This window comes from Chrysemys picta, chromosome 14 (genome assembly GCF_011386835.1).
Source record: "Chrysemys picta bellii isolate R12L10 chromosome 14, ASM1138683v2, whole genome shotgun sequence".
NCBI classification, from domain to species: Eukaryota; Metazoa; Chordata; order Testudines; family Emydidae; genus Chrysemys; species Chrysemys picta.
This window is the reverse complement of record NC_088804.1, coordinates 18859613-19003791: the sequence shown is the minus strand read 5'-3', so window position 1 is coordinate 19003791 and position 144179 is coordinate 18859613. Positions and strand designations below refer to the sequence as shown.

Below are 144179 nucleotides of genomic sequence, written 5' to 3'. Positions count from 1 at the left end.
CCCCCAGGCAGCGGGGCCACTAGACAACCAAGATATTCAAGCAGCACTCAAGAAAGGCCGTTGCAGAGAAGCTAAATGGATTCTGTGCATTGGTCTTCACTGCAGAGGATTTGGGGGAGATATCCAAAAAAAAGTACTGTCTCAAATTGAGGTGTCACCAGAAAAGGTTTTAGAACAAATTGGTAAATTAAACAGTAATATGTCACCAGCATCAGATACTTCGGAACTCTTGGGTGAATACTAAAGCAAATACAAAATTACAGAACTACTGACTGTGATATCACTGAAATCAGCCTCTGTACCAAACCATTGGAAGGTAGCTAATATAATGCCAATTTTTAAAAAGGCTCCAGAGGCAATCCTGGCAATTTTAGGCTGGTGAGCCTAATTTCAGAACTGGAAAAATTGGTAGAAACTATATTAAAAAACAGAATTATCAGACACATAGATAAACACAATTTATTGGGGATGAACCTTTTTAAAGGGAAATATTGCCTTCTCCAATCTATTAGAATTCTTTGATGGAGTCAACAAGCATGCAGACAAGGATGATCCAGTTGATATAGTGTACTTGGACTTTCAGGAAGCCTTTGACAAGGTCCCATACGAAAGCCTCTTGAGAAAACTAAATAGCCATGAGGTAAGAGAGACGGTCCTGGATCTGTAATTGGTTGAAAGATAGGAAACAAAGGGTAGGAAAAATGGTGAGTTTTCATACTGAAGAGAAGTGAATAATGAACAGAATCCCCCAAACACCTGTACAAGGACCTGTGCTGTTCAACATATTCATTAATGATCTGGAAAAGGGAGTGAAGAGGTGAAGTTTGCAGACAATACAACATTATTCCAGATAGTTAAGTCCAAAGCACACTGTGAGGAGTTACCGATGGATCTCATAAAATTGGGTGACTGGACAACAAAATGGCAGATGAAATTTAATGTTGACAAGTGCAAAATGATCCACATTGGAAAAAAAATCCCAACTATACGTATACAATGATGGGGGTCTAAATTAGCTGTTACCACCCAAGAGAGATCAAGGAGTCCCCGTGGATAGTTCTCTGTAAACTTCCACTCAGTGTTCCACACAAGTCAAAAAGGCTAACAATATGTTAGGAACTATTAGAAAAGGCATAAAAAATAAGACAGAAAATTTCATAATGCCCTTATATAAATCCATGATGCACCCACACCTGGAATACTATGTCCAGTTCTGGTCACCCGTTCTCAAAAAGAATATAGTAGAACTGGAAAAGGTTCAGAGATGATCAAAGGTATAGATCAGCTTCCATACAAGGAAAATCTAAAAAGATTAGGACTGCTCAGTGTAGAAACATGATAACTAAGGACAGGGCCGGCTCCAGGCACCAGCTGAGCAAGCAGGTGCTTGAGACGGCCAAACGGGAGGGGCGGAACGTCGGGCTTTTCGGGGGCAATTCGGCAGAGGGTCCCTCGGTCCCTCTCGGAGGGAAGGACCTGCCATCGAATTGCTGCCGAAGAAGAAAGCAGCGTGGTGGAGCTGCCGCCGATCGCAATCGCAGCTTTTTTTTTTTTTTCCGCCGCTTGGGGCGGCAAAAACCCTGGAGCCGGCCCTGACTAAGGAGAATATGATAAAAGTCTATACAATCATGAACGGTGTGGGAAAAGAAGTGTTATTTACCCTTTCATACAATACAAAATCCAGGGGTCACTTGGTTCATGATTTTACAATAAAATAAATAAGCAGCAAAATATAAACAAAAGGAAATACTTTTTCAACACAGCTAACCTTTGGAACTTATCACCATGGAAGCTGAATGGCTAAAAGTATAACTTGGTTCAGAAAAGAAGAAGTGAACAAGTTCATGGAGGATAGGTCTATCAATGGCTATTAACTAAGATGATCAGGGACACAACCACATGCTTGAGGTGACCCTACACATCTGACTACCAGAAGCTGGAAGTGGAAGACGAGGTGGATCACTCCATAATTACCCTGTTCTGTACACTTCCCCAGAGGTTTTGATACAGACCATTGTCGGAAACAGGATACTTGGCAAGATGAACCATAATCTTTCCAAGCATGGCAGCTCTTATGTTCTTGCATACTCAAATTGCCTATTTGGAGAGCTATGCATTGTGTGTGTCTTCTGCCACACTGCATAACACAAATGTGGCATGGAACTATAGGCATTATGTGTGTCTTCTGCCACACTGCATAACACCAATGTGGCATGTGATATATTCCCATGGGTCTTGCTTTTTATAGATTGCACCATGTGTACATAGGGCAACAAATAGCTTAAATAAAAATTTAAGGTCTAATCCTATAGTTCTTACACAGACAAACTCCTACAGAGTTAACAGGAGTTGTATCTGCATAAGGACTGCAGGATAGACTGCTTCATTGAAAAATGACACTTGAATCATTTTTTACCAACAGATGAAGAAAGATTCTTGCTTAGGGACAGAATGGCGTACTTTGGCATGAGAGACTTGGGGTCAAAACCAGCCTCAGCTTTCCTCATCTTCCAAAGCTTGTGGAGCAAAGCTGCATCACAGAGTGGGTGAGTTAGGCCCACATCCTGAAAGGTATTTAGCATCCAACACCCATGGAAGTTAGAAGCCTTAATACCTTTGGGGATCTGGGCTTCAGGGTATAATTTTCAAAAGCACCTAAGGGTGGGATTCACAAGGGGGAATTAGGTTCCTGACTGCCACCTTAGGCACTTAAATTCAAAATTTGGGCACCACTTTCACTCACTAACACTGCTGCCACCTAAGTTTCCACTGTTGAAGTCCCTGAGACATGAAGATGACTAGGCATGTGCACAGCCCTAAGTCCTGACTCAGCCCAGCAACTCAGCACTTAACTCATACCTAAGCCCCAAGAAGAATCACAAACTAGGCATTCCCACCGCCTATCTTGCCTTTGGGGGCCAATCACGTAGGCATGCTCTGAGCACACAAAAGATGCCAACTGGAGGAGGTGGCAGCAGTGGCTAACCATTATAATCTTTAGCCCAGTGATTAGAGCACTCACCTGGGATATGGAAGACTCATGTTCTAGCCCCCCTAGCACGAGTGAATATTTAAATTATATGCAATGGAACACCTTCAACAAGACAGACCTTCATCAAAAATACCTCACAGCCCAGTGTTTAGGCACTCTCCTGTGATGGGGGAAAACTATGTTCAAATCCTTTCTCCACATCAGGCAGAGAGAGGAACGGAACCTGGGTCTCCATTGGTGAGAATGCCACATACTTGATCTTGGACACTCAGGTTTATTAATTTCAAAACTTTATTTGAACCAAAAACATACCTTGTGATTAGACATACAGAGAAAGATAGTGATCAATTACCTTCTCCTGAGGCCTAGGTGGGTCACGATGGATTTCTCCTATGGTACTCTGACTACCCCTTACAATCTACCATTTTTTATACACATCCAAATTACATATTAATTAGTTCTCTTCCAGTCACGAAGAATTACGACTATTATGTGTCTTATGCAACTCAGACAATATGAATGTATAAGCTTCTATTGGCATAACTTTTGCTGTCTACACTATTCTACTCTACCCTTTACTCTGCACAGGGGTTTTTGGGGACTCCTCTGGTTTTGTCTCATTGTCTTCTGGCAGCACATTTTGTATATCTGTTGTCCTTCAATTTAAGCACATCCTGTGGTCAAAACCTCACCCCACATAGCAACTTATGAACACATCACTTAATGTTTATATATAAACAATACCCAAGCCAAAGAAAGGCTAGGCCAAAGACAGCCACATCAGCATAAGCATCATCTCAGCCTGTCTAAACTTATGCATCAGACATGATCTTTATAGCAATTCCTAATATCTCCCACTTTGGGCCAGATTTAGAAAGGTATTTGAAATCCCACTGGACACTCAAAAGCACCTAGACAGGTTAGGCTCCTAACATTAAAGTCAATGGGACTTAGGTGCCCAACCTTTTAAAAATCCCAAGAATCCTCTATCTTTAGGTGTCTAAATACCTTCAGAAATCTTGCCCTTAGGTCTCTAAATCCCATGACTTTCAAAGAGAATTAGGCTCTTAAGGGTTGGATCCAAAAAGGGGACTTGGACTCAGCATTGCACTGCCTAACTTTTAGATGCCCTACAAGGTGATATGGGCCATGGAAGAGACCATGCTCATCTCCCACCTTATTCCTGCAACTGTCTATGTTTTGCAAGTCAGCTGGCATGCTTTTAGCATTGTCAGGTATCCCAGCTGATCTGCAAAAGTAACGGCACCTGGGTGTGCATTCTTATGGACTATGACTGTCAATCAAATGTCTTTTGCATCTTTCCCTGTCTACTTATAGAAAAAAAAATCTGAATTTTTGCCTTTTCTTCAGCTCTTTCATCTGCAAAACTATAATTACACAAATATTCAGAAATGTATAGCAAGCAGTTTTATGTTTGCATAATAAAGCATTTTTCATTGCAAACTTTGTAATTCACATTAATTTTGGAAGAATTATGGGATTATTGTTTTTTCATTAGATTAAATATATAATAGTTTCACTATGTAGTGAAACAACATCTAAAAGGCAGACAAGACTGCATTTACTCCACACTGACAATAAAACCCATATAACAGACACTTGACAGCTCTCTTCCTAGCAACCAAGGTCTTTTGTCAACAAAACATCTAATTTGTTTTCTGTATCCAGATTTCTTGCATATGACTCTTCAGCAGTTCAATAACTATAAGGAATTTGCAGCCGGAAAATCAGTGAAAGTTCCACCCAGTGAATAAGCAGTCTCATTTATTTTCTGTAATATTTGTATTATTTTCAAAAATATATCATATGAAGAACAAATTGGAGTGACTTTGGGGTTTAGTATAATCAAAAATACATTTATATATCAGCCATCAAAGGATTTTAGGCCAAAATACTCACCAGGTGCACCTAAAATTCAGTCCCTGAATCTATATTGAGCACCTGTATTATTATTTGTGTTGCCACAGCACTTCAGAGCCCCAAGGCCTGATTTTCAGAGGTGATCCCACAAAAGACAATATTTAGATGCCTAGTTTTAGACACCGGGCTTGAAAACTTTGTCATTACTTCACATGTTTATTTGCCAGCTATGTGACTTGACCTTTTAAAATATTGGCCACATGCTAAGAAGTGCTGAGCAATTGCAACTCCCCATTGAAGTCAGGTACTGAGCACCCCTCAGGCTTTCGCTCTGTCTTTTCTGGGCCAAGGTGGTTGCAATGATTTTGCTCACGAAGCAGCTATTTTGGATCCCTTATGATCTCTGTAGGAGACTGGGGATCCGGAAAAAGCCATAAGAAAAGAGAAATGTAACAATAAGGAATAATGAGTGAGCAATGGTAGTAAAGCAAAAAAGAAAGGGAGGGTTTGCTAATGGACCCTTTCGTGACATAGCTCCCTCTTCCCTCCCTCAAGGAGATATTAGAACCAACCCCACTTTCCATCCCCCCACTCATATATGTGGTGTGTCCTCTCCAGAGGGAGGACCCCAGGAGTCTTCCGGCCCCCATGCAAGAATGAAACCACCTCAGCCTTGCATGGAGAATGGGAGTAGCTGGTAGGGGTGAATGGGTGTGTGGCCATCTCCTGGATATTCCCTACTAGAAAGCTATCTTCCCTCCTGCCCCTGAAAAAGCCCTAAGCTGCATCTTTGGAGGAGCAGATGGTCTGCCTTACCCCTATTCTTCAATAGCAGGACCCAGAACACATTCTGCTGCAGTCCATAGTGGCCCACTCCTTTCAGCTCATTAAAATGCCCCAAAGGTCAGTATGGTATTGTGACAATAATCCCAGTTCTCAGATGAGGTATCTGAGAATAGCACAGAGCACACAGCAGTGAAAGCACAGAGGGAAGGGCATATGAGCTGCAGCATGATTTAAATGTTAAAAGCTGAAAACAGTAGACTTCAAGTGAAGCATTTCTGACTCTCATGGCTAAGTGCTAATGTGCATTAACATATGGGAATCCCAGCAGGTTATGCATCTGTATTTACCAGTGTTTAAAGATCACACATCTTATTTTAGTATTTTTTCCATTTCTTTCAACCTTAATGTTTTATTTATGAATTAAGGATTATTAACGGTTTGAAACTTCATTATAAATTATCCTGGGGGGATGTCACTAACTGTGGCCCATTAAGTTATTATTCCCAAATATCTAATTTAGATTTCATAAAACATCTACTGAACATTGATAAAATAATGAATTTATTAAAAAAATTATTCAAAGCGGTAGCATTATGCTAAATACGTAACTAGGTCTACAATCTGTAGTTCTGTTGTCAACTGTTCGTGCAAATGTTTGATGTAATCATTTAGTATCCAATGTACTGGAACAGACCTTCAAACAAACTTCAGTGAAAGATCTATTTAAGATTGTGTTTTCGACAAACTCTTGTATCAAATGAGATGCAGCCTATGTGTGGGGACCTTGGATCTACCTATTTGTCTGTCTGTCATAAGATTTTATACTGCTACCCATCACTGTAGTATCTAAGACCTTCCATATAAAAATCAATAGGAATAGTGAAGTCCTTAGTGAGCTCCTTAAAAGTGTCTCTGGAATTTTCTCCCTTTCCGGGTCAAACTATTTTATGGGGTATTTCTTTGTTTTGCTTTGGATCAGGCCTTCAGTGACCATACCTGGACCTGCAACTCTAAATGATAACATATCATGTTTCTAGAGAATGGCATTATATTTTCAGTGTTAACTTCCTATCCATGTTTCATTGTTCTACAACAATCTATTTGCACAGACATCTCCACTGAGCTGCCACAGAGGATTCTCAGGGCCAAATCTTTTAAAGCGTCCATACGGATTTGTGCAAACACAACAAAAGCATTTCAAACCCTAAAGCTAGCTCAAGTCAAGGTTTGTGTAAGCCCATAGAGATGTGCCTGTGCAAACCTCAGACTGCATTTCAGTATAATAAATTCAATAGATATTAAGGTGAGAAGAGACCATTAGGTCATAGTCTGGTCTCCTATAAACACAGGCGGAGAATTGGTCACTGGTCATAATAATGACCTTGGGGCAGTCATTAAGCTCTCTCAGCTCTTCACTCCCTTTATTTCCTGGCACTTAAACCAGATTTTAATCTAGAACAAAATTCTGACTCTTACCTCTAGTATTCTATATACTTGGTCAAGTTCTGCTGTCCTTAGTCAATCCTTACTCAATCAATACTCATATAGATTTTTATGGGAGTTTTGATTGACTAAGAAAACACTAAGAACTTCAAGATCCAGGCCCCTTTTATGAAAGACCTTTTGAACATCCAGATGAATTACTGGCATCAAGTCACCTTTAGCTACTGCAAGAGTAACTAAGGTCGTACAGCTGGGAACAAAGATCAATCTCTTACCAGCTCTTCTGTGTGTCACATTCTCATTACAGATACCATATTAACTTTTCCAGAGAAGTCTACATGGCTACAGAAGCACAGTTTTCTCCATAGAAGTCTCATACAGTCCTAAGGCCCCAATTCAGCAAGACACCTAAAAGATGCTTAACTTTAGGCACGGAGTATTCAAAAGAGAAAGCAGCTGGCTTCAGAGCACTCCCACCTCATTCTAGGCGGTGGGATGGCTGCTGAGCCTCCCTCAACGATTGCTGCTGCCAAAGGAGAAGGAGGATTCACACTTCAAAATAAAAGAGGGGGTGGCCAGGTGTGGGGAAAGGAAAGGATTCCCCTCAGAAGGTTCATTAAGCTTTCAATAACCATGCAGGTTTCTGTGAATTTAGCCAAACAAACCTCTGCATCTTGTGAAGTTCACCCACCCCTATTAAATTCCTGACCAGCGATGCCTGTGACACAAATGGCAACACAATCAGCAGTGTCACAAACAAGGATTGCCTAGGAAAGGAAACTGAACTGGAAGCCATCTGCTTAAGCACTGTACTACCAATATCTGTTACTGCATTACAGTAACAAGCAGAGCCATACCATTTTATTTTATATGTACAGCATTTATAGCCACCCTTCAGGGAAAAATGTAACTACATAGACTCCTACAGCCATCCAGGAAGGATAATGAGAGAGGATACGTATACAGCTAGCCCAAAGAGAAAACAACAAGGCAGAATCAGGACTTAGGCTGAGCTGAGCAAAAGATGGTTCATAAAACACTTTAAATAAAGTTAACATAGATCAATCATTTAATAGTGATTAATAAAATTGCTTTCCAAATGAATTATTATACATATTATAATATTCAGTAAACATGTACAAGTGAGTTAGATCTATCTAACAGTTGATTTGTTATAATAACCTATTCAAAGCATGTCTAAACTGAAGGCATACACTTATTTATTCATATCTCTCAAATGTGTTATAACAATATATTCGGGGGGAATGACTGTTAATTGTTATTAAGAAAGCACTGTATTTATGAGTATTACTGTCACAGCCACTCTCTTGAGTTTGTTGTTCATTCCCTGCTTTTGTCTGTACTCAGCACTGTGGCTCATCCATGTTTCCCCAGACACCTCAGAATTTGCTCTTGTAAATACAGATTTCTGCTTTATGAGATTGTTAAAGTGAGTGCTGTACACACAAGCCTGTCCCCCAGCTTTTGGACACAAATAATGATACAGAATACAGAGAATATATCTATCACACACACCATTAGGTCTGTTTGTATGCATATAAATAAAATATTTGGAGGTGCTAGCCATGTGATAAATTGAATAGCCATATGATAGCGTTCTGTGACAGAAGGGTTAATCTGTGCCACATTACTCAGGGAGTGAGTTATGCCAGTCATCCCAAACACACATTGTTAAACCTTCGTACCACGCTCTGTGTACTTTGTATATGTCATGCAGGTTACAGATTGTGTATTTTATGAATGTTTTAGATTTTTTTAAAGAAATTCTGGGACTATTTCTTGTAAAGCCACGTGCCCTCGTCCTCACTAGTCCAATTCGGCAGAGTTCTGCTGGAGAATGTAAAACAGCTTTTCTATACCAAAAACCAGATCTGCTCTTTGCCTGTGCAATTTATCAAGCAGCCACCATTTTTAGAGGTTTCCCAAGTATGTGATTATTTTACACATCTCTACTGCCAAGATCTGTCAAACAGTTTCAGTATCCCAAAAAAGATTACCAGGCATATCCCTAAGCAAGCAGGCAACAATTATTTTTAAACATTATGAAAACTTCCTCTTTCAACGTCACACTTGCTTAGGTCACGTCAAAGATTTAATGGGTCAGATCCTCAGCAGTTCTACAGCAGCAGAGCTTTGCTGGTTTCAGTGGAACTGTTCTGATTGCTGACGATCCTGCCCCATGTGTCGTTTGAGTTCACAAAAGCCTTCTGGAAAACAACACTTAGATTGTTTATCACCGTTCTTGTTGTAGTCCAAATAGGGTGTGTAAACTGTCTAAAAGCACTGTTGATTAAGCTTTGTGAATCCCATGAAGCCACATCTTAATTGAGTGACTATTGGAAAAAATCCTTATTTACCAAAAAAAATCTTCACCTGCCCAATTCAGTTTCTAATTCTAAAGGAACATGCTTTATTGATTCATTAACAAGTCGCTAAAGCTTGCCTGAATCCACTCCAATGAGACCAAACACAGTAATCCTACTGCATTGAACTGCAGGAAACAGCAGTGTCTCCACATCTGTTCTGATGGATACCCAATGAGACTAAACATGCCCAATAAGAGTAAACACAGTATGCTGCTAGTTTAATGGTAAGTGTGCATAAGAGACAAAGACTCACATTTTCTCTTTATTAGCCCTTACATTGTGCCATCAGCTTCTTTGTAATTTATTTACCCAAGACAGCTTGACTGAGATGCAGCATCTGTTTGTCATTGAGGTCCTGCTCTTCCCAGTTTTACAGATGGATTAAGTAAGCCAGAAGAGGTCAGGCTGCTTGCCCAAGGTCACACAGTTAACTATTGCTCAGACCAGATTAGATGCTTGCACCTTGGTATCTGTATCCAGCTATCCAGTATTTGTTTTGACTACCTGACAATACATGGCATGAGACTTAATACGTATGTGTGTGTATTGTCCAGTATGTTTTATAAACATGTTTTTTAGTTATCTCTGGTATTTCTTATACAACTGATAGCACAGAAGAGACATCTTCATTAAGAACAAGTAAACTTGGTTTACTTAATTTTGGATATTCTCAAGCATTATGGTTTCAAAATTGAGACTCAAACATTATCTGGTACATGTCCTGCATGATAGAGTACACTGTACTTATATATAGTGATAAATGTATTTACCGTAAAACTTGGTACAACAATAGCAATGTAAATATACTGCAGTTTTATAGCCAGATTTACTTCTGGATTCTGCCAAATTCCACCAGCAGACACTCAGATGAAGCCTTCCATCCCTTCCCCATTGGCAGAAATCCCATCTAAAAGGGAACCCTGGAAGTCCCCAAAAAGGCATCCACTGGAATAGTTTTAAAAGAACCCACTTTAAAATAGTACAGCTGTCAATATGTCTGCCTCTCCCATCGATTCACTATTCTAATAGGTGCACCCTGATCTAGTCACCAAATATAACAATATTCTTTATTTTGTACTTCACCTGTTTCCCAGGTATCCTGATCCCAGTGCCTCAAATGGGAGGTCCATGCACAGAACAACTGCAGAATCTGGCACAGGACTTTGAGATATCTGTTAATTAGACAAATAAATAAATAAGCAGTTTAGTGGCATCCAAAGAACTTGGGAGAAGAATGTTATGCTCTTTAATTATTTCCTTATTTCTAAAATCAACCAACCTCTGGTGCTAACAATTTTCCTTTCGAATTTTTTCTCAGCAGGGTAGCTCTCTGTCCTAAATTATCACTTTGTGCCTTACTGTATGTTCAAAGCAGGCAATATTCAATATACTAAAGTGATACTGAATCCTGCAATCAGAAAGAAAGACAAAAGTTTCAAAAAGATTTTAGAATTTAGATTGATACAACTAGCTGCACTGAATGCTTTGAAGTTTGCAATGGAAATCTCTAAAACATTTTCTGTCTGTGTAGCGTGTATAAACAGACATAAAAACAAGCTTTGTAAGGGAACAATCAGTTTTCCAGCTTAACACTTTCCACGGTCAATATCTAGCCATAGGAAGTGTTATCAGTGAGGGTAAAATTCACCCTTTTCCTGAAGGCCTATGTCTCATTTCTGTGCTATTACTAGAGCTGCTGAAAACGGTCTCAGTTGTAACCCTTGCAAATTGCTTTTGGCTGGTTGTTTTAACAGGAGCTAATGCCTGGTACACCACTGCACCATTTAACTATCCTTGGGGCAATCAGTTCTTCCACACAGCTAACAATCAGTACCCAAGAAACCCTGAACTTTATTAGTTGTTTAATTAGAGATGGAGGTGGACATTGAGAGCTGTTCTATTGAAAGATGAAGCCAAGGTTACCAAAATTTTCATAAAGATTTAGATTTTTAAAATGTTGAGAAAAAGGATTGGAAAGAGGAAATTAATTGAAGAAATGCAGTCCCTATCTGCTGTTTCTTGTCACTTCACTCACAATGACTGAAATGTTTTTACAGGTTCCTCTGTTCTCTTTAGTATCTGTGTAATTTGTTTCATTTCCAACTCTCCTGATGCACACTCTGACACAAGCTCCAGGGTGCTTCCAGTCTTTAAAAGGTCAGAGAGGGGGGAGAAGGGGACCCAGGAGACAAGTTTCAGATTCTCTTGCTCCAGAGGTGCAGAGCAGACAAATCAATTGCTGCTGGAGGAAAGCAGAGGAGAACTGGGAGCAATGGGCACAACAGGCTTCTCCCTGGAAGATCCTGGAAGGGAGATTACCGAAGCTGAATGCCTTTTGGAGGCCCCCAAATAACTGTCGTCCAGATTGCAATGTCGTGTTCCTGAAGCCAAAGCAATGGGATGGTTTGGTGGTGGCTGTGCTGGAGAGGATCTTACAGGACATCCAAACTTCTTGAATTTTTTGCAAGTATTTCTTGGGCTGAGTAGCCCAAGCCCACAGCCATGTCCATGTCCATGTCCATGTCCATATCAAAAAGCATCCAAAGACCTTACCATTCTGGTTGTCCCTTCCTGATATATTTGTCTATCTTTCCATAGAGACAGCTGGCTGAGGAAAGCTCCTCCTCCCAAACCCACCTCTCTTCGATGCCACCATACCAGTGCCCACCCCTTGACATGCTGTCTTAGCCATCGTACAAACTCCTGTAGGCTGGCTGGCATAGTGACAACTGCTAAACAAACCCCAGCTAACCTCAACCTCAGGGTTTCACTAACCTCCCAGCTCCCTCCACTGTTACTGCTCCCTCACCTAGTCTACATCTGCATCTCCAAAAAGCCACTCCTAAAACCTCTGTGCTTTGATCTTGGGCCTAGTCGTTACTTGTTTGGAGGTAGCTGACATATCAGAAAGTAGAACAATGGTCACATCTCTACTAAAAGAGCCTAGAAATAGATAAATACATCCAAAATTGCCAAAGGTAATACCTTTAGACATCTTACAAAGTCCTTTCTGGGGGCATAAAAAACCCTCTGCTACTCATACTTAATGTGCTTCTTTTTTACCTTATTTACAATCGTCTGTTTAATCAAGTCCATCTGTAATATAAATGTGATCATCATTATGCTAATCTCTGCACTAGACATGCAAATAGATAAACATCTGCATGCCTAATGTAAGCTTTTGTCTATAATGTTGTGTTCCTATTTACTAGTTGTATTTTATGACTTATGGATTTCTAAACCTTTAAATTTATATCAGTACTGTGACATATCTGCAAGCAGAGACAGTTTTATGAGCACTAAAAAAGCTGCAACGCACAACCACTAAATACTAATGACATAAATGGTATCCACTAATGGTCTCTATTTTTATTACAATACAAAACTTCAATATATTGCAATTACCACTGCACTCAGACTGAACCAATACATACTGTACAATGCCAATTTGTATCCCTATTGCATTATTTGCTGTATATAGTTCAGCTCTTGATTGCAAATGTTGACTGAATGCTCAAGTCAGCAGTTATGGCTAAAATTCTATTTACAGACAGTCTCACTGTTAACTAATACCCTAAATTGTCACATATGCCAATGCATAGACATTTCCCAAGCCCCACAGTATTAATAGCATGTGTCGCATGTCTTAATGCACCTGTCAAAAGCCCAGTAATTCTGCAAAAGTAAAACATGTCAAAAAGAAAAAGAAAAAGGAAATTATCTTCTTTTAGTTAAAAACTATTAAATGGGCATTTGATTATAAAATATTGCTATGAGCCAGTGTTAGACAGTATGAGTCTGCAACGAGGTTGACAATATGAGGCCGTTTTTCTCTTGTAAATGAATTGTTTTTAATGTCAAATGCCAGAGTTCTCATTCAAATGCATAACAAGGGCAGTACCATTTATTTTACTTTAATTATCAAAAAATTGTTCTCTTAGGACTTTGAGACATGATGGGATTTCCAGTGCTGCCAGCATGATCAGAAGCAGGAGGTACCTGGGAACTCTCTCTCACGTATAAATCACATATGGCTACAATAGGCTTTAAATCAGTCCCCTAGAGATAAACAGGGGTCCAGTCTGTGACTTTGACCAATCAGAAAATTGCAATGAAAGATGACTTTTCAGTTCATTTATGACTCTCCCAGAACTGTAGAATCCTACATGGAACACCATTTTACTGGTGTTAGCATGGGGAGAACTTCTAATAAAGACTAGAGGCAATGTTCTCTGCTACCCTGCAGCTTGGGCAGTCAGTTTCCCCCAGTGCAAATTGGTGGTCATAAATGACAGATAGATGATTACCATTCTGATTTGATCATATTTAACATTCCCTTTGCATTGGTGCAAATGACTACAAGACAACAGACACTGTGACCCACAAAAATCTTTCCCACTCTAAGGTTCTATCTAGTGATTACAGGGCTAAACTGGCAGATGACATCAGTATAATGATTCCACATTTATACTGATGTAAAAATTGCAGTGTTTGGCTCCAGATCTGGGCATAATGCCTATTGCCAACCTAAAGCCGATCAGGAAACATTGGGGGGAGGGATAGCTCAGTGGTTTGAGCATTGGCCTGCTAACCCAGGACTGTGAGTTCAATCCTTGAGGGGGCCACTTAGGGATCTGGGGCAAAATCAGTACATGGTCCTGCTAGTGAAGGCAGGGGGCTGGACTCAATGACCTTTCAAGGTCCCTTCCAGCTCTATGAGATAAATTAAGATAAATTAAATGTTTCATTTCTCACAAAAACTTTGGTGAAAACAAAAAAGTTTTCATTTTCATCAAAAGATTTGTAGAGTTTTTTGGATTTCTGTTCAATCCCCCCCAAAATTGAGAAAAACCTAAAATTTTCTCTTTGTCAAAAAGCAATTTTCTCAAAAAAATTTCAACCAGCTCCAATACAACTGTGTACTTACCTCGGTTCTATGATACAGGAGTCTGGGCAGATGGGCCTGCTAGGGAGAAAAGGGTCATATGGACTCTTGGAACTTGGCTCTGAGAGGGTTCTAATGAAATGACTTGATGGGGCCCCATATTTGTTTGAAGTCACCTTGGTGTTGAATTGGGATTAGGACTCAGGGCTGCTGCACTGAAACTGCTAGATCATTCATCTTTTAATTAACTTTGTAGTCCTAGGTAGCAAGACTGTACGGAACTGCCAAGTATCGCTTTACAAGCATCATAGCCTAAGAATTTATTATTTGTAAGAATGTGCCCACAATGAAATTTTACCATTTCTGCCAGTAAATACAGCTTTTTCTTTCTTTTTGCAAACATGCCAATATTTCACAAAGAACAAAGCTGAATTTTCCTGACTTCGAACCACTACAAAAGGTTTCAATTTTTTATGACAAAATTTGCATGTATGTGTTAAAAAGGTATGTTTACCTATGGGAAATGGCATTTCACTTCCATGAAAACCAGTTGAGGCAAGCGCACAAAATGTATCACATTATTGCAAAATTATAGGAGGAAAAATTGTTCGGCCTTCAGTTTGAGAGTTATCTTTCTTTCTTTCCAAATCCTGGACCTGGCCCTGTATGGATGCCTTTGGGAATGTCCCTTTCCAGATGTTTGCTAATTGTGATATCTCTTGCTCTGTGTTTCTTTTTCTTTAATGTCCCATATACTCTTTGCCTTTATAATCTCTTTACTGTCAATTCTGTCAGCATACTCTAACTCTATTACCTTTTTAGCATGGAACTTTACTTTGTCTGAAAATGCAGCTTTCAGCTGAACGTGTTTTTATTTGGGCTTATGCACATTTAATTTCATGTCTGTATGGAACTGAACACATTTAAACTGATCATTTAAAACATGCAGAATCCTAAATAATAATGAAAAAGAGCAATTTTCTGAATTTAAAACATAATTTTTAATAACATATTTTGTCCTTTTTCCCATATGTTTTTATAATAGTATTTAGAATATTGCTTTTAATTATAATAATGGCCTTCCAACCCATTATATTTGGGATAAAACCTATTTGGCCTATTTTTATTACACTCCCCGTTAATGGTACTAACCTCTTTGCCGTTTTTTCCAATAAAATATTCAAATCAATGTTCACTCAGGTACAGTTTTAGGAAAACCAGACCTTCCAAAAGAATAAAGTCAAGGGATTAAAATTGTGGAATCATCCAAGAAAAGTGTCTTGACACTATTTTCCCCCAGTTACATCCACCTAGCTAAATTATCAGTTTGCACCAACAAAGTTGCTTAGTGCCACCTATGTACGTTAAAGCTTCCCAACAGGGGCTATGGCGTTCCACACCTCTGAAAACCAGTCCCTGGGTGTCTCACATGTGGTGCCCAAAAATTGAGATGTCTGAAGCTAGTGGAAAATGTTGGGCTTCTTTGAGTTCCCACAGTGAGTCATTGGCAGAATGAGGAATAGAAGCAAGGTCTTGTGTCCTAGCCACTGCCCCATAGAAAAGATACTATCTGAGTACTCTAGCCAAATGTTTTTGTCTTAAAAATATGAATCAATCAATCAATCAATATTTGGAATGGAACTGGCTTTTACAAATACGTAAAGAAATTCCTCTTTTCTCTGCCAGAGGTAAATCCTCTCCACTGCTACAGCCTGAGTGAATGGCCTTTGTGCAAGAGGCTTCTACGACGATCTGAGGAGATGATCTTCCCTACAGGTTACCGAGTGGCAACAAAGCTGCTTCACTGCAGCTTCCAGGCTACAGTTACTTCTGTGGCTGCTGTACTCCTCTATGCAGGGAGGTATGACCAGTGGAACCATATACTCATGGGTATAGGAAAGGAAAATGCCTTTTAAAATGTTTGTTCTGCTTATAACAATATGGGAAAAGATCTATAATGTGTTGCAATATCTTACAAGAACTCTTGTTTTGTAATCCTGCAGATGAATAGCCCCAGTCTTAAAAGAAACTGCCATGTGAATGTATATTTTATTCCAAAGTTGCGTCTGTTCAGACTATTCGTGAAATACTGATAAATGCTACAATGGCTATTCTTTTACTTCCCTTTCTGCTTTTATGTCATTGTCAATACCCATCCTTCCCCTGGTGCTGTCAGCTGATGCCTGTCTCATAATTCTTTGAGTAACAGCATTAGATGAAAAAGAAATTAGGTTCAAATAAAACTGCCAGGTAGAATGTCGCATGATGAGCTTATGATGTGAGTTGTGTTGTGTGGCAGGCACATATTTTCAGACTGGTGTCACTAATTAACCAATGGTGAATTTACATTTTTTTAAATTATTCTAATGTGTTATTTAAGAACAGAGAAAGGATACTGCAGTGATTTCCCCCCTTATAGTAACACTAATGAAAATGGGTAGTAAGGAATGTATGTATTAAGCTATTTTGGGTCAGATTTGTAGAACTGTGCACACTATAAAGTGCTAAAGAATATGTAGCAACCATGAAGAATATGAGCATGTAGGTGCTATCCATAGAAATAAGAATGGGTAATTTTAAAAAATACATATTGATGCTGGTGGTTGTAAAGATATTACTATAGCACAGATCAGAGGCCTATCTGAAATGAGTGGGTGATCCCGTTTAGCTCCTTTTGACAAATTATTTGTATTATTTATATTAAAGCAGCAATTACATCATTGATCCTATCACAAAAACTACCACCATTACTAGCGCCAATTGGCCCCTTTGTTTGGCCCCCTTAAATTCTGTCCCTCTTATAGGTCGTCCCTCCAATCAGCATTGAAGGAAGGCAGGTCATACCAGAGAAGCTCACACTGCTGTTGCCTATGCTGAACTTGCTTCTGGAGAGACTTCACTCAATCCAGCAGCAGAAATCACTGAAGCAATTAAGTTGGGAACATGGCATGGATAAGAGAGACAATGATAATTGCTATGGTCATAAATAACAGAATGGATTCAAATAAACTTAGTAAAGCTTTAGATAAGCATCCAGATATTTGGAAGAATGTCCAGTCTGAACAGCCCAATCCAGTTTTGCTGCATGGTTCTATGCTACGGTCCCCATCTTGCAATGCTGAATCTTATGAGTTCCAGACCCATGAGGATAATAAACATTTTATTTATTTCTGTATACCCATGTACCATGGTGATAGGTGCTGTACAAAAATATCTTAGATGGATCAATGTAACAGATGAACAGTTGAAAGTTTACCCAAAGTCTTAGAGGTTGTTAGTTTTTGTAAATACAAGTGTGAATTTGTTTTCCACCATTCTGGAACATTTTCTTTGACCTTTATTCAAAAACACTTCCCCCAAGTGCTCTGCTTATGAATAATAAAGGATGTGTTTATCTATGAAATATAGCCCTACTTTGATCCACTATAATTGATAATCGAGTCCATTTTTACATCATTCACCTTAAAGATGGTGTATGCTTTAAAGAGCACAACTATTCCAAAAAGGGTCAAACTAATATTAAATTGAGGTGTTTGGGTCTTTTTTGCCAAGCCCTCAGATAGCTGTTAAAGTGCTAACATTTTGGCTGAAGCATCCTTAAAAGGGTCTCAGCATTTTAAATGCTGTAATTGGCCAAAAGACTGTTTCTCTTGCAATCTCACAAAACTCAGAGGACATTGCTTAGTGCACACAGAAGCATATCCAAATCTTTTGACTTGTTCCCAGAGTTTTGGCTCCAATGCTGCTATGAAATAGCAGTTGATTTAGAAGAGCATTCTGGGTATTGGCATGCAAATGAACATATTGAGCCTCCAACTTTGCTTCAGAATTTCTAGTCCCATTAGTTCTAAAACATTAGCTTTTAAACAGTACCAAGCTTTCCTCAGGCCCTGTGTGGTTTTGAAGCATGTAATCATCCTTAGGGTTGTTAGACATCTGGGGCTATGCTAATTTACACCAGTTAAGGATCTGGCCCATTTACCTGGAATTACTTTGTGTTGAAACATAGCTGGTACCCATACAGCTGTTCTACTAAATCAGACTGGCCCTTGTACACTCTGCATCCTTGTAACTGATACTAAGAGCAGTTTAAATGTTTAATAGTTGTTAGATCATAGCTCAACTGCTTTCCCTAATTCTTCAGCTTTGTAGGCTTGATTTATAATAAGAAGCTGATTATCCCACTACATACTCTTGTTAAAACCACAACGCATGTATTGGAAGCAAAAGACTGCTTTAATAATAGAGCCTACCCTAATCGTGAGCACAACTGTAAAAAGGTGAGTGAACGGTCATAAAATGTCACATTAACACAACAAAAAATGTTGATGGAAAATGGTGTAAAACTGAAACAAAGACAAATTAGTAAAAAAAAATCACTCAAATGGTTTAAATCAGGTTTGGTAAACAAAACAAAAAAAAGCATGGAACCAAAAATCCGTAAATCAAAATTGGTGGATCAGAAATTCATAGATTCATAGATTCTAGGACTGGAAGGGACCTCGAGAGGTCATCGAGTCCAGTCCCCTGCCGCATGGCAGGACCAAATACTGTCTAGACCATCCCTGATAGACATTTATCTAACCTACTCTTAAATATCTCCAAAGATGGAGATTCCACAACCTCCCTAGGCAATTTATTCCAGTGTTTAACCACCCTGACAGTTAGGAACTTTTTCCTAGGAAGGAAATTAGGCCTACTGGGGGACAAAATAATGAGAAGCTGGGCTGTTCCACCCATCATTTCCTTTAGAGATTATAAAAATAAAAATAAAATAACACCCCATTACACCTTGGGGGGAAAATATGAATAAATGGACAAAGGCTACTACTAGATGGATGATAGAGAAGGGGAAGGAGTGAGTTTCACCATCTTGGCTGCCATCCACACCAGGTCCTGGGACCCCAGCCCTTCTTTATCCTAATCTTGTGGGATGTAGGGACCAGGCCAGGCCAGAGAGAGGGACTAAGAGAACACCATCACTTCTACTAGCTCCAGCTGAATCCCAACCACCACCTGGGATTTTAAACTTTCTCTCCTCCCCCTGCCCCATGCGTTCTTTTCCTTCTCTACCTTATTTCTTCTCTTTCCTATTACTCTTTTTCTTTCTGTCTAATAAAGTCTGGCTCAGCCAACCAGGACTGTATATTTTGCAACACCGTTGTAAGCCTGACACAAAAAAAGAGGGACCTAAAAGCAATGCCCTAATCAGTCTGCTGCTGGCACAAGTTTGCCAGGTTTCAAAGTAGCTGATAAGACTGTGTGCTGGGTCTGTGTTTTTCCAGCTGCAGGAGTCAACACCAGAGCCAGAAGCTGCATTTTCTACCTTGGCGGTTCTTTTCTCTTGTGTGTTTGTCTTGTTTTGTCTTCCAAGAAAGATACTTGTTTGATACTTTATTTCAAATGTTTTAATTGATTTTCCTTCTTTTCTGAAGCTTTAATAAAAGGCTAAAAGGATTTTTACAAGCTCTGTGTAAGCTCAAAAACTTGTCTCTTTCACCAGCAGAAGTTGATCCAATAAAAGATATTACCTAAAGCTTAGAGAGACAAAGTGGGTGGGGAAGAATTGTGGGTGTAGGCCTGTTGTTTTAACCCTTATCTTTGATTTACTTGTCATTAGGAATATAGCACTGAGACTATGTTTTTGAAGTAGCTGTCAAGTGGGTCTGTACTGGTCAGAAGCTTAGAGAGAGGATTCCATAGCCAGACCCCAACCAAGTTAGGCTGGTTGAGACAAATACAGCCAGTAAAAGGGGGTGTTGTAGCCTGGTGGTCCAGTCTAAAGTGGGGTGAACTACAGGGTTCTGTTTGGGGAGAATTGCAGATAAAGGCCTGGAAGGGGTGCCCACAGAAAGTCTGGAAGAGCAATCTCAGGTGTGGCTCACCCCTGAACAGTGGCAGGCCTATGCAGGCCCGGGATAGGCGAGGGTACTTTGACGCTAGAGTCTCTGGGCTTGTCTAAGGGTACAATACGCAGTATCTCCCCTAGTGAAGATGTGGTATATACAGGCAAAAGAAATTATTTTGTTATAGTTAAACCACCTCCCCAACTATACCAGCAAAAGGACTCTATGCAAAGCTAGCCCAATGATATCCTATGTTACTTTGGGGTGTGATTCGCACCCACCCACCCCTAACCAACATAGCTGTACTAGCAAAACTTTGTAGTGTAGGTCTGATAGTAGGCAGGTAGAGGTTGTAGTGCCTCATTAATTCTCTGCTCCTGGCCTTTTGTTTGGGTATAGATTTCCATATGTACATTTTGGAACAGGACAGAGTCCAAGGATGAAATTCCAGCCCCATTGAAGTCAAGGGGAGTTCTGCCATTGAGTTCAATGGGGCCAGGATTTTTACCTCAAGATTTCTTGAGGGTGGACCCTGATGATGATTTCCTTTTGTCTTGTGACAGATTTCTTATTTCTGCTTGGATGAGGAAGTGTTCTGACCAGGATTTTGGGGTGGGAGGGAGCACTTCTTGTGCTATTTATATCTACTTTCAGGCCACTTGTAGAGTGCAGAGTATGGCTCTGTAGGTATGTGGGCATACAGGGGTGACCTGTGAGAAACCGAAGGTAGAAGGTTTGGACAGAAGGTTTGGGACTATTGCATCAGAGAGGCAGGGCCAGCTCCAGGCACCAGCAAAGGAAGCAGGTGCCTGGGGCAGCCAATAGAAAGGGGCGGCAGTCCATCCATTGTCGGGGCAGCAGGTCCTGGTTGGCGGCGGCAGCGCAATCGGTCCGCTTCAGTCTTTGGTGGCAATTCAGTGGCGGGCCCTTCACTCCGTCTTCCTCGTCAGCGGCACTTCGACGGCAGCCCAATCGGGTTTTTCTTTTCTTTTTTCGCCACTTGGGGTGGAAAAAAGCTGGAGCCGGCCCTGCAGAGAGGTCAGTGGCATAGACAGTGATGTCTCTTGAAATGTTAGATCTTGTGAACCTCCTCACCCCATCAGAAAGCATCTTTATCAGCATCTCTCCAAAGCCTTTGGAGACTGGAGGTTTACAGATTAGCAAGATGGTTAGGTTAGTCCTGTCTGTCAAAGTGGCATTGCAGGGCTCCTCTTACTGATTTTTATGCCAAATATATTCCATACACCCATAAGAGATATAGGTTACGGAGGAGAGAGATTCTGATTGCAAGTCTGCAAATGCAATCTGGGCTCTGTCAAGATGGACTCTTTCCTTCCCATGCACCATCAGCAGTTGCGTCATCTCACCCAAACCAGAGACTGGTCTAGACATGACTAACCAAAGTACATTACATCACACACCACACCACAGTGAGTAGCAGCTAATTTTAACTAGGCAAGAATCATTCTTATTATGTGCTGGTAGTTGCTGATAGGGTGAGGAAAGTGAGAGAGTTATGAATGAAATTTCATGCATGCAGAATAGGCTCAGATGCCACAATAAAAAGTGTGGTACAAATGCCTAATTAGATTACATTGAGTTAAATTAAAATAGATTAGAAGGCATCTGCAAAATAAAGGAATGATAAACAGTAATTTCTTCAAAGAACTATGAGACTATACACTAAATCAGCAAGAGGGCAGCTAGATTAGAGATGGCACTGAATCACAATGAAACTTTGTTATATTTTCTTTCTAATGAAGAGGTCTCTACTTGAACCACAAGTCAAGCCTCCCTAACTATCAACACCAGAGGGCCTAGTTAACTCGTGTAACCATCTTTAGCTAAGCAGCTATGCCATAAATAAAGTCTGAACACACTCTCTCTCTCTCTTCTCATGGCACTGGGTACCGGTGCCCCAATAAGAGGGTTTGAGTTAAATTTAGAATGTTATTAGTCTGTGGCTCTCAATAGAAAAAATAAATCTGACAAAAAAGACATTCGTGTGTCACATGTGGAAAATAGAGATGGAGATAACTTCTTCCAGAAAAAGAAGAGAGACTAACCATCCCAAAGAAAGCATATTGTGGTGGCTGAGTTTTCCTGGTCAGTCACTAAAAGAACTTGGTGCTCCAGATAAAAGGAGATCATTGGGAACAGGTAAAGGTTGGTGATTCTCCTATGCATTAGCTGATTCTTGAATAATAGGAAAGAATCACAGACCCATTGTGTCCCTGTTTATTTTTTAATTGGAAAGAAAGGCTCCTTATTTCAAATATATTGATAAAGCTGCAGAAATGCTAGTCTCAACCTTTGAGGAAATTGATTCATTACACAACATACCAGTGTCTGCACACACACACAGAACGTGACCTAAACAATCAGACCAGACAGTGTCAGATCAAAAAGGAATTTATTCAACATTAACTGCAATGGCCATTTTCAAAGTTAAAACAGTGATGACAGTGCATGCCATTGGTGGTGGCAGGCTACACACCCTCATTGTTCACCTTCACACATACCAGTGGTGTAATATCTGGGACAGGAGGAAAAAAAGGAACATGTCTTCCCCCCATTACCATATCATTGATGCCTCCCTCATCAGGTCTTCTGCAGTCACACTACTGATCCCACACAAAGGCTAGGCATTATCTTGTGAATGTGATCAGTGCTCCATGTTCATGATGGCAGTACCCACTGGTTGTAGAAACATTTCCATTATGGTGATGGAACCAGTCCAGCACTCCACACTGCTGGTAATCACTGGCGCTTGACCTGGGTAGCATTAGTGATTGACTGCTGGCAGAGAGTGCTCCACATTATTTACAGTAGTTATACTTTGCATTAGTCATAGACTCACAGAAACATAGGGCTAAAAAAGACCTTGAGAAGTCATCAAGTCCAACCCCCTGCACTGAGGAAGGGCCAAGTAAACCTGACCACCCTGGCAGATGTTTATCCAACGTGTTTTAAAAGAATACTCCTGCGGGAATGCCGCAACACTGCACATGTGCAGAATTCATGTTCCCCGCAGATTTTGTTGCTTCCCCGCAGAAAAATTACTTCTGATGGGGAAGCAAAGGGAAGCCCACAACACCAGTCATGTGCCCCTCCCTGGCAGTGCAAGCAGGTTGGTTCAGGTGCCCAGAGTAGCCAGTAGAGCTGTAAATCACCAGTGGGCCGGGGGGGAGGGAGAGGAGGGCTGGGCAGTCATGCGTGTGAGAGGGAGAGAGACACTGTCTCTCTTGCTTGCTATTGCGGCACGCTTGGTGTGGAAAGGCAAGGCTCTGGAGTGTTTCTGAGATAGGCATGGGGCAGAGCAGAGCAGAATATGCTTAGTGAACTGTTCCCATTGTCTTTGTGAATTCCCCTTGGAGCATAAAACAGGTATAAAAGTTTTAAGGCTCCTTTATATTGCCAGAGTGGTATAAAGGACAGTATGGCATTATAAATGCATATGGTGCTTTAGTGATTAGAACTGGTTTACATTTTTGGACTGAAAAAAAGTTCTTATCAATATGTGCTCCGTGAACTCTTTGGTACTTACCTTTCTGGAGATGGTCAACAGCCAATATAAATCATGAGTTTGATTCCCCAGCCCTCACTTGCTCTTCAGTTGCCCATGATGCATATGGCTGCATATATTTGTTGACTAATAACTAGAAATAAAGGGTCAAACCTAGCTACATTACTATTAGACAAAGGGGATTTGGGGATTTCCTCCAATACTCCCCACTCCCATTTTCCATCTATTTTAATGTAGTTTAAATAAATTACCAAAATTGAAACTGGCATGATTATATTGCATTATTTTGACAAATAAAATGTGCAGAATTTTAAAATATTGTGCGTAGAATTTTTAATTTTTTGGTACAGAATTCCCCCAGGAGTAAAAAGAACTTTCAGTGAAGGATATTCCACAGCTTCCTTTGGAAGCTCCTTCCAGAGCTTAACTGCCCTTATGGGGGAAAGGTTTTCTTACTATCTAACTTAAATCTCCTTTGTTACAGATTAAGCCCATTACTTCTGGTCCTACCTTCAGGGAGCATGGAGAACAACGGATCACCGTCTTCTTTATAATAAACCTTAACATAGTTCAAGACTTGTCAGGTTTTCCCTCACCTTTTCTCAAGACAAAACATACACAGGTTTTTTTAAAACCATTGCTCAGTAGGTCATCTTTTCTAAACCGATCATCATTTTTGTTGCTCCTTTGAACTCTCTCCAGTTTGTCCACATTTTTCCTCCAGGGTGGTGTCCAGAATTGCACACAGTACTCCAGCTGAGGCATCACCAGTACCAAGTAGAGTGAGACAATTACCTTCCACATCTTATATACAACACTTTCCAGAATGGTCTTAGCCTTTTTTTGCAGCTGCATCTCATTTATTCCTATTCAGTTTGTGATCCACTATAACCTCCAGCTCCTATTCAGCATGACCACCATCTAGCCAGTTATTCCCTAGTTTGTAGCTGTGCATTTGATTTTTCCTTCCTAACTGAAGTACTTTGACTTTGCACTTGTGTTTATTGAATTTCATCTTGCTGAACTCAAACCAATTTGTCAAGGTCATTTTGAATTCTAAGCCTGTCCTCCAAAGTACTTGTAACCCTTCCCAGTTGATGTCATCTGCAGATTTTATAGGCATATTGTCCACTCTGTAATCCAACTCAATGATATTGAATAGTAGTGGACCCAGGACTGACCCCTCTGGGGCCCCACTAGATACACTCTGATTATTATATTTCAACCAATTGTGCACCTACCTTACAGTAATTTAATTTAGGTCACATTTCCCTAGTTTGCTTTGAGAATGCCATGAAGGACTGTCTCAAAAGCCTTACTAGGAGAAGTAGTTCCTGATGTTGATAGTAGAGGGACTCCATGCTGACAGCTGCATTTAGCATTTCCTACTTAGAGTTCTGTATTGGGTGGCAGGTGGGTTTTCCTTTATTATTCTGTCATGCCCAAATCCTCACTCAGGCAAACTCCTATAGACTAGTGAATTTTGTCTGAATAAAGACTGAGTACTTCATGATCTGGGCTTTAGTGCATTTAAAAGCTATGAAGGACAGTCTTTGTTTGCCAATACATTATTTGGCATAAGTATTGATTGGACTATATTTTTATGTTTTGTTGTTTTCTTTAAACATGGATTCTTATTACCCAAGAGGAGGACACTTGTGATTATTTTCTCTTTCCATTTACAAAAAAAAAATTTTTGCGCTTGACCCTTTTTTAAAAACCAATTTTCATTGTGCACCTTTTGCATTCACTTTGAGCTGCTTTTAATAGAGTCCATCATTTTTGAGTGCTTTTGGCTTTTCTTTTGCATCTTTATCAAGTTGCTTTTTCCAGAGCGGACTGTGCTTTTGGGTTTTGGCCCCGGTTCTTCCCTTTTCTTTTGCAATATTTTGAAGTATAAATTTGCGTTTCTTATACAGTCGCACAGCTTTTGATTTTATTGTGTTTTTCATGACTCCTGATGTTGCCTTTTTATTGTGCCTTAAAAGATAATTCATAAAGATATCAAAAGTATGTTATACTGTATAAAAATGAAGTTCTCTGTGATTGGAATTCACTCACTCCCCCCACACACACTTTTTTGCTATGGATTGATACTCCCTAGGAACTTATTTCAACATTTCTTTTTATCATCTTGCTGGACTGATGTTTCTTTTCAACAAAGGAGGACACCATGGTACCAGCAAGAACAAGTGACATAACATGAAGAGGAAGAGAAAAAAAAAAAATACCAAGTCATGCTAAAAAGGAGAAGCAATGGAGCTGAAATAGAATAGGGAGAGAGGCTTATCCTGCACTAAGTTGCAAGAAAAGGGGGATGAAATGGAGCTGTAATTGAAAGGACATCAAGGACTGGGCTGTGGGAGATAAATAAGTAGTCCAAGACTGAATGAGAGAAATAAACAGAATTGAACTAGAAGAATTTAGAATATGTGTCTGGTCACTTTTTAGCTTGGCCCATTATCCATACTACTCTATTTTCACCTCTTTATCTCTGCCTAGTTCTAGCCTCCATATAACCACTTTCCATTTTCAATTCAGCTTAGTTTATCCCTTTTCTTTTCCAGGTCTTCGGTTTAGTACAGCTGTTCTTCTTTTCTTCCCTGTGCATATTTATCTTTGCCCTATTTCAAGCCAAGCCTGTCATGAGAAGACTCAAGGGAAGCAAATGTCCTATCCTGCACAGTCCCAAGTTGGCACATGATTCTAGAACATGAGGTGCATTTTAGAAAAGTGCATGCATGAAGTACATAAAGATAGGCCAACAGTTGAAATTTCAGGCACCTGTGTTGGACATACTGTGCAATACTTGGATATAGTACCTCCACAAGGAAAAACTGCTGGAGCCATGTTAACAGGACTTCACCTAGCAGAAGCTGATTTTCAAGCCCCCCCTCAAAGGGTTGAGGGGCTCTGCTCAGAAGCTAATACCACCTCAGGGGACAGTATTATCTCCCGAGTATTGTTGTACTTAAAGTACTGCACAGGATCTTTTTAGGGGGAATAAGACAAAACGCCACATTTATTAGTAATACATGTATTCATTAACACTGTATTATATGCATATAATATATTACACTTACACTCACACACACACACACACACACACAAACACACTCCGTCTTGTTGTTACCAATTAGTTGCTCCCCTTAACTTCACTGGCCAGGTGAGTTAGATGGGGGAGGGGGTGGAGCCGGGCTTCTGCCGATCCGGATCGATGCTCCCATGTTGACAAGAGGAGACCCGGGGTCCTCTGCAAGACACCTCGCTTTTATAGCAGCTTTTCTCTTATGCAAATCTATACCACATTCAAACTCTGTGTCTGTGTTTATTGGTCCTTTGTGCTGCTTTCTTTTGAGTGTTGTCCCAATGCTGCAAAGAGGATGTTTTCAAAAGAAGGTGCTTGCTTCTAACCCCCGAGGCCCTCGGTATGTCTGCTTGTCTTTAATGAGCCCACTTGACATGTTTTATTGTTCTTGGGTCTGGTTCCCAGCCCCTCTCCAACAGTTGAGGCTGTCTGGAGGTGCTGCCTTCCATGCCTTGTTCATCCACACCTCATTCATTCAACAGGGCAATTGATTAAGGGGGGGGGGAGGGAAGAGCTCTTGTTCTACTGCTAGCAAAAAGAAATTTTTCTTCTATCTTATTCTATCTTTAGGGGCTATAATATTATACCAAGGGCAATGCAAAGTTTCTAAATGAGGCTTTGATACAAAGTTCCATGAAAACAGAGGTCACACGTGGGTAGACCCACCACAAGGTTATATGAAGAGGCACAATGTAAAGTCATATGAAAATTATCAGAGATTGATCTACAGTATACAGTATTGCCTCTGGAGTTGTGGGACGGATAATGAACCTGCACCTCCTGCTGGTCCTTCCCCATTTGTGCATCTCCAGGCCCATGAACAGCTGTCTCCAAGGAACAAAGGTTACAGCATCACAAAGGCAGCTGATTAATGCCCTCTCCCCCTGCTTGCCACACAGACAAGATGTGATCTATGCACAGAAGGCACAATCTGGCCTGTTTTAATGAGTGTTTTTACGTGTGTGTGTGTGTGTGTGTGTGTGTGTGTGTGTGTGTGTGTGTGTGTGTGTGTGTGTGTGTGTGTGTGTGAGAGAGAGAGAGAGAGAGAATTTGATTCATATGAATGTAAAAAATTAACACAACTTAAAGCTAGGCATACTGCCATATTCGAAATACAGCCATCAATGACTGTTTCAGATAATAACCCATATCCTGCCTGTCTCACTCACATGTGCAGTCTCATTGGCTTCAATGGGACCATTTATGTGAGTAAGGCAAGCAAGAGGTTTTCCTCAGTAGCTGACTCTTCAATCTTCTTCATACTGCTGGGAAAACCCAACATCTGCAGAGAGAACCAGCTGAGTCAGGGGAAGTGCACTCTGCATTCACAAGGAGGGGACATTAGAATATCAAACAGAACCTACAATAACGCAGTACACGGCAATCCCAGTTACTGGGAATTGGCATTGTAGTGCTCTTCAATTTGAAACAACAGCATGAGGTGGGGGGGGAGAAGAGAGAGAATAGTGAAACAAAACAGTTTGAACTGAAACAAACCGAAGGTCAGCTGTTTTGTATAATCATTCCCTTGCAAAAATCACTAAGAAGCTGTTAATTAGAGATTCATCTTTAAAAGATATGTCTTGAGAATTCTCACCACATTAGCCTTTTTGGCATCCAAGCGATAAAAAGAATCCATTTCTGAAGGACCACTCCATAATTATAAAAAATAAAGCATTTCTGGTAGATAACTGATAAATATGCTATCAATTGAAAGAAGGTTGACATCCCAAACGATGACAAATTCATGACATGGTTGATATGTCAGTAATTGCCATCCTCACACTCAGGAGACCATAAAAAGGAGATGTGGTGAAATAGAAGAGGAATACATAATTTCAGTGTAAGTATGCCTCCTCCATTTCTTCAGTGAACCATTGCCACAAGATTTGCCAACAAAACAATTTAATCTTTCAGTGTCGAAAGCGAGTTCTCCTGTTCTTCTGTCAAAAAAATAAAAACTTCCATTGGCCAAAGACAGATACTGGCTATAAACTATACATTTTATCTCCAGGATCAGAAAGAGAAGTATTTGGGAAGAAATAGCATAGATTTAGTAGAAAGTAAAAAGACTCCCCATTTGAGGTGCACTGCTTTCTAGGCAAAAATATGATTTTCTAAATCCCCTGAAAGAAATATCTCCTAGCACATGTTTAATATTGCTCAGTGGGAGCCATTTTATTTCCTTGTTTATTTAAAACTATGGGAGCTGAGGGAAGCTTTTTGGGCTGAACATCCATGCAGGGGAGTAAGTGACATAGCAGCCTCCTTCCTCCCTGCATGGGTTGCCCACATGGGCACATGCTGATGGGCTCTCATCATGCCTCCCTGCTGCGGAGGTGAGAGGGGAGTGGGTTGGCAGCAGTAGGGAGTAGGTGGAGCCAAAGCTGCACCCTTTAGCAGCCAGGAGGGAGGATGAAGTAAGTTGTGCCATCAAAAGGGCTGACCCAATTTTCTTCCTCACTGGTACAAAGGGGAAGCGAGTACTAGATTGCGACTTGTTTTTAATTCAGACCAGGTCTTGGATTTTTGTTCCTCTGTCTTAATGAATAACAGATACCATTCTGGTGAGCACCACTGAAAACGTATTAAGTTATCCCCAAATCCAGCAAAGCGCTTTCTTTAAGCATGTAAGTAACCTCATTGATGTCAATGGAATAGTCACATTTTTCACGTCAAGCACATGCTTAAATGTCTTGCTGAATTGGGACCATGTAGCCTGACCCCCAATGGGAGGGCTGCATACCCATAACCTCCTTTGACACCAGTAGAATGAGTACCTCAGTCAAGGGTAACACTCCATTTCCACCAGAGAGCCCAATGCTGGATACAAACTGGGCTCACCTGGAATAGGAACAAAACAAAACAAAAATAGGCTGAATTGGGAAGAGAAAAGTGCTGAATGGATTGAACTCTGAAGTAGTTTGAGCAAATTGGAAAAGGGCCTGGGAGGAAACTGGGGAAGAGTAGGAAGGGAATGTTTAAATTAAAGCAACAGATAATGGGGAGGAGAAAGTGAACCCCAAAGGGGACCTACTTGTGGACAGAAAAGATGCTCTAACCTGGACAGAGGAAAATAAGAACATGGGCTAGCTTAGAAAGTGAATAGTGAACTAGGATAAACTGGAAAATTACACTGTGTAGCTGTCTGGGAAATGTATAGGGCTCATCCTGGCACTAAGAGCCAAAGCTGCAGAGAGGACATATGTGGAGAGACACTTCAGCATCTGAGGGATTCTATCTGCAACGCACATAAGCAACTATACTGGTAACACTTGTGGAAAGTACTGAGAAACAGGGCTTCTTTAGAGCTGCAGCATGCACTCCCCCCCCCCCCCCACTCTCCCCTCCCCCAGTCTTACTGTGTGCTAGCTGCTATGGAATCAAGACCATAGCCTGCTCCCTTTCAAGTGTTAGTACCACTGGTAGCAGGATACTCCCTTTGTCTTTGTGCGCAGGGAGTCAAAGCAGAGATCATGGCTTCCCCTGCACAGATGATGAAGAGAGCCCCTGGCATCTTCCCCTGACATACCACATTCACATGGGGCTAGCCACAGCCTTGTCCATAATGCAACAGAAAGGAAACTAAAACTGCAAAGATAAAGGGTTGAATTAAAATAATCTATGAGTCAGATGGGAGCTCAGCCAGGTGCAAGAAGTACAAAAGCCTTTGTGCACTGGTATTCGTTAGACAGTGCTGTAGGTACAATGTGACAGAAACACAGTGTGGTGTGATGTGCTGTCACCATTAAGATAGAATGTGAAGGATGCATTCAGAAAATATAGTCACACAACTTCAAATTAAGGGAATACATGTGAAGCCAGCCTGAGCAGAGAATCTTCTTCCTCTCTTTGGAATCTGCTGACATTAATTGCACTAATCAGACCAGCTCCTACCTGTTTTAATTTAGAAACACCACCCTTTGCAAGACAGAATTTCATTATGGAATAATAAACTAGTCCACTTCACCATCCAAATCCCACCTTATTCCCAAGGTTATACTTGCAGCATCTTCCAGCTTACTTGGAATCCATTAAATAAAGCAAGCATTAAACATTCTTAAATGGTAAAAAGTCATAAAATTACAATTCTGTGCTTGACCTACAATTCTATAGTACTCATTTATCTTTCCAGCTGCTAGGCTGTAACCAATGGGCTTTAGCCGGCTGCATCACAACTGCTATTAGTATACAGAAGTCATGTGTCAAAAGCCCATGTATTAGGTAGCTGTCCTCGGGCAGTGATTTCCAACCTGTGGTCCACAGACCCCTGCTGGTCCACAGACTATGTGTAAGATTTCCAATGGGGTCCGCACCTCCATTCAAAATTTTTAGGGGTCTGCAAAAGAAAAAAGGGTTGAAAACCACTGGCCCAGGGAATCTGAGCATGTACAACTTACTCACATTTTAAAAATATTCGGAACCAGTATACAGTGAAGAAACCCCAAAGCATTAAGAAAAATGAAGTGCTTTATAAATAAGAGACTGTTTAAACACACCTCTATGTACCAAATATGGACAATTAAGTTAACAGCTAAAAACCACTAGCTGAACCAGGATAAGCCGTCATTTAATTTCAACTTGGTTACTGTGTAAAAACAACTGTATTATTGCTGTACTACTGTATTATTGTTGCACTGTTGTATTATTGCTGTACAACATTTACAATGTGCATAACCTTGCTAAACTGTTTAACCAACACACAGGTAAAAATTAACAAACAAATGGCAGCAAACCACGTGAAGGCAAGGAAAAAAACAAAGTGGTAAACAAACAAAAAGTTACATAGTAACTACAAATTGGGTAAACAAATTGCCTCTAAGTACCAGTCATAATTTGGGTCAGTGACACTGCATCCTAACTGAGGCACATGTTATTCAAAACAATCTTGTTCAGTGTCTGGGTACCAATATTAAATCCTGGCACAGCACTATTTAATAAATTGGCTACTGTCCATTCAGTAGGTTATCTGAAAGACAGCATCCATAAGAAACAACTGGATCTACATCAACTACTGGTGTATCACAGAGCAGTTCAACCAATGGAACAGAGGAGCTAACCACTTCTGTTTCCTGCCCAGTGAAGCTTACCAGAGGGTAACAACCACTAGCAAGGGTAATCTATAACATTGCGTCTGACGAAGTGGGTATTCACCCATGAAAGCTTATGCTCCAATACATCTGTTAGTCTTAAAGGTGCCACAGGACTCTCTAATGAATGGACAGTACTGTGTAGTAACTAATTACAATATATTTATATATAAAGGCCTCAGTGGTAGTGTCACTACTCCAAATTTCTGTTTTACTTCTCATATACATAGCACTGTGGAACACACTATCACAAGCCCTATCCCAGTATTTCAAAACACTCAGCCTACTACTAATGATGAGACAGGTGATAACTGAAATTGGCCCAATAGAAGTGTGTTTCTATCTGTGTCACCAAAGTAAAAGGGCCAGAGTACAACACCAGACTGGAAAAACATGGTTATGCTTGGATATAAGGTGGTGTCATATGTACACATACATACTATACATATATACCCATACACACTACAAATATATATGCCATATCCATATAATTCATATATATTAATTATTTGGGAGTGTCTCTAAGGCTCAATTATAATACTACAATCCTCAGTCATGGTCCCGGGCCTAATATTCCCAGGCCCACCATAAGGAACTAAAAAATAATTGGATAATAAAATCTGCCTACCAGTCGTACGTGGGAATGTGCAGACTAAAAAGACAGATGGGGCATGAGTGTATGGATGGTAAAATAAGATAACCACATAACAGTGTTTAGCCCACTGGGTTATCTTTAGTCCATGCATTATGCTTTTCCGGGACAATGGGTAAACATCCTCCCCATAAAAAGACAAAAAGTGGGGGAATGTAGTAAGACGAGGCCCTGAAACATAAACCCTTATCAGAGGCCCAGTATGAGGCCTAAGGCCTGAACTAAAGTAATGGTCAAGACTTTGCTCACATAAAGCAAAGTTAAGCTGTGAGCCAGAGGCAGGCCCTGCTCACAGAAGCTGGCAAGGAAAGGGCTGATGCTGCAAAGAGACATACCTAAAAGGTACTGGACACTAGATAAAAAAAAAATAAAAAAAAACATTTGCATATTTGTACACTCCACACAAATAACAAGGAACAAGCTGACCCATCCCAATGACAGGGCCAAAAGGGTAATATGATGGATAGAGTTGTTTTGTTTGAACCAACATGTACAAGGTGAGAGATGGCACCTTGCTACGTAGAGGGGTTGTACCTTGTTACGTAGAGGAGTTGCACCTCAATACGTCAGGAATGATGTGTAACTTGTTTGTACCTGTGTATAAGAATACATCCCTGGGGTGGTGTCTTTGTCCAGCCTAGAGGGCAGTGAAGAGTCCCGCCACTGACTGAGCTGATTCCATTGCCAGGGGGCACATATTCGTAGTATGTCCTGTAGAGTACAGTCTAGAGCAGGGGTCGGCAACGTTTGGCACGCGGCTCGCCAGGGTAAGCACCCTGGTGGGCCGGGCCAGTTTATTTACCTGCTGACGCAGCAAGTTCGACCGATCGCGGCCCCCACTGGCCGTGGTTCACCGTCCCAGGCCAATGGGGGCAGCGGGAAGCCGCAGCCAGCACATCCCTCGCCCGCGCTGCTTCCCGCCGCCCCCATTGGCCCGGGACGGCGAACTGTGGCGAGTGGGAGCCACGATCGGCCGAACCTGCCACTTCAGCAGGTAAATAAACTGACCCAGCCTGCCAGGGTGCTTACCCTGGCGAGCCACGTGCCAAACGTTGCCAACCCCTGGTCTAGAGGGAACTATTACAGTGCTTCGTTTGACAATAAACCTGGCCCGGGTGCCTTCGTACCTTACTAGAATCTGTGGTCGTTGGGGGTTCTCTCGGGGTCTGCTGTGCCAGCAATCTGCAGAGCTGGGGCAGCACACAGAGGGAACACACGCACACAGCCGATTGATATCAACATTGAACAGAACAGAGCACCACACCGGTAGCATCTGACGACACTCCCAGTGATACCTTTCCCCCTCCATTCAGACTCACATATCTGACTGATCTCTCTGCCTGAAAGGTGCACCATCACATCAAGCTAAACATGATGCAAAGTGAACTCCTTATCTTTTCTCCGTAGCCTTCCCACACACACACACACACACACTTACTTTGATCACCCCTGGCAATTCAACCATCCTCAGGTTTGCAAACACAGTGTTATTTTCAACTCTGCTCTCTTCACTCCTGAACAATGCTTTTGCTACATCCTACTATTTCTTCATCTCCAAAATCTGCCAATTCCTTTCCACCTTGTGACGTTATTGACATAAGCTGGGACCATATAGATCGTTGTTGCAACCAAGGTCCTGTAGTGGCACCCAAATCTTGTATAAAGGGGGTCAATGGGGTGTCTAAGACAAGGTTATGGTTTACTGGTTATGATTATGCTGTCTATATGTGTGTATCAGTTTTGTAGTCGAAGTTATGAATATTGGCTCTATACTGTCTGTATGGCAAACTTATGCTATGCTTCTGGGTGACATCCCAGACAATCTGAGATTAGCTCTGCCTAGCCCGCTTGATGGCCCATTAAGAACCATCAGCTATACAATGGACTCATTGAGAGAAGGCAAATATGCCTTCAGACTCAGCAAAGTATGCAGGGACTGGCCCATGTGACTCCAGGCTCCATTTTGCTGTAATTTTCCACAGTAAGAACAAAGAGGTGTTCTTACACCTGGAAAAGACTATATAAGGCTGATGCCTCATCTCCATTGGGTCTTCAATCCTGCTTCATACCTCTGGAGGAACTTTGCTACAAGCTGAAGCTTTGAACAAAGGACTGAGGACCCATCCCAGTGGGGGATGTATTCCAGAGACTTGATTTGAACCTGCAGTTTATTCTATCGCTGCTGCAAGCCTGAACCAAGAACTTTGCCATTACTGTATGTAATTGATTCCATTTAACCAATTCTAACTCTCATCTCTATCTTTTTCCTTTTATGAATAAACCTTTAGATTTTAGATTCTAAAGGATTGGCATCAGCGTGATTGTGGGTAAGATCTGATTTGTATATTGACCTGGGTCTGGGGCTTGGTCCTTTGGGATCAGGAGAACCTTTTCTCTTTTACTGGGGTATTGGTTTTCATAACCATTTGTCCCCATAACAAGTGGCACTGGTGGTAATACTGGGAAACTGGAGTGTCTAAGGAGATTGCTTGTGAGACTTGCGGTTAGCCAGTGGGGTGAGACCGAAGTCCTCCTAGTCTGGCTGGTTTGGTTAGCCTTAGAGGTGGAAAACCCCCAGCCTTGGGCTGTAACTGTCCTGTTCGAGCAATTTGTCCTGAGTTGGCACTCTTAGTTGGGTTCCGCCAGAACCACATTGTCACACACCTGTACTGCAGCACTTTCTATGCCAACCCAAAAAATATACACAGAGCTATTCATTGCATTTGGTTCCACAGAAGTATCAAAGAGATAATTATATACAAGCTCCTGATAGATCCTGAAATTCTACAATACCTGAAAGGCAATTTTAAGCAGAGATAAACTGAAGAAATACAAATGAATATGCAGACATTGCCCAAGGAAGTAATTCTGGCAGGGAGGAGGAACACAAGGAAGACCAAATATCTTCTGAATTGTTACCACCTACAGAACTTCTCTCAGCCCTTAATATCTAATATTTATACTACTGGTTACAAAAGATAGTTGCTCTACCAGTGTGCGCTTGTGAGGTAATATTATAAACATATTTTTTTAAACATAAAGACCCACCATAATCTGCTTTTGCAGAAAAAGAGCAACTGGCCTTGACTCCAGATTATCCGATTGTACAAGACAAAATAAGTATGTTGTTGACCTAGTTTGTGGACTCAACAGTTTTCAAACTATATTGGAAATACTTTTTCATATTACATATTCATATACCACCTCACAGATATTCTTTGTCAATATATTACATGGCTATACGAAGTGGTTACAGGGTTTGTATGATCTAAAAAGCTCTGGTCATTCACATAACAGATATGTAGGCCAATGGTCAAACTAGGGGGAAAAAACAGACCAAAAGGTCAATATGAATTTGATCCTACAAATCCTTACATATCTGAGTAATCCCTGACCCATGCAAGCAGACCTACTGAAGTCAATGAAACTGTCTGTGTGTTTAAGGGCAGCAGGACTGGGCTATACATCTGTAACACCATTCTAGGAAATACTTTAAGAAATCTACATCATGACCTCCTGTTCTGTTTTTCTCTATGAAAGACAATTGGCAAAATCTCATATAACTGAGAATCTGGCCTAATACCCTACAAGAGATAAATGGCCATATCTTATCCTGAATCCTCAGCCCTGGCTTCTTTGCCTTTAGTAGCAAAGAACCACCATTCTATATATACAAAGACAGAAGCTATATTTCAATTCATGGGCCTCATCTAAAGTCCACTGAAGTCAACAGAAAGACTCCTATTGACTTCAGTGGGCATTGGAGCAGGCCTTATATATACTTTTGGACAGTAAATGGGCTTTTTACAGGTAACATGCATGTCCGGTGTGCTTCAGAACCTTTCATCACTGGCAGCTTGGCGGTCACCATAGCTAGAACCCAGTTAATATTTTACCACACCTTATTGTTTGTTATATATTCAATGGTAAATGAAATTCACCATCGGTAAGTGCAGCGATATGCACTTTGGAGGAGAAAATTTAAACTTCTCATTCACCTTACTGGGAAATAAATTAACTGTATTAGCCCAAGAGGGACCTGGGCATCACTGCAGGCAGCTCAGTTAATACCTCTGCTCTCTATGTGCAGCTGTGGTCCAAAAAATCTAAGATGTTAGGATGTATAATAAATGAGATGGTAAATATGGACTATATTAAAATGCCTTTATATAATCAATGCAGCCTCATCTGGAATACTGGAGCAGAACAGGTCACTCCATCTCAAAAATGATATTCCAGACGTTGGGGAAGTTCTGAGCATGATCAAGGCCCTGGAAAAACTCCCACGTAGAAAGGCTGAAAAAACTGGGATTGTTCACTTTTGAAAGGAGATGAATGAGAATGGGGGACATGATAAATGTTTATAAAATAATGAATAGGATAGAGATAGAGAAGGTAACTCAGAAGGCTTCAAATATTTCCAAGCCAAAAGGGACCATTGTAATCATCTAGTCTGACCTCCTGTATAACACAGGCCATAAAACTTCCCCAAAATAATTCCTTTTGAATTAGAGCATACCTTTTTAAAAGATGTTGGAGGGGAAGTCAGGCCAAATTTGAACAATGCTATGACCCCACGTGCCATGTTGCAATGTGCAAAACAGGAAGCAGATGCAGCCCCATGTAACTGAAGCCCCGGGTGCTATTGCTAGCAGCAAGGAGAGTTTTTTGTTCTGTATGATCCATTTCATTTTCTTTTGTGTTATTTCATATTTGCAAAAGCTACAGGGCTCTATTAAGAATAAAATATCACTCCCCTAGGCAGGCTGCCCTTGGGATTTGATCTCAGGACTTCTGGCACACCATAAGCAAAAGCCATGTCACTATACCACATGGCCACTTTACCAGTCTATTCTCCATGTCTCATAATACAAGAACAAAAAGAAAAAAATCAACCAAATAAAAGGTAGAAAAATCAAAGTCAATAAGAGGAAATACTTTTTCCACACAATGTGTAATTAGACAGTGGAACTCCTGGCCTCAGTGGTTTTCTGTGGCAAAACAAAAAAATTAACAAAAAGAGAATGGACATTTATAACAGGAATATCCAGAGTTATCAGAATTATTCACATTCTGGAAGGAATATTAAATCTCATATGTCAGGAGATAAGTCAATTTCTAACTAATAGAGACCAGGATGAAAGCTAATATCCGTGGTTGGCCATGTCTAACTATTGCTGGGTCCTTACATCTTCCTTCGAAGGCACTACTGTCAGGCAGAATACTGGACTATAGTGGATGGACCTCAGGTCTGTTCCAATATGGTAATTCCTTTGTTCCTTTCTGTATTATGGTAGCATCTGAAGACCCCAACCAAGATCAAGACCTCATTGTACAATTATAGAATAAGAGACACTCCCTGCCCTGAAGAGTTTCCAAGGTAACTATTGAGTGCTCTCTGTAAATTTCCTTCGCAGCTCTAAATGTCTGTCTGATGCTAGAGCCATTCTTATCCAAAGACATCAACTTCTAGTGAGGGTTTGAGGCAAGACAAACCACTCCCAGAGGAAAATGACACAAACAATGACTCACGGCATCTGTGACCTCAGCCTTTCTGGAGAAGGGAAATGTTTGATGATGGAGGGTTTATATGTTTGACGTTTTGAACTCAGCTAAATTTAACTAATTAAAAAGTATCCACCCCCTCTCTGGGATGCAGTTCTAAAGCAGTGGAAGGATGTGATCAAGGATGCTAGGGGTGCTGCCATACCCCCAGGCTTGAAGTGGTTTCCATCATATCCAGGGTTTACAATTTGGTTCAATTGCTCTCAGCATCCCCATTATACAAGTTGTTCCGGCACCTCTGGATGTGATGACAGCAAAGCAGTGCAATTAACTCATCTACAGAGACTCCAGCAGAAGATACAATAAACCAGGGGTTGCCAACCTGCGGCTCTTCAGAAGTTAATATGCGGCTCCTTATATAGGCACTGACTCTGGGGCTGGAGCTAAAGGCGCCAACTTTCCAATGTGCCGGGGGGTGCTCACTGCTCAACGCCTGGCTCTGCCACAGGCCCTGCCCCCACTCCACCCCCTCCCCTCAGCCAGCAGTGCCCTCGCTTCTCCCCCCCAAAGTCTCTGCATGCCACAAAACAGCTGATCAGGAGGTGCAGATCAGCAGGGCTGCCAGTGGGTGGGAGGCGCTGGGAGCAGGTGGGGGAGCTGATGGGGGTCTGCTGACATATTACTGTGGCTCTTTGGCAATGTACATTGTTAAATTCTGGCTCCTTCTCAGGCTCAGGTTGGCCACCCCTGCAATAAACTCATCTTGGGCAGGACAAGAGACATGTAACACAGATCTGCACAGCTCTCTACAGTGGGATAAACACTGCTACCAACCCCAGCCACAACGAGTCTTGGTGGAAACAGTGGAGGGCGAGTTTAAGGGCTTCAGTCAAGAGCTCAAAGAGAAAACTAGGGAGCTGACATCTGTTTGTGTTTATTTTGGGGCGTGCCTACTCCATTCACAGGAAGGCCTGATAGTCTCATTGCAGGTGAGATGCACCTGAGGCAGATATCACTACTTGGGCATTTAAGGGATTGTAGACTTTATTGGTTATGGTACAGGTTGGAGACCTCTCTAAACACATTCAGTGTTTGTTTGTGTGTGTGGGGGGGGAGGGGAGTGTCTGTTCTTTTTCCTTCTGTGCTGAGTACTAGGTGTTGCTTAGAGATAAAAGTATTTCCCTATAATTGGCCAGCCCATATACCCAGTTCAGGGCAAAGGAACTTTGTTTCATTTTCCTTAAAATAATGGTGCCTTTTTCACTGCAGGTGAGTGATCATACATTAAACCAGTTCTGCAGAGAGGCTTCATGACAAAGACAACATCTCCTTTGCATAAACCTGCTTTTGCACGCTGCCCTGAACCAGGAAAGGCCAGAGAACCTATAGGGGCTGCAACTTTCCTGTGATCATCTGCAGGGTTAAGCATCTACAGTTCTGGCCCTGGCTGCTGGAATACCTGAGGGGGGTGAATGGGAGAAACACCAGCCTAAGTCTGCAAGTGGGGTGGATGGGGGAGAGCACTCATTTGCAGGATGAAAACTGGGTCTCTTATAGAATCATAGAACTGGAAGGGACCTCAAGAGGTCATCTAGTCCAGTCCCCTGCACTCAAGGGAGGACTAAGTATTATCCAGACCATCCCTGACAGGTGTTTGTCCGACCTGCTCTTAAAAATCCCCAATGAGGGAGATTCCACAACCTCCCTAGGCAATTTATTCCAGTGCTTAGCCACCCTGACAGGAAGTTTTTCCTAATGTCCAACCTAAACTGCCCTTGCTTCAATTTAAGCCCATTACTTCTTGTCCTATCCTCAGAGGTTAAGAATAATTATTCTTCTTCCTCCTCCTTGTAACAACCTTTTATGTACTTGAAAACTTATGTCCCCTCTCAGTCTTCTCTTCTCCAGACTAAACAAACCCATTTTTTTTCCAATCTTCCCTCATAGGTCATGTTTTCTAGACCTTTAAATCATTTTTGTTGCTCTTCTCTGGACTTCCTCCAATTTGTCCAAGTCTTCCCTGAAATGTGGTGCCCAGAACTGGACACAATACTCCAGCTGAGGCCTAATCAGTGTGGAAGAATTACTTCTGGTATCTTGTTTACAATGCTCCTGCTAATACATCCCAGAATGATGTTTGCTTTTTTTTGCAACATCATTACACTGTTGACTTATATTTAGCTTGTGATCCACTAGGACCCCCAGATCCCTTTCTGCAGTACTCCTTCCTAGGCAGTCATTCCCCATTTGGTATGTGTGCAACTGATTGTTCCTTCCTAAGTGGTCTACTTTGCATTTGTCCTGACTGAATTTCATCCTATTTACTTCAGAGCATTTCTCCAGTTTGTCCAGATCATTTCGAATTTTAATCCTATCCTCCGAAGCACTTGCAACCCTCCCCAAGCTTGGTATCGTCTGCAAACTTTTTAAGGGTGCTCTCTATGCCATTATCTTTCCTACCCCAGGCCCCCTTCTAGCGGAACTTCGGAAAACTCGCAAACTCTGCCCCGCGGCCTTACTTGCGGTTCCTCCTGGAAACTTTGAGCTGGCGTCACACGACGCTGCGCCCGTAGCAGAGTAACTCAGGCGCCGGCATGTCTTTAAAGTCCACTATTGTAGCAAGGGTCCGAGTGTTTTACACAAACTGAACAGGTGTGCACACGGCCCACACCCCGCCAGCCCTCCCCTCACAGCTGGGCTCCTGCCAAACGCAAGACAGGCTGTGGCATTTGGGGCTGCGTCCACTAAAGCAGGACCTGAGCCGAGAAAACACTCCCCCCCCCGCCCCCCGCCGCTAAAAGCTACCCCCAGAGCGGCCGGAAAGAGCTGCCACTGATCCAGGTGGATCACTACTCCTAGTTCTCCCAGGAGAGGCCCCCAAAGCCTGCTCTCGCCTCGTACGGACGTGGGCCACAGGGGAAGTTTGCGGGACGTTGAGGCGTCGCTAGAACCGGGTTTGATGCACGTAGCTCCGAAGCTGCCCCCGGCCCGTTAGCGGCAGCTCTTCTGTTTGCAAGCAGGAGAAACGCCCTACAGCTACCTAGACTCACTAACACCCCACCCACACACACAGACACACACCCACACACACACACACCCCGCTTCCGGCTCCAGGAGCCTGCAGACCCGCCTCAGCTGTTTACCTGTTGCAAATCCAGCGTCCTCCTCAGTCTCTGCCCGCCGAGCCCTTCACCCGTGAATGCGGAGGCTGGTGCTGGGTCTGCCTCCAAACCAGAGCTCGCTGTGGGTTATCTTGGTGCCTCTCGCGGAGCAAGCGAGCGGGCGAGGTGCAGCCTTGCCGGCTGTATAAATACAGACGCCCAGCGACCCAAAACACTGACGCTGGCCGAGACTCCCCTCTGGCCTCTGCACAGGGGAAGCTGCTCGCCTAGGTGTCCTTCCACACCCAGAGAGCACGGGCTGCTACGGCGCGAGCGTTCACACGGCCCCCCGCCATCCCTTTGATCCCGGAGCAGGCAACCCTGGTTCCCGGCTGCCGTCGGAGTTCTACTGAGAGTGGAGTTGGGAGAACTCGGTTGTAACGGGCTGGCAAACTACATAGACAGCGCACCCGGGCTAGGAAGGAGTTGCCTAGGAAATCGGCCCCCAACCTGTGAAATACTTTGCGTGCATATTCTTCGAGAAACAAGTTTGTGAGGCTTCTGAGCAAACTTATTGGGATCTAGCAAGTGCCTAGGGGGTTAGCAGAGAGGAAGTGATATGGTGCAATAAAGGATATATAGATTAACCGTTCCGGGAGTTAATTGCATTGGACTTTTTCATTTAAACAAAATCTGCTGTCTTACCAAAACTATTCGTTTATATAGCCACATTTATTGTTCATACAACCGGGGTTGGTTTGTTTCTCCCCTTCTTTCCCCCCTCTCCCCCTCCCGCCCCCAAAAAAACCTAATTAACGGTGTGTGGATTTTTTTGAATTCCCTTACATCTGTGTAATTATAATCACATTAGAAATCAATCAGCGCTGGTCATTACCATTAGCTATATGGCTCATAAACCGAACACGTCATGCTAATTAGCTGAATGAAACATAAGTTCTTGTTGTGTAAACTGATGCTCCACTCTAATCAGCGCTCAATTCAATCAAGACATTACTTACAGCAATTGAAAATATATTAAAGGCTCTTAAAAAGTGCGAACTGTTCCATTTGAGCGTTTTAAGTACTAAGTGCCAACCGGGATCCGTAATGAAGTAGGTGTGGGGGCTTCTATAAACAGAAAGGTGTAATCTCTGTGGGGGGAGGGGAAATCAGCAGTTTCGCTTTGTAGGCGCTTCCCAACCAATTCACGGGAGTGTGTGAATTAGGTAAAAAAAAAAGGACATCACAGAGACCCGTGTGAACGGAGAGGATGACCTCTATCAAACGTGATCAATGTCTTCTAGTTCAGGGCCTCTCTTCCGTCTATGATAATGATGTAAAATACAGCACTGGGTTTAAAAAAAAAAAAAAAAAAAAAAAAAAAATCACATCAGCCGCCTCCCCCAGCATGTGACTATCCAGTCACCTATCTTAGGTGTGTCTAGGGTACCCTACCTTGGGAGCTCAGATCTAGACACGGTCTCATGAAAGGGGAGACTGAACATGTCACGTGATTTCATCCGCTAGGATGCTTTGATCTTGTACGGTGGAGTCTTGACCTTAAAATCTCCCCGGGGCAGCCCTTAGTCATGACGAAACTGGGGGCTGCGGGACGAGGCCTGCCGTCAGAAAGCCCAAAACTCCAGTTGCGGGGAGCCAAGGAGCCACCTTGCGCCACTGCCCTGTTGGAAGCGTCTCCCTGTGGGGCTCACAGGTTCAGTTCGCGTTTTACACACCCAGGTCACCTCCAGACGCGCCTGCAGAAACCATTCTCCACCCCCAGCCCGTGCGGAGGTTGGGCAGAATTTGGGGAATTCCGAAGAAAGTCATTTTACATTAACGCAACGCGCCCCCTATTTTGTGGGGGGGTTTGCGCGTTGAGCCTGAACTTCAGGGCCCTTGGCGGCCTCGAACCACGCCCAGGCATGGGAGTGTAACGATCTCCTAGCTCGGACATCGGTTCGATTTTCCACACTATAATTATGGATATTGCCTCTTCATACAAATGTCCGGTCCGCCTTCAGGTGGGCAGAGACCAATGAGCAGAAGGGCAGTTGATGCGGTGGCACTGCTAGTTACTGGCCGTGGCATTGATATAAACGGCAGAGAGGAGACATACAGCCCCACCTGCAACCCGAAGGGGATTTCTGGAACCTCCCGCGCCGAGGGCTAGTCTCCCCCTCTAACAGAGATGGAGGCACAAGGCTAGACCCTTTGCATTCCTTCTCGGGTCCAGCCCAATGCTCTTCGCAGTCCGATGGCAAAACCTACACAAAGGCCCCTCATACTAACCACCTGTTCCGAGAGTTCTGAAATCTTGCTAGGGACAAAGCTCTGTCCTGCGGCAGCTGGAGACCCTCCCTACACACGGCCTGTTAAAACAGGAGCAAGGAGAAAGCTGTAGGTTGAACTCGGGGTGTACCTTATACACTGTTCCCAATTACTCCTGGTGTAGCTCAGGTGTAGCTAGTTACACAATTTCAACGCAAAGTATGCCAGGGCGGTGCTCTGATGTTAAAGGAAAAGGCAGACAACTCAAGTCTAATAAAATCCTAGGAGGTTAAGCTCTGCGGTCAGCCACATATTCTCGGGCCTGTGTAAGAAGCGCAGGTTTAAATGCCGAGGTGGGATTTTAGAGGGTTGTTTTTTGTTTTGTTCTTAATGATCCTAAATTGTCAAAGCCCCGCAGCTAAAGAGCCGCGGCAGGAGCAGTGACCTGCTTTACACTCCCAGCATCGGCTGAACCAAATTCATTCTTGCACTTTCTAGCAGGATTTAGGGGGGGCATCAGCCGCCTACCACTTCTGCACAGTGAACTAGCCAATGATCTCCTTTCTGCACGTCGGGCGGGAGCGCAAGATTCCATCCCATTGTTGACTGTGGCTTGGTTTGTAATGTTGGGGGTTTTAATCTAGTTGCGCGCGTCTTCAGTAAATTAAATCCAGTCTGTAGCTCTCTAATAAAGAGTAGTAATTAGCCCTAATGGCAGAGCTGCCGCGAGATGGAACTGAGTAATTCAGAAGGGAGAAGGGTTCATGAAAGTTGAGCTCCTTGTTCAAACGCTGACTCAGGCTTCTGTTATAGTTCCTCCCGGGGTATTCTTGCATACCACGCTGTCTCCCTTAAAGGGAGCCTTCGGTTTCTGCAAGGGAAGCTACCTACGCCTTCTAGGAAATTAGTGGGTAAAGTGCACAGAACTTTTACACATCAGACCAGCTGAAGATGGCGATTTATCCTGAGGCGAATGTTAACAGGGATCAGAGTTTGTAATGTAACGCTCTTAGCAAAATCCAGTGCGGAAGGATTCGCCTTTGCCTGCTTTATTAACTGGGATGAAGTGAAATCAAACGAGCTGAAGGGGTGTTTAAATAAATTCATTTCAGTGCAACTTGCTGAGCCCTTTGGAAGAAAATGATTGATGTCTGCCAGAGAGTTATAGGGGGTGGTCAGCGGTTTGTGGGACCCAAAGCACAAGGGAGAAATATTTTAGGACTCCATAATTGATAGGAAAAAAGATGCACCAAGACTAATAAAAACAAACAAACAAACAAAACAAATAACAAAGGCTTCCCTTTACTCTGTGTGATCTGCAGACAAATGCAACATTTAAACGCTTGTGCTTGGTATTTATGCCATAATGTTTGCAGATAGAGTCCACATGAATATTTCCTGGGTGGGAGTAAACATTGGTTGAATTCTTACAGGGGGATTTTTCCCCCCGACTTTAACAGAATGTATCATCGGTAGGAGCTTAAGTAGCAGGGAGAGGGAGGTGTATGGGGCGGGGGGTATCTGTGCGGGGAGTACTTTGTGTACTGCAAAGTGAAGGCACCTTTCCTTCTGTATGTCCAGCCCAGATGCAGATTGCATTGAAGACATTCCATTGCTTACATTACCTGCAACAAACACGCAGGGAGTCACGTTTCTGGGTAAACTAAGCTTCCAGGAAACAACTCTCTTGATTTAACACGGGATTTGAAATCAGGGTGACAGTTTAAAGTGGGTTCCTATCCCCTTCATGAAGACAGCAAATGAGCTCAGACGAGCTGTTCCTTAGGGCTGGAGCAGGATCGGGCCCTCGCTCTGCGGTGCGGGGGTGGCCCTGGAGCTGATCGTAGAACGATAGGCTCACGAAGCGGGTGCACTGTGAGCTCTCCACCATCAACACACACACACCCGACCCTTGTACGGGGCGCGGAATTCAATATAGAGAACAATCAAATGAACTCTCATAAAAAAATGTCTTCTGGCTCTGGATATAGCGGACCACTTGCTTCTATTAAAATACTTTTCGTGTATAACTTGTAAATAAAAGCTTAGCTGCGGGGGTTTGTTATTCCTTTGCTGCTGACCCGGGCTGAGACTGGTTCTCAAACCATCTTCATACTTCTGCTGCAAAAAAAACCCCTGTCCGTTAGATCAAATCCAAAATATTATTCCAGTGTGAAATAATTCAGCAGTTATACCCAACATTGGGAGAGCCCCGGTACTGAACCTGGAAAATGTTCTCTTCACATTAGGTTGTATTTAAAACTTATAGTTCTTCGATATAGTTTGTTAAAGAACCGAAGAACCCACCCACCCCCCAAAGGGAAATTATGATGCAAACGTTAAGTGTTCCTCATTGAAACAGCAATGGGAAACCCACAGTACTACTATACGATGCTCACGAAAAAGTAAAGTAATCATGACTAATTCTCCCAACTTTTTAATGACTGGGCCATAAATCTAAAAGATACAAACGCCTTATAATTTAATTGTTGAGGAGAAAAAGTTCTTCGACCCGCACAATTGCTTTTCTAATATGAATGTGATCTTAAATGTGATGACAGATCCATACACCATATGCTGACTAATGCCACTTGAATGCTATAACAACAAGCTAATAGAAAAGAAAATCATCGTGAAGGCTGGCACACATCCTTACCTAGTTGTGCCCAAAGTGTGCAGGGGTCATAGCATGTTGTTTCACGCGTGCACGGCTTGACACAATAAGCGATGGCGAGCTTTCCTTTCCAAAGATACTGGGTCTGTCAGTGCCATGACCTTAATATTGCTTACACACCGTTTCCTCCTGCTCATTAGATATAATTGTGTTTAAACAAAAGCTTCTGTCCCACGTACGCAGTTTTTTCTCCTGGGAAGAGAGCTTTGTCTATTAGATTCGAGCACAGCTCAGGAAATGTATTTAGCTCTGCCCTGTCTCGCGGTGAGACTTTAGCCAAGTCACCTAATCGCTCTGTGTCTACTTTCCTTAGATCTGAAATGAACTTTGAATGTTCTCAATAAATACTACTGATTGGGCAGGGCGAGCAAATGAAACAATTATCACAGGAAACCAGCACATCATAGGACCACAACAAGGGGAACAGCCTGAGACTTCATGCTCACCCAATCAATCCTAACTGCTCAGCTGTCACTGGGTCTAGTTCCTTCACTCAGCTTTAGATCCATCTCTGTCCAGCAGAGAACTGGGGTTCTCTCACTTTGGATGGTTATATATTATTTAGAGGCGAAATACTGAACTAAGAAATAATGTTACGGAAAATAGATTGATCTAATAGAGCCAATCAATATTTGTACTCATTTTATATTTTTCCCTGTCGCCCCTCCCCATATACTAGCTAAGCGCTGAAGAGTGGGAACCGAAATACTTCTTTCCAGACCCCAGTTCTTGCCAGCCTTTCCGCGCCTTGATGAACTGAGCCCTCCTAAGACTAACCTCAGATCTCATCTTCAGAAATATATATATATATAAAGATGTTTCTCAAACCAGACTAATTAATTTGCCACTTACTTGATTCTTTGGTGGCATTCATCTAAAGCGATACTGCATAATGAATGACGGACATGATGGTAATGCATATTATTAGTGTGATTTTGCATGCTAGTATCATTTATCATCTAATGGCTCTCAGAGGACTTGCAGCACTTTAAGATATATAGCGGCCAGACAGTACACTCTTCATCACAAGCTGGCTGATCGACACGACAGCATTACGGCTTAATGGGACAACTGGTGTCAGTAAAATGAGCAGGATTTAGCACGAGATACCATGGCCCAGATCCGCAGAGGCATTTAGGCTCCTAACTTATATTGATGCCAATGGAAGTTAGGAGCCTAAATACCGTTATGGCTCTGGACCAACCTGCCTTTTCTTTATAATTCAAAATGCAATTGCTATAGCTTGAGCAGATGGACAATTATAAGTAAGTATGAGGATGTATGTATGGTGATAGTAGTTTGGAGAGTAGATAGTATGTCCTGAGGACTATGACCTAGAATCTGGTTTCTAGTCCTACTAACCAGTAGGTGGGATTCACAAAGGTATTTAAGCACATAACTCCCATTGACTTAGTGATTAAACAGCAAGACACATTTAGTCAATCCTGCCAATGCGGGAGTGTTCCCATAGTATATGATCTCCTGTTTTAAAGAGCCATTTTCCACTTGACATCTAGTCAATTAAAAAAAAAGAGAGAGAATTCCAAGTAGTTTCAGGTACTACAGTTGATTTTACAATCACATTTATTTAAAATGTTCTGCTCTCCCCTGCTGCAGTGTAATAGGCCCCCACACACAAACAGCAGGGAAAAGTTGCCAGACTGTGTAGGGCAAACTCTGAGCTGTCTATGCAAAAAGTGTTGTCAAATGCACAAGGTAAAAAATCAACATTAGGGACAAACAAATCTCTTTCAGCTCTACTCTTCTTCCGGTGTTACTTTTACACATAGGAACTAAAAATATGTCCAGACAGAACTGTGATTTGTAGGTTTTAGGCTACGGGCCTACTATCCCTAGCCTTTGAGGAACATTCCACAGCCTAATGTCTGTGAAGAAGAACAGGTGGGTTTAGGCCGGTAGCCTGTCTCCATTGAAATGAATCTCAAAATCCGCAGTGACTTCAGTGGACCAGGCTGGAGTTTTTTTAGGGCTGGATCCAACTCCTGTTGCACTCAGTGGGATCATTGGAAGGATTTTTCTTTTACAGCCTAGGTTGTAAGGTAAAGCTTTTGGACAGTATTATCATTGTATTACTCTGAAATGCATTCCCTTAGATTCAGAATATCCAGGTTTAGGAAACCTAGCATGAGAAATTAGTAAAAAGATCCAACATTTTACAAAATCAAAATAGTAAAGATATGGAGCCCATGGTGGCCTTCAAATAGCACCTCAGCCTTGATCTTACTACATGCTTTGGGCAGCTGCACTTTTCTGAGGTTGCAGTGTCGCCTTTTTCTCTTCTCAATTCAATGTCCCTTGAGCTGATCCATTATGTTTCAAAGAGTGCTTCTAAGCTCCTTGTAGTCATCTCCACTACATCAGTTAAAAGCTAATCAGAGAAAATAATATGCCTCTACCCAACCGGCTCTTTAATAAGTTACATCCATATCACACCAGTACACATGGTCGTAATCAAATACCATACATTCGAGCCCCAGAAATGTAATGAGAGTAAAATATGACGCAAAATGGAGACTAGGGAGAGAGACAACATGCTGGAATGATCTCAGATTTTTATATTTTAATCTTTTTCCAGAAACTCTGATATTCCATCCAACTCACAAGCCCTACAAAACGGCGTTCTGGAAAATCCCACATCAACCTTTTGAAAGTCTGCTACTCGCCTTCCATTATTGCCAAGCTAAAATACCTACAAAAATCCATTCGAAAGGAAGGAAAGAAAAAAGCCCAGACTGTTTTACAGATTCCTGATCCAGAAGCCAGGAACGTTGTCCCATGATCATGCCAGGGACCTAGAAAGTCAATATCATTCTGCCAGGATTTTGCGGTCCGAATTCCCATAAACATCAGCATTCCACTTTACAACGTGGGGCTGCCAATCAGCTCCGAGAACTCCTGCTCGGTGGCGGTGGCGCCAGCCTGGGGCTCGGGTGTGTTGCTGAGTCCCACTACAGTGCGTGTTTGTTTGCTCATCTCATTGAACAACGGTCACTCGTTGGCTTATAAAAATTTCCAGAATCCGCTCTAGAACAGACTCCTGCCTCCTCCCACTTCCTTCCAGTGAGTCCATTCTCATCAGCTGCTGCAAGGGAATCCTTCAGCTGCCCTGTCCCATTAAGCATTCCTTGTAGCATAGCACCCCTGGATAAATAAGACTTGCTGAGCTTGTGTATTGCTTAACCTGGACTAATAAAAGTATAATCATTCCGAGGCCGCCTAATGAATGTCAGTGCAATTGCCAGGAGGGGGCTCACGGTGAAGGGGAGCTGAGGGGCTCATAACACGGAAACTGACTGAGCAAGACTTTTCCGTGCAGCAACTGTGGAGTTTTTAATGGCAGAAGCTCGGTGATTTGCTGCATTTGGGGGGAAATAGAATTTCCAACTGTACAATATTAACGCGGCTCTCACAACCAGGGGGAAAACTTTCATAGGAAGATGGCGATTTATTTTCTTAAAGTAAAACAGCAGCATCAGCCTTTGCATGTGTGGCGTTTCATGTGGAACAATTCTATTTTTGTGTGGGCAGGCTCGTTTTATGACGCATACAAGGGAGAGGCACATATGAGCCACAGGACCGGCTCCTTTAGTCTTTACACACCCAAAACCCATAAGGCATAACGGGAGGTTTGCCTGAGTGTAGGCTGCAGGATCAGGCCTCTAATTTTATCCGGAATGTCTATGACTTTTGCCTTGTCTTCCCTTTTGATCATCTAGCCTACATTGCAGAGGTCGCTGCTGGAAGACTCCAAAGAGGAATCCCTTCTCCTCGCACTAGGGGTGAAGGAGCAGCTACTGTTGTCAATGGATTTACGCGCTGATGTAAAACCTGGAGACTCGATCCATTATTTATCTGTAGCCCAAGTCAAGTAAAAGAAAGGCTGATGGGGTGATCAGAAGCGTAGGAAAATCACAAGCAAGATGCATGGATTTAAGGGGGGAGGGGACGCTGCTAGGGTCCTCCTGTATCAAAAACTGATACTAACCCCCAGCCTAAGGCGTGGAATGGAAAGGGGAGAGAAAGTGGGCAGGGAAACAGTTAAAAGCTTCCGGGGAAAGCAATAAAGTGTGTTTCATAAAGACAGGAGTGTGGAGCCCCCCCACCACAGAGAGACAGACCGGTTTGGTGCAAATTATAACTCAAAGTGAAAACAACCCAACTGCCTTCCATCATGAACCCTTCTTCATAAATTTCAATTGTTCCGTTCTGTGGCTCCTCGCCAGCGGCTGCTGATGCCAGGAATCTGGATGGGTTTATAATGAAGTGCTTGTGGCAGCTTTCCCCTATACCACAGGATGAAAACCAGCCAGTTTCTTTGTCTCTCTCAGGCTAGGGATGTTCATCATTTCTATAACACGTGGCGAGGAGGGGGAGGGAGCGGAGAGGAAGGGCCGGGGTGTCCTCGGTGGTCGCTCAGAAGAAGTCTGTAAAGTGGGTAATCTCAGCAGAACGTTGCAACATTCCGGACAATTGAACAGATTTCTGCACCTATTCCAGCCAAATCTTATCCATGCAATTTCTAATGTCCAATCGATCGGTCTAGACCATTGTGTCCCGGGCCTTCCTTTCTGGTATATAATACCTGTACCGAAGTGATAGCCTGTGTACAATTTTTAAACACCGGCACTATAACCCCGTCTTCAGGGGGGAGAAAGACACTTTTAGCTCTTTGCACCTCTAGAGAAAATAAATCCTGGTGCTGTCAGGTCGTTGACGATTTGTTTTATTTGAAAATAAAAGACTTACAGATATCTCACTCAAATTCAGAAAGCAAATTGACTGTCTGCCTAATCTATCTATCCGCCCCTTCAGTTTTACTTGGCAGGATCTCTACTATAAACGAACGTGCTCTCCTTACCAGAAGAAGGTACATTTGTCAGTTGTTTAAAGACCTCCATAAAAACAATCAAACTCAAAATAAGCGAGTCGCCTGGACTTTAGGAAGGTTTTACAGAGTCCCCACCCGCTCTATGAAACTATTATCAAGACAAAAATATGAATAAATTGTTGCTTATTATGCTAGTATTAATTCCCCCCCAGGAGCTAATTAAATTCCTTCTTGGAACCCAGGGTTGAACAACAACAACAAAAGCCTACGATTTTAACTGTGTAGCAGCCAGCCCATATCAGCTCGGCCTTGAGAAATATCTTTTTAACCTAGCCTGCATTAAAATTATTAATTATTATATCCAAGATCTGCACCCTCTCATCACAGAATCAAACTGACTTGGATAGTCCTCCAGTCAAAAAGAGGTCCATTTGTTTATTACACTGGTTTATTTCACATTAGTTTTAGATACAATCAAAATCCTTTACGTACCTTTTTAATAAAAGTAGTATTCTCTTTGAGTACTGCAAAATTATAGCATTTACATCTTTCAAAGACTGTAAACAAAATAATACTAGCAAATAAATAATACTAGCATTGAAGTATACATTGTTAGATTTGTAGACGGCTGTATAAAATGAGATTTGATTTAAGAATATAATACAGACAATGGTATAAACAATACAGATCTAAGATTCTGTGGGCGACTTCTCAGCGACAGCGGAGTCTGGTTTTCATTTTTCTCATCTTTGGGGTACTTAATCATTAGGGCGATCTGAACCATGGAGTTTAAATTGCGTTTGGTTGATGATGATCTGCTGAAATTAACTCTTTTAATACAATTTAAAATAGCGCGTAACACATGGAGGATACAGCGCTAGAGGCGGGAAAAAGGCAGGACTAACCCTTGCAAAAGGGGGGAAATTTAGCAAGACAAGATAGCTTCAAAATTACATTTTGCTTCACTTATTGTCCAGATCATCACCATTACAAGTGTTTGTGCCTGCAGCTTGTTACACTTTTTCTAAGCCTGATAAGGGGCTAATAATTCCATTGAGAGATCGTATTTTCTGTTTAAGAATAATAAATTCCCATTTAAACTTTATTGAATTAAAGCAAAAATTAATTTTCGATATTCACACATATATTACAGAATAATAGTAAAAGTTCAATATACTTCCTGGAGTTTAGTTGGGCCACATTTTACAAGAGCTAAACAAGCATCAAAACATTTAGCAGCCTTAAATTCCACAATCACTCAGAATTACATAGAAATATTGAAATACTCTGGTCAGCCTTGGCTGTGAATAGTTCTTCATGTATAAATTTCTCTCTCTCTTTTTTTTTTAAACTTTTGTCAGCCAGTATTCAGCAAGATTTGCATTTTATCTTTCATCGTGGCATCTATGTACTCAAAAATACTTTGCTTTTTTAATGTTAAACTCAGATAAAGAGTCAAGAATAACATGTTTTAAAAACAAAACTACAAAATATGAAGAACAGTGTAAATAGTGAAGATATAATAGTGTGATACAGGAACCACTGGGGAAATGATGGCAAATTACACCAGTGATACACAGATTTTAACTAATTTGGGGTGTAAAGAGGGGAATATAAATGGAGATATGATCAATTATATTGTCTCCTATCTGTTGGCTGCAACAACAAAAATAATTGTTCAAAGCAGTTGTACACAAACCTAAGCAGGATTTAGCTTCTTTAATATTTGAATGTAAAAAGTTTGCTGTCCAAGGCTTTTCATACCCAGCTACAATTTGGGAATTCATACGAAATTCTCTGACTTGCTGCTTTCTCTCTGTTCAGATGATAAGTTATTTAAAGAGGGAATACTAGAAATCCAGAGAATGTCGAATACTTCCAGCCTCCCATCAAGTTTCCTCTCTCCAGTTTTAGATAAACTCTGTCTCCTTTCTCCATTTGAATCAGGACTCCATTGCTGGCAGCTTCTCGGGTCACATCTTGGTCACCTGCAAAGGCGGAAATCACTGGCCACCCATTTAGCATCAAACTCACCTAAAGAGCAAGATAAAACAAAGCCCTCTGTAAATTAAAATCAGACAGGGATAACAGCCAGGGCTTCCAGGCTCCAGGCTCACCTAGCAGCCAAAATAGTCATTCTATTATTTCTGTCACATGAAACTCTAGATATTTCTAAAAATGAAATATAAATCTAATATCAGCTAGGGTACAAATTCTAAAGAAAGGGGATCTTTTATTTCTGCTTTGGCTTGACTGCCTACATCAAAACACACCATACATATGAAATAGGACATTAATCCTGTTTTGAACATTTTCAATAGGATGCCTTTGCTTTAAGGGTATGAAGAGGTCTGTCCCTACTTATTGAAAGATGGCTTTATGTGAAACCTCAAAAAGGATGAAGAGAGGTGCCACTGCAGCTACAGTCAATGTCTTTGAAGTGTATTCAGGAGGTAGTTTTCCTTTGTTAGGCAGCAAAAACAATGTACCACTACAGAGTCAATAAGCACTGTATACCTCACATTAATAATACCAGCACTGTATGCCTCACATTAATAATGTACTACATGCCTAATCTGGTCGTGCATAAAAAATACACACACAATAATTTGCTCTGTACCTATATAAACTGTAATTTGCTATTTAGATTATATAATCTGCTATTTGGCAGGTAATGTATAACAGTATAAATGTATATGGTATATATACCATATACAATACACACACATTCAGCAACAGATCTGCTGTATCAAGATTAGATGCTTTAGTCCCCAGCCTTCTACATCATCGGTTAAACCTTGTACAATTACCAAATGTTAAAAAATCCCTGTTCCATACACCTTGCCAAACCAGAGACACAGAGAGACTGTTTTTAACCTAATAATTATGATATAATTTTCCATCTTTTTTTTTTAGAGTTTAATAATTTCGGTTAAAGATAAATTGCATTTAGTCGACCAATGTTTAGGTTTTCTTGGAGATTAATGCTGATACGTTGGGATCAGCGTTCGCGGGTAGGCCTTGCGTTACACGGGCAACGGGAATGGGAAAAGCATGAATTGCTTGTACCACTAAACGCTCATTTTGGGTGGTTCATTTGTCACCAGTATATACTCAGCCATCCTAGGACAAGCAATGCGCCAGAGGGGGCCGCGGCAAGGCCCTAGACACATTAGGGCAGATTTCACGATACTCTCCTATTTGAAAATATTGTTAGGGAAAGTTCAGCACTTTCTGTTTAAAACGCCTCCTCCCAAGCTCATGATATAAAACATCACTATATTACCACACAACAGGAGAGTTCCTAAATAGCCACCCCAGATAAAAGAAACACTATCTAGCCTCCTGATTTCCCACTTCCCTCTGAATTTTCTTGGGTTACTGACATGAAATGCTCCACGCCTGACGCTGCCAAGTCCCACAAAATAAATTCACCGGCTCTAGCTCAACCACGCGGAGAGAAGTTTGGGGCCCTTTGGCGCCGGGCACCGGAGTGCCTAACCCCAATCAAACCGCCCCGCGAGCAAAGGCAGAAAGGAGCGGAGTCTGACCTGGATGGTTTGCCTGTTGTACACCTTCACCACGTGAAAATTAAAACTGTAAATCCCTTTCCTGGGCGATATAAAAGTGCTTCTTTCCGAGTCGAAGTTGCTTCCGATATTCACTAGCACCTGCAATGGAAACGGGGACATCAGCATCACAGGGGGGAGCGGAGGGATCCGCAGGGGCGTGTGCTAGGGCACCGGGCTGGGCTTTCCCGGCTCAGCATCCGGAGCTGTCCTGCCCGCCCATCCTCTCCACCCCCCGCAGCTGTACACAGGCTACCCCGGCGCGGGGCTCGCAAGCTCCCTGCCCGCGCCTCGCTGGGTCGCAGCCCCAGTCTCTGCTGCCTGCCCCCCTTTGCGCTGCACTGGAAAGTTTCCGCGTCTGGGTGTTAATGGGCATTTCTGCGGAGCAGCTTCCCCCTGGGGGAACAGCGGGACGCTGCCATTCGCCCGCCCGCTGGTTAACGCGGCCGCCTGTCTCTGGCGCAGGGCTAGGGGACGCGGCTATGGCAGGACCTCAAGCCACCACTCCACCGTCTATCTCCTCCCTCAACCACGCCAACAACTGCCCCACAGACCCCCCCACACACCCGCCTCTCCCTACTGCCCACCCCCAGCCCGCCCCTCTGATCCCCGGGCAGCCTCCGCCCTGGCGCCCCTGCTCCCCACCCGCGCTACCTGGTCGAAGTAAATGAGCATGGTCCGGTTGCTCATCTCCGAGGGCTCGTGGTTGGTGCTGCGGATGGCGGAGAACGCCACCTTGGCGCTGCCCGAGCGCACCGAGATGCCCAGCGCCGTGCCCGTGGGGTCCGAGGTGGGGTTGGAGTCGCACACCACCAGGCACTTGCCCTCCAGCACGATGGGCTCCGTCTCGTTCTGCCCGCACGCCAGCCCGGCCAGCCACGCCACGCCGAGGAAGAGCTCCAGCCGCAGCATCTCGCCGCGCCGCGCGCTAAAAAAAGCCACGGAGGCTCCGCTTCAAGCCCAGGCACCACTCCCGGCTTCCCCCGCCCCCCTTCTACCGGGCCAGCCGCAAATCCAGCGTCCTGGGTGGTTTGCAAACCCGGCTCCCTCCCGCTCGGCTCTCGGCGCCCCCCTGCGCTCGGGCCAGCCCTGCCCCGGGCGGCTCCCCTCGCCCTCTATTCCAGAGCCGGGTGGAAAGCCCCGCGGCGCGTCGGAAGCGGCCCCTGAGCAGGCACAGGAGCACTTGGAGACATAGCGCGGCAGTTCCTGCCAGCCCCGCCGCCCGCGATGATGGATGTGGCCAATATCCCCGCTGCTGCCGGAGAACACAAAGGCGCCGCGCGCCGCTCCCCCCGCCAGCCCCGGCCTGGCGTCAGCGCTCCCCGGCCCGCCCCCCGGCCAACCAGCGACAGGCGCTCGCCCGGCCAGCCAATGGGCGGCCAGTCCGTCTCTTGCCACCTGACGCCCGGGCTTTTGTTATTAGGTGTGAGAGGCAGGTGCGGAGCCGCAGCCGGGACTCGCCAAAGTCTGGAAGGGGAGCTCGGACCTGCCTCTGCCGCTCCTCGGCTGGCCCCGGCGCGCGGGACAGGTAGGGGGGTGGGGCGCCTGAGGAGCCAGAGGCCGAGCTGGGAATAGAGTGGTCGCCGCAGGGGCCCCGGGCTGCCGGGCGGGGGCAGGACCTTGTGCCGCTGTGAGTTGAAGGCAGCGGGCGGCGAGGCAGGTGGGGACGGGCTCCGGGCCAGGGAGCGGCTCCGCAGCCAGGCTCGCTCCCTGCAGTGCCCCGCTGCCCGCGTCCAGATACCGCCCCCCCCCCGCCCCGTGCCTACTGGCACGTGCGCCCCCGCCTGGGGTTGGGGAGCCTGCTGTGGCGGCTCTGCTGGAGGCTGCTTGCAAAGGGGGGAGGGTCGCTGGGCTGCGGCCCGTGAGCCCAGAGAGGCGTGTGTGTGGGGGGGGGGGTAGATAAAGGTGTTGAGTGGGCGGGGGGAGGCGGTGTGTGCAGGTCAGCGGAAGTCCGCCTGCCCAGGAGGGAAGCAAGTGCGGCCTGATGCTACTCTCACTGACAGTGGTGTAAATCCGGATTAAGCCACTAAAATCGGTGATGTTACTCCGGATTGTGCAGAGGTAGTGTGCATGGAGGGGGAAGTGCAGCTCAGCTGCAGGTTGTGGGGCCCATGCTCATCCTTGGTGGAATTCCCGGGTTTTCAGCGGATTGCCCCGGGGATGAACTGGGCTGTGCGCGCGAAGGGGGAGGGTGCGGTGCGTGTGCATGAGGTGAAGGCAAGGTACGGTCCAGGTCGAGCCTGGCGGTGCAGGCATTTACAGACGCCCCTCTTTCGTTTCCTGTAAAGATGGGGGTGGGAGAGAGAGGGAGTGTTTCTAGGGTCCCTTTTGGGGGTGGATGGTTTGGCTTTTTGCTCTCAAGTTCCTCCTTTGCTACTGCACGTTCTGCCCCCGACGGCAGGAGCTAGAAGCACAGAGTCACTAGAAAAGTTGCAGCTACTTCCCCAGTAGAAGTGTCCTAGCTGAGGTTCCATCTATATCCCAGTGCAGATGACTCCTGGCTGAGTGGCTTCTGCACGGGTGCTATGGGGGGCTTAAGCCTATGTGCTTTGGTGACACACCAGTAGGTCCACTGATTTCTATGTTACTACTGCTAAGTAAGGAAAGCAGGATTTGGCCCATGACATTGGGCTGGGAGAGGTAGATGTAACAGGGGAGGCTCAGACACCTCCCATCGGCTATAAGAGGTGGGAGCCTAGTTTTGTTTAAAATAAAATCTGTCCAAAGCCAGCTATAAGGAGTTGGCATTTTAATGCCATTCTAAAGGTTAGCTGTTCAGATGTCAAAAGTTTTAATAGGGCCCAGGTACCTTCACATTCTCTGAAAGGCAGTGCAATGATCAGTGCTGCCCCATGAAACAAGTTAACATGATTTAAAAAGAAAAAACCCAGAACAGAAATAGTATCAACTTCAGTTTCCTCTGAACTGTGGTTGAAATTTGGCCCTTTTTAAAGATCCTCTCTGTAGCAATCAGAGCAAAGGGCTGGGATCCAAGGAGACCCAGGTCCTAGCTCATTTGATAGTGTCAACCCTCATGTAAAAATTGGGGGGGGGGAGGAACAGGATTTTACTAACAACAGATGCAGTTGAGCCTTACTAAACAAGAAATTTTCAAAGCATATATTTAGGCTTTCAGGATTTTAAATTTATTGTACTGCTCAGGAAATGGATCTTAAGGAGACTTGCACTGGCATCTATGTTGTTGCCTTTGGATACTCCAGTTACCTTGGGGTAGCACTAATGTGGAGCATACATTTAGTACTATTCAGTAAGATCAAATGTTGCTCTCTCTAGCTGGGCATGTTACCACTATCCATTTTGGATGGGATAGCATAACATTGCAATCTGAAACTGCAAATGAAAGGCATTCACTGATGAAGTATTGGAAGTGAACTATCAGACCAAGAAAATTCTTTACCTGTCTGACCAGTGCTATCAGATCTGTTTTCAAAACTGATTTGATATTCCCAGGTAAAATCTTGATTGGAATTTCATAACAAGACTCAGCTGTGCTCTTGTAATATTTGATGCCATTGTCCGTCCCCCCCCCCAAAAAAAAAAAACGCAAGCCTCCATGCAGGTCATTATGAGTTTCTGTAACTACTGATTTTAAATCACTTCATTTTTGAGGCTATAATTGTGAAGTCTTACTTTATACATAAAGATCAGATCCTGTAAACACACACACACAATTTTACTCACATGACTAGCTCTGTTGGTGCTAATGTGAGTACTTACATATGTATAACTTTACTTACAGTATTGAGGCCTAAGGTTGGAATAGGGCTTGGTTTAAGGGTAAGGGACATAGATGGCAACCTATAGCATCATACTGCAGGGGTCACCAAAGTACCCCAAACTCTTTTACAGAAAGTGGGAAGAGGAACAGTATGGCAGCCTCCAAAATGTTGGCTCAAGGGTATAACACGGAAAGAGAAAACAGACAGAAAGGAGGAAAAAAAGAATAATCAAATGGAGTGGAGACAAAAAACAAAACCCCAAGCATACCACCTTGAAGACAGAAAATAGAATAAAGGAGCCAGAACAATGTTAAGTTTTACATGCCAGCCTATGCTTTTGGGGAAGCCCTCAAGGAAGTGATTTATAGTTTTTTTTTTTTTAATTTAAATATATTGCCAGTATTGTTGACCTTCTTGAGATTGGAAGTTGGGAAGCCAACTTCTTTTCTCTAAGGTACCAGCATGCTTGAAGCAAGGGGAGTTGTTACTCACCTATTGGCATCAACTGAAACCGAGCCAAGCGCCATGCATTTCATAGGACACTCATGCCTTGTCTCACCTTCCTATATTGCTGGTGAAATGTCAAGGAAAGGTGCAAATTAAGACTTGATGGATAACCTTAACTTCCTAACATTGTAACGTTAATGTTTCTCAACTTTTCTTCTTTTAATGTAACATCTATCTGTAGGTCTCTCTCTTAATTTAGCACTTAGTGGGGGACTGGATGCCTCAGGTCATTACCAGTGAGCTACAGAGCCATTCATTTGTGGCTCACCAATTTGAGTCCAGCCCAGATCAGAAGGGATTACAAGTTGTTTCCATCTAAAGGATGTCTGGTGGCCCTTGTGAGAAGAGTTTGGTGGGTCTCCATTCCTGGTCCCACATCACAAATTCACCGTCAAGCTTTGCACTAATTAGCAGAGGGCCAAGAACTGCACAGGGCATGGAAAGTAAATGACCCCTGTTATTCTTAGCTGAAATCCTTCCCTCCAAATTTGTGGTTGAGGCAAGTGTGTGTGGGAAATTTGCCTTGCTGCTGTATCATGCACAGGTCTGTTGGTCTGATACCTTTCACAAGTACTATAGCCACACAATTTCTTAAGATGAAACTTTGGTTATATGCAAATTAGTTCATTATGTAATTTGCATAAAATGTTATATGGCATTGCCCAAAACTTGGTAGCTATATTGAAAACCTGTGTGTGGACAGAGGACTCTGGCTCTTACTGAGTATGAAAGAAGGATCAGCAGGAAGAATGTAAGCAATGAGATGTAAAGACCTGTATTAATTAGTGTTGAGTAAGATATCCAAACTGGGAATACTTGCAAATGCAGAAGTTTACAGAGATTCAGGAAATAGATTAATTCATCTGCCTGCAAAACACCAATGGCCATTGCCCTCGTATGTCATTTGAAGATCTAACAGCACCAAAAGCTGTATCTGGAGGGAATGGTGTCAAGGTATTGGCAAACCATTACTGACTGAAGCTGATGTATCCTCCAGAGAAGTCATGTCTTTTAAAAATCATGCTTTTGAGAACAAGGTAAAAGCATGTTGTGTGTATGGTATCTACCCAGGAGCAGGTTTTGGAGGAGCTGCTGCTGGTTGCAAGTCTATAGAACATCTACAGTTCCCACCCTTCAATTTTAAAACACTTCGAAAATCATTTGGAAAAATATATTTTGAAACTGAATGATCCTCTTGAGTTTCTGAAGAACCACTTCAGGAGCGATTACTGTACAACTGGCACCGAGTGGCTTGTTTATTTTATTCAATAAGAATACAAAAGGCCAAAAAATACCATGTTTGACTCTCTACTAGAGAGTTTAATGCTCAAAGGTACTAGATATCTCTAGAAACAAAAATTTGGTCTACCTGCAAGGCAGGTTAATTATGTACAGCAGCACTGCAAGCTTCTCTTCATCACAGAGCCTAAATCCTGATCTAGAAGGATCAACTTTAGTGGCTGAGAAGGTCATTCACTCTCCATAGATATTCAACTTTAGCTTCGCTACAGAGATGGCCCACAAGAGGCCAAATTTGTGGGGTTTTGTTTTTGTTTTTTCAAACAAGCACAGATGTCCACGATGAACCCTTATTTTTGCCTTCAAACTGAGTAATTTATCAACAGTTTAGCTATGAATGATGCCGTCTTTTCAAAGAATATTTACTTCCCAATTTGGTCTGTCTTGAGTAAGGACCACAAGATTTTGCCCATAACTGGATAATTTGTGTGAAATTCAGTTTGTTTGCTGCTGTGTTACAAAGGATAAACAACAAAAAGCAATTCTTCTGTAAGGTTCGATAAACCTCAGTCTATGATTTGGGCTCTGTAACTGTCCAAATAAACAGTTTTTCACCCAGAGCATCTGTTGGGGTTTTTGTACAAAATTTTAGAAATATAAGAATTCAATGTAGAGCAAAATGCTCTTGCTGATCCACACTGCGAGCTGTCTATAAGCTTCCCTCATTTTTTGTTATCAGAGATGTTTGCATGAAGCTATGATAATTCTGACGTAATGTTCGCTTCCACGGTGAGCAATTATGATCTCTCAAAGAACAGATTGACTTTGGCAGGAGAGTAGACAGCAGGGGCAGATGAACTGTTAGGGTCCTATCAAGCAGAAATTATCTTCAACATTCCATGCCCTGTAGAATATGTAAGGCCACAGATGCTCACTGTGCAGCAGGTCAGCCTAACCAGGCTGGTGCATACAGACTGGCACAGACGCCAAAAGGAGGTTGCCTTAGGCCAGGCTGATAATTTGGCACAAAGGAGCAATAATTGGGCTTAGCATGTGGCCAGCAATATGCATAGTACATCCTTTCTTAGATATGCACCTAAGGATCATGGTCAAAGTTATCATCTAGGTATGTTCAAAACCGGACTTTCAACATGTGATTTGGTCAAATCACAACCAATTTCCTCCAGAACACAGTCTTGTGCTGCTTCATGTTGAGGGATATTTCCACACTTGTTTTCAAACCTCAGCCAGTTTGGTTGAAAAACACTTCAAATTAAGTTAACACTTTAAAAAAATCATTCTCTTCATGTTCAGAAACGTCTGAACAATTTTTTGGTAAGACTTTGGAAGAAAAATTCACCTTTATGCAAAATTCCTGCATGGAAAATTTCATTCTTAGAGGTGAAAGTTGCTGAAAGTTATGAGCAATTGGAAACAGGAGGTTAGAAGGAAAACTTTTGATGCAGTCATGAGTAAAGTGGTGGCCACTATTCTAATACTACAGAGATATTTCAATATAAAACTATCCAAATCTAAGCAACATTGGGCTCAACTTTGGCTGTTTTTTGTTTGTCAAAGTAATGCTATTCAAAAAGAATTGGAAGTAATGGCTGCTGCTACTTTTTATTCGCTCTTTAAAATATACCATGTTTCACTTCTAATTCTTTACTTACCACATTTCTGGGTGGATGTTAAACACACTTTTGTTTACTTCTGTGGGAACAAAGTAGGTCATCTCTGAAGGCTTGGAAAACCCTTCCCTTAACAAATAAGCCACTAAGCATAGTTAAAAAGCAACAGAGGGTCCTATGGCACCTTTGAGACTAACAGAAGTATTGGGAGCATAAGCTTTCGTGGGTAAGAAGCTCACTTCTTCCGATGCAAGTAATGGAAATCTCCAGAGGCAGGTATAAATCAGTTATACCTGCCTCTGGAGATTTCCATTACTTGCATCTGAAGAAGTGAGGTTCTTACCCACGAAAGCTTATGCTACCAATACTTCTGTTAGTCTCAAAGGTGCCACAGGACCCTCTGTTGCTTTTTACAGATTCAGACTAACACGGCTACCCCTCTGATACTTAAGCATAGCTAGTTATGTGGACTGAATTTGCTACCTGTAACAACTAGGTGTCTAGCTCTTAAAATATTTTTCCAATATTGGGATGAAAGCTCACCTTATCAGCTGGTCTGTCTCATGACTGGGTCTCTGCTGCTGGGTTTACTGATGACTTGAGACTTAATGCATGACTTAGCTGCGATGTTAGCATGTCAGCCTTTAAATGCAAACAAACAACTTCATAAGTCAACGATGCCATTGAACCCAGTTGTTTAAACATGTTTCCACTGTCATAGTGCCTCTGTCAAAACAGGAGTGCATTGTTACAAAAACTAACTCTCTGAACAGAAAATTAGTAATAAAACAAACTTGTAATTAAATATTAATGATATAAAGAAACAAGTTGCCAACAAATTGTGAGCTAAGAGCAGCGTGTTTTGCAAATCTTATGGCTACAGCTATCCAGGACATGGTGTCACTCAAAAAATAAACATTTTAAAAAAAATACTGCACAAATTACATTGAAAGGTCTAGTGACAGAAAGGAGAGAAGGTGTTAGCTGTTATTGGTTGGGTTTTTCCCCACTCACAATATTTAAGGGTTGTGTTTACATGCTAAAATGATGGCTGTATTTTAACAGATTTACTATCCTATATAAGCTGATTTTTTTTTTCCATGTAGCTTAGACAGATTGGGTTCTCCCCCCTTATTTTTGGCTGTTTCAAGATACGTCTCATGTAGTGGATGCAATAATAATATAGTAACTTAGTGTGTTTTGTCTTGAAGGATCCCAAATTGGTTTACAAACGATGGGTTAAACCTTATAGTCACCCTCCGTGCTGAGGAAGCCTGTCACGCTGTGCGAAAGGTGGTGAGTGACTTTTCCCTGTGCATCCTCCCTCCCCCAGAGGCTGCTGTGCTTGCTGAGGAGTGTTGCCACTTTACTTTTCTTCTGCCTCACTCAGTGCAGAGAGGTGGGAGCAGGACTGAGTAAGGCTAGGTGGGAAGGAGACATGTCAGGTACTATGCTTTCTGCACTGAAGCACTCAAATACTACTTTGGTGTGTGGGCCATATAAGTACCTAAATGGATGCACTCACAAGAGCATGATGCAGAAACAAAACAACCAAACCAACAAAAAAGTAAGTGTGATAGTAACTGTGAATATTCAGATGCGGAACTGGCTCCTCTGACCTGAGCTATACTTAATTCTCCAGTCTCAGATACCATCTGCTCTCTTTTCCAGTCCCATATTGCCACTGTCCAGCTGGACCCAGCAACCTCACATACATCCACAGTAGCTTCTCCACAACCCAGCTCAACCTTGCAAATCTCCTCCTAACCCTTCATTTCTGCCCCCCCCATCTCCCCTCAGCAGTGACAGTCCCAAATCCCAATTTTCATGTGTTTATTATTCCCTCAATGAGCCTAGTGACTTAACACAATACTACTCCCAAGGTGATGTGCCAGCCCACCACCACTATTAGCAACACTGGGGATGATTGAGGTACATACACAGCACCACAGAAATGCAGCCACCTGAGGGTGTAAAGCAGTAGGTAGACATACAACCTGAACACAGAACACTATCTGTGAAAGGAGGGAGATTCTATTCTTATGGGAGCTTTTCTCTTTTCCATGTGGAGCAGTGAGGGCGTGCGCGTAGGAAACCGTATGGAATTCAATTTATCTACCTGAGTCAGCCTTTTTTTTTTTTTTTTTTTTTTTTTTTAAACTATAGCTCCAGGGAATCTGAACATTTCACACCCAAGGAGTGAATTTTGGGGTGGGAGGGAAGCAGTGGGGGAAAATGGTGGACCTGTATGCATGTGCCACTCTCAATACCTGCTCACGTGGTGGCTTCCCCCACAATGGGGAAATCATGAGGGGTTGGGTTGGATCTTCTCATTATATGGGTGCTTTAGGCCAACACAGCTATACACAGAACAGACCTGACAATCTGATCTTAATGGAATTATTCCTGTATTACATGGATATGAGAAGAGAATCAGGTGCTTATCAAGGCTAAAATAAAAAAAATGCCATTGTAATTCAGTCTTCAGCTGATATACTGATCCCTACAATTTCTGAAAGTTCAACTTTTGTTTTTTTAAACTGTAGAGCAATTCGTCAGCAATTAAAATATTATCAATAAACATTCACTACAGAGCCATTCGAATAAGCATCCTATTGGTTATTCAACAGTTAAAGGTATCCCCAACCTTTTAAGCAGAATTGAAATGAAATTGTAGTTAAAGTGCAATTCTTCTAGGCACCTCTCTTTTTTGATAGCCCTTTGGGTTCCTGTCTCGCTATATTTATTCCTCTCTATATTTGAGTGGGAAAATTATTGGTAATCTTGTATATTGGGGGGGGGGGAGGGGCGGGAAACAAGTTATAAGTTCCATCAAACACTGACTGCAACAGCTTTTTTAAGGAAACATTCTACAAATTCCCCACCAGTGAGCTCATTAACATAAATGATGGAAATCTCACCTCAGATTCCAAGTCAGCATATTTTTCTAACATACCAAGCAGATTTTATCTCTATATAACAACGATGGAGGTATTCATTCCATAGAGCAGTGAAAATGCTCCCCTCTGCTACTGCGGGTGTATGTGAGGTTGCTGGGTCCAGCTGGGCAGTGGCAATATGGGACTGGAAAAGAGAGCAGATGGTATCTGAGACTGGAACTGCAAATATAGTAGAACCTCAGAGTTACGAACTGACCAGTCAACCACACACCTCATTTAGAACCGGAAGTACACAATGAGGCAGCATAGAGTCAGAGACTTAAAGGTCAGAAGGGACCTAGTCTGACCTCCTGCACACCGCAAGCCACAGAATCTCACCCACCCACTCCCGCAACAAACCCCTAACCTATGTCTGAGCCATTGAAGTCCTCAAATTGTGGTTTAAAGAATTCAAGGTGCAGAGAATCCTCTAGCAAGTGACCCGTGCCCCACGCTGCAGAGGAAGGCGAACCCCCCCCCCACCCCTTCCTGATCCCAAATATAGCGATCAGCTAAACCCTGAGCATGTGGGCAAGACTCATCAGCCAGACACCCAGGAAAGCATTCTCTATAGTAACTCAGATCCCACCCCATCTAACATCCCATCACAGGCCATTGGGCATATTTACTGCTAATAGTCAAAGATCAATTAATTGCCAAAATTAGGCTATCTTATCAAGCTTAGTCTTGAAGCCAGATATGTGTTTTGCCCCCACTGCTCCCTTGGAAGGCTGTTCCAGAACTTCACTCCTCTGATGGTTAGAAACCTTCGTCTAATTTCAAGTCTAAACTTCCAGATGGCCAGTTTATATCCATTTGTTCTTGTGTCCACATTGGTACTGATTTTAAGTAATTCCTCTCCCTCCCTGGTATTTATCCCTCTGATATATTTATAGAGAGCAATCATGTCTCCCCTCAGCCTCTTTTTGGTTAGGCGAAACAAGACGAGCTCTGAGTCTCCTTTCATAAGACAGGTTTTCCATTCCTCAGATCATTCTAGTAGCCCTTTTCTGTACCTGTTCCAGTTTGAATTCATCCTTCTTAAACATGGGAGACCAGAATTGCACACAGTATTCCAGATGAGGTCTCACCAGTGCCTTGTATAACGGTACTAACACCTCCTTATCTCTACTGGAAATACCTCGCCTAATGCATCCCAAGACCGCATTAGCTTTTTTCACGGCCATATCACATTGACGGCTCATAGTCATCCTGTGATCAACCAATACTCCTAGGTCCTTCTCCTCCTCTGTTACTTCTAACTGATGAGTCTCCAGCTTAACACAAAAATTCTTGTTATTAATCCCTAAATGCATGACCTTGCAGTTTTCACTATTAAATTTAATCCTATTACTATTACTCCAGTTTACAAGGTCATCCAGATCTTCCTGTAGGATATCCTGGTCCTTCTCTGTATTGGTAATATCTCCCAGCTTTGTGTCATCCGCAAACTTTATTAGCACACTCCCACTTTTTATGCCAAGGTCAGTAATAAAAAAATTAAATAAGATTGGTCCCAAAACCTATCCCTGAGGAACTCCACTAGTAACCTCCCTCCAGCTTGACAGTTCACCTTTCAGTACGACTTGTAGTTTCCCCTTTAACCAGTTCCTTATCCACCTTTCAATTTTCATATTGATCCCTATCTTTTCCAATTTAACTAATAATTCCCCATGTGGAACCATATCAAAAGGCTTACTGAAATCGAGATAAATTAGATCCACTGTGTTTCCTTTATCTAAAAAAATCTGTTACCTTCTCAAGGAAGGAGATCAGGTTGGTTTGGCATGCTCTACCTTTTGTAAAACCACGTTGTATTTTGTTCCAATTACCATTGACCTCAATGTCCTTAACTACTTTCTCCTTAAATTTTTTTTCCCCAAGACCTTGCATACTACAGATGTCAAACTGGCAGGCCTGTAGTTACCCAGATCACTTAGTTCCTATTTTTAAGAAAGGGAAAAATGTTAGGGGTTATACCGTATGACTGGAGAATTGCTGAGATTACAGATTCATTAAACATTCTTGCTAATGGACTTGTAATTTCATGTGCCAGTTCCTTTAATATTCTTGGATGAAGATTATCTGGGCCCCCCCCTTAAGATGTTTGAGTTTGGCTTCTACCTTGGATGTGGTAATATCTACCTCCCTATCCTCATTCCCATTTGTCATCCTCCCACTATCCCTAAGCTCCTCATTAAAGACTGAGGCAAAGTATTTGTTTAGATATTGGGCCATGCCTAGATTATCCTTAACCTCCACTCCATCCTTAGTGTTTAGCAGTCCCACTTCTTCCTTCTTTGTTTTCTTATTTATATGGCTACAGAACCTTTTACTATTGGTTTTAATTCCCTTTGCAAGGTCCAACTCTACACTGCTTTTGGCCTTTCTCACTTTATCCGTACATATTCTGACCTCAATAAGGTAGCTTTCCTTGCTGATATTTCTGCTTTTTCTTAATCACCTCTCGGAGATCCTTGCTCATCCAGCTTGGGCTACAACTCCTGCCTATGAATTTTTTTTCCCATTTCTTGGGATGCAGGCTTCTGATAGTTTCTGCAACTTTGACTTGAAGTAATTCCAGGCCTCCTCCACCTTTAGATCCACAAGTTCTTCAGTCCAATCCACTTCCCTAACTACTTTCCTTAATTTTTTAAAGTTAGCCCTTTTGGAAAAAAAACAACCTAGTCACAGATCTATTTTTGTTTATCCTTCCATTTAGTTTGAACTGAATTAGCTCATGGTCGCTCGAACCAAGGTTGTCCCCTACATCTATTTTTCTATGAGGTCTTCACTACTCACCAAAACCCAATCTAAAATGGCATCAGAGACAAAAAACAATTAAAATAAAAAAGGCAAATACAGTACTGTGTTTAAACATATACTACTAAAAAAAGGGAAAGTTTAAAAAAAAAGTTTTGACAAGGTAAGGAAACTTTCTGTGCTTGTTTCATTTAAATTAAGACTGTTAAGCAACATTTTTTTTCTTCCTAGTAAAGTTTCAAAGCTGTATTAAGTCAATGTTCAGTTGTAAACTTATGAAAGAACAACCATAAGGTTTTGTTCAGAGTTATGAACAACTTCCATTCCTGAGGTGTTCGTAACTCTGAGATTCTACTGTAGAGAGGAGCACAGGGCAGCAGACCTCGGATTGGGAAGAGAAGGCTCTGACTCTGTGGCATGCTTCTCTTGCCTGCTAACTTTGTGGAAGTCTTCCATGAGGATCAGCATCTGTGAAGGGAGTGGACATGTGGAGTGTGATGCAGAGCGTGTTTGAAGGGGCAGCTGTAATGGATTTGGGCATTGTCTAGAGGGAAAAAAAAAGGTAGCTCTAAATAAAAGGATAGGCAACTACTGACACCCTCTTCTCTTCCCCCCCCCCCCACCCTCTGGTGATATGGCAGCATTATCTATTGTATAGATTTGAAGTGGGTTATTTAATCCATTCAGATAGTGTTAATATTGCTCAGTATGCAACTATGCCTCACCATGTTGGGGCCATGCAAACTGTCAAGTCGCATTACAGTCCCTGCGCTGGCTAGTGAACAGAAGCCTCAGGAAATGTCACCCTCTCCAGTAGCAGCAACAGAGATAACATTAAGGGCCTGATCCTGTACCCACTGAAGACAATGGCAAAACTCCCATTGCGTTTAGTGGTAGAGGAACAAGCCCTAAGGGTACGTGTACACTTTAAACTGGGTACTATTCCCAGCTCAAGGAGGCATGTTCAGGCTAGCTCTGATCAAGTTAGTGCACTAAAATAGAGTGTAACTACTGCTGCAGGCTGCCCCAAGTACATGCCTGGCATCGCTGATACCCACATGCTGCTGTACCGTGTTTAGCATGCTCACTTGATGAAAACTAGCATGTCTCCCCTTGAGATGGGAATTGCACCCCCAAGTCAAAATGTAGACATACCCTGAGATAGTGGGAGCCTAGTGTACTAGTCCTAAAAGCCTGATGAGTTAAGCTGCTAGGGAACGACTAGGCTAAGTCATTATATTTGTAAGCCATCTTGAGATAAATTGTGCACTAAGACATTGCATAAAATAAACTTCTATTTGAATCTGTTCTATTTACTTGTGCTCCATTCTTATATATTGTGATATCCTGCTCTCATCACAGTATATTAAAATAACACTAATTAATAAGAACAAAAACTTAGTTTGGAAGAACCCAGACCATGTGGCATTCACTTTGTGTTTAGCTTTATCCGCATCGCACTAGCTGTTACCAACATGACACAACTTGGATTATTTTTCTTGTCTTTTAACATCATAGGGTATGGTATTTCGCACATTTGAAACCAAGGCTCCTCCTGCTAATGATGTTTGGGCTTGATTTGAACATGACAAACTTCTAAAGGTTAAGCACATTTATAAAATACTAAAATTATATGCAGCCCTAAAATAGAGCCTGGTCCTTCAGTCCTTACTCAGGCAAAACACTCCGATTCTAGAGGGGAAAGAAGGGGCCACTCACATTAACACTCCTCCAGCACTCCTGTTGGCATTATGCAGAGTGCTTCCTCACAACACCTCTAAGAGATGCCACCAGGATGAGGTGATTCTGCACTGATCCCTAATGCTGGCAATGTCTTAAAGCTGCAAGCCAGCTCCCTGTAGTGATAGTGTAATAGTAAAGATTCTTACTATAAACTAAAGAGCCTTTCTAATGGAATTGTATGAGTGCTCAGCATTATAATAGACTGCTAAGGAATGTGAACATTGAGACGCTGTACATCTGAGAAACAAACAATCTTTGTGCCTTACTTTAACATTAAAACACAAAGATACTTTTTGAAGGAAATCTTCTGTTTGTTGTTTATCCTCACTTTCAAGTACAACATGCCTCGGTAGAAAGACTAAATGCAAGTAAAATATCCTAATCTTGTTGATGTGCCAGAAAGAGACCAAAACATTTTAAGCTCCCGAGAGAAATATTGTTTAAATATCACTTTATATTAAAACATGAAACTTAATTGCATTAATAGGTGATTATTGCATCCAACTAAGGGTCAAGCAACACATTTCTTTTTCCTCCACACAAAATTCAAATCTTACAATGAGCCAGATGGGCACAAGGCAAAACTCCCACTCATATATTTTGAGTTTTGGTTGCAAATAGTATCAGAGCCAAAGTTCATCAAGGTCAATGGCATTTTTTTTCTATTAACTTCAGCGGGCTTTGAATCTAACTTGTAGTCTGCTGAATCGGGCCCTTTGTGTCATTTGTCAAACTACTGCAGGCTCATCTCGAGATCTTTTTGAAAAAGAACTGGTGTTGCCTCCGTTGGAACCTGAACTTGTAGTTTTGTGTTTCTTAAGGCTTGCTGTGTGTAGGAAAACACCTATATGTAGCAATAAGAACACTAACCCTCATGTTGGGGGCATGGGGGAGAGAATATTTATAACAATATTATAAACCTCTCAGATATTACAGTTAATACCCCAAAATTGAAAAGAAAAATAGGGGGACAAATCTATGCTACAGGGTAGCTGAGAGAAGCTGGCAGTCTGCAACTGCCCCAAGGACTAAGGCTAATTGTTTTAAAAATTGTGGCTGCATGTGAACTTGAGAAGATACTGTATTTTCTTATGATTGTAGGGCCTGGTTCTCACATGAAGGTATCTTTGCAGTACTCAGTGTCAAAGGGTCTTGAAGTGGGTAGAAGTTACACTCCTACCAGAGCAGTGTAAAGGGGCCTTTGAGTATATGGGAATCGAACCCTACATGTGCAGTACCTATGGTTTTGCAATGCTGTGCTCTAAAGGGGGATTGGGAAATGGCAAGCTGGGGCCTTCACAAACATCAGTTGTTTAAATGTTCCTATAAATATATTCAAAATTGGATTGTGCAGTTATTGCCTCCAGCAAGTTGTGGCAGAATGCTGTTTCAAATACTTACTCAAGGAATGCAATACTTCTATAACACTGTTCATCTGAGGATCTCTAAGATAGAAAGGTGGGTATTGTCATTCCTGTTTCTCAGATAAGGGCTGAGACTGAGTAGGTCAATGACTTGCCCAGTGAGTCAGTTGCAGCACTAGAATCAGATCATACATTTCCTGACTTCCTCTCCATTATAACCACTAGAGAATATTGCTTTCTGTCATTAGTTTCCTTTATCTCCGTAGTCCACAAATTCATAATAAGGAATTAGAATTATATTCAGTTCTGCTTCTACCCATAGGTCAAAGGGCTCACCTTCTGCATATTGTCATTTATACAAAACTTTACTAAATACAGTGTCCGACCCAAAACAACAACAAACTCTGTAATTATCTATACCAGGGATTCTCAAACTTCATTGCACCGCGACCCCCTTCTGACAATAAAAATTACACACAACCCCAGGTGGGAGACCAAAGCTTGAACCTGCCCGAGCTTCACCGCCCCTGGTGGGGGGGCACAAGCCAAAGCCTGTGCCCCACCACCCCAGGCAGGGATAAGCCCAAGGGCTTCAGCCCTGGGTTGGGGGGCCTGTAACCTGAGCCCCATCACCCAGGGCTGAAGCCCTTGGGATTCAGATTCGGCCTTAGGTGGTGGGGCTTGGGCTTCAGCTTCAGCCCCAGAGCCCAGCAAGTCTAACGCCAGCCCTGGCAACCCCATTAAAATAGGATCGTGACCCACTTTGGGGTCCTGACCCACAGTTTGAGAACCGCTGATCTATACACTGTGCATTATACTTCTCAATCTCGGGTTCTGTTGATATGACCTCTCATGATCTAATTATACACGTGTTCAATGTGTCTGGAAATAACAGGGATGCTACGTAAAATGGCAGCAGCCCAAGAAATTCTATACAATAGATGCTGGTTCTGTGGGGTGGGATGGGCTAAGTCTTCGCACTGCTAACAGGTTCTTTTAAAAATTATAACGGATTGTGTGTCACTTGTGAGATTTGGGCTGGGTATTTATAGCTAAGATCATTTGAGGGTCAAAAAGAGGGGGTTAGGGAAATATTGCCCTGTTGTGAGGCACTCAGCAATCTCACCTATGTTTCAAATAACTCACTCTTTGCTAGCAGCATTCAGCACAGGTTTATGGAATACAAACATTTATTTACATTTATTTACATTTTGGGGTTTTAAATAAATAGTTTTTGTACTTGCTTTTGAATGAGTGATTGTTCCTTTGTTATTCAAGTGATCGGGGATTTCTTTGTTGTTCAGATTGCAGGGAATATTTGCCAACAGAGAATTGTAGCAGTGTTCCATGACACTACAGAATCCTACTTCTGTTCCCATAATACAATATTCTTTCTTGCTACGAGATGGCCTTCGCAAACCTGAAATGCTAGACTATGAAAATTGTTCTAGTAGTTCACAAGTGCACTTCTCTTCCATGGAAATCTACATTGCTGCCCAAACTCATCCCCATTACAGAATGCATCATACATACATACATACTAGCTTTTATTTACAATTTGAGAACAAAGTGTTGCAGTCGTTTGTGCAATTAAATGGATACTGTCAGTCTGTTTAGGGCTCAATATGTACCTTTATTAAAGGATGAAATCTTAAGAGGCAAGCCAATTAGTGGTCTTGGATACTGTATATGTTTTTCACATGTTCAAAGATATGACCTAATCATTGTGATGAATTTGTAGACGTCCAGGTTAGGCGGCAATGTAGTCTTGTGTCTCTCTAAGTCTTCCATTTACACGTTAAATGAACTTGGGCAAGTCAGTGAGCTGCTCTGTGCCTTTGTTTCCCAACTTCAAAGTGGGGATACATTTCGCTTATTCACCTATATAAAATCATTTTGCGTTCTATGAATGAATTCCTAAGTTCTATTCACTGTTGTTGTTATTTTACTTTAATAAATTATTCCAAGCAAGCATTGTTTTTATTTGACTGACTCAGGCCAAAGCAAGTCAGTCAAAAATAGTAAAGCCTATCATGAACAAATAACTACCTTTTGATGTTCATTAATATGTTGAAATGTTACTGATGGGGAGACTTCCTTTAGATCAGGTAACCTGCTAAAGCTACGTTCTAAACAAATCCCAGAGTCCGTAGAGGCTCCTCTCTCATTACGCTGGCACATTGCATAAACAGTGGCATGAGTCGTGGCCCCAAATCACAAAGAGAAATTCTTTATATATAAAGTATTTAAATGTCCTAAGAAATAACACACAATCACATAACACATACCACTGTGTTCACATTTAGCTCTTCCCTACTCCAATTCTTTCTTCCCCCTCCCTCCCACCTTACTGTTTTGAATTATACGTGACTCCTGGAAAATGAAAATTATCCACATATTACTGTAATTGAATCAAAGTGCTGTTTCTGAAAAAAAAGGTGGTATTTATTTTCTGGCAGGCTCAGGGCTGCCTGTTTGTGATCACAGTATTCTTAGTCACAACAGGAAAGCCATCTTAGTCATAAACCACATTCATTGTTACAAAATCATGATTGGGCTCTATTTATGGCTTTGCATACCCATAACTGTAATTACATGCAGCTTTTAGTAGTTTTGAGATTCACCCAAGCATTGTAGAAATAAGCCATTTGCAGTAACTTGGAATCCTGCTGATACAATACTTTTACAAACAAACTAAAATAAGACATTTTGGTGGTTACATTTAAATTTGCCATGAGGTTTGGAATCCAGTGCTCATCAAGCTTGTAATATTTAATTACAGGATCATCAAGCATGTAAATCAGTGCAATGCTCTGCATCCTCAAAATGTCCACTCTCTGGACAGTTTGTAATTCATCAGATGCAAAGTTGAGCCGGTCTTGCACTTCCTACTCAGGCAAAATTACCAGTTAAGGGCCCAATCTTTCAGGCCCTAATTCTGTAAGGTACTGAATGGAACTACTGAAGCTTCAAATACCTTGCTGAATCAGAGGTGCGGGCAGCCAAGTGCCTTCAAGTAATGGGAGTTGAGGGCACTAAGTGCAAAATTGTTAAAAGCATTTAGGCACCTCAGGCATATAAGCACCTATATCCACCATGTAAGCACCACTGACATTGTTAAAGCACAGCTCAAGCATTGCCTAACCCTCTCTAGGTGCCTATGTCCTCCATCCTAAGTCTCCACTGTTAGGCTGCGTTGGAGATGCCAAAGTGGTACTGCTAAGGAGCTGCTCAGAGCCTTAGCCAAAGCCCAAGCTCTGACATGGGATTTTTAAGTTAGGCAGGGAACACCTCTCTCTCCCACCACCCCCATTGGCCTGGAGCGACAAACCATGGCCAGTGGGAGCCGCGATCAGCCAAACCTGCGGACGGGGCAGGTAAACAAACTGGCCCAGCCCACCAGGGTTCTTACCCTGGGGAGCCGTGTGCCCAAGGGTGCCAATCCCTGCTGTAGCTTCATCTCCGCCTCTCTGAGCATGCCTAAAACCTGATTACCTGTCAGACTCTGCAGCAGGTAGGCTAGAGGCAGGCCACCAGTAGGAGCAGCACAGCACCCACCCACAAGACAGTCAGCGGCACAGGGAAACATAGGATGAGCTTGAGAGAGGTATTGAGCATGAGCAAGAGACTGACAGTTTTCTCTGCTAGGGTATGTACTAGCTAAGCGACTGACCTGGCTTAAGTGCCTAACTCCAGGGGAGGGTCTGCAGCTGTGGATCACAAGCAGAGGTAGGTACCTGTCTTGGTCCCATCAGCCAGGTGCCCTGGGTTAATGACCTAAGCTCCTCTAGTGTCCCCACCTCTCTTCTTGGCATTCACTCCTCACTAGCTTAGGCAGTTTCTCCACTCTGCTGGACAGCTTCTGAAAATCCCTTTCTTAGATGCTTGACTGTCCCCTGCACTCTACAGCATGGAGCCACTTAACTCAGGGCTGAAAATTCTACTAGGTTGTGGGCTGACCAGCTCTTCTCAACAAAGCAACACCTAAATCCCTTTAAAAATCTGGCCCTATCATGCAGGTTCATCCCCTAAATGAGAGGGCATTTTGCCGAAGTAAGGAGAGCAAAATCTGGCACATTCTGATTTGCATCTAACCAAAGAAATGCAAATTGCTCTTAAATAACTATGTAATTTGCACTCTGAAATGTCTGTTTATTCTGAACTTCTTGTTTCCAGCATGCTTTGGTGTGCAGTTCAAAATGTAGAGATAATAACGCTGCTGCTTTTACATGATGTCCATCAGAGTAAATTGCATGTGTTTCACTTAATTAGTGATAATCGCATGTAAATCAAAGTATAAATTAGGTCTCTTACTGGATCATAATCTACAGCTCTAACACCTTGTAAATGATAGACTAACATGTTATGCTTCAATATCTACTTCTGGATCCTTCTAATTACTCTTTGGAGCTGTTGATATGGCACAACATGCAAAAAAAAATCAAATCTATACTCCACAATGTGATGGAAATACCATGTGTCAAGTTCTTATAAATTGAGAAGATGAACTAAAACTACAGTTTTGTTGTTGTTGTTGTTAGAGCAGATGCTTTTGAAATTTTTGTGACTGTTTTGCCAAGTAGGTACTAAATTTTTAAAACAATTGTCATTTGTTTAAAGATTTTTAATAGCTTTAAAAATGTAGGTTACATAGGTGTGTAAACTAAATATAATGCCATCTGACACTTAGTAGCAAGGCAAACGTTATTGACACATCACTATAATGCACCTCATTTTCATCTATATTATTTTGGGTAAGTTGTATGAGCTGCGTTATGCAGGTGGTCAGACTAGATGATTACCGTATTCCCTTCTGTCCTTAGAATCTATTAATCAAGTAGAGCTGCATAAACTAGTGCTGATGTCAGGTTTGTTTTAAGGTTTATACGAGCGAGTGCATTGAAACTTGAAATTATCTGTATAAGTTATATCAACTGGATACAATTATTTATGATATTGAGGTGCAAATATTAAGGCCCCAATCTTGCAATAAGATCCATATAGGCAGATTCTTGTGCCTGTGTGGAGCTCCATGGACTTCAGAGGGACTCCACAAGGATCCAAGTGTCTGCCTATGTGGATTGGATTGCAGGATCAGGACCTAGAGTATGGGAATTTCATCACTGACATTAATAGCAGCTGAATCAGGCCCTCAGGCATTAGACACAGGTAATCGTTAATCTCTAGTTTATATCCATAAAATGTTGACTTTGTTTTTCGTGTGGTGTTTGTGACTTTGGAGCTATTTTGCTAAAAACATTCAGCCCATTGCTCACCCTCCAGTCTACTAGCAGAGGGCTGTAAAAGCAGGCAAACTAGAGCAGAACAGCCATTCATGCTGCTTCCTCTTTGGCTCCCTATTCCCCTGCACACTTAGAATCCATAGAGCACTTCTACAGCAACTCCAGGTAAATGGGGATCTGCAGATTTGGATGCTGTTGTAGAGGAAGGAACCACTCTCCATGACTCCTCCCTCTCCTCCTTTATCTGATGGATTTTCACTAGAAAATGCCTGCAAACTTCTCCCCATAAGCAACCATGTCTTCCACTCTCTCTCTCTCTCTCTCGTCAGGTATTGTACAGCCATGGAGGATTCGACTATCAGTCTGGTTCTTAAAGGAGTCAGCCTTCTGTGGGAAAAGAGAGGACCCTGCAATAAGGATGGGGGATTCCTGAGTTCATGCATTTGACCCCTGTTTTCCTATGCATCTATGGGGTTTGCAGGCTTGGCTTCTACTGCACCTGGTAGTAAACTACTCCCACTGGAGCAGAGAGATGATGTGGAATAAACTCCATGAGCAGAACCCCCTCAAGAGTTTCCAGCTGTATTATTCACCTCATGTGGATTGTCCCACCCATCTGTCTATTCCCATAAAACCTCCCTTAGCTTCTTTTTAAGTCTTTCTACTCCCATTGAAAACATTTATATTCTCGCTGCCATTTCTTTGTGAACTGTGCTGTAGCTACTTTCCTTATCACCAGTGCTGACTTTAGGACATATTGATACCCAACATATTCAGTTTTGTCTTTGGGAGGCTTCCAGGGAAGTCCTGAATTTGTGAGTGGGAGATAAAGATGGTGATTGCAGCGGCTTCAGGTGATGTTCTGTGTTAACACACCTTCACTTTGCACACTGCTGGTGGCAGTTATCTATGATGCTGCAGTTCACTTTGAATGCAAGGATTTAGTATGGATTTCATATTACAGTTTAATTATATAAAGGAAAGTTATTCCTCTGACACTTTGTGATATAAAATATAACCACATAGAACTAAAACATTTAGTTTAATGTGTTCTCAAGATATGAAACAAAATTCATCATTGATTCCCTTTGTTTATTACTGAAAGGCTTTATTTTGAAATCATACTTCTATTCTTTGTGTGGGTATCATCCTACCCTGTCATCTCCTATATCTGCTGCTACATATTATCACCCCCCCCCAATTTGGTTCCCTTATGAATGCACACAATCCCATGTAGTTCAAATAACTGGGCCTTCTTGGACATTGGTTTATTAAACTCACACAAGTATAAGCAGTTCTCATTGGGCAGGAGCGGAGGTTCACATCTGCCCTTTTGAGCATATTCCTTTCTCTCTCCCCTTGAAGGGTGTCTCAGCCCCTTCTGGGCTCTACAATCAGCCTTTTGCTTGGTTCAAATAGTCTCTTATCCCTTGATGCAAGGTTCTCTAAAGCCCTTCTCCTAGGATTTTCAGTGGAGCCAGCTGCAGGCTCCATAACCAGGCAGAGGGCTGATGGATTAGAATGGAAAGACACACACTAAGACTTCACCAATTCCTAGGCTAGCTACCTGACCTACATAGAGAGCTCTTCCTCCTCCCAGTTCATTCCCTGACTCTGGCTCTCTTCTGTGCCTCAGAGGCAGGAAGCCTAAGTTATAACTGTTTTCCTATAGGTCACATGCTTCTCCCAGACACATGACCTGAGACTACAATTCCTAGTTTTAGAGGGCCCCATAACACACAGTGGGCTGAGCCCACATGCCCAAAGACAATTTCTCTGTTACAGTGGGCTTTATATTGCAAAGGACAGCACATATCAGGCACTTCTTATCCCTGGTTCACGTACTCTGTTCTTTGGCCTATATTAACTTGTTTTGATTTCTGGCTATACTCAACAGCATTTATGTTTGTTTCTGTTGCATCACTCCACCAGCTCACAATTGCAAAGCCAGACAAAGCAGGATGAACATACTACGAAGCTGTCTCAGGGAGTTTCTCCACTCTTATATGTACATTTTATTACCAAATCCTGTGGCAACATTTACAACTTACTCAATGTTGCCTACCCTTGGTCTTTTGTTGTGATATCTGGTGTTTTTCTTAAAGCCCCTCCCTCTTGGAGTCATGTGACTATGAAGTCTCACCTTTCATTGTAAAAAGTAGTAAGTTTCTAGCCCTCATAGTTAGAGGAAAATCTTAAAAATTTCACTAACTGTTCAAAAATCCAAAAGTAAATAAAAAGAATCCATCCCCAACATTTTAAATAAATCTCATGATTTTAATCCTATTCATGATTTTTAGGGGCCTGACTCATGATGTTTGAATGCTTGGGTGTGAAACATTGGCACTTCAGGAGGGAGAAAGTCTAAACATTTACAAGAAAAACAAAAAAAAAATTAGCCATTTCAAACTCTCACCGACCAAGCTGTAAGGTAGGGGGTGGACAGTTTGCTATTAGACAGCTACGTTCTAAAAGATTTTTCTGAGAAATCACCGATAAATTTAAATATTCTGTAGTCTGTTGGAGACTAGCATTCCATCACCAGTGTCCAGACATTGTTCTGTATTTATTCCATAACCCACTGTTAATATTTCCAGGGCAGGTTGGCACAAAGTCAGATGCCTGAAGGGTTACAATGTGATAGCAAATGACAAGAATAGCCCTGAGATAGGTACAACCTATGGTCTGGCTTCTGCTACTGAAGTGATACCTTTTAATACAAATAAACAATGACAGTTTAAAAAAACAACAACTCAATCTTTTCATTGCTCTAGCTTGTTCAATGTTCATGTGTTCAATCAATAAATCTGCAAAGTCTCTCATTGTAATGTCCATTTTGCCAAGCCTAACCAATAGGGAAGTCTACTTAGATTTTCAGCAGCCCAAAATGTAGAATCAATAGGTTGAAAATATTCTTCCTTGTTTTTGCATATGAAATGTTTGTATTTCTCCCTGTGAGTTTTTCAATGTCAGGTTTTTAGTGCCTGGTATGGTAATGCGTACGCTGCATAATCATTGGCACATGTAGAAGAACCTTTCAAGGTCACCAGTGAATTGACCGAAGAGCTTTGTAAAGCTTTTAGTCAAGTCATGCAGATATAGAACAACCACTTAAATGTCTACAAATTGTCCACAAGTGGCTATAGTTTGTAGGTGGGGCTGGCCCAGCAGAATGTATTGTATTTCTATAAGCATCGCTTTCACAAGCTGGCTCTATAAATGTTATACAAAAGTGAAAACCCATCCTGTTTGCCCTCGCTGTTGCCAGCATAACATACTTGGGTAAAGGGATTGTGGCTGGAAGAAAATGGCATGGCCAGAATGCCTGTGCTAATCTGTTTTTTGGTTGCTTTTTTCCATCTCTTTCTAGCGTACACAGCCTGGAAGAATAAATTAAAGCAGCCCAGCTTTGTCTGTTCTAACAGCTCAGAGCAAAGAGCAGCACCAGGATCAGGGAAGTGCAATGATGAGCTGCAAGCCACCTTTGTCGTGTGCACAAAACCCCTGGTTTAGTTGTGTCCCAGGATCTGGTGTACGAGATACAGAAAAAGGATGCCAAACTTGACTCACAATGAGCTGCTTTTTTCTAAACTCCCTTCACATAGTCTCACAAGGTTAGAAGGAGTAGCTTCCCCAGATGCGTTTTCTGGGCTGGATTATGGTTGTTTTTTTCTTAACCTATAAAAGGAGAGAACCTTTTTATTGACAGCCAATCTGCCTCTGTCACAATGAAGTGTGGGCAGTGCCAAGAGTGCCCTGGATCTAAAATAGGTTGGGCAACTGAACAGGCTTCTCCCTTAGAAATATTTCTATTTGTATCTATAGAGTTAAATACTGAAAGAAGCTAAAAAAAGAATGTGCTCTAAGGGCCAGACACTGCTGCCCTTTCAAAGATTAATAAAAAAAAGCATAAATTGAACACTTCTCCAGATCTCAGCATGTTACCAGATTGTGCTCTTTGATTTTCTCAGATGTGTGGAAGGGGTTAGTGCATCCCCTGATTCAGAAGGGCATTTAAGCACATCCTTAAGACTTCACTGGAACTTAGGCAGGTGCCTAAAACAAGTATTTTGCTGAATTGGGGCCCTAGTCCTTTAAGAATATATTGTTCCTACAGAGTGTCTTGTCCTGAGGCTTCAGAACACAAAGCTGAGAAGTAGTACTTGTCATTAGCATGTTTAATTGATTGTCAGAGTCAGGAACATAATCTAGACCTCTTGACATCAGTCCTATGTCTTAACCACAATACCTGATAATTATCTTTCTGTTAGAATCTAGTATCCCAAATCAAAAGGTATGAGCAAAGTCAGGCCAGACAAGGCAGAAGAAATATACTTCAGGAACAATCCTATCCCCCAGGGAGAGGACATAAATCACCAGGGACACCATTTAAAAATGGAATATTTGCCAAGTCTATGTATAGGAAATAAGGACACTATACCTATTAAATCAATGGAATTACTCCTGTGAATCAGGTCCTACTGCAGAATAACAGATGTTACTATGTGATAGTTCTGGGTAAATGTAAACATTTTATTAGTGATCAATTTAATACTGCAGATAGTTTCCTTATTTAGCTTCTGTAATCTTGTCCCTCTGTCATGTCTTCCAAAACTCTGAATGCAGTCTACACAACAAGAAGGTTAGAAAACTAATCTTCCCATCTGGAAGTTATGAATCTCTTATGGAATATTGCTATGATGAAGGTAGTGGAATGGATTCCACCTCCTCCCTTGAGAGTCAATCATCAGCTGGACTTCCACAAATTGATTCAGGTTTTTTTTGTTTTTTAAAACAGTGCCCAAAAGTTCAAGACACTTTGCAAACAAACAAACAAACCCACACAGTCCCTGCCCTAAAGAGATTACAGTCTGGATGACATAAATTATACTAATTTCTGAACCTAACTGTTCATTTCAAATTTTACTTTATAGATTAGAATATTGCTTCCATGCGTTAGAAACATCCTCGCTGTCCCCTACTAGGGCATGATCCTACGCGCATGGAAATCAATGGCAAGCCACATATTGACTTTAATGGTGCAGAATTAGACCCAGGAGGTGCTGTTTGAAGTCACTTTATGCTAACTGGACAGGACCCTTTAAACATTTTTCCTTGTATACTGTTTTTAAGAGGCAGACACTTATTCAGCACACAACAGTGGTCAAAGGCATTGGGCGAGACCCCCACAAAATAAAAATCTGATGGTTGCAGAGTTAAGAACTTCATCCCTCCCCCCCCTCGGAAATCAATAGATTATTAAAGCTACTTCAAGGCTTCCACTGCTATCATATCAAAGTTTTATTATCAAATATGAAAAAATCATTACCGCAATATCACAACATTCATAACAAAAATATTAAAAAACACACACACTCTTCCTAGAGGCATATAATCTAAGAATCCACAAGGAAAAAAATAACTGCTGCAAGAATGGCAGTTAGCCAGTTCAATCACTCACGATCCCCGGTTTTGATAAATGTACAAGAGTCAAGGTATTTCAGAGCCACAGTTTCAGATAGGAGAGCTTCAAAAGAACTGTAAAAAGAAGTGCTTGAGCAAACAAACTAAAGTCAAATCAAACCCAAAAATATATAAAAAGAGATTGAGAAATTCTCAAAAGAGCTATTACCAGCTGATATGCATGTGGCTTCAGGCCTCTTGAAACCTGGTATAATCAGCTATATTCAGGGCCTCTCTTAGAAGAGAACTTGTAAGCCAAAACATTGTACCAAATTAAATCATGTGAAGCCTATTCCTGCCCTCTGCTGCAGGGGTTCAATTCCCATTGACTTCAACTTTCACTATATTTAACTTCCGCCAAAAGCAAGAGCCCCCAGTTAACACTGTTCTTCCCTGGGAGTAATGCAGAAGGAAATCAAAGTACAGTGAATTGTGTTTGCATTTGAGACCAAACTATACATCTTCCATACATCTGTGTGTGTTGTGTTATACCTTGGAATGCAGCCATTTTTAAAACCTCATGATAGATAGTGGTTACAGTTGATAGTGGCCCAGTGTTTTGGGGATCATTCCTCTTCCACTCCAGTAACCTGAAAACGATGTTCAAAAGAATCATTTCCAGTACAATTTGTCTCTGAGACTGACTTGCTCTGTTTCATATTGTTAAATAAATAAAGCATTGCATTTAGAACTGAACCAGACTCTAAGGTTTGGCCATAGGCTTGTTACCTGACTCACTTTGTTGTGTTTCAGTAGTACATTTGAGGATTTTCGTAGGAGCCCCTGAAATGGTCTTGGTTAGTATGCATGATCAATCATAGAAATAAGTCAGTAACAGACTAGCCTCGCTCTTCACTGTGTCAGGATTAGTAAATACCATCCTACCTTATTTGAATTATACCCTCTCTTGAAAGGCTGGAGTAGCAGATGACCCTTATAGAATTCCAAGACGACCCAGATTTTGATGCTTTCAGACCCAGGCAACTAAGACAAGAGAGAGTTCCAAATTCAAGGGTCTTACATTGAAAATATTTGTTTCAAGCACTATGTGATTAAACCAGAGTGCTATCAAGTTGCGCCCCTCAGCTGAACACACTCTTTGTGCTACCACAGGAGGAGAGCGGCGATCTCTCAGGTGGCCAGCTCCCAAATCACTGAGGGCCTTCTAGAGATGAAAACCAACAACTTAAATTTGCAATCAGAAATGAACTGGCAGTCAGTGTAGATTTCAGAGCACAGGTGTAATATCCGATCTGTATGTCCTTCTGCTATATACAGACAGTCTGAAGTCACCCTCTGGCCCCTCAAGTGATAACTTTTTTTTGCTAGTTTTTGTCTGGAAGTAGATTAACATTACACTTGGCTCTGTGGAAATCTCGCAGCAGCCTGTGTGCATGGTGCAGGGTCAGCCTACTGCTAGGCATTTATTTTGGTTGACATTTTCCTTTGTCAAGATTCTGTTCCCTGTTATTCAGTATGTACTGCCCTGCATATATCCGACCTATTTAACAGTCTTCAGATAAAAGCGGGTATTTTCCCATATCAATAAATGTTCTGGTGCGAAGCTGTGTGCTGGCCTCAGAGAACCATCCCCTGCCATCTATCTCACTACTTCACTGAGTGCAAAATAAGAAGGCTTTGTCTAGCAACAAAACAATAATTAATTTTTCATGTGAGCACCAAAGTCTTGAAGAGCACAGAATCTTTTTGAATACACCTGTAAGTGGCCCTGAAGAGAAAGAAACAACAGAACCAAGGAATTGTGTTTTATTTTCTCCCTTGTTAGTTATTTCAAGAAAACCTTTTTATGTAAAACTACAACTCTTTTAGCTTTTCCCTGACACGTTCATTCTGAAGACTACACTTGACCTTCAACTATGTCCTTTATTAGGAGGATTATACCTAAACACTCCTTCATTTTATTGCTAATGAATGCAGATGCAATGTGTTTTCTATCTGATCCCCAGCATTAGGATTATCCCAAGAGTGGCATTTATGTTCTTGTAGTTCTTTGGTATAAATAAATATCAAAGTAGGAAGACCAATCTGTACTCCACTAGGAATAATAAACTAAAATAATGTGGCATCCATTTTGCTTGGGGTGTCAAAATGTGTTTTTATGATTGTAGAGGTGTATGGCTTTTCCATACAGCTGTCATGAATTCCAGGCCATTAAAAAAAAACAACAACATGAATTCCAAAGCATTTAAAAAGGGACTCTGCCTTTCAAATGATGTGTATTAAAAATAGTTTTCATTTTAGTATGACACGGTTCTCCAAAGATATAAATCTCACTTTCTCAAAAACTGAACAAATCTCTCTCCTTTGCAGCAAACAACCACCAAACCCAACAATAAAAACAAACAAAGCAACGCCTGCCCTCAAAACCTCTATAACTTAAGTTATTTCTTTTACAGGCTGGGCAGAGATAAAAGGGCACAAGATTATTTCTGTTTAATATGTGGGAGATGCTCAGATAATATGTGTCAAGTATCAGGGGGTAGCCGTGTTAGTCTGTATCTACAAAAACAACAAGGAGTCTGGTGGCACCTTAAAGACTAACAGATTTATTTGGGCATAAGCTTTCGTGAGTAAAAATCTCACTTCTTCGGATGCATCCGAAGAAGTGAGATTTTTTACTCACGAAAGCTTATGCCCAAATAAATCTGTTACTCAGATAATATGGTGAAGGGGGGCGACAGAAGTACTTGGATGAATGGCTGGATAGACAGGTAATATGCCTTAACATACCACAATAGAATTGAATTATTCTGATCATAAGTATATTGTAAAGATGAGAGGCAAGGGGGAGGGGGAGAATTGTGTTTTTGTCCTTTTTGCTTCATTGTGATGTATAAAGGAGACCTGAACATCTTTGTGTGAGTGCATTCATTTCTGCTTATTTCTTACATTAAGAGTCAGACCTTGTTTACCCTATTTTACCCTGAAAAACTACCAAAACCAGAACTAATAGGATTATGACCTCACAAGTACTGTACCAAGAAAAGTGAAAATATGAGCAGTTGAGAAGTGAAGATAGTTTGTCAGCCTGTTTTAAAATGCTTGGCTTTTTGCCTTTTCTTTTCTTTCTTGTTTTGTTTTGTTTGTTAACCCTTATTAAATGTCAAACTGGTGGGAGGAAAAAAAAAAGTTAAAATAAATCACTTCACTCTCTCAATTATAAAAACGGAGAAAAAGCCAATTCCAGCTCTCTTTACCTACAAGAGAATATGCAGCAAAATCAGGAAAACCCAGATTTATATTCCTAAAGCTTAAAAAAAAAAAAAAACCACAAACGTAATTTAAAAACCCACCTTTCAGATCTTCTTTATACATAAGCAAACAAAAGAAAAAAAAGATGGATACAAATCCATACTTTTCTTCAAGTCATCTTTAAAAGAAATTCAAAAAGGTCAGATTCTGATCCCCTGTGTTATGTCAATGAGTCATCTCACAGTAGTCAATGGAACAACTTGTGGAGTAAGGTGCTGCATACTGTGAGTAAGGGTTTCAGAATCTAGTCCAAAGTCATTCAGGGAATGTTTAATAGAGAATTAGAGTCTAGTTAATGTAATTACAGAAATTAATCAATGATCAGTTTATAATGTATCTGTACCAAACATTGGATGAATTTCAGTTTCTGAGTGGTGTACACATCACATTTTGGTCCCTTTGTTTCACAGAGTACACACCACCCACATCTATAAAATTGAATGTAAACAAAGATATGTATGCAGTAGTTTGATAAGCTAATGTGCTCAGAGATGCAATATACTGCTCAACTTGCTTCACTTTTGGATCTCATATTTGTTCATAGAAAGTAAATACATGCCAAAGGAGGCAGCACTTTTTCCCTTTATTGTATTTTCCTCCTTTGCCCTGGTTTTTGCTAGTAACAATGAACCTCCAAAGGTTCAAAGGACTGCATGTTTAGCTAAATAGTCAAAACTGTGGAAGTGCCCCATACACACCCAAACCAAGCTACTCTACCCATGCTCCTCCAGTACCATACGCTATCGCTTGTAGTGGGAAGGATCCAGTGCTTGCTACCCCTTTCCCAGATAACGCTGATGATGTCAATCTCCCTCCGTGATATTCCAAAGGCAATCAAGTAGTTTGCAGCCCCTGCTGAATGTACAATATAATCTCCCTTTCTAAGGTGGGGTTGGGTTTTCTCCAGAAGATGCCTCAAGGGGATTGGGGAGAGGGAACAAACCTACTGATCATCCCACCTCAGAAAGCAAGAGGGGAGGATCCAACTGAAAATCCAGGAGGGCAGAACAGACCTCCCAAATTTCTGTGAAGGCCTCAAAGGAAGGAACCAGGCTTCTAGGCCTTCCTTCCATCAAGAAAATCTGCCATAGCAGCTAAGAGCAGGTGGAAGGTTAAGGAATGATTAGTTCAATTCATCTCCCTCTGGGATGGGTACAGGGCTCTTAACTGAATGTTTGGGTCTTAGGAATGGGGAAATCTTGGGGAACATGAGCTGGGGTTGAGGGTTCTTAACATTTCTGAACCTGCCTGCCTATCCCCAGGGTAATCTGTTTTGTTGTATTCCCTTCTGTTCTTGGGCTGGTAACATTGTAAGTTAGAATATCAGGGTTGGAAGGGACCTCAGGAGGTCATCTAGTCCAACCCCCTGCTCAAAGTAGGACCAATTCCTAACTAAATCCCCAAATGGCCCCCTCAAGGATTGGGCTCACAACCCTGGGTTTAGCAGGCCAATGCTCAAACCACTGAACTCTCTCCCCCCCCAAGAGTTATCCATATTAACACACACAAAAACCACCTCAGTGGAATCATTGTTTAGACTTGAAATAACTTTACTGGAGGTCAGAATTCCAGCACAGTAATGGTGACCCTTATGGATTTTACATACCATGTCACACTGACACTCAGTAAGTGGAAGACCAGATTCCAATAGGAAAAAACAACAACAACCTAAATCAACTTCTTGCAGTGATGACAAGTGTCCAACTGACCCTTTTCTTTGTTTTGGGTTGAGGTTAAATATGTTGCTTCACCAGATTGACCCATCTAATACAAGGAGTAAGGAAAAATGCCTCTAACCAATTCTTTTTAGAGTACACAATGAATTAATGGTAAGGCAGTGTATGTTGAACATATGAAAACATGCATAAAAATTACAGTTCAAAGAAACTTAACACATGTTTATGAGTAAAAGTTTTAACAAATGAGATTTTATAGAAAATCTGTGTATAATCAGAAGTCACTGAAGATTTTCTCTCCGTTTTGAAAAAAGGAGATTGTCCTTTGTTTATTGTTTATCTGGGCCTTAGCCCATCCAGCCCAGGAGGTAAATACATTACCATAGATAACAGAGGACTAGTCTTCCATTGTATTTACATTTATAACTCCCACTTGTTATTACCTTGAAATTACACATTTAAGCCCATATGTTATTATTAAACATTTATATTGGGGTAGTCCCTAGAGACCAATCTAGTCAGGTTTCCATTGTGATAGGTGGTCTACAACTATATAGTAAATGACAGCCCTTGCCCCAAACAATTTAGAATAGAGTCATAGAGTTTAAGGCGAGAAGGGACCACAAGATCATCTGAAAGGAGTCAATACAAATTTTTAAAGTGGCACAAAAAGCTCTGCATTTTCCCCTTGAAGACTGCTACAGGTGTGAGAGAGAGAGAGAGAGAGAGAGAGCTTGAAAAGCTGTTCCCAAGGTTATTTCTTCAGATTGTGGGGAAAGAGGGAAAGCTGATGAGCTAAGGGGTTGCCAGAGAATAGAATAGAAGCCCCCACCTCCTGCAAATGTTAAGAAACAGGAAGCAAAGGTGACTGAAGGGGGAACAGATTATTAGGATAAGCGTCCCAGTTTTTACATGTTTATCCAGACCAAACCTCTGAACCTTCAAAGGCCCCTCGCTAATTAACATATTAAGCTGGCTATTTAACACCTATGTCTGGATCTCCAGAACAAGAGTCCATAACCAGCACATTGTAGAAGCCAAGGTCCTCCCTTCTTGGTCTCAGAGTTATCCATCTTTCTGATGGAAAGTTACCTTTCTCCCGCAACAAGAAATGTTATGAAATCTGAATCCATGGGCAGACATAATAGATAATTAAAACAGAAAAGAACCATTACTTAGAAATGATAATTGCTTTGTCAATTTTCCTTTATTTCCTCAGTACCTGGTATAAATAGTTCCTTGGAAAATATGGAAGAAATAACATGCATAACACCATTTTTCTACCTGAGTCTAACCTTTGGTTCCTTACTTCTATTGTTGATAAGAAGCAGGTTTTAACTGTCATCTTTTCATGACTTCTCAATATGCAAGTTCATACAGATTAAAGTCCATCATTTCAGGCCAGCAATTACTTCAAAGGTTCTCCTCATCTTGAGATGTGTAACAACAGCAGCAGCACATTTTCATCTAGTTCTTCAAATGTTTTTGATCAAAATCTTGTTTGAAATAATGCCCATAGTAATCTTTTTATTTTTGAAAGCAGAAATATGAGGAATTAAATAATGGGGCTTCATTGTCAGTTAACTTTCTAAATTGAGGCTAGTAATACTGATGCTTATTGTCTATACTATAACATTTGACTGGAAAGAAAATAAACTATTTTGTATTTATCAGGCAGTTGTGTTCCAGTGTATGAACTGGGGTGAACAGACTCTGAGCTGATGAAAATTGGCACTAAAGTGAATGCAGCTATGAAAATTTACCCCAGCTAGGGTTTGCTGGAAGGAATGGCTGGGGCTATCCACGCTCTACCACTGATTCACTGCATGATCTGAAGTAAGTTACTTGTGTCTCAATGTACTGTGACAAAGTTCCTCCTCTATCTTGGTGGGTCCTGCGCTTATTGGCAGATTTTCTTGCCTCAGAGATTCACCATGTGGGTTGGGGAACAGCCCAGAGACCTTCTCCTCTGGAAGAACCCACAGTCCAGGTCAATTGGGAGGTTTGGGGGGAAACCCAGGCCCTCCCTCTACTCCGGGTTCCAGCCCAGGGCCCCGTGGACTGCAGCTGTCTATAGTGCCTCCTGTAACAGCTGCATGGCAGCTACAACTCCCTGGGCTACTTCCCCATGGCCTCCTCCAAACACCTTCCTTATTCTCACCACAGGACCTTCCTCCTGGTGTCTGATAACACTTGTGCTCCTCAGTCCTCCAGCAGCACACCCTCTCCCTCTCAGCTCCTTGCACCTCTTGCTCCCAGCTCCTCACACTCACACCCTAAACTGAAGTGAGCGCCTTTTTTAAAACCCAGGTACGCTGATCAGGGCCGGCTCTGGCTTTTTTGCCGCCCCAGGCAAAAAAGCCTCCAGCCGCCCCCACGCGGCAGGGGAGGGCGCGGGGGAGGGAGGGCGGCCGGAGCCCCGGGGGGAGGGCGGTGAGCCCCGGCCAGGGCTCCGCTCTCCCCGGCAGCCGGGGGGAGGACGGCCGGAGCCCTGGGAGGAGGGCGGAGTGCCCGGCCGGGGCTCCGCTCTCCCCGGCGGCCAGAGCGCCGGGGGGAGGGCGGCGAGCCCCGGCCGGGGCTCCGCTCTCCCCGGCGGCCGCGGGGAGGGCGGCCGGAGCCCTGGGAGGAGGGCGGAGTGCCCGGCCGGGGCTCTGCTCAGCCCGGTTGCAAGAGCGCCGGGGCTCCGCTCTCCCCGGCAGCCAGAGCGCTGGGGGGAGGGCGGCGAGCCCGGCCGTGGCCCCGCTCTCCCCGGAGCCGGAGCGCCGCACCGTGCCGCCCCCCTCCAGGTGCCGCCCCAAGCACAAGCTTGGTGGGCTGGTGCCTGGAGCCGGCCCTGATTAGCCTGCCTTAATTGATTCTAGCAGCTTCTTAATTGGCTCCAGGTGTCCTAATTAGCCTGCCTGCCTTAACTGGTTCTAGCAGGTTCCTGATTACTCTAGTACAGCCCCTGCTCTGGTAACTCAGGGAACAGAAAACTACTCATCCAGTGACCAGTATATTTGCCCTCTACCAGACTCCTGTACCTCACTGGTCTGGGTCTGTCAAATAAAAATCCCTACATATTTACAGAGCCAGCTCCTCAGTTAGTGTTCCTAGTACCTACAAAGGCCCCTTCCTACAAAGAGCTGTGGATTCCAAATGAGCAGACACACCTTTGCACCCACACCATCTCACTGAAAAGGTCTGCCAACTCATTTGGATTTCCTGGCTCAAGCAGGACCTAAGGCTTGTCTGTATATGGGAAATTACAGGCAAATTTTCAGTGTTGAGCCTGATTTTCAGAGCTGCTGAGGAGTAAGTTCATTAGTGGGTGCTCACCAGGTTCTGAAAATCAGACTGATGGTGTCTCCGATTAGCACACAAAAACCAAGAACCCGCAAATCTGTGGCCACTTTTGACAATGTTGGCCTTCACCTTCCTTTTCACATGTGCTTTGCAACAGAAAATAGGGTCAGCTGTACTGCTATAGCTGTTAAATCTAAATTGCTCTACGACATGAGTGTTTTCATGAGAATTTGCCAGATCTCTATAATTAATAACAAGCAAAAAATCTAGCTAGCATTACAATGTACATTACATTTAATCAATTTGCTATTTGTATTCATTATGTATAGCCTCCATTTTTGAGTGAAAAATTATGTATAGCCTCCATGAAAAATTGAAAGGCAGTTACAAGAAGGAAGAGCATTATGGATAACAAATGATATAAGAAGAGCATAAGCTCTATTAATTGGTCAACTGTGCTTGTCAGTATGTTTAAAGTGATTAAGGCAGACGATTAGATAAAACAATTTTGTGTCTTTGAAGTAAAGCAGAATAGTATCTGGGCAATCACTGGCATGGTATCCTGGCTAGGACTAACATAAACCCATCTACACATGAACTGTGTTAATATATGCTTTAAAAAGCTTTTTAGCTACAGCTATTACTTAAAGAAGTCAATGCAACTTGGAGTGAAAAGTGTTATTTGCAGTGCCTGGAAGCATCAGCATCTCTATTATAGCCCCCATTGCCAGAGGCCGCTAACTCATCTCTTTTACATTTGAATAGCCTCAAAGAAGGCAAACAAATTAGTGTCTCAGATGTCTATTTCTGTATAGAAAAAAGGGAGAACAAATTATTTAAACTGTTTTTAATCAAGGGAATATCAAAATGATAAAGTTTTAGCAATTTCATCGCATGTTCTTCTGAAACACAGCTAAATACAAGTATTAATTAAAAGTAATAAAATTGTAAGAGGCTGCAAAAGAAAGGAAGGAAGGAAGAAAGAAAATCTGGTGCCTTTTAGTATCTTGGAAAAAACAGTTTTGGAGCAGCCACAATATCTTCATATAACAAAAATATGTACTGAACATGTCTACCAGCTATTTTTACAAGTGTTTTAAGTAACATCAGCACCTAATATTTTGCATATTTATATATATTTGCTTGGATTTCCAAGTTGCAATGTGTCAAACATTTCAAGCTGCACAAAATTAAGCCTGTGTAGATGTGCATTCTGTCCACATCAATAGCTATCAATTAGTTAATCAAAGTCGGTATAACTTCAGTTAGTTTCTTGGGGAGCAGGTGGCGAGGGGTTGGCCAAATTTTAAGTTAAATGGTATAATTCAAAAATGTAAAGAGTGTATTTTAAGAGGCGATGAACACCTACAGCTCCCATGGACTTTTCATGGTGTATTGGCTGGTCAGCATTTTTGAAAACTCAAGTCCTAAAATGTTACTAGTAAGGGATTGTTGCTTAGACTAGCCTGTGCATGACTTTTGGTCAATCACTTAGGGCATGAATGGCCGACATTTTCAAGAGTGACTAGTGATTTAGATGCCTCCATTTTTTGATGCCCAATTTGAGTTACCCAAAGAACCTGATTTTCATGAGCTGGGTTCTCAGCACTTTCATGAAATCATCTGTAAGGTGTCTCAGGTTGGACACCCTAAATCTGAGGCACCTAAAATCGTTACTTTTGAAAATGTAGGCCACTGTAGGTTTTAGCTCAGATCCTTAGTCTCTTTGTGCTTTAGTTTACCCAATAGTGGAATGTTTATAATAAGTAGACACTTCAGAGGTCTATTGTGAAATTTAGTGTTTGAAAAGGTGCTTTGGGATCCTCCAATTAAACATGATATATAAACACAATTGTTATTTTCCCACATTCTTTTTATAAGCAAGATCACATAAAATTAAACTAATGTACAGACAATTGTACAACAGGCAGGAAACCATGTCATATAAAATCCATTGCTATCTACGATTTCATGGTTGTGAGTCTTCTGCAAAGTAACACTCCACAGCAGCAGTGGGGTTAGAACCCAGGTAAATCATTGGAAGACTGAAAATATTCTCATAAAGGGTAAGTATCTATGCCTGCTGCAGAAATTCTCAAAGCAGGAACCATTCATATCACCAGACCATGGCCACATAGAATGTTGCTGACTAAGGGGTTCCTAGAATGTGTCACTGAGGAGCCTGCAAAACCACAGGGAAGCTTGGTTGAAGAATAGGATGTGCTTGAATAGGTCTCTGCTCAGCAGATTGCTGTGAGCCTGCAATGAGCTGTCCTTCAGCTGATTTGGTACTACAAGCCTCCACACTGAGGAGTAGAGGCAGGAGGCAAAGCCAGAAGAATGGGACACATTCTGAGGACCCTTCACCTCCATGGAGCAACAGGGTCACCATGACAGTCATGAGGGAAGGACACCAGAGCTGGAAGACTTATACACGCACAGAGGCCTGAGGCCAAACTACAACCCACTGCCTGTCCACATATTGGGTGGCATACTGGCCTCTTCCCTCTAAAAATGGGGATTAAAAACAGATCCATTGGCTGGTGGGCTCTGATATTGGCCAGACCTCTGGAAAATGAGACAAGAGGAAGGTTAGAGAAGCTCCCTGAGAGACAAAAATGGAGAAAACAGCGTGCACACATACACACACACACCCTTCCTTTGCTGCTCAAGCTCCATATAACTTTGGAGAAGACATTGTTCACAGCAGCCCCTGTTTAAGGAGACAGGATAAATCCATTGACCATACCTCCTCTTAGGAAATATCAGGAAAATGGCAGCCCAGACTGTGGTGCACAAATCAGTGTTGTGGACATTTTGGAAGGAGGTCAGCATTTCTAAAAACTGCTTGGATTTTTTTTAATGTATAAAATTCTTAATTAGTAAATATTACTTTAGCTATATTGTAACCCCTGTAGTTATCCTTTAGGAAACACAGTGGTTGGGTGTTCTTACTATGCAGTGTCACATATGGAATCTTAGCCTCTGTCTCTGCTGGAGATGGTGGTTGTAGGGTTGAAATTGAGCAAAGAGCTTGGTATAGAAAAATCCATGGCTGACAATCACAAACTTGAAAGAGAGAACCATGGTGATAAGGAAAAACAGACAGAGGTCTGGAAGGAGAGGCTGACCTGTCTGATATGACATCTGGGAAATATGGTTTGACCATAAAGACAGCTGAGCATTAGTAATTATAGGGAGTTTCCTCTGCCACTGCCCTCTTAAGATTAGGAAGAGCTTTGCTGATATCCAGGTCTCAAAGGAAGCTGTTCCTTTTGTGAAGGTCTCTTATAAAGAGTCATGCAGAAATGTGTTTCGGAGATATTCAAAAAGAAGAGTGAAAAAGCTGCAAAAGGCATAATGGATTTACAGTCCCTACATTGCCTGGATATTAATGTAGCTATTAAAATCAAGTACAAATTACACCAGCTGTTTAAAGTCTCCCTCCTCCTGAATGAAAGAAAAATGACTAAAATAGTATATTAGTAAAAAATGCAGTGAATAAAAGCACTAGTAGCAGCAGAGTGACTGTCTGGTAAACACAATCCAGTAAAGCCAATGCACTTTTTCAAGTAGGGTTTGATATATGAATTTGACAACAAAAGCTATCAACAAGGCATCATGAAGTTTTCATTACCTACACTTAGGACATTTATCACATAAGTACCCTGCCGTCTATATATAGAGATCTTATTTTCTATCAACAATGGGGAAAGGATGTGAAGATTCTTGACTTGTTGAACTCATTCTACAAAACAACACTTGTTTATGTTTCAGATTGCCAGGGAGTTTTTTAAAAAGAGAAGTAGCAGAAACACATTCTTTGGGACAAGAATTTGACTTGTTTATTTTTCAACCTCCTCCAGTACAAAGGCTTGGGATTTTATGTGAGGTCAGAGAGCATGAGCTTTTTGAAGAAGAGATTGCCCATGCATTTTGGTACTAGGGCATCTTCTCTCAGGGCCCACTCAAATGGAGAGAACAAGTATGAGCATGCCCATGGAGAGGACAGTGTTTTATTCGTGTAAACAAGACAAACATATTATTCATGATAAGAAACCTAATAAAGGAGGGGATGATGGCATAGAGCAACGTTTGTCCCTCCTGCAAGAACAGGAGAGAAGAATTTTGGCAGTAGTTGGGTATTAAAGCACATATAATCAATCCATTCTCCTAGGCAGTCACAGCATTTTGAAACATCATTAGTCTTCCTGGGTCAAACAAATGTATATTACAAAACAAGGCCCCCAGTCCTGCAACTTGTACATACTGCTGCCCTTAAGTGGCAGTCAAGGCACAGCATTAACAAGTTGTGTGTAACAAGTTGCCGGATTGGTGACTAAGAGGATAACCAAGCATGTTTTATAGGAGGATCTATAATAAAAATGTATCTATCTAGAATTAAATATTGTGTGATGTAGTTATCTTTAAACTTAGGACTGTGCATGTGTACTACTGAATAGGCTAGCACATTGTAGGACTTGTGCTCATTTGGAAGAATATTTATATACAGGATATTCCAAGAACTTGCACATACTCAGCTTCTATTGGCTCATGGTTGATTGGGAGTAATTATGTGGTCTCAGGAAGTATCAGTGGTCAGCCATAAAGTTCAATTATTTTGACATGGGAGATCAATAACAAGAGTCTGAAGCAATAATAAGACCCAGGATTCAAAAGTTGCTTGGCTAAAAATGACCATTTGATTAATCAGTCCTAGATTTCAACTATAATATGACCTCAAAGATCAATAACTGGAGCAATTCTTCACATCAAAGCACTATTTAATCAATTGGTTATGCCACTAACCTAAGCTATGTTACTCTCTTCATCTCTAGAGCACACAATGCAATATGCCACAGTATGAAAGTGCTCAAATTGGTAGATTAAGATCCACTACCTACTGTATGGCATACTTTACTTTCTACCACTATCAGAAGAATATTGTTAAATGTCATTATTAATTTCTGTAATAGACTGCAGATACCACCACACATTGACTTCTGTTTTAATTCAACACAAGACTGAGTCCCTCAAAGTAAATATTAATCAAGATCAATAAATCTTGTCACTGATTTCAACAGAAGCCAATATCTGATATCTGAAACTCGATCCCAGCTCTGGCCCTCCCTATTACCTTCCCCCCCACCCCCAGTGGATTTTTCCTTTCTACTTTCCCATATTAGATGTAGTCATCCACCTCTGACACAAGACAGGCTGATTTTCTTCCTACCCATCCCATCTGGACATAGTGACTCTTTACTCTGTACCCGGGATCCAGCCAGTACCGTCTTCCTCTCACTAGCCAGCATCATACCACTTTTTATAACTCACTCTTTGGTGTAAATGTTGTGATGCACCCCGTGCTTCCTCCCCTCTGCCTCACAGGCTCACACAGCCCACACTCCCCTCTCTCTCCCTGAAGGCCGCATGTTCTGTATGATTCAGTCATGTGACTGAAAAAACATTGATATTACCTGGGGGTGTCAGAAATGGGAAGGTATCCAGCATGCATGGGACTTTTCCTCTTTCTGCCTTCTCCTAATCTTCTTTGCAGCAGCAAGCAGCTAATAGGCAGCAAGTAACCATGAGGTTCTGCTCATGTTATTTTTCTCTTGGGGTACAGTATGATCTGACATAGGTGATATTAGACACAGTTGTGGATGGGGATGGTTTCTGGCCCCATTTCACTGTGGTGGTGTAAAAGCAAACCTACAGCCAGGAACAATCAGCACTGAAGCACACCTTTACTGCACCTCTGCTTTCTAGTTTGATTGACTACCTCTGCTGCATCTGGCCAAATATTGGACCTCCTTTGAATGCACCCAGATCTCAAGGATGTATTGTTCATTATCCACTAGGGACTTCTGCCATTGCATTGCCGTTATTGTATCTCAAGGCTGCGGGGATTTGCTGTAACAGCAAGAAAGTAGAACAACAAATTGGAAGCCAATATTTAAAAAGCCAGATGTTCAGGGCCTCATGTAATTGTTGCACTGAATTTGGGAGTGCAGTTAGTGACCTACTGCATAGAAGGCTGAGTATGTCTAACAATTTGACTAAACAAGTCATATGACTATGCTAATTATATAGATATAGATAAACTTGTTTTCAGATAGTTTTAGTTAAAATAGGTAAAAAATATTCTAGAAACGACTTATTTTAGTTGAGGAAAGAGCTTCAGATGTAGTTTTCCTTAAGGATGAAAATGTATGTCAATATTTTCTCCCCACTTTTTTCAATCAAAATTAAAAACTGATTATTCTTTTCAATCAACATTGTGAAACTTGAAAAAATTTGACCAGCTTTGCTCAGCACAAAAAATGAGAAGCATGAGAGGCCCGTGGTATTTGCAGAATTTTTTCACAGGGCATCCTTTAAATCAGAGAAGTCTTTTGGAGGGTTGACTGCCAACCACTAGAGAACTCTTTAAACACAATCCTACAGAGGGCAAGATCTTTAAGAAAACTTTGAATGAGAAAAATGTGTGCAAAGCACCAATTATAAGGAAAAATATTTTCAATTGAACACCCTCCTCAGTGAAGCTATTTTAGGAGCATAGTATCTAATAACCACTGTTCTGTGCCTTCAGCAAATAGATGTACAGATGTACAAATGGATATACAGATCCTTCATGTAATTGTTCAGGCGCATCACACTGAAGGAATGTGCCTGTTTTGAGTGTCTCAGTGCTGGCTTTAAGACATCTTTGTTTGAAAATAGGGCACCCTGATGTCATTTTCAGACTGCCTCTGAACATATGGCATTACCAGCTATTCATCCTTCTCAGGAACTGCAGGAAGTACCTCTTTTAAGAAGGCCTTTTGACCAGACAGCAAATGTGAAAAATCGGGACGGGGGTGAGGGGTAATAGGAGCTTGTATACAAAAAAGACCCAAAAATCAGGACTGTCCCTATAAAATTGGGACATCTGGTCACTCTACCTTTTGGGGAATGTATTTGGGGGAAAAAAGAAGGGTTGTTACAGGTAACGTAAGCCAGAGGGCCAACTCGCTGGCTGGTGTATCAAATAAAGTTCCAAACAGTGGCAGAATTTCAGTCCCTTTCTTCCGGGATTCCTCGAAACCAAAACAATTCAACATAAATCAAACAGATAAAACGGATCATGCTGCCTGGCTACTTCCCAGGTCTTTTTCCTGAGTCAGACTCCTGCATGTTCCCAACAGGTGTCTCTCCCCAACCCGACTTCCTTGCTGGTTTTTTATCTGAAGCCCAGGTGACCTGCAGGCTATTTGTGGCATCAAATCCCACCCCCCATCTTGCCCTTTTACATCATGATGCAGGTTTAGCATTGGCGGTAGCTGTGCTGATTCTAAGTTATCTGCTACGGTTGTCTGTATTGCAGAATGTTTTGGTTTGGCAGCTGGTCTGTAAGCATCTGCGCTGGGATTAATTTCTCTCAAGTTCAGTTGTAGAGAACATTGTGTATGTTGTCACTGCCTTTATAATGTAATGGCTATGAGAGTATCAAAAAAAAATAAATCCATCGTCATGTAGGAGGTAGCTAATTAGTCATAGGTGGAGTTAAGCCCAACTCCCTGAAAAGCCAATCCCACCTTGTGATAGGTAGGCAATGATGTAGGTCACACCAACTCCCCATCCCTCCCACAAAATCAAACACCACCCACCAGCTCTGGCTATAGGTATTGGAATATTCTGTATGTGGATAAGAAATATTTATTATCACAAAAATGAATTGAAGTGATAAAAGAAAGGATCTTAAAATCCTCTCAGAAGGAAATTGCAACAATATAAAGATATTCAACAATTTAAAAAAATACCAATATATAAGATATTCAGCTGCAAATGGTCTAAAGAACAGGAGCATTTTCAAAGGGAAGATTCTTCCCCAATGCCATAAACATTCTTCAAAAAAGTCAGCTGCTGAGTGATGTGCAGTTATTTAATGAGTTAATCTCGCTAAGATATTTGAACTCTCAGAAGGGCTCCCACCCTGTTAGCTATGTGATATCTTTGAAATGAGCCTTTCAAATGATTATAAGAATATATTAAAAAGCAGCTAATTTAAACTGAACTTTACCAGAATTCCCATCTGGATCCGGTTGTGAGTAATGAGAGGAGGGGCAGGGGGTTTGTTATTGTTGAGCTCTTCTGTAATTACTGCAGTCAAGTCTGAGATAGCCACTGGGCTACATAAATTATTCCTGGTATCAGTGGAGATACATCAGTGATGATTTGGATCTCCATTTCACAAGCTTGATCGTACTGTTCTTTCCACACAGCAATTCAAAGATAGTTACTGGCTGCAGTGATTTACATCTGATCTAGCTGAACATTAGCTCACTCACATATTTCCTAAAGAGATAATGCAGGGCCAATAAACAGTGGCAAAAGTTTTCCCTGAACATCTAGTCACATTCTAAAGCAAATTTTCATTTGATCATATTCTCAACCTTTCTGACAAACATTCAAGTGCACTAGTCTTGTGAAAAGCAAATATTGAGCCCAAATGCTTCACTGTTAATTGAAAGCACATTTTAAAAACGATAATGCTGATTGTAATAGATGCAATTCACAATCTAGGTACCCTGCTTTGTTAGTTAGTTTTGTAAGTCATTCACTCAAGGAACAAAAAACAAAAAAAAACAAAAAAAAAAAATACTAGCATGTGGCATCTCCATTTCTGTCTCCTTGCATGTTCACCCCACCATTCCCTCCTCTGCACCAGTGATGCCATCCATAATGCCCATTAACAGCCATCTCCTGTTTCCACCTACATTTTTCTGTGCATTCCCCAGCTCATGATATGCCCTCCCCAAACAAGTTCTCCTGACCACTTACTTCTCTTTATTAAAATTCTTCCTCTATATTAACTTCTGCCATATCTTCCACAAGTGAGAGAAAATTAAACTAATTTTAACATACCCATGCCTTGCTGAGTAACTACACGATCCAATCATAGAATCATAGAATATCAGGGTTGGAAGGGACCTCAGGAGGTCATCTAGTCTAACCCCCTGCTCAAAGCAGGACCAATCCCCAACTAAATCATCCCAGCCAGGGCTTTGTCAAACCTGACCTTAAAAACCTCTAAGAAAGGAGATTCCACCACCTCCCTAGGTAAGCCATTCCAATCATTGTCATCTTTGTCCTTCCTCTCACCTTTCCACCTTCTTGTTGGCTTACAACCCTCACTTGTGGCCAGGGTGTGATCTTGCAAGGACACAATCTCTTGTCCTCCTCCTTGAGCAGCGTGGCTCCACAACACCTGCCTACTCAGTGCTGTTACTTAAAAGCCACAACCTGCCCTATGTATTTTCTTTTCTTACATATAAACATACAACAATGGCCATATTTACAAGAAGAGCAGACTGGACAAAATCCACACAGAAAAAACTTCACTTGGTATGAACGAACACTGAAGAACACTGTAGGAGAGAAACACTTGACATTTCCACTGTTGTCCCGTCAGAACAGCCTTTATGCTATGGTGACGGACCTGGTATAAAACAGATTATAGAAATTATATAAACCCCTCATTGTAGATAATGTTTTTAATGGATAGTATTCCAGGAGCAAAAAAGCTCTAAATTATTTATCCCCCCTTCTAAAATACATTGCCTTTCATCCATCTTTAGATCTTTTCTAACCTGTTTTTTCCTAATATTCAATTCACATCAAAACTGACAATCTCAGCAGCTGATTTACCAGCAGAGGCTGAGTGAGTTATTTTTAGAAAATATACAGTACATTTACTAGCACATTAGAAAGTAACTACAACTAATCAGCAATTGGTTAAACAAATAGAGTGCATTTTGGTTTCTTATTCATGTTTGTTCAGCCACTCTTTGAGCTGGTCAGTAAACAAGAAATCATCATCTTTGTGAACATTTTCACAAAAATATCATCCACTTTTGTCAATCAAAATTTCAATGAAGATTTTCATCTACATTAGGAAACATTCAGAAATTTTCCATCAGCTCTACCTAGTCTCTAGTTCCCCAAGTTCAGCGTTCACAACCAATTTTCCAGTTATCAGTCAAAATTTAGCACGAAGATTCTTCTGTATTCTGTTAACTAGACACTGGTTGCATAAAAGTAGCCCATTCAGAGTTTGATGGCAAACCCAGCTGGACTGAAACAGTTTGGGGCAGGGGCTGCCTCTTTGCGCCACAATTGTACAGCACCTAGCACAATGGGGTTCTGGTCCGTGACTGCAGCTCCTACCTGCTATTGCAATGCAAGTAATTATAAATTATTTGCCTCCTAATACAAGCTTAGAAAAAGGGGGAATCTGCATTTCCAGAAACAGCCCTACCGGTCACAGGTGTCAGTGGTTCCAGCAAAGCAGTGAGAAGCTGCATTTGAACAGTAAATTGACACCTTTTGGATTTACAGTTGCCATGCATGCTCTGAATCTAAGGAAGTCATTGTTTTCTGACAAACCATTTGCTGGGGTGAGTAATTTTCATGGCACTTTTATCTCCAGGCCACAAAGCTAAAAATGACTGTACCATACTGAAACTTCCTTGGAAAGGCTCCAATACCTCCCCTTAGACAGCTCTTTATTTTCACTATTTAAACTATACACATGACAAATACAGAGTAATTGTTTTAAATTCCAATGCTTTGCCATGATAGTACAGTGGATGAATAATATTTTCCTCTAATAAAATTAGCTGTTTTCTGAACTCAGATCAGAACTGGATGTTTTTGATCATATTATGCTAAATGCTATTTTAAATGTCTGATTTATTAAATTTATTGTAAACTGACTTCAGAGTAGGGTTATTGTTTTATAATTTGAAAAACATCTGAGGGTCACCCTGTCCCAAAACCACTGACCAAGATTTAACAATGGTATCTCACAGTGGTGGTGTAATTTACTTGGTGGGTGAAAGCAGAGGGGAAGGGTGTTACATTGTGATAAAAGGTTGTTTAATAATAGACAAGATAATAGAACTGGTTGTCCAAAAAAAACCCCAAACCCACCCAACAGAACAGGGATGTTATTTAAACTGGAACAAATGGAACTGAATTCCACCTACCTACAATAATATTAAATATATGAAGAATATATATAATAATAAGGAGATTTGAATACACACACACACTGACTATAAGTTACCACTAAGTGTATTTCACTAAATATAACCCTCTAAATAAAAAAAAAATTATCTCTGTATGTATTATCTAACAGGTTATTATTATAATTATTTATTTTTAGTTCAAGGCTCCCCTTTTCCCAAATCTCTCACTGGGTTCTGTCTAGCGACCAAGTCAGTCTTTGAGCTTCAAGCACCTCTCAACTTCCTGTAGAGATGGACTTGATTCCAGTGATGCTTGTTTGCGGGTGTGCACATTAGACCAGACCCATGGGATCTTGGACTCTCCTGTTCTGGGTCTCCAGGACAACACGTATCAATGACAGGAGATGATTGAATCCAATGCTCATGAACATATAGGTGCAAATGCTTAGGAACATCCATCAGACACAGACTGACTTGACCAGTCAGCTTTAAGTTGACAGCCCCTCTCCTGCATGTCAGTCTGTCCTGCCCAATCTCAGCCTCTCCACTCCACCCTGGTTTCCCTCCGTCCCTCTGGCTGCCCCCCTCCCCTTGCCACGTTTCTCTCCATTTAATCCCAGATTCTCGGTCTCTCTCTAAGCCTCCCCCCTGCCTGCCTCTATCCCTCAACTGTCCTCCTCTTCTATTCCAGCTGTCACTTCCCCTCCATCTGAGAGGAGGAGCCACCTCCTCTCCATCGCACAAGGACAGTGCAGTCACTTTGAACACACCCTAAATCATATATCCCCATACAGGGGGGGTTCCTTTATCATATTTACTTTCAGAAGAGGGCCAGATCCTCAGATGGTGTAAATTGACACCATTCCATTGACTTCAATAAAGCAATACCAATTTACAGCAGCTAAAGATCTGGTCCAATCATTTTTAAATATATGTATTCGGAATTCAGCTTTTATAGACTTATATTATTAATTTCCATAGAACTCCTCACATCAACACAGGATTTGACCCCATAATATTAAATAAAAGTTACTAATAGGAGAACTTGGAAAGGAGCTTCCAGCAGTAATTATGGTGTCTGGCCAGTATACTTTCTCTTCCGTTGTCATAAAATCACAATGAAATCTGGAGACCTAATATTGGATTATTCTACCAAAGCAGTCAGATAATGCCCACCATTTTTAATTGCTAACATTTACTTGATAGTTTAAATAGCAGTGAAATGAAAGGTTCTTAAATTTTATACTACTTTAAACAATAACTGTTTGTAATGTGTTGGGAAAGATTATTAAAGTTCACTTCCATACCGCAGCTGCAGGAGTCTGAATAGTAGAGTGAAGAAGCTGTAACATTGAAAAGGTCAGGAATGACATTCATCTACTCCAGCTGTCAAATCAAGGGAATGTTAACAAAACTAGTCCCTAGTATAGTAGCTAATTTTCTGCATGTATTTTGGTCTGATCCTATGTGTGCACTAGATTAATGACTAAACCAGAGGAAGGACCACAACTATACAGCACACCATTTTCTGAGCCTGCCCTTTGAATTCAAGTCCCCTAAACTAGCTAGCTTAATTGGAATATTTTAGCTATATTGTCGCAGGAGGCTAAACATATGAATGGGTATTCAACAATCCTGAAAGTTAGGGGCTTAAAAATTGCCCTATATTTAAAATTCCTATCATATACACACACATTAATGAGAGAGAGAGAGAGAGAGAGAGAGAATTTTTAAATGATAGCAGCAAAGCATGAGATTTTGTAACAATAGAAAAGTCTTTACCTTAGACCAAATCCTTTGGAGATGGCCTGATTCTAATACCACAGAGTCAAGGATCCTCACTTCAACTTCAGCAGCCAATCCAACATTCAAGCAAGATAGTACAGATGTAACAACCCTAAATATGGCTCATCTTTCAATGAGAACTGAATCTGGGACTTTCATCACCAAAAGCACAGGCCTCTATCACTTGAGCTGAAAGAATAGTCTCATATCTTCTATGTACCCCAGCCAGTGTGCTATACAGAGAACCACCTTCCTGGGAAATACAGCAGACGCAGGAACCGCTTTTGACCCACAGCACATTCATTTTCATGGGAAGACTAATGCTCAGTCTTTTTAGACAAACGGATTGTAACTGTTGTTGGCCCTTTTATAATTCCACTGGTGTATGTGTTATTAACCTACATTTTAAAGGTGTTATAGAAGGGCTGAACATACAATTCTAATTATCATAGGTAGCAAGGAATCAATGCTCAAAAAAACCCCAAACAAAAAACCACATTTTGTTCCTGTATTGCCCCATATCATACATCAAATTCTGATTTGTTTTTTGTTATGTGAAAAGATGCATCAGTAACAACCTGACATGATCTATGACAACATATTAAACCAGGATGTAGCTTTCTGGAGAATACAGGCATCATAATATAGATTACTTTATTCTTTATTGTTATTTGACTTTTTAAATAGAGAAATATTACATGAAACAAACATGTATAATTGCAAGTCTTCAAAAAAAAAAAAAAAAACGGAAGTGACTTTCAAAACAGACATACCAAAGATTAAGACAACTTCTAAATAGGTGGTTTATCACTAATCAATGACTCAGACAAATTATACTCCTCCCAGAAACAAATACAAAGAAGGCTTTTCAGAATTACTCCACTCTGGAAGTAAATCACACACCAAAACTACCAGAAAAAAGCATAAATGGACACATGTATGTACGCACATACCCACCCACCCCAAGAACGAAGGATATTAGAGAGAGGAAAAAAATATCATATGCCCACCAGTACCTGGGTCCAATTGAGGAATGTAAGAAAGCCATATTTACACCCACCTGCTATGCCTAGATGTTGGAAGATACATTTCTTCATTATCTGTATATTTCCTTGCTTGTGTCAGTATGTTTTTAATATTGCATGATTTTTCTTTCTGCAAACTCACAAACACCTTGTGCTGTGAATGGGTTGGTTGTTTCGGAGTTGATTAATCTCAACAGAACTCTGTGAGAAATCTGCGCTATATTAACAACATGCGGTTCCAATTACAATGTATTAGCAATCAAGAAGTCTTCTTATAATATACTTTTCTGGGAAAACCAATACCAGTCTCAAACGCTTAAAGTACATCTGGATCTGAGCCAATTGATAGAACCAGAAATAATGCCAAAGCCACCTATACCATTGCCTGTGGAGTTGGAAAAGATATCACTGTACAGAATCCAAAGAAAGAGTAAATAGATCTCAGCTCCTTTGTAGCCATGTGAAAGGAGACTCCACTCAGAGATAACAAAGTCTAAGCAAGGTCAAGGAGAGCAGCAATGTCTAATCACTGGTGTGGGGATGGGGTCAAGAAGAATGAGAGAGAGGGGAGCCAAAAACTCATGCAAGTTTTAGTCCCATATCTTTGCCGGAGAAAAGGTTTGTTCAAAAGAGCTTCCAACAATTTAACATCATGCTTTCTTGAAAAGACATTTTCCTTTATGCTCACCAGGAAGCCTGACAGTACTAAGACTATAGGTCTTCCAGATGTCATTCAAATCTCCTAGCACACTCCATCATCCAAAAGGAAAGCCACAAAGATCCCTCTGGAATTGTGCATCATTCTGCAAACCAAGCCAAAGGTTGAGACACTAATTGTTCCTCTTGCTGTAAGCATCACTTCTGCAGCACACCCAGCTGCTGCCGGCCCATGGAGTAAGAAAAAGCCAACACAGTGTTTGAGCTCTGATCCTCTATAGTAACAACTCACCACTGGGAAAATTTATTATTAAAGGAAGGTTTTATATTGATATGATAAATATTTATGCAGCACTTGAATATGCAGAGACTTCTGTTTACCTGTACCTACAATTTTAAGATTTTAACGTTTTTAATTGTTTGAGATCTGTAGTGATTAAATGCTGCTTGCAGGATTTGGGAAATGACCATTCTTGATTTCCAAATATTCTATTAGTCCAAATATTCCAAATCTTCTGTAGCATGGGCCACATCTTGAGAGGTTGGCTTGTGAACACCTACCTGCACATCCATGATTGCATAAGCTACGGTGTCTGTTGGTATGTCTACACTGCAGTCAGAGCTATGACTGCAGCTCACAGGCATACCCAGGCTAGCTTTGATGTAGCTAGCATTGCTGAAAATAGCAGTGAAGATGCGGTGGCAGAGACCCCAGCATGATCTAGGAAGGCAAAGACATACCCAGGAGTCTGGGAGGGCTTGAATAGCTCGCCCTGCTATGTCTTCACTGCTATTTTTACCGGCATGCTAAAGATGATAGTTTAAATACATGCATGCTGTTTTTAGCTGCAGTCACGCCTCCAACTGCAGTGCAGACATACTCTGACTGTGAAGACCACTTCTTTCTCCTGTTTGCAGTCCAGTGACATATCTTGGCCAACAGCAGCAATTCCTTACATGGAAAAGTGATATTACAAATTGCTAAAGCTAAGATATTAACCACCATTGCCATAATATCTGACTCTGTCATGTGTGCATTCAACTTATAGCTTGGATCACAGGTGATAATTCAAATGTGAAGTGTTTTTGCAAGTAGGTTTCAGGGTATAATAATTACATCTGTAAACCTCCGTAAATGTGCTTCATCCATGCTAAATGCTATGTATTATTATTTTGGTACTATTGGCAGTCTATAAAAGAAGAGCCTATTGACTAGAACAGGAATTTTGCCAAGCAATACTGAAGTGACACTGGCAGAGATGTCAGGAAGCTTGAACAATGCAAACCTATATTATACTTGGTTCAAGACAGTGCTATTGTTGTCCTCCACTTAATAAGGCCTTATAAGCACTAAACTCACTTACAATTTTCTGTTAAAGTTCATTGCCCTTGTAAAGGACAAGGAAAGGCAAATCTGTAGTTAACAAAGTAACAGGAGAGCAAAGAACAAGAAAAATGAGGTAACGTAAATAATAAGAGAAAAAGAATCAATAGTAACTGTTAGTTGCAAAATGAAAGGGAGTGATTGGTCATTTGCCCAGCATTGTGTGAGTGGAATCACTAGTGGGCAATTTGTCTGCTCACGACTGTGGTGGGCCAATCAAAAAGGCAGGCAGAGCATTGTATTCTTAAAAGGTACAACTGATCCTGAATATGGAATTCCTAGTTGATTGGGCAGGTCTCACTAATCAGTTATTTTGTAAATGGGAGGACACCAAATACATCAGTTAGAACCTTATTTTTAATTCCATTTAAAAAAAAAAAAAAACAAGAAGGCTCATTGATCGGTTTCTACATTACAATTCATTTCCATTGTTGTGCCACAGGAAATCTCAAGTACAATTAATACAGCCAATATTTTCTCTCTCTCTCTCTCTCTCTCTCTATATATATATATACACACACACACACACACACACACACACACCTAAAAAAAGTTAAATTTTAATAGCAGTGTTTCCTGACTGCATGTATTCAGTTCCCTACCATACAATTGATTATTTTACTTTAGAGATGCTGAATTGCTCTTTGTGCTCTAGGTCACTAATGTTGTGTAAATGCTTGATACATATAAAAAGGAGCCCTACTGTGGCACTGGTAGCTAGGAAGTTCATTCTTTGTAGCACACTCCCATTTGTCACACCTGAATGAATGGAAATGAGTGGGATTATCAGGAGTCAGAGTTCCTGAGTGAGGACCTGAAGCCAAATCCCGAGAGGTTCTGAGCATCTTCACCTCCCAGTTACTGAGGACACTCTCAGGATTTGGCTTTCAGTCAGGAAGGATTTAAAGCAGAGAATTCCATTTCAAAACACACACACACACAAAATCTCTCTGATTGATAGAAAGGAGAACTGGGTTGGCAGCAGACCAGTTAATTCAAAAGCACTAAATACGACAGACTTCCATAATGTGCTGGAAAGACTGATCTAGTTTTAGCCCAAGAACGTCTTTCTTTGTGCAAAGCCCATGGTATTACCTGGAAGCCTATTTAACTGACGATTACTGACAGTATGATTTCGGTGAGAAAGCTCTCCCTGTGTCAAGCTCTGATGCTGGAAGGTACTGAACGACTTTGCTATCGTGCAACGTATCTCGTCTTCTAGCATCAGTGAAGTGCGATGGATCGATTGTACAGAACTGATCCTTCTCTCCTTTTAGACGTGCTCTGATACACCAGAAGAGAGGCTCTTTATTCTACAACGATAACTAAACTAAATCTGTTTTACTTCTGGAAAGGCCATTAATAAATCTGAGCTAATTTAGGGATAATTGGGACCCATGGATGTCCTTCAGTGTCACCCACATAACCAGCCTTGAGGTGTTGTATTAATTTAGATGGAATAAAGGGGTCCAAAGAGTCAGAGGTGTTAACATGATCCAGTCACTGTCCTACATTAAACAGCTTTAAACAAGATTTAGAATACAGAGATCCCAGCCTGCTTATTACCGTGGCAAACACCATTAAACACTATAACCATTTTTCTTTCTTCTATATCTTTAATAAAAGGTTAAAACTTCACATTTCAAATGCTTTAAGTAAGGCTTTCATTTTAACGTCTTTAGTTGAAGAGAGACTGGGAGTGGGGACGGGGACTTTGTCTGACAGTTTTTAAGATGGTGTTAAAGAGGGTGGTAATTGTCCTTTAGAGGAAAAAAGCTAGTTGAGATGGACGGGGGTGTTGTGACTGTTAAAGTCTCATCCGGTTTCATAGAAAAACAAAACAAGACAAACACACACACAAGGAGAAAGAAAGGCAAAGGGTTTCTTGCTTCAGTGTTGACTCTCATTTGCAACTTAGTTGGGAAAAAAAAAAAAACACAAGCACAACATACGATCTTATCAGTGACTCAGAGACCTTGCAAATTTGTATCAGTATTGGGCTGTTTAGGGCATTGCATTTAGCTGCCTTTCAGGGGCCACAGGTTTGTATAATTTTTTGGTGGTGCCCAGAATGGGTCCAAGTCACGACCCCCCCACACCTGCCTAAGGCTCTGGGAGGGGGGTTGGGTGTGGTCTCTGGGCTGGGGCAGGGGTTGGGGTGTGGGAGGTGGTGAGGGTGCGGGCTCTGGGAGGGAGTTTGGATGCAGGATGCAGGCTCTGGGCTGGGGTTGGAGAGGTGAGGGATGTGGCGCTTACCTTGGGCAGCTCCCGAAATCCACCTGCACACCCCTCTGGCAGCAGCTCCTAGGCGGGGAGGCCAGGGGGTCTCCGCACGCCACTGCCCACAGGCACCACCACCGCAGCTCCCATTGGCCACAGTTCCCGGCCAATGGGAGCTGCGGAGTCAGCATTCGGAGTGGAGGCAGTGTGCGCGCACGCGCACACACACACGTACGTGCCAGCTGTTTCCAGGAGTGGCGCAGAGCGAGGGTGGGCAGGAAGCTGCATTAGGCTCCACTGCGCTGCCGGTGGTGGCAGCAGCAGCAGCTGGGCCCCTTTTAAATCATCTCTCTCGTCACAGGTTTACAGCAGTGTTATAAAATATGCAGTCTGAGTCAGCTGAGCCAGACTTCTATTAGAAGGAAAAAGGAGAAAGGAAAGAAAAGAAATTAGGTAGGGAAGGAAAAGGACACACTGGAGAGTCAGAGACTAACATCCCAGGTGGCATTCAGGATTTAGCTGAAGCTGGTGGTGTCATCTGGGTCTCTCTCTCCGCCCCAGTCTGGTCATGACATCTCTCAGGATTAGGACAAATAAAGGTCGGGGTCCTAGGCAGCCATAATAGTGAAGCTTGCTCCTTCCCCTTCTCTTGTCTTGTCTTTCAGTCAGCCAGGGTTCCCCTTTGCTTCACCTCTGTCCATCCATATTTTCCATAGGAAGCCCCAGAACATAGTGATGGTTGGAATAGCCCATCCACTCATTATTTTGTTCAACAGTTAGACCTAATTTCTGATACAACAATTTTGGTTCATTAATTTCCAGCCCATTAGCACTTCTCTTGTTTACCAGACATGATCCTGAGTTACATTAGTGGGCTTTTTTGTTTGGATTAATTCAGTCTGTTACCCATTAACATCTTTTCCAATCAACAGTTACTGTTTTAGGTTATTGTGCCATTTTTATGAACTTTCACTCACTTTTCACAGTTTGAGCTCACAATTAAGGTAAATTTGTAGGCCCAATTACTACAACAGAGGGTAGTATTTCCAGCTACAACTAAGTTGGTGGCCCTTCACAGTTTAGCAGTAGATTATGTCAAAATACAGTTTTCCCATCAATTAGTGAACCAGTGGAAATTGATGGAACCTTTCGATCTCAAAAACTTAAAAGGCAAAGCTGCACTGTCTAACTTTGCTTCAGCAAAAGCCAACAAAAAAATTCACAATTACTAGGCTGTTGGAGTGCTGATATCACAGCCTATCATACTGACTAATATTGTCTCATTGTTTCCTTGTATTCCCCCACTGGTCTATATCTGTTTGTTGTCCTATATTTAGATTGTAAGCTCCTTGAGGCAAGGACCATCTTTTTGTTCTGTGTTTGGAGAGTGCCTAGCACAATGGGGACCTAGGTGCTATGATAATACTACTACTAAACAAACGCTTTAAGTTGAGCACACGAACGATCCATTAAAATTAATGGGAATTAAGCATGTGTTTGAAGTAAAGCATTTTAAACTAAAGTCTGGGGGAAAGCCAACAGGAACAGATGGGTATACAATTCAGGCAGAGACATCCCTCTGGGATGAATTTATTAACGGGGGAACTCTATGTGACAGGTTGGACACCTTGGACCACTGATTCTACCGGTTCAGCCACCCTGGGCCCCTTTTAGCTGGTCTTGCTGGGCTCCCAGCCTTTTCCAGCCAAGCACACAGGCAGGGCCACACCCAGCTGCACAGAGAGACAGAGATCCACTCTGGGAAGGCTCAGCTTAATGGGCTTGCCACAGCACCCAGACGTCCGCCCCCCAGCTTGGAGTACAAACCCAACAACATTATATGAAATTCGCCTCTTCCCTCAACGTGGAGGAGGGTATGCACAACATCTTGCCCCCCCCCCCCCAGTTAGAAATTACATAAACTGATGTTACAGTTAATCAATTACAGAAATTGATTAACTGTAACAGGTGTATTTTAAGTAGTTAAGGAGGTAGCAGACAGAACAAGGCAGATTACTAAGAAAATAAAACAGAGCATGCAAACTAAGCTTAATACACTAAAGAAACTGGTTACAAGTAGTATTTCTCACCCTAGATATTGTTGCAGGCAGGTTGCAAAGTTTCTGTGGTTCAGAGTTCCCGTTATATTCCTTTTCAGACTGGAAACCGTCTCAGCCTGGACTCCCCCCTTGGCTTCAGTCTTTCGTCTTAGGCAGACAGGCCATGGAGAGGAGAAGTCCTGTTTGCCTTCCTCCCCACCCTTAAATAGGATTTACATAAGGTGGGAATCCTTTGTTTCCCAAACTTGATCCCCTTTCCCTCACAGTGAAAAGTTACAAGAAGTCTCAGGTAATGTTTTTGTATCAGGTGACAAGACCACCTGACTTTGTAGGATCACAGCATCCATGAGTCAGTGGCAGTATGGAGGCCAAACTTTTCACAGTCTATTGTCCTCGCTGATGGGCCATCTGCCCTGTCTGCCTTTTCCAATGTTGTACCTGAAGTGTTAGCAGTGGGCGTCACCCAAAGTAGCATAGTTGAAATATAGATACATAGTCAATATTCCTAACTTTAGATACAGAAATTATACAGGCATACAAATTGGATAATCGCATTCAGTAAATCATAACCTTTCCAATGATCTCACATGAGCCATCTGGCATAAAGTAAATCTCAGTTATGTCATATTCATGTAAGCATATTTTCATAAAGATATGGAATGACACATCACTATATCCTAGTGAAGAGGATAGGACAGAAGTTGATAAAGTATAGGAGCTAGTGAGGAACAGTCAAATGCAAGAGTCTCCTATTTAAATATGACACATGAAGGTAAGCAACTGAACATTGACAAAATGTACAAGTGATTATATACAAATTCTATAAGTCTAAATACGAAGATGGGTGAACTAGAGTGCCTGGCATTAAATGAAGTTAGAGATATAGTAGGCATCATGTAAACTTGTGGAATGAGGATAATCAGTGGAACACCAGGATGCAAAATACCAGGATACAAAATATGTAAGAATGACAGAGTGGGTTGCACTGGTCAGGGGAGTAGCACTGTATGTGAAAGAAAACAGACTCAAATAAAATAAAAGTATTAAATGAATCAAACAGTACCATAGAATGTCTATGGGCAGAAATTCCATGCTTGAACAAGAGAATAGCAGTAGGAATATACTGCTGACCACCTGACTAAGATGGTGAGAGTGATTGTGAAATGCTCAGGAAGATTAGAGGGGCTATAAGGGCTGAAAATACAGTAATAATAATGGAGAATTTCAGCTATCCCCATGTTGACTGGGTAAATGTCACCTCAGCAAGGGATGCAGAGAGAAAATGTCTAGACACCATAAATGATTGCTTCTTGGAGCAATTTGTCTTGGAACCCACAAGGGGAGAGAGAATTCTTGATTTAGTCCTAAGTGGAGCACAGGATCTAGTCCAAGAGGTGAATATAACTGAACTGTTTGGAAATAGCTACCATAATGTAAATAAGTTTAACACCCTTGTAGGGGGGGAAATGCAAAGAAACCAACCACAGTAGCATTTAATGTCAAAAAGGGGAATTACACAAAAACGAGGAAGCTAATAAAATGCATGTTAAAAGGAACAGTCAAATGGGTGAAATGTCTGCAAACTGCATGGAGACATTTAAAAACACCATAATAGAGGGTCAAACTAAATATATATCCCAAATAAAATTTAATAAAAAACAGTAAGACCACCAAAAATGCCACCATGGCTAAATAGCAGAGTAAAAAGAGGCAGAGGCAAAAAGGTATCCTTTAAAAATTGGAAGTCAAATCCTAGTGAGGAAAATAAAAAGGAACATAAGCTCTGGCAAAGCCAAGTGTCAAAGTATAATGCAGGCAGGCCAAAAAAGAATTTGAAGAGCAATTAGCCAAAGACACAAAAACTAATGGCAAGAAAAATTGTAAGCAGGACCACTCAAGAAAGAGGAGGCCATTGCAGAGAAGCTAAATGATGCAATGGCATATGTACGTGAAGTAGTGATAAGAAGGTATTTAACACTAGTCCTGAATCTGTGGATAAAAATAAATTCCAGAAGCCCTTAAAACATACACAAGGAAGTAACGTCACTTAATTTTGTTTTGCCTAATGAGCCCGACTGAGTAGAGGGTCATCTCAAAGTAGTATTTGTTACTAGGATACAAATGTTTCCTAACACAATAGTGTGTATCTGATAAAATAGCTGTATCTCTAGATGTGTGCTTCACTAATTGAAGGTCATATTAGCATGAATGGGTGCAACCTTGACTGTTAGCAACTCATTCAATTTAATTTTGGTTTTCTTGTATAGCGCAGGCATGTTTTTGCTGCAAATTATACCCTTAATTGAAATGTAGCAATTATATAAAATCTATCAGAGAAAGGTTCTATCAATAGCTCAGGCCTTCCTTTTTTTTTTTAAAGTTATAATGCATGAAGAAATAGAAATAAATTTAGCAGACGATTGCTGGGCTACACAAATAAGACACCAATGCAGCTTTCTATGAGTTAAGGCTTTGCTGCTCTTCAGCAATTAAATAATAAATGGGACTGTAATACTCAGCTTCAGTGAGGACTGTGGGATCTCAGCAATTAAATTCAGTATTCATGAGTATCGATGAATGTCAAACTGATTCAGAAGTGGGAGTGCATGTACATGAGAAGGCCTTCAGGTGGCTTTCCTTTAGAGTTGTGTGTGGCTGCTGGAAAAAATAAATCGTTCACCACAAGCGTGTTTTTAAAAGGTGGAATTTGGCATCATATTTCCTGCCAACTAAGCTGTTGAGCATGGGTACTGCTGAAGCCCAGGAACACAGGAAATAAGGACCTTTAAAGACTAGATTCCTCAATGGGGTTTCTGGTACCTTCCTGTGACACATATGGAAATGGAAAATATCAGAAACCGGATACTGGACGAGATGGTTCATTACTTTTAATCAGAGTGGCAGTTTTTATGAACCTAAAATGCAAACCCCTGGAGGTAGCAGATCAAGATGATGGGTTGGCCCCCATTTGGAAAAGTATCCCTGTTCAGGACAGCACTTGCATCTGCTCTTAGACTCGGATTCAGGAAAGCACTCATGTCAACATTCCAAAGTGTTGTGATAAAAGATATGGCTCTTCGTAAGAGGCTATGATGTCTTTAAGCAACTAACAAAGGTGGACGCATTTGCAGAATATCAGGCTGGTTGAAACTGATGTATTAGCAAATGAGGCCTGAATGGTCAGGCATGATTCTTAAGATGAGGCTTTTTGTAAAAGTACAGATGCAACATAGTATAATGCGTAGGCTGCATTGTGGCTTGACCTAATCCACTCCTCCATGTAGGACTCTATCCTAGAGTTGTTCCTACACCAGTTGGGACCTAAACGGGATAAAAACAATTAGGTATGGAGTGAAGTGTCTGAATCTGTGATGGCTGAGAGAGATTCTGGAGAAGGTGTGGCAAATACTAGGCCTTCTGAGTCCCAACCTCTGTTTACTGAGATACAGGTGCTTGGAGAATTTCATGACACAACCTGCTATTCCTGTGTGGACTGTGAATAATTGTCAGGGAAACTAGACCTGTGGATGGGCTTTTTTTTCCTTCCCTATTTAAATCAGAAGAGAAACCTTGATATTTCAGTACTGGGTAAGTCTGATGTTAGGTGATATTGGAGAAACATCACCCTGGAGCACATGAAATACCAGACCCCCCCCCCCTCCAAAAATCAACAAACAAAATTCTGACTTATTGGAAACATTGGGCCAGATTTTGGTTTGTGTTACATCCATGCAAATTCAGGTTTATCAAATATCAGAATGTGGCCAACTGGTACAGAACCATATTTATTAAATCTAAATGAGAGGTGTGCTATGAAAACACAACATTTTTCATGAAACATTTTCTGGGGTACTGTCTGCTACCTGACTTTTCATATGTCATGTTTACTTGTCAGGTAATTTCCATTACTCACTGTCATAGATTAAAAATGCCAGTGTCTATTTCCATCGTCCATCCTGTGTTTTATTGTACAGACTAATAAAGTCCTTTATTTTAACTTGAGTGTATTGTGTTTATGTATTGTACCCACAGAGAAAAGTACACTTCCACCATCTGAGAAACCAAGGGACAGTTTAATCTAATAAATTAATCTGGACTTCTAGAAATTAGATTTAATTTTCACATAAAGGCAAACTCTGACAGCTAAGGCATAAATCTTTTATTTAAAATAGAAAATAAACCCATTCAAATACAATCAGAGAAGACAGATGTAGATAAAAACAAGCAGTGATCAAATATATGGTGCATACATTTGTTATATCTGTAAAATAGATCAAAAAGGGTGACCTTAAAAATGTTCCTTAGACATCAGCAAAATTGGGCAATTTGCATATATTTAAATATTGCTTGTTAGTCTAAGATGGACAGGAGAAAACTTTAACACTAAAAGTAAACACAGACACAGATGGAGAAAGTACAAATGAAAGGTCACTTTAGCTATCAGGATGTCCAAAAAATAAATATTCATCAAATCTGTAGATGGCAGCAAATCCTATAAAAGATAAATATTCCCTCACAGTTTTCAATATATCCCCTCTGAGTGAAATATGTTGCTGATAAAAGCCCCAACTCAGGAAAGTGCTTAAGCACATAACGTCCATACTGGGTCAGACCAATGATCAATTTAGCCCAGTATCCGGTCTTCTGACAGGGGCCAGTCCCATATACTTCAAAGGGAACGAACAGAATAGGACAATTTCGAGTGACCCATCCCATTATCCAGTCCCAGCTTCTTGCACTCTGAGGTTTAGGGATACTGTGGACATGGGGTTGTGGTCCTTGACCATCGTGGCTAATAGCCATTAATGGACCTATACTCTATGAATTTATCCTATTCTTTTTTGAACCCAGTTATACTTTTGGCCTTCACAACATCCACTGGCAATGAATTACACAGGTTGACTGTGACTTGTGTGAAAAAGTACTCCCTTTTGTTTGTTTTAAATCTGATGCCTAGTTCTTGTATTATTTGAAGGGGTAAATAACACTTCCCTATTCACTTTCTCCACATCATTCACAATTTTATAGACCTCTATCATATTTCTCCTTAGTAATCTCATTTCCAAGATGAGCAGTCCCAGTCTTTTTAATCTCTCCTCACATGGAAGTTATTTCATACCCCTAATCATTTTTTTGTTCTTCTCTGCATCTTTTCCAATTCTAATATGTCTTTTTTGATCGGGTGACCAGAACAGCATGCAATATTCAAGGTATAGGCATACCATAGATTTATGTAGTGGCAGCATATTTTCTGTTTTATTATCTATCCCTTTCCTAGTGGTTTCTAACATTGTTAGCTCTTTTGTCTGGTGCTGCACATTCAGCAGATGTTTTCAGAGAACTACCCACAATGACTCCACAGTCTCTTTGAGTGGTAATAGCTAATTTAGATCCCATCATATTGTATGCATAGTGGGGATTATTTTTTCCAATGTGCATTACTTTGCATTTATCAACACCGAATTTCATCTGCCATTTTGTTGCCCAGTCACCCAGTTTGGCAAGATCCCTTTGAAACTCTTTCCAATCAGCTTTGGCTATAACTATCTTGTGTAAATTTGTATCATCTGCAAATTTGTTACCTCACTGTTCACCCCCTTTTTCAGATCATTAATGAATATGTTGAACAGCACTGGTCCCACTAAAGATCCTTGGCGGACCATACTGTTTCTCTCTCTTCATTGTGAAAACTGAGTATTTATTCCTACACTTTACTTCCAATATTTTAACCAGTTTCTGATCCATGAGAGGTTGGTAAGTTCTTTTGAAAATCTTGCACCCTGGCTATACAAACACACATATACATGCATTACACATTCTAATTTGTGAGCTACTTTTGATGTACAGAAGTAGTTTGTGGCTACTGGCAAAATAGTTGCCCGGGCCAGAAAGTTAAATTACGAGATGGCCAGTTGAAATTCTTTATTTCTGGAATAAATATTTCAGAAACATGATGTGGAGAATGAGGAGTTATGTGTAGTGTATTTTTTATATATATATATATATATGTCCTCCAGATTATCTATGCAATATTTTCCTGCTTTACGGTATAGAGTTAAATCAAAAGGGTTGTTAAAGGAACCACAGGAAAGGCAGAACAATGGTACGGATAAGAGGCTTTTAGAAAACATCAAGGAAACTATTTATTAGGGAATACCCCATACCTGGCTGCAGTCAGGCTATGAATGGTTTGCTCTGACTAAGGCCAAGTCTAGCTTCAGGGAGGACGCTAAACCATTATAGGACCTGGACCTAGAAAAAGGAGGCTGGGTTGGGTGAACTAAGGGGGCTGCGCAGGGAAGGTCAGTGAGAGCTGACAAGCATACAAGGAGACAGAGAGAGAGAGAGAGAGAGAGAGAGAGAGTGTGTGTGCACGCTGTAAGCAGGACAGTATGCGTCTCTCAGTCAGAGAGGGAGGTAACTGGGCTAGATGAAATGTACCAAAGCTTGCAAGGAAAGATTAGGGGTGAGGTTAGGCATGTAGGACTCTGTTTTAACCCTTTGCTCTATGTGCTTTGTGCCTTGGGTGAAAGAATAAATAGTGCTTTGTTTGGAAGAAGCAGTTTGAGGTCACTAATCAGCCTCTATCACAAGGTCCCAGAGGAGAAGGCTTACAGTTGCCAAACTCAGTTAGGCCTGTCAGGTTACCAAGGTTGATAAACAGGGTGCTACAGCTCATACATCCAGTCTAGGTGTGGTTGGACCATGTAGTTCCACCCAAAGTGAGGTGCAGGACGCCAGACCTATCAAATGAGGGAGGAGTGAGACAAAAGGGGTCTAAGGCATGGCTTACCCAGTAATTGTGACACATGCTAACATGCATATTTACAGTCACAAAGACCAAAGTCATCCAAAAGAATGCGTTAAAATGTTGATATTAAATAAGGGTATCAGAGGTTTAAAAGTTTAAAGCAAAAAGGTACCAAAGAGTAATGCCATAGGACTACGTTCTGCTCTCAGTGACACTGGTGTAAATACATAGTAACTGTATTGGTATAGATCGGGGGGGCCAACCTAAGCCTGAGAAGGAGCCAGAATTTACCAATGTACATTGCCAGAGAGCCACAGTAATATATCAGCAGCCCCCATCAGCCCCACCCCCCCGCTACCCCCAGCACCTCCTGCCTGCTGGCAGCCCTGCCGATCTACACTCCCCTCCCTCCCCGTGCCTCCTGCCTGCCATGATCAACTGTTTTGCAGTGTACAGGAGGCTCGGGGATGAAGGGGGGAGGAGCAAGGGTCCAGCAGGCTCAGGGGAGGAGGCAGGGGCCTTGGGGTAAGGGGTGGAGTTGGGGGCAGGGCCTGGGGTTGAGCAGTGGAAACTTGGCACCGGTAGCTCCAGCCCTGGAGTCAGCTCCTATGCAAGGAACTGCATATTGGCTTCTGAAGAGCCGCATGCAGCTCCGGAGCCACAGGTTGGCCACCCCCGGTATAGATAATGAGCTGCAATGGACTTATCTAGAGTGTTACTGGAGAACACTAGAATCTAGCCTGTTTCTATCCAAAATAGATATTGTCAAGTGTAAGAATTTGGACCCGAGTCATTCACCATGTAATTCCATTGAAACTGTTAGAAGAATTTGGCCATGTGTGTTTGATGGTCTAGAAAGGCCTCATTATCTGCACCCCTTGGAATCTGTGCCCATTGTGTATCTAGGTGTCCAAAGAGATTGACAAAGAATCACTGAAAGTTGTTTTCTTCTAACGCTGAATAAGGAACTTTATTAGAAATCAAGTGTTGCCCTTAAAGCTCATGCATCACCCCTCCCCCAAGATCTGCAGCAACATCATACAAATACCTCCTGCCCTGCCTGTTCAGTGAGGAAGGCGACATGTTTGTGGCACTGAAATAAATGCCAGGTTCTCTGGACATTGCGTAAAACTATTAGAATCACCTGAATGTTAGACAACTGAACAAAGGAACTTCTCCACTAAATACTGTGGAAACCTCTTCTTTAATCCAAAATAATTATTAAACTAGTAAAGGGAAGTTATAGTAATTAAAAGTACTCTTCGATCCTAAGCCTTACAGTGAATCTCAGTAATACTTTTTAGTTAGAGAGTGCACTTGGGTTTGTATAAAATGACATTTTGGGATATTGATAGAGCTCAGTGTTTTGTCCTTTTTTTCCCCAAAACTGCTTATTAATTTACAGTAACCAGAGAGGTTCTTCTCTTGCTAGCGCGGTCATTCTTTGCATTTAAGTGAGATGCCATTGCTTTTGCAATTTTTTTGCCTCTCTCCCTTTGTTAATTAATATTATTTTCAATCTTTAAAGTAGTTAACAAACTCACTATTTTAGAATTTGGTCCGTAAAATAACTGAAGGAATTGCACCAAATGTTTTAATTAGTCAGCTGGCTGTCTAGGAAATGACTATGTGTTTCTGGGTGCAGTGGGAGAAGACTCAGTAGTTCTTGTAGTACTATCGCCATCTACTGTCTAACTAGGGCATAGTAGCCACAAGAAGAAAATACAATTTTTTGTGCAAACAATATTTCCTTGTAGCTTTCTGCAGGAGAGCTCTCAATAACTTTACATTAGACTTTATCCAGGACCTCTGATGTCAGTTTTTTCCTGCAATCTGAAGTCTGGTCAAAGAGTCTTATCTGGCAGTATTCCCACTGATTTCAAGTAGAAATAACATTTACATGGAGTTTTCCATCATAAAAATTGTTCCAAGCGTTAGCCTCCCTCTGCATTTCCAAAAGAGTGTGTACAGGCCAGAAGCAGCAATAACTGATTTGGTTACCTATAAGTTTAGTCTTTAATATCAACACACAGTTTAGACATCATAAAAAGATTAGATAAAATTGTGGTGAAGGATGGACTTACTGTTGGAGTACCCCCTCAGTGGCTGAGAATGATATAGCCAGCTGTCCACATCTAGCACCCCTGCCAAGGTCGATTGACTCCAGCTGTGGTCCACCTCTTCTCGTGACTCAGCCCTCAGGCAAGGTCAGGTTACCAGTTCCGCAATATTTACGTGTGTATTCTTTTGCAATGCAAACACTTCTGCAAAGCTACAAACAGTCCCACGTTTGCCAGGATAACGGAAAGTCTAACAAAAACAAATGTCCAATCCTGCTGCTCTCAATTCAGGGCTCAGTGGTCCTACCCCATTTTCTCAGGGTTTCCAGTAGTCCATATCCCCTTCTTGGGGCTTCACACCACCAGTCACTAGGAGGCAAACCCAGGCCCACCCTCTCCACTGGGCTCCAGTCCAGGGACTGTTGGAGATGCAGTCAAGATATACTTTACCTGACTCCTTGATGCCATCTCCCTACCAAGCCTGCTGGCAGACCTCTCCCACAGCATTTCCAAGTTCACCCTTCTCGCAGGGCCAGAGCGCCCTTCTGAAATCCCCTAACAAACTCAGGAGAAGAACCCAGCCCCAGGGCTTCCTCCCTGACCCTCCTAGTCTGGGCTCTCTCTCTAGTCCCATTGAGTGATTACAGAATTTCTCCCAGCAACCCCCTTCTTCTCCAGACTGTCTGCCTTTGTAGCAACCACCCAGCTCTTCTTCCAGCTGGGCCTCATCTTTAATCAGGGATAGCCCACTTCCCAGGTGCAGCCAGCTGGGCTAATTGGCCTCTCGTATCCATATTAACCCTTTTAAAGCTGGGAAGGGGTATATACCCCATCACATGTGGGCTAAAGTGACTTGAGAGTTGCCATCTTGAGAGACTGACCCCTCTTCCCCTCTAATTCTGATCAGCGGAGGAATTGCAGACTCCTCTGTGTAAAGGGTGGGGTGACACTTGCAGGGTGTTTCTACCCAAGCACTGTGCTGTTGGAACATCCCGCCCCTGGCTGTGATATAGATCAGATGTGTTGAGCTCCAAAGCCCACTGCCAAGTCCATCCAGCTGTGGAACTTTTGGAGGGAGCTGAAATGCTGGGGACAATGGGGTTGGAATCTCTGGAGATGGACGGGGGAAGGGAAATATATCTTTTGTCAGCTGGTTGATTCATCTGACTTGGGTTGTTATGTGCTACTGATGTTGTTAATTTTTTGTCTAGCTTGTAGTTTAAATAGCTGGGAAGGAGCCTGGAGTCGGTGATAGGTGTTTTTATGTATATAACTCAAACTCCATAAATATGTCCATAAAATCATATCCTACATACAGACGGCAAAAGCTTTGACTTGCTGATGTGGTATGTGTGTCAAACTAGCTGTAATTATTTTAGGTGATGTACTTTATCAAAGCTCTAAGATGGGCAACAAAGTGTAGATTGTCAGCTGTTTGCAATGAACTGACAGATCTTAACATATTAATATGGGAAATAATTATTCCTCTGTACCCATGAAACTGCTACATGTTCTGAGTTCTGGACTTAGCCCTGGCTTTCTACAGTGGATTAACTTCTAGTGGTGTGTGTGTGTGTGTGTGTGTGTGTGGCCCAGTTCTCCAGAACTTGCACAAGCAAAACACCAGTGGATGGCAACGTGAGCTTTGTCTGAGTGAAGCCTGTAAGACCTGAAGCACTGTCCGAGTGTGGAGATGAAATTTGTAATCTGGCTTTATCTGACCACAGGATCGTGAGATCTGTCCATTGACCCAAGTAGGATCCAGTTCAGCATTGAATTAAAGAGGGACCCTCAGTGAAAACTGAAGACAGTGGCCCAATTCTCATTTACACTACGGGCTCCATATCCCAGTCTGCTAGTGTAAAGGGGCCTCCCAGGGGTCTGAACTGAATGACACTGTTGAACCGTGTGAAGGGGCCATACTGTAAAGAAGAATCAGGCCCCATGAAATCGGCAGGTGTTAGTCAGCCCATAAGTTTGCCTTTACATAAAGTTCCAATGTTCATTGCTGCCGGGGGGTTGGACTTTCAAAGCAGCTCTGACAAACATGTGAACCTCATACCCAGTTACACACCTAAACATTGCTGATGTTTTTGCAATGCAAACATTTCTGCAAAGCTACAAACAGCTGTGTAGACAGCAAGCCCACCGCCCCAGCAACCAATAAAAATCTTCCATTTTTTACTCAGATGGCCTGTGCCCTAAAACAGCCGATTGGAAGTCTGATCTTTTTATTTATACAGCAGATGTAACGTTTCATAACTAACAAATAGTCCATGGCATATTTCATTCAGTGTAGAATATAGGCCTGTTGGTTTTCAGAAGTTTAGGTGTGCAAATGTGCAGACACTTGCACAACTAAATTGCACTTGCAGTTACTAGAATAGAACAACAATCATAGCAGTTGTATGTATAAATAACCTGTCAGACTAGTCATCTGCACAGAGAATTTCAATGCATGAACACAGGCACCTTTGCATGCCTTCACTTCTGAAAATAATAATGTATATACTCAGTATCCACTGGTCTTCCCTTTATTTTGTTAGAGACATAGACAAAAGACTGCTGATGCTCTAACATTTTGTTCTCTGACATACTTGCCAACAGCCTCATTTGGGCCATGACAGTCCCGATTTTCTTCCCTCTGTTCTGGGAGTGGCCAGAAGTTTCATTGATTTTCTTCCTCCTGCCTGATTAGAGCCACTAGTGCCAACTGCTGCTCACCAGGAGCAGAGGCAAAAAAAGGGAAGCAGCAGGAGCACCTGACACAGGGGTGAGCAATAATTTTTGCAGGGTGGCCACTCCACGAATTTTGGTAAGTCGTGACGGGCCGCACATTTCTACTATATTAATGGAGGGGTGTGGGGTCTGGGAGGAAGTTTGGTGCAGGAGGGGGCTCCAGGCTCAGGCAGGGGATTGGGGTGCAGGTCTCGAAGGGAGTTTGGTGCAGGAAGGGGCTCTGGGCTGGGGCAGAGGATTGGGGTGCAGGAGAGGGTGCGGGCTCTGGGAGAGAGTTTGGGTGCAGGAGGGGATCCTAACCTGGGGCAGAGGATTGGGGTGCAGGAGGGGGTGCAAGGTGCAAGCTCTGGCTGGGAGGCACTTACCACAGGCGGCTCCTGGCCGGCGGCACAGCGGGGCTCAGGCAGGCTGCTTGCCTGCCATAGCCCCCCGCCGCTCCCGGAAGCGGCCAGCTGCTGGCACCATGGCATGTCTCTGCGCGCCCGTTGCGGGGGGAGGGCAGCAGATTTCCCTGCGCTACCTGCACCCGCAAGTACCACCCCCGCAGCCCCAATTGGCCGGCTTCCAGCCCATAGAAGCTGTGACGACAGTGGTGGGGGCAGCGCCAGGGGTGCGCAGAGACATGCCAGCAGCAGCCGGCTGCTTCTGGGAGCGGCGTCGGGCCACAGCAGGCAGGCAGCCTGCCTGAGCTCCCTGCTGCGCCGCGGGACTTTGAGTGGCACAGAGATCACGAGGAGGTAGACAAAGAGCCTGGCGGGCTGGACCGAAATGTTAGAAGGGCTGGATCCGGCCTGCGGGCTGTATTTTGCCCACTCTTGATTTCTGATAGGGATAGGAGGAGTTAACAGCACCAGCCTTAGCAAGCTCCTTATCCACAGAAGTGAGGGGAAGGTAAGAGAGTAACCACCAAGGGAATTCACCACTGGAGATGGGGAAGAGAGAAACCGCAGGGGAGGCTAAATCAAGAGAAGAGGGAAAATTGCCATGGGGCAGTAAGAGAGGAACTCAGGGAAGACAGGCAATAGGGGGAGAAAGGAGATCAGGGACATCTACAGTACAAGGAGATGCCCCACATAGACATTCATAGAGTAGCTGGCTTGCCAACTTCCTTCCTGAATGGGCTAGAAACAAGAGTGGGCCTCATGGCCTCTCTTAACCACAGCAGATAAGAGAAACAGACCTGCAGTCTTCTGCCACACAACAAGCAGGATTTTTCTTACACTGGCCACAGATACCTTGTTTTGGAAAGAGAAAAGTGAGATATCACCAGGCTGGGCACATCACCCTCTTGAAGAATTGCCAGTCATGAGAGCATTCTACAGATGCTGGCAACCATGTAATCATGCTTGCCTAGCATTCTTTATCTAAGGGGAGAACCGCTGCCCTGGTTCAGCCATATTCAGTACAAAGAACATTTTAAGCTGCAAGCCCACGTTGCCTGGGTATGTTTGCAAGGTTTGCTCAGTGCACAGCCAAGCTCAACTGTCCGAGGACAACAAAGGGATTCCCTCCCTTTTCTTGACCAAACAAGAAAACAGCTCAAGAGGTGTAATGATCTGTGAAGTACTACTCTATTTGGCAACAAAGAAACTGGTTAGGTTTCAGGAGAACTGCCTCAAACTAGTCTATTCAAGCTGACGCTGTCACTTCTAGACCTCTTAACGCTAGGGCACTCACCACATCTTGCTTGTGCCATTCCCAGGTAATGAAACAACTGGCACAATCCAAGCCTTCAGCGGCCAAGATGAGGGAAATGGATGTCAGGGCACAAACAATAGAATTACTAGCATAGAAGTCACAAAGCAACACTAGTTGGTCCACTAGTTGTGTTGCCCCAGAGCCAGGGACATTCAGAACCCAGAATTGGGGTCCTGTATTATCATAGAATGTCAGGGTTGGAAGGGACCTCAGGAGGTCATCTAGTCTAACCTCCTGCTCAAAGCAGGACCAATCCCCAGACAGATTTTTGCCCCAGATCCTTAAATGGCCCCTTCAAGGATTGAACTTACAACCCTTGGTTTAGCAGGCCAATGCTCAAACCACTGAGCTATCCCTCCCCCCAATAACCTCATGGACACAAGGAAATTCAGAGATAAACAGGATTTTTCTTACACTGTCCCCAGATATCTTGTTTTGGAAAGAGAAAAGTGAGATATTCAGGAAAACAACATAAGAACAGTATCATTGCTCTAGTGCACCTGGCTCTGTGAGAGGGGGCAAGTCCTGCAATGGATTTGCCACAGCACAATTACATTTCTGTGTGACCTCCATTGTACGTGCTAGAAAACATGTGGAGCTGGAACAACACAGAAGCAACAGTAACATGGGGCATTTTCAGAAATGGTCCAATTTTGCTTGAAAATATTCATGCAACTTGCTTGCCTGGGCCACCGCGGTCTCTTTTTCCACATTCTCCACCACATTTTTTGGCTTCACAGCATGTACCAAGAGATTTACTCTCCCATTCATGCAAGTTTTCTCTCATAAATATATAAATACTATCAAGATCTAATGCAGTTCTATATTATGATTATCTGCAGAGAGAAACTATCCTTAATATATTGGAGAACCATGAATATTGTATCAACAAATGAGACAGTACAGTGACCTCAGAAGAAATAATGCTATCCAGTGCACTATTAACTGTGTATTATTAAATATTTGTGTTGCAACAGTGCCTAGAGGGCCACCTTGTGCTAGGCACTGTACAAACACAACCCAATTTCAAGCAAGCACAATGGCTCTGGGGAGCCACAGGGGGAGGCACAAGTTGCCCTCCAGTAGGACTTGGTGTGAATTTCTTCTATGTGGCAGAGCTGTTAGCCATCGCCCCAGCCCTTTGTGCTCCTCCCATCTCTTCTACGGAGCCTAGTGCAGGCATTGGGCCTACTTCACATAGTCCAAAGCTGGAGTGGAATAGATACCTTGAGCCATCTCCCTCCCACACTTGCACACCCACAAGGGTTCAGGTGCTGTGAAGCACTAATATTTCAGGCACTGATATGTTCACAAAGAACTGGCTCTTGACCATTCCGTTTTAGCACTTTTCATCCTCAGATCTCAAAGCGTTTTACAGCAGAAGGAAGTATCATTATCCCCATTTTACAGAGGAAGAAACTAAGGCACAGAAAGGCAAAGTGACTTGCCTGAGGCTACACACCAAGTCAGTGGCAGAGCCAGAAATTGAACCAGCTCTCCCAAGTCCCCAGTCAAATGCCCTATTCACTGGACTACACTGCCTCCTTATTTTGCCTACCATTTTGAATACATGTGCAGCCATAGAGAAATCTATCTGTTGCAATGAAACCTTGCTATGGCATCTGCTAAGTGAGATCACCAGCTCCACACAATTATTCTGGCAAATGCCTTAGGACTTGGAGCTGTTCAGCCTAGAATGGAAAACAGGTTTGTGTTGCCCCCACCCCCCAGGTATAAGTCTTCCCTGTCTCTTTGTTGTGCCAGCAGAGGCAAATTCCAGCACTGGAAACTGAACCAATTTACAAATATGTTGATGGATTGAGACAGTTTCACAGGAGAAACTGATTAAATGTATGTAGATAAAATATGTTGTCATGTAAACAGCTGCTGCACGAACACAGAAGCTATGTGGACTTAATTTTATTTGTGCACTTTAAAGGTTGTGCGAGTGCCCTGCTAAAAAGGAAACAAAGTCTACATTATTCCTGAAAGTAATAAATTAAAGAAATACCCAAAACTATTAATCCTCAGAAAACGTGCAATCTTGTCTGTCCCCCCGGTTATCAGGAAGATATATATGTAAAACTGAACTGGCACAGCTCTTGAACACGCTCACGTGTCTCACTCGATAGATCTGGTCGGCACCTTCCTTTGAGACTGTCTCAATTTCTGACTTGAACAGGTCATTATACGTATGCCTCCATCCATCACTTCTGAAGTATTCTGTGAAGACACTGTCACTAGAAGCCGGTGCAGTGAAACCAACTGTCTTTTGTCTGAAAGCAAGCTGTACGTTTTCCCATCGCATGTCTTTGGTTTCTTTATTCCAAACATATGGAGGTTTACACCTCCTTGTAGAAACAGCCTGCTTTCTTCTACCCCATTTCTTGCTATGTAGAATTTGCCTCCTAAAAGGACTGTTTTCACAAATTAACCTCCTGACCTGGATGCGCCTGCTGCTGATCCCAGAACAATGTCTCTGGGATGTTGTAAATATAGAAAAAGGAATTCACAACTGAATTCATTTCCGCTGCACTGACAATAAGTGTAGTGCTTTGCTTCCCACATGGTTTTAATTGCACCAGTAAAGTAGGTTGAGTTTAGAAGTACAGGATCCTCAGGTCTAATTGTGGCCCTACCACTGATTCACAGTTCAAGTGGGCAAATCACTTCACGGCCTCAGTTTCCCCACCTTGAAAATGGGGATAATAATATTTACTTGTATCCCCTGCAAAGGTGCTGTACAGTGCTTTGTAGATATATTGTAAAATGCTATATAAATGTTGCATTTTATCAACTGTAGACAACTTGTAGCTTAACATTCCCACTTCCCCTTGTTTGAAATACTCCACACCTTGATCTGACGACACCCCAACCACGTTTTCAAAGCATTGCAGAGAAACAGTAATTTAAAATGGGGAAGTGACTCTGTCTTCATTCTCCCTAAAGGTTTTTTATTCTTTCACCCTATGGCTACATTTACGCTGGGGCTGTGATTTGCAGCTTGCAGAGATTTACCCGTGCTAACTTTAATCCAGCTAGCTCACTAAATATAGCAGTGAGAATGTGGCAAGTGGGCTGTATGAGCCCATCACACCACCCTCCCTTGTGTGTATTCATGTTGCTAGCCTGTGCTGAAGCCCACACTGCTGTGTCCCCACTGCTGTTTTTAGTGAGCTAACTAGCTTACAGCTAGCATGTCTCTGTGAGCTGCAAACAACACCCCCATTTGCAGGGTAGTCATAGATTCATAGATTCTAGGACTGGAAGGGACCTTGAGAGGTCATCGAGTCCAGTCCCCTGCCCGCATGGCAGGACCAAATACTGTCTAGACCATCCCTGATAGACATTTATCTAACCTACTCGTAGCCTTATGCTACGATACACATGGAAAAATCTAGGGGGTCTTCACTTTAGCAGGAACTTCAAGTACAATGCTTTCAGCAACAACAAAGAAAAACTGCTCTGCATAATCAGAGACATGCTGCATTTGAACTAGCCGCAGCATTGCCCAATTCATGAATCACATGGAAAGCTAAGTGCATTGTAAGTATTTACTGACTCCCTTCTGGGCACAGCCAGGGTGCAGAGGAGAATATTCAAAAACATTGCAGTGCTGAACTGGACCCTGGTCTTCAGACAATCAGCACTGTGGGACTTCTTTAGCCTTTCCAATGTGGAAAGCCACATACTGCACAGCATGTGGTAGCAAACAATTCAGGGGTGAAGGGATTAAGCTGGTCCAAGAGCAAATCTCATGATGATGTCCATTGAGCTTGATGTTGTTGTCTGAAGTGGTGCTGAGATTTTTATAGAGTGAGCTGCCAGGGAGAAAAACTGATGACAAAAAATAATCTATAAATGCCCTATTCAAATGGACAAGAAGCATGTTCTTGCTAGTCGCTCTCCAAGCATTTCTCTTGTCACATTCAACTTCACAAGTGATGAAATAAAATATCCGCAGTGTTTCATAATGACAGGGCACAGCTAGTTTAAGGCTATTGATGAATAAGAGGGCCTTGAGCATGGCTAGGACTGTCTGTTGTTTACCACATCAGAAAACAAATGCCAAGTCATTTTATTCAGGGTCTTCTATTAATCAGTTCCTTTCCCAACAGGAGAGGAAAAGTGGGTTTAGGAATAAATCAACAGGGAGCAACATTCTCGGGATCAGAACCTGCTCTTTTGGAGGTGGAAGAGGCCCAGAAAGATGGAGCCTTGAATTGAGGAAGGGTGGAGCCGCAGCATCCCAGGATGGCCTCCAGGAGGGGTTCTGCATCCTGGAGGTATAATCCTTCCCGCAGGGCACTCCTGGCCAGCTCTGCTGCCACTCAGGGGGAAGGGCCAGCAGGATGGAAGGTCAGTAACACAACACTACTGTACATATTGGGCCAAATTCTCACAGGCGCAACTCCACCTCGTTCTATTGATTTCAATGGAGGTACATCAGGGATGTATTTAGCCAATATTTCCTTTTTTCTTGAAAGATTTGAAAGCACTGATTTGTCTACGCTGATCACCACAAGAACTGATCACACACTAAACTTTAGCTAGAGATCTGTTTATATGTTTGTTTTGAGACTGCAGTTTTGGAAATGATTTAGTAACAAGTATTTGCATTCTTTAAGGGCAGGAGTTTTTCCTTTGATTTCAGTCAGCTTTTTGGATCAGGCTCTAAGGGACCACAGGCAGCTCGATCTGCACAAGGAGACCCCAGGAAAACGTGGCGCATTACAGCAAAAGAGAAGAAACAGAATAACTCATCATAATCTCTCTGGAACCCTGTGAGGGCATTAGGGGTACATGATTCAAGTTAGAATGTGTGTGTTTGACTCAGTAGCAATTAAAATTGTCAACCTATGTATTATGGGTCAGATTTTACCCTCTGGCCCTGCGTTCATTTGTGGAAAATCCCAGAAAGAGATATTAATCTTTCATCATGTTGTAACAGTTTCAAAATGAGTTGAACACACAAAGCTTTCCGACCAACAGAGAGAACTGTTTTTGCCACTCTCTGTAAAAATACTAAGAGAATGCATTTACCATGACATTTCTCAATAATTAAATGTATTCTAATCTCATGCAGAAGCTTACCCTGGTGCTAATTAAGATGAATTGTTTCAGGGGCTTTTGAGAAAAATATCACCTTCACGTGTAAAACCTGATGACAACATCTGATGTGTTAGAGACAGCCCTGATTACTTTAACGCACTATAAAGCTTGATAGATAGGCTCACAGTTCTTCGTATAATCTATGAAGTCAACACAGTGCAGATATGGAAGAAAACCAAAAGTAGGGCTCATATAATTCACATCACAATAGAGTGAATTAAAATATAAAGCTGTTTTCTAACCCAAAAACAAAAGTTAGTATTTCTTGCAATAACCTTGCTTTGACATTGTTACCAATCAATTATACCACAAATAATTCAGTCTTTAATTAGTCCATCTGTTAACTCACATGACTTAGCTTTATTATTCAGATTTATAACATAAATGCTCGATGGTCTTACTTGGTAGCTGGTTTCTTGTTAAAAAAAAGTGCCTTTCTTAAGGGACATTCTTGGGCAGATCACCGTATTCTTGAAGTTTGTAAATGGCTTTGATTAGCAGTTTGCAGTCTCCTTTATACTCCCATTGGAATATTTTGTAGATCTCAACTGACTCTGGGTCTGCTACATGTGGCATGGTAGAGGATTTCAACATCTCTGATTTCTTTTCACTCATCTTGCTTGCAGGAAAATTTGGAAGCACTGTAGCCACCATCTCCAGTTCTTTGCCTCCAGACTGAGGGCTTTGTTGGTCAAAACTTATGCCTTAAACGCAACCAGAAGCTATTCAGAAGTAAATACAGATGACAGAACACCAGGGAAGGTGCTTTGTGTGTGAAGCACAACTTAACAAATGAACAGCCATTGAAATGCCATGGGGCAGCAAAGTGAGAAGCCTCCACTATTGCCAACTTTCACAATTTGAGCCCCACACTGAGGGATACAGAAGGTTTCATTCACTCCATTTTTGCCAAGACTTAGCTGTCTCCTGACACTGTGTAAGAAGAGTATGACACACGTGGTCTCGTCTCTTACCAGCACTTATTTCCTGACCCTCCCTACATAACAAGGACCAGGGTTACAAATGGTGATGCTCTTGTCCCAGCAATAGTCAATCTCCATGGGCTCCACTAGCTACTGGTTACACCCAATTACTATCAACTTCCCCACTCTTCTATTTGTTATATGTATATTTTTATAGCTGCTTTCACTTCTCCTCTAAACCAGGCCAGTGTTTTACCCAGTACGACCTTCTTCCTCAATTGTAGGATTGTGGCTTCTTTTGGGCTTCTAGTCAAGTGTTCTTAAGCAATTCCCAATTGTCATTCGCATTTTTCTGATTAAATTCTTGCTCCCAGCTGACTTGGCTCCTAATTGTTTTCAGCGTTGTACAATTGGCCCTTTTTAAAGCACCAAGTATATACATTACTGGTCTAGGTTTTCTTCTTTATTCAGTTGTGCATCTGTAACTCCCCTCCACGCCTTCAAACGCTGCACTCAGAGCTTACTACTTACAGCCACATTTCTCAACCGCAGAGACGTTATTTCCATACACATAACATAAGTGCATCAAACACACACATTTTCATGTGGAGGACCCAATACTGTATCTCTGCATTTGTTAGTTGTGCAAATGCATGTTTGCACACTGAAAGGGTTGGGGCCTTGGTCCTTATTTTTGTGGGGGAGGAGATGACAATTTACCATAATGCTGACATTTAATGTTAAGGACGTCAGAGCATTTTATCCCCACACATGTGAGAACATGATTTGACCCGTTTGTCTTTGTCACTTTATATATAATTTCATGGGAGAATCCCCAAAATAAAGATACATATAATATAAAATAACATTTTGTGACAAGTGATGCAGTTAGAGTGGTGGCATTTTGTATATGACCAGGAAGAGTAACAGGAACTGTCTACTTTTATTTAATTAAAGCTTGTTGATTTCACATCTAGAGCCTCCTCAATCCAGGATCTCCAGCCTTCAGCCTCGGGTCTTTATCAGACCCTGAAGCTGGCTTTGGATTTCAGACGCAGCTATTCTCCAACATATTGCTGCAGTCACCAAGCCACACATCTAGAATTCATTTCCTTCCAGCCCTCAGTGATGCCAACTCGATAATGCCCTCTCCAAACATACACATGGTCGCAGGCTAGGGAGAACATTTCCTTAGTGTTGCTTGGATGTCACAGCAAAGTGCTTGCTGAGATGTGAAGGCAAAACCAAACAATACAATGACAAAATGTTTCAATCGTTCTATAGTTTGCAAAATGTAGATCAGACACAAGGCCAAGTGAATTACAACTACTTCAGGTATTAAAACAGATCGTTGCTAGAGCAGCAGTGAGTCAACCATCTCTAGCAACTAGACTCACGTGGCCCAGCTTGCAAATTCACAGACTGCTGACCTGGAGCCAGACATTTTGGGGGCCACAGATATGATTTATCTTAGATGTATGTGTGTATATATACATTAACACTAGGGGTTGTATGATTTTCCATTGCCCTGCTCATTGCACAGTCATTTACACCAGCATAAAGTGGGTCTACAATTCTATCAGGTCAGAAGGGTAGCCTTGTAGACCCACTTGGCACTGCTGGGAATGACTACAAGATGTGCAGGACAATAATAAATCAGGCTCATAGTATCTATGTCTGTCTGTCTGCGGGGCAAAGGGTACAAACAAATTATTTGTCAAATGTATTTGAAAAATATCATGACGCTCCTGATATAAATTATTTGATGATTATTTGAACATCTCTACTTTTTATTAGAGAAAGTGTCAATAAAACTCTGCTCCAGTTCCATAGGAGCCTGAGTACCTGTGCCTTAATTTTCTCATCATCTGACGAAACAGGGAAATTATCTCACCAAAGACCTCTTTCCTTGTACTATTTTTCATGCTCTGCTTCTGTGTGCAACCTTCTTGATTCCCCTATTCACCCCGCAAAGAAATAAAGAACCCAAAGGACTGTTTTAAATGAGTGGGCAAAATACATAATGCCTGGTCCAACATGTTAACAATATCACATCAACAGAGCACAAAAATTCACCTAAGTGCCTTCAACAACACGCACCAAAACCTGCCATGCCATTAACAATCTTGGACAGCGCAGCAAAGCAGAGACTGTACTGGCAGGCATGTCCTGTGTAAAAAGAACCCTGATAGTCCAGGGCGGACTTCCAAAGGGCAAGCTAAGGATAAGCACTGTGGAATATCGTTTGCTGCTTCTCTGAGCAGAAGCAACATGTACGGCCCCCATCTGCTGGCTAGCACTCTGTGAGGACATCAGCTTGCATGGCTAGGCATAATCCCCTGGAGATATGGCATGTTGACCAGGTGTCTCTCCCAGCAACCTCTCAATTATTATGAGATTATTTGGTTTGGCATCCAAAAACTCTCTCACTGCTGTTGACACAGGGTTTTGTGGCTGCCCATGCCTTTTATTTCCCTCTGCATTAGCTGAAAGGTAAGATAGCGCCCTATCTAACTTAACTGCGTCTATGTACAAGCCACATCATAATGAATGTCCCATGGATTGAGAACATTGCTGGGAGGAATACAGCATGGTGAACGTGCTGCTTAACTGGACACACTAATGTATAGTAATTGGGCAAAATGTGTCGTGTTCATCCCAAATTCCAAGGAAGACCTTTAAAAGCTGATCGTTAGCAACATATTTTTACTGTATTAAAATATCAGTTTGATTTCTTTGCATATTCCATGCTGGGCGAAAGGATGCCTACCATATTTACTATCATGGTAGCTTGCAATTCTGCAAAGCAAGTAACACAAGAAATAGTACTCAATCCCAGAAAGCCACCCCCTACCCATTCCATGTGTACAACCTCCCCGATCACATCTCATCTTGCCTGCTTAGGAAAATATTTTGGGCCATCTGCCTGAAAAGTGGTGCAGAAATGCAAATTGTCATTAGTATTCTTCATAAGAAATGATTCACAGTTCATTGACTCTGAGAGCAGTCAATGGTATCAAATAGAGCCTGGGAAAATGCTCTCCCTTCATTTTATGTCCTGATGTGCACTGACTGGAAACTGCCCGTATGATCTAAGGGTAAATCTCAGCAGCATCCTGGAACCGTGTTAGGCAACAAGCAGTTGGAAATAAAACCTCTGCTATATCAGCATATGGACTGCAATGTAAAGTAGGGGAGGCATTAAATAAATACACAGTGAGGTGACTCAAATCCCTCATTGCGTTGGCCCATTTTCGATTGCGTGAACCTCACCGGAACTGAGCAACCCAGACTAAAATAACCTTCACCCAAAATAATAATAACCCCACACCTCTCTGATTACCCCCATCAGTCCACCCAGCACCTCAACAAATGGCCGGGAAACAGATGAGCTTTGCAGTGGGGCCCTCTAAATAACAAAGCCAAGCTCTGCCCAAACAAAGGAGTGAGCTTCAGAGCCAAGGACCATGCACAGGCAACAGCCTGCCACCAGCCCCGTCCCTGTTAACATGGGGGCAGTTTGCTCTAGCCTCTCTGCATGGAGAGACCCTCTCTCTCTGGCAGGTAGGTCCTAAACATGGTAGGGCTTTGTCGGTCAAAACTTATGCCTTCATCTCAACCAGAAGCTATTCAGAAGCAAATACAGATGACAGAACACCAGGGAAAGGTGCTTTCAGTGTGAAGCACAACTTAACAAGTGAACAGCTTCTGAAATGCCATGGGGCAGCAAAGTGGAGAGCCCGCACTGTTGCCAATTTTCCCAGTTTGAGCCCAAGTTTCATGATATGGTACTTTTTGAATGTTCCAGAGGCATGTAATTAGGGGAGAATCTAAGCTTCCATTTTCAAAGTAAGTTTCTAGCCCTTATGGTTGAGGGGAAAACTTGAAAATGCGGCCCCTGAAAACTACAACACCAAAAGAGAAATGAAAATGTCCCCCAGTTGGAAGTTAATCTCATGATTCTGGGGGCCTAACTTATTATTTTTGAACATTTAAACTTTGCAATACTAAACTCAGCTTTGCTGAATATGCTGGACTCATTACTTTACACCTGAAAGCCCATCAGACAATAGATGTTTTTAAGTTATCCACTGAGTAGCTAAAGGAACAGGTGCAAGGAGGCGTCCCACTCATCCTAAATGTCATAGGAACAACCTCAAACTGGGTGACTGATCCTAACCAACTATTTGGAGATCAGCATTTTCAGCAGTTCCCAGCACTTAACAGGATTAAGCCATCGCTTGCTACACAATAAAAAGTCCTAAAACTCAGAATATCTTTCAGAGTCACCATCAGTTCACAGTGAGAATTGCACACAGGGATGGAATTTAGAGTCAGAGTGGATATTTCATTTCATTATAAGTCCTGGTGATAGAGCTACTGCCCTAAATAGCCTTTGAGGGTCAGATTTTCTAACATCTGTGGCTATGTTGCACTGCAAATTCAACACCTACCTGTGCACAACCCCCTGGCTTAGCATGTGCAAATGCACAGTTAATAGGTAACTGTTAGTGCGAGCACTTATTTGGCAGCCACAGACTCACCTCTTGATTTGGAAAAGTTGGCCCCATCACTGAAAGTGGATATTATTTTTCCTACATCCTAGAGGCAGCTGGTAGAGTCAGGAGAATATGGACACTTACAGTTCCTTACAAACTGACTAATGCTGTGTTCATTGAGAGTATTCAATATAGAACCAAGTCTCACAGGGCCACACTGTGACAGGTGATTCAGCGGGTTTGCAGGGGGAAAACATGTAATAAATCTTCCACTCTCTCATACAGTCCAAGCATGACCTATCCGATTGCAGTCTCTTGGTGCACCACAGGGGGAGGCAGGGAAAAAACATCCCGATCCCAAACATTGACCTGAAAAGTCCTCATGAGAATCAGGTCCCTTGGGAAGGAATTGTGTCCCTGCCAGGCACTTTCTCTCCCTCGAGTCCCCATGGTGCATTGCAGCTCTGAACATACTGATCTCCAAATAGTTGGTCAGGCTCAGGCACCCAGTTTGGGGGACTGCCTTGCTGACGTTGGGTTGATCCCATGACATTCAGGGCACTGCCTAATGCCATAATCTGACCCACAATAAGCTTCCTGGCAGAGCCGGCTTTAGGAAGCGCAGGGCCCGATTCGAACAGTTTTGACGGGGCCCCGGCAGGGATGACTGAAAAAAAAAAACCACATAAAAAAACATGTGGGGCTTGTTCTCACCGGGCGGCACTCGTAGTCTTTGGCGGTTTGTCCTTCACTCGCTCCGGGTCTTTGGTGGCACTGAAGGACCTGCTGCCGAAGTGCTGCCGAAGACCCAGAGCGAGTGAAGGACCCGCCGCTGAAGTGCCGCTGAAGACCCGGAGTGCTGCCGGGTGAGTAAAAATTAAAAAGGAGCCTCTAGCCAGGGAAGGGATTCTCAGCCACTTGCTCCCGCCCCGGCGGCCCTGCCACTGGGCTTGGGGCCCTCTTAGGCGCGGGGCCCGATTCAGGGGAATTGGTGGAATTGGCCTAAAGCCGGCCCTGCTTCCTGGAGACCGATGGGGCAGATGCCCAGAAATCCTTAAAAAAATCCTAGGTTATATTGACAGTGCAATGTCAGACTGCCAGGTGGGCTGCCTCTCAGGGCAAGCTCTTCAGAAGTGAACATTAAGAGTGAGTAGTAGTATGTTCAAACCAGAATTTTGTATTACGCTATCAGCTCACATTCAGTGGCCTGAGAGAGCATCATTGCCAACCTGGAGAATGCCTGATATACTTCATTGCATTCAACCACACAGAAAGAACTTGAGAAAAACACTTACCAGAAGGCAGAAGAAAATTGGTGCTTCAGTTACAGTTGCTAAACATCAACACAAACCATGTCAAGTCAACATCTACGTATCACACCCCCTTTAGTATATACATATAAACAGACTTGTTCCTTAAAAGTCTAACTGTATAATGTAGGGTAGAGCCTTCCACCTCTTGTGAATTGTGCATACACCACAACCATCCCTTCTGATAAAGAGCTGTCTGCCATGAGCTGCTTTAGCAGAGATGTCTCTGAAACCTCACAAAGATTAAAGTACTTCCAAATACGAAGTACATCCTGACCCAGGAATAAGCTGGGTTTGTACTCTGCTTCCACTGTCCCTGCTTGCCATGGGAATAGCGCCATGTCCCCTGCCACATCAAATCCCATTTCTCAAAGCACCAGCTCCTTCAAAAAGGGGATTCTGGAAATGCTTTTTCAAGGCTAATTTTAGAGTGCTCAAGCATCCTCTGTGGAAACACAGCCTTCCTGTTATGGTTCTGTGCTCCTAATGAAAGCATTTTACGGCAGGTCGCATCTCTTACATAGTTATATTACAGCTCAACATATCTATTTATCAGTGGTAGCGTGGTTCAGTGGACAGGGCACTGGATTGGGTCACAGAAGACCTGTGCGCTGTTCACAGCTCGCTCTGCCACCCACCTGCATTGTGACTGAGCAATCGAATGCTCTCTCTGTTTCCCCTCCCGTCCTTTATCAGTCTTGTTGAATGAGCTTGCAAGCTCTTCAGGGCAGGGGCTGTCTCATTCCGTACGATTGGACAGGGCCTAGGACAAGAAGGCCCTGATTACAGCTGGGATCACTAGGCACTACTGTAATACAAATAACAAAATAAAAATGTACCCATCATATATTTGCCAAGGAGAGTGCAACAGGCCCAAGGGCTTGGCAGCAAGGACTCCAATTGGCACAGCACTAACTTCATGGGTTCTAGAGTAACCTGGAATCTTTGCTCCCTAGGGCAGCTCCAGGACATCACCTCCAGGCTGGGCTTGTATTCCAGGGAGCAAGAGAAGGTGAGAGCACATTGGGTGTTCACTGCATGATCATCTTGCATCAGATAGTCTGTACAGTAGTCTGACTTCCTGGTCAGAGATGGAGGGCCACATTTCCAGTGGCCTAGAATAAAACAGGGGAAAAGCTATGGTCAGTGAACGAACACGTAGAGTTCCACAGGCCCCACCCTAAAAGATGGCCCTGGAGCCAATGACCAAGCACTCTCACAATCCTGGACCAGGGAGGCCCCACCCCTAAAACACCGTGAATACATTCAAAGAGTTAATGCCTGTGTGCTAGAATAACAATGAAGAATGATTTCTCTTCCAGATACCGAGAGGTCAATGCACTTGTTTCAGTCTCAGAAATGAATCACTACCTACAGAAAAAATTCCTCAACACTTGTATGAATCATGCTGTCATCAATAAAATAGGAGAGAAAAGGAGTATTTTGCATTTCTAAACACTTAAATGCTTGAGATACGTAGGTGTTTGTGCGCGCACAAAGGTCCATTCAAGAAGCTAAACAACAGATGATGAAATCAACCAGTGGGAAGGTGCACTGATGCATCGATTTGCTCATACACAAATTAACTAAAAGCAGGTGAACAATGAGCTACCACTTTTCTTCCCTGTACATATTTGCTGAGAAATAATAATTGCCAGAGTCAGTTCAGCAATTGCCTGCACATAGCTCAGCATGTCGTTCAGTGAATTATTTGGCATGTTGCATATTCAGTAAGATCCAACCTGTTTTAGGCTGGGATTTTCAAAACAGCCTTAGGGAACTAGGCACGCAAAATCCACTGAATTTCTAGTATGAATTTTCCTTGGGATGTTTTGAAAACCCCAACCTTAACTAATAGAAGGAATATTTTCACAATGAATACACCTCTACCCCGATATAACACAACCCAATATAAGACGAATTCGGATATAACGCGGTAAAGCAGTGCTCCGGGGGGGTGGGGCTGCGCACTCCGGTGGATCAAAGCAAGTTCGATATAAAGCGGTTTCACCTATAACGTGGTAAGATTTTTTGGCTCCCAAGGACAACGTTATATCGAGCTAGAGGTGTAGTACCTTAAGTACCTGCCTTATCAAAAGGGAAGAGTCAGGTTCTATAAAGCTGTGGTATCATTTACATGCAACTAATGCTGTATTTTGCAAAAAAACACATTTGGCTTGTTCATACCACAGGACGTGCCCATTTTTCTCCTTCAGTCGATACTAAATATTTTTGGTCAAGTTCTGTGCTCAGTTACACCTGAGCAACCCAGTGAAGCTGAGGCTGTATGAGAATTTAATCCTTTGTGTTGCTTTAGTACTAAATAAAAAAATTAAACCTATTTTATTTGTTCATGTTTACGGTATATTAAATTCCATCAGCATATTAAAAGGACAAACATCAAGATGGTGATATCAAAAATACAAGTTTTAACTGTTATTTATTTTGGTGCTACAGAACACAAAAAAACCTGTGTTACTCTGACAGGTTTCAGAGTAGCAGCCGTGTTAGTCTGTATCCGCAAAAAGAAGAACAGGAGTACTTGTGACACCTTAGGCCTTGGCTACACTTACCAGCTAGTTCGACGGCTGGAAATCGAAGTTCTGGGTTCGACTTATCGCGTCTAGTCTGGACGCGATAAGTCGAACCCGGAAGTGCTTGCCGTCGACTGCGGTACTCCAGCTCGGCGAGAGGAGTACCGCGGAGTCGACGCGGGAGCCTGCCTGCCCAGTGTGGACCAAGGTAAGTTCGAACTAAGGTACTTCGACTTCAGCTACGTTATTCACGTAGCTGAAGTTGCGTACCTTAGTTCGAATTAGGGGGGTAGTGTAGACCAAGCCTTAGGCCTTGGCTACACTTACCAGCTAGTTCGACGGCTGGAAATCGAAGTTCTGGGTTCGACTTATCGCGTCTAGTCTGGACGCGATAAGTCGAACCCGGAAGTGCTTGCCGTCGACTGCGGTACTCCAGCTCGGCGAGAGGAGTACCGCGGAGTCGACGGGGGAGCCTGCCTGCCCAGTGTGGACCAAGGTAAGTTCGAACTAAGGTACTTCGACTTCAGCTACGTTATTCACGTAGCTGAAGTTGCGTACCTTAGTTCGAATTAGGGGGGTAGTGTAGACCAAGCCTTAGAGACTAACAAATTTATTAGAGCATAAGCTTTCGTGGACTACAGCCCACTTCTTCGGATGCATCCGAAGAAGTGGGCTGTAGTCCACGAAAGCTTATGCTCTAATAAATTTGTTAGTCTCTAAGGTGCCACAAGTACTCCTGTTCTTCTTTTTGTGTTACTCTGGAAAAGTGAAGGGAACAAGCCTGTTTTTGAGGCACTTCCATTTGTTTCATTTCCTAATTTATTTTAAAATATTTGTTATTCATTTCAAATGTTCCTGGTATTGTGCAGCAATAACAAGGCAAAAACCATTTTTGCCAAATGTGGACCCTTGGTATGGACAAAAATCCCAGCGACACAGTTTTTTCTAGTCTGATTTTATACTAAACTTACCCTCATAAAAGCAAAGTGCAACTACTCTTAGCACCTGAAACTGGTTGTCAATTGGGTTAAACAAGTGGAAAGAAAGGACATTGCAGTTTCCATAAGGATGGAACAAAGGATTTTCCAGCATTTTTTCCATTCAGTTTTGTGCCTACATTTTTCTGGGGGAAGACTACAGACAGAAGAGCACCATGCACAAATACACCTTACACGATAGATATTAAGAAAATAGCCCATTGTGTTTGGGAAAGTAAATGAGAAATAAAAATATTTAAATAATGTGCAAACAGAAAAAATTAGAGATTGGTTCAATCCACAAAGTTCAGATCATGATCCAGACTTTCCCAAAGTTCAGGGATGTACAGATCCATGCGATATGGACTTGGGTCTATCTCCAGGAAAAAGAAAGAATAAATGATCTCATTACACAGATCCAATACACTGAAACGCTCTTCAACACATAATGTGAACGCATTTTATGTTTAGAAATCTATAGACCAGATCCAGTGTCCATTGAAGGTAACAGAAAACCCCCCACTGACTGCAATGGGCTTTGGTTTCAGTCATGGGATTTAATTCTCCCTCCATCCCTTCCCGCAACTAACAGAGAGAGACAGAACATTGTAAGAGTTTGCTCCTCCCTCTTTGCAATATTCCTCTCTGGGCTACAGACCTCAGCAGTATCCACAAAAGTCTCCTTCCATCTTCTCCCATGTTCTCTGATGGGCATTCCATTAAACGCTCCTTGTTGTTACTGTACATTGTGGGCTCAGACAGATTTGATTTGTATTGGGTATGATTATCAACAGCTAATAACAGTGTTTACTTTCAAGCACTTCTTTCAGTTTTTCTGATGTTTTTTATTTGTATGAGGAAATACCAAAAAAGACTTGGATGTTCTTTTTTAATATAAAATCTAACAAAGGCAGCTGTCACAATTCGTAACAGATTTGACGTAAAACCATAATATTGAATGACATATCTCATAATATCAATTTCATAATTGAGCATTAGATAGAACGGAGCACAAATGAACGCAATGGTTTTCCTGCATTCATCAGAATAAAGATGATAAAAATCATAGACGTTGCACTTACATTTTTGAAAGTTTCAGTAAACAGTGGAAGAAATTGATGACTGCAGCATGGGCCAATTAAAAGCTCGCCATTTTGAGGCATGAGGACCAAACATTTGTGATTAAATGTATAACCCTGGGAGAAATTTTCAGTGCAGACTTTCTTTGGCACTACCGATTCATTTTGTTTCATCGAATCCATAGCATGATGTTTAAACAGTATCCTCTAATCATGTATACAATCGCCAGGCAGGGTGGATGAAAACGAGAAGTGATGTTTATGAGGAACAGGGAGTAGAAAGATCATTTACAGGTTTTAAATGCAATGGATGGATGGCCAGTGAAATTATCCATTGCCGAGGCAATTTTCCTCTGCAAGGCTTTGTCCCTTTGGATAAAGACAACCAGTAAAAATGGAGGCAGTCATCCATGATGATACAGTGGCCATTCTTTTCTTTAAAACACTTGGGCATTTCCAGAATTGTAAATTGGTAGAGGCCAAAGTTTATCATGCTGTCATATTTGTACAGAGGAAGCAGAGTAATTGCTCTTTGTTTTCCTGCTGCCAGAAAGTTTAATATGATTAAAATATAAAATGGTGCCTGGAATAGCCCTATAAAAATGTCCACTCTCATCAGCATTAGAAATGTTCAGATCAAATTTATTTAACAGAGTCCTGGAACAACTGCTTCAAACCAGGCTTTCACTGATCTTTTCTCATCATCGTGGGAGTTACCACTAGCTCCATTTCCATGCTTTGACCAATTCTGAAACACTATAGCCCAGCCTCTGTTGCTTGAAATACCTCCCTTCCCAACTGCTCAACCAAATGCTCCATTCTCTCTCTCTTGCACCATTTCACCTGCAAGTGCATCCAGCCCTTTTCTTTTGTTCAGACGGCTACCACAGCTGCTAACATATTTAAGGAGCATTGTCTCTGCATTTTGCAGGAGAAAAGAGAGTGCAGAGTCTTCAGATATTACTGAGTAACCTTTGGTTGGTTTCTTAAGAGACTGTGTAGTGTTATTTTCTTTACAGGCAGTCCCTTACCACTAGAATTTCTAAACAGGGAGGCAAATGCACACAGAGACAGCATGTGCATTTGTAAAAAGGGACGCTTTTTCTAGTAAACAGATATACCAGGCAGATAGTTCAAGGATATATAGCTTTAGCAGCTGGATGGAGCAGGAGGGCCTTGATGATACTTTATTGGAGGCCTTCACACAATTTAAAAATAAATCTGCTTTGAAAATTGTAAAATGTCACGCAGCATTTCTCTTACTTCCACCCATACTGCACTATTTACAATGACACATTTCAGTAAACTCAAATCCTTGCAATTCTTCAGCATTAGAGAAACCTGGCTCTTCACTGAAGTCAGTGGGAGGCTCTCCATTCACTTCAATGTGCATTGGATCAGGCCCTAAAGGATTAGTTGGATTTTTATTTGGGGAGTGGGGAGGCAGCAAGAAAGAACAATTCTGCTCCCGGTTACACTGATGTGAATGGAGCTACTTTGCATTTACCCTGCAATATAACTGAGAAGAGACTTTAGCTCCCATTTAGAAAGTAATTACAGAATGAAGTTAAAGCTATTTTTTGAAGTGTGTGCTAGCCAGTAAGAAGGGCGCCACAAACAGAGCTGGGCCGGAAACTGTTCTCTCCTCTCACGAAACTATGAGATTTCAAAAATTGTCCCGTTCTGCATCAGGATGAACTCAAGACCTTTCCAAATATTTTACAAAAACAGAGAGAGCCTGAGACTAGTTATGGGAGCCCTGGTCAAGTCCCTGCTCTTCATGATTTAGAACAGGACTTGAACTCAGGATTCCAATGTTTAAGGAAAGCACCATAACCACCACACTACTGGGGTGGAGAGAGAAGGTGTCTCTTTTTCTCCTCCACCCGCTGCACTTTCCCAAGGAACATTTCATTTAAACTGACCTTTTGTGAGAAAAGTTTCGGTTTCAGTAAGTCAGCATTTTCTAACCAAAGAAAAACCAACAACATTTTGAATGACCTCTCAGCCTCCAAGAACTGGTCATTTGACCCAAAAATTGATGGGTAAAATTCCTGGTACATCCAATGAGAGGTCTCTGTGATGGAAGCAGCTAGAATAGGACTGAAGCTTTTCTCCTTAGAACCTACAGCTACAGTGTACTAATAAAGGGCCTGATTCTTACTGGCCTCACTCCACCATGTTTGACATCAGTGGGACTCCTCTAGAGGAAAGTACTAACTGTAAGGTGCATGGCAGAATGAGGCAAATGGAATTGTGACCGAAACTACCGTATTGCCAAATCAATAATAACCTTAGTAACCTCCCACTGGGACTACATTACACAACAGGATACAGATTTCCTGCAAATAGAAAATACTCAAATAATCACCCTGTGTTTAGATCTCAGTCTGAGAGAGGTTGATCATTTGCATTGTGTATTAGTCTTCACTAAAACAATCAAAACAGGAAAAATAATAAATGGAAAGTTCTTGATTTGAACTCTTCATCTGCTCTTACAGCTGTTACACTAGCAGTTCTGGTGGCTTTAATAGGACTATACATATGAGATAAAATTACCGGCATGACAAAGAGGTTGCAAGATGAAGCATAATATTTTTAATATTTTAAAACCAGGAAAATACATTCTGTTGACCTAAAAACCTTCAGGTCTGGTTTGGGATTTATAGATACAGGGCTTGCTTTGGAAAGAATAGGAGAACTTTAGGCTGAATGAAAAGCACTTGTGGACAGGAGTAATTTACAAAATTATGCAACACTTAATAAAATTTCCAGGATTCTGTCCCATTTCCTCTGGGGAAATGTGCAGAAAACTGCACTGAATGGACCAAAAATTGTTCTCTTGTTGCCAATAATTTCCTAACAGGCTATTTTATTATTAGATATGTCACATTCATTGAACATCTCTGCAATTTTTACATTTGCCCTTTTCACACATGAAGTCCAAGACTGCACTAACATGAAGACTGAACCATACTTTCTCCTTTCAAATCACCACTAAGCTCAGCCACAAGGCATGCACAGATACAGCGTGCTCTGCATCTGACTTGCTTGTATGGTACCTGGTGGTGTGGATTAACAAAACTGACATGTCCTAGCATTTCTCAGCTAAAACACTGCATTTAGAGCCACCTAAGGGAACTACAGTATGTAAGAATAGGATTGGAAAATAAGAGATTGTACATATCAAACTACAATCTTATCTCTTTTTCTCTGACTGCACAGACTGTGACTTGAACACTGTATGTAGAGGTGGTCACATGTTGCTAAAGCTCATGGATGTACATGATTAAGCCTGCTCTCACAATGTAAAAAGTTTGAGGCCAGACACTCCCATGTTAGGACAGCTTTACACAACTCTGCTGGCCCAAAGCTATATTAAAGCTAGTTGAAGCTGCCCATAAGAGGATTACCTCATAGCGGTTCCTACACCAGTAGGGTTGCCAATTTTGGCTGGACGTATTCCTGGAGGTTTCATCACATGACAATCATTAATTAAAGATTAATCTTTAATTCCTGGAGACTCCAGGACAATCCTGGAAGGCTGGCAACTGTAAACACTATCAGTCCTTCCTGTAGCCAGTAAAAGGCAAAGCTGAGGGGGAAATGGGTGTAGCCAGGTCATCCTGTAGTGGCTTTGGTGTTTGAAGGCTTTGCTAGGGTGGCTTCTTAGAGCTTCCTTTGACTATATGCTTCAACCACACCTCCACACACAGACACTTTAAAACCAATGGTTGAAAGCCCTGCTTTTCCAGAGGAATAAGCTGTTTTAGTCACTCTCACTCCTAAATTTAGTGGCATTTCCACATTATGATGTCAGCTGTTCCCATGACATTGTTTTGTTTGTGCAGCACGTTGATGATGCCAGTGGGGAGAGCTCAGACATAAAATTATCCTGTCTCCATAGTCTCAGACTACAGTCATCAGGCTTTAAGGGCTCCTAAAGCATTCCATTCTTGTAGAAAATACTTGAATAGCCATTGGGCCGGAGACAGAGTTAGAATGACTCTAGAGCCCAGTGGTTAGGGAACTCACCTGGGTTTCTATCCAAGGTCCACTGAATACTGAAGTATTTATACAAAGGGGAACAGCTTCAACAGGAGAGATTCGGAGAGCCCTATCCCAGAATATCCTATAGCTTGGTGATTAGGGCACTCAGCTGGCGATGGGAATCCTTGGTTTGAGTCCCTGCTCCGGAGCAGGGATTTGAACCTGAATGTCCCGCATCCCAGGAATGTGCCCCAACCACTGGGCTAAAGTTATAAGAGGGACCACACCACCATCTCCATCTCCATCGTGTGAGTCTCGCCCGACAAATAAAAACAAGACAGTTGGTTAATGCGTAAATGAACAGTTCTGACAGTTCCAAAATTTTCTTTTTGTTTGTTTCAACTGAAATAATTGGCCAAAAATTGACATAAATTGGTGAAATGTTTCAGTTGACTGGAATCTGCATTTTATGGAAAAAAAAAAAAAAGTTTCAGCTGAAAAATTTCAAACAGACCAATTTCTAACTAATCATGCCAAAACCCTGGCTCTGCTCCTCATGGTCCACATCTGCTTTACAGCCTCTGAGAAGCAGGCTACTGGATCTTATATACTTCACTTTCATTTGGCGTGATAGGAAAGGAGATTTAAATTTGTAGAATTCTTAGTCTGTTAGTAACAAACAAGCTATTTGCCAATGTCAACAGCAGGGGGCCCTTGCAATCGATAAATCTGTTCATTGTTAAATCAGAGAAAACAATTTCAGTGCATATCTTGTACATGGAAAATATATTCTCCTTAATGACTGCACAGCATCAGAGAGGCCTCTAGCTTAGCGTAAAATCCAGAGCAAAATCTCTCATCAGCAGCTTCTGAAATACTAACAACATCTACAAGGGGCTGGCTCATTTAAAAAGGTAGCATACATGTTAATATTACTACATGCTACAGAGATG

At 42.1% G+C, this 144179-nt stretch overlaps 1 protein-coding gene and 2 long non-coding RNA genes across 3 annotated transcripts; 2 read left to right on the top strand and 1 right to left on the bottom strand.

Annotated features, from left to right (window-relative positions):
* Positions 1–51406: 51406 nt before the first annotated feature.
* On the bottom strand, positions 51407–55853 carry CBLN1 (cerebellin 1 precursor). The gene is made up of 3 exons (XM_008166969.4): positions 55200–55853; positions 54528–54647; positions 51407–53010 (listed from the first exon to the last, which is right to left on the bottom strand). Exons 1-3 carry the CDS (start codon positions 55455–55457, stop codon positions 52813–52815), a joined length of 576 nt encoding a protein of 191 aa, XP_008165191.1. The 5' UTR covers positions 55458–55853; the 3' UTR covers positions 51407–52812.
* An 89-nt stretch (positions 55854–55942) lies between these two features.
* LOC103306003 (uncharacterized) lies at positions 55943–83970 on the top strand. Its single transcript, XR_006174949.2, has 3 exons — positions 55943–56073; positions 62874–62958; positions 76044–83970. It is a non-coding gene; the product is annotated as an uncharacterized LOC103306003 (long non-coding RNA).
* Positions 83971–87800: 3830 nt separating this feature from the next.
* On the top strand, positions 87801–130681 carry LOC135975607 (uncharacterized). The gene is made up of 3 exons (XR_010592557.1): positions 87801–87962; positions 126921–127161; positions 128541–130681. It is a non-coding gene; the product is annotated as an uncharacterized LOC135975607 (long non-coding RNA).
* The last annotated feature ends 13498 nt before the right edge of the window (positions 130682–144179 follow it).

Bases quoted from the DNA above. Each gene is read 5' to 3' on its own strand.
- CBLN1 (XM_008166969.4), bottom strand. From the start codon at position 55,457: ATGCTGCGGCTGGAGCTCTTCCTCGGCGTGGCGTGGCTGGCCGGGCTG. The intron at 54,648-55,199 runs GTAGCGCGGGTG...TTTCCATTGCAG, and splicing joins TGCTCATTTACTTCGACCAG to GTGCTAGTGAATATCGGAAG. The intron at 53,011-54,527 runs GTCAGACTCCGC...CTTGCTCTTTAG, and splicing joins ACAACAGGCAAACCATCCAG to GTGAGTTTGATGCTAAATGG.